The sequence below is a fragment of the Lepisosteus oculatus genome, chromosome 8 (assembly GCF_040954835.1).
Source record: "Lepisosteus oculatus isolate fLepOcu1 chromosome 8, fLepOcu1.hap2, whole genome shotgun sequence".
NCBI lineage: Eukaryota > Metazoa > Chordata > Actinopteri > Semionotiformes > Lepisosteidae > Lepisosteus > Lepisosteus oculatus.
The window spans coordinates 44201209-44345387 of record NC_090703.1 but is presented as its reverse complement, the minus strand read 5'-3'; the positions used below and the strand labels follow the sequence as shown (position 1 = coordinate 44345387).

At 35.4% G+C, this 144179-nt stretch overlaps 1 protein-coding gene across 1 annotated transcript; it reads left to right on the top strand.

Moving 5' to 3' along the window:
- The first annotated feature begins 39940 nt into the window (after nucleotides 1–39940).
- Nucleotides 39941–125745, top strand: efnb1 (ephrin-B1). Its single transcript, XM_006632825.3, has 5 exons — nucleotides 39941–41070; nucleotides 84364–84641; nucleotides 112594–112686; nucleotides 117188–117319; nucleotides 120840–125745. Exons 1-5 carry the CDS (start codon nucleotides 40952–40954, stop codon nucleotides 121220–121222), a joined length of 1005 nt encoding a protein of 334 aa, XP_006632888.1. The 5' UTR covers nucleotides 39941–40951; the 3' UTR covers nucleotides 121223–125745.
- The last annotated feature ends 18434 nt before the right edge of the window (nucleotides 125746–144179 follow it).

The following is a 144179-nucleotide window of genomic DNA, read 5'->3' as shown; positions in this document are numbered from 1 at the left end:
TTTAACACCCTACAAACCATATGTGTAAAAAATCCTTTTATGTAGATCCAGAGGTTTGAAGACAGGATTTTACCAATGAATCAAACTGGCTTTCTCTACAGGATTTCAAAAATATGTTCTTCCTGAAGAAGAGACATCAGAGGAGAATGACACCTGACGCTTCAAAAAGATCAAGAAAATAAGTAAATGGAGGCCGGTTGAGTGGGAAAATGAGATACAGACGACTAAACATTGGGGGTAAACTGCAAGCTGGAGTGGTGTGGAAAGGCACTGCCAAAAAAGTTCGAAAGCCAGATGGAGGGAATCGTGGGCAGCAGGAGGGTGATACAATTAGTTTACTTGAGTAATGTGGAGAGGCCCGTGTCAAGTGCCCATTCTTCATAGCTCACATTTGTTATTTGCAAGGAACGTGTACCCCACACCATATGATCATAAATCTATCAGGTCTATCTGGCTGGGTATGTTAAAAGAGAAAGGTTAAGATGACTTTGATAATCTACTAAAACCCAAAACTAAACTAAAGAAGTGCTCTACTACCTGTGATAAGTACCAGATGTTGACCCAAACTTCAGGAGGCAGCTTGTTTCCAGTCAGTTTTGGCTTAATAATATAGTTTGCCCTAACAAAGGCCATTTCAGAGAGAAAAGGAGGTGAGGATTGTGAACTGGAGCAATGGGTGTGGTTTGTAGAAATGACTTCTGGGGACTGTCAGCTAAACAGTATGCGGTTTGAATGTGGATCATAGCCAAAGGGTCACAAAATGACCTTCTGTCAAATAATTCAAGCTTTTGCTTTTTTTGTGTTCTTCTGGCAATAAAACTAGCTATAGCCACATAATTGACATTTTTTTAGATGCTTCACTCCCTCTTCTTTTCAAAACATCTCTGTAGCCTTTTCTGAAACTCTGGGACCGCAATGAACAGTCACATATGTATTATATTTGGAATGCACATCTTAAAACACTAATTGCTGGGAATAGTGTGTTCTTTCTTGCAGACTGGTTGTTTGCGTTTCCATTGTTTCTCACTTACGACTAATTTTTCCTAACCTTCTGAGTACTATTTTTTAACATCTACATTTTGCATCTTTTTTTTATTAAAAAAATCCTTTCTCTGCTTTTTCGCTGTTACTTAATGTTTCCCTGGTTTGCTGAAATCCTGCTAGCTGTGGTGACATTCAGGTAGATTAAGTCAGAAGCCTGTGCCAAAAGGTGTTCTGGCATTGGGCCATAGCTCTGGAATGCCCTAAAACCTATCATCACGTTCTTAGATTTATAAAGGTGGTGGCTGAAAAAGATTACAGTAAGGCATTTGTTCTACTGGATAACGAAGATTGTGAGGAGTAACTAGAGTTGTATTTATTGTGAAATGGCTAAGCAAGGAGACATAGGCATAAATATAAATCATTCTTTGGTATTAACATCCTTGGAGTATTATGCAAACATATAATTGAAAAAAATGTTAGCTGTACAGTAGTTAAAGTTACCATTTCATTTATTATTAACCTCCATGACATCATTTTTGATTATAGAAGCAAATGTGTGAGCAACCTCAGAGGAGTTTGTTAATAATTGGTCATTCTTTATGTTTTAAAGGAAAGGCCAATGAGACTCAATTTCAAGCATTGAATGGAAGGACTATTTAACTACAGCTGATGACAGTCACTGGCACTCACTACATACGAAAAACATTTTTTTGAACTGCAAGGATTGAATTCCTCATGACATAGTGGGAGAGAAATGAAAGGAAGACAAAAACTCATTAATTCTAATAAACAAGAAAAGACAAGGAAGTCCAACATTTCCCTCATGACAGTGATCGATGAGGAGAAGCTGCATGGGACAAGTTCATTCACTATCCTGCACCCCTCCCCTCTGTGGAGATCCGCTATTTTTTGGAAATATGAGCATGTGCAGTAGCAGGTGGTCTGGAACCATGACAGGTCATTGGAGGTCTTAAAACAAAGGCTATAAGGAACCTTTTTCACCAGTGTCAATAAAAGTATGGATGAAAAATGGACAAGCATAGAGAAAACAACCTCTGAGGACTCTGGGAAGAGTCCAGCCCTCAACAAGGGGGCAACAGGAAGTGAAAACAGAGGTATTGACCCCTGTGGTAACAGCTGCTTTGTCAATAAAGTGCCAGTCCAGTGAGGGAAGCCTTAATGAGCTCATTTCCCACCAACCTAGTCTAGACGCCTAAAAAGACAACCAAATCTGTGGATGGATGATTTTTTTATCATTCATTCTTCACCTTCTCTATTTTGCCTCCTGTCTTAAGTCAAAAAGGGCTTGTTTAGAATCAATGTAAGATAATTATGCGCTATTTTACAACACCAATATTTATTCTCTTGTCATTTTATGTCCTTTTTTCTCAGGAATGTCTCAGGGAGATATTAGACGTTTGGAAAGATTGCAAGCAAGTTAAAGAGTTCACTTTTCACATGCCTGGCTACAATTAACCTTCAGATTCTTCATCAGTCTTATTTTAAAACATACTTCAATGACATGACCAGGTTATATTTTTAACAATGTCCTTACTTACATGTCATATTTGCTGTTTTTGAAATGAACTAGAGGGAATTACCAATTGCTGTGCTTAATTTATGGACACATTTCATGCATATACTGCATAAATGTACTTCAATATCTTGAGGCTGAGTTCTATCAAATATCGAAGATGAAAGTGTGTGGTGGGATGTTCTGTTAGTCAACGTAACATTTTGTTAAAGATTTAATATGGGTTATTTCTACCCTGAAGCCAAAGCAAAATGTTACAAAACTACTGTAACATAGAGTATATATGGCTTACCTATGATTGAAATGATCACTATTCCACAATATGTGGAATACTATATATATTATTTAAAAATTATTTACACATAATATGAATAAGCAAGCTAACAACAATATATTTCAAAATGTTCAGACCTTACAAAAGCATTATATGCCCTATGTGCTTTTGTGTTCACTGAATATTGAATATTGTTCACAGGAAACAAAATTAAAATCCAGCATTACCAATATGCAATAAAATCAGATAGACAATGAAGACCCACAATGTCATTTATCAATATGTTTGAAAGCAGACAGAAGTATAGCACTAGTGCAAAGGGGTCATTTTTCTGCTCATTTTTTAGGCCCATTAGTGATCATTAATGTGCAGGTTGGCAGCAGAACAGATGAAAATGTAATAATACCCTGTGTTATGTATTCTGTAAAGTAACATTCACTGACTTATTGAATCTCTACCTCTGTCTAAAATCTTTCCTTTTTCAGCTGCACTGAAACAAGCCATCTGCTGCTTTGTGTACAGTGACACTGAAAGCAGTGAAGTAATTCTGAACGTCTCCCAGGCATGGAAACAGCACTTTATTGCTTTAAATCTGGTTGGAGAATTGTGAGAGAAACCCAGTGGCCCTTTCATGTTCCCTCTAACACACTTAAACCTTTATTTAAATCTCCACCTCTGGGACAGTGCAGTCTGCTGCTTTATTTTGCAGCTCTTTCTTAAAGAGAAGCAAATCCAATGGCTGGTTGAACATATTTTGATACTCTACTAAACATATAAAAAGACAATCGCATGTAGCTTCACCTTAAAATTCAAATAACAGACATACACTTTCATAAATAAAAGCATGCCCTTACTGCCTTGTTTAATGCGTTGCGATCTCAGCCTTTCAAAACAGCTACTTAATACTACAAATACAAATCTACTGTGTGTTTCAATTTTTCTGAGGATGCACAAAATTTAAGCAGCATTACAAACCCCACAACATCATGACAAAGAGTCCTCTCATTTGCTTTTTCTTCATATACTATATACTGTATATATCCAGTTTGTGTTCCTGTTCTGTTGTTATAAAATAGAACGTAACCAGAAACAGCGTCATATTATCTTATATGCCAACCTGCAAGTGGGTTGAAATTGAGTTCTTACATTTGCAAGAGTTAGGAACCTTTACATAAAGTGTTTCATAGTTTGACTCCGAAACTTAAATTTAGTGTAGTGAAATGTATTCAGGGCTTATAGGGCCAGACCAGATCCTACCTTCAAAGTAAACACCCTTGTAGTAGCAGCTGTTTTGTAAATGGAGTACCAGTCTGGTCATTTAGTAAAGCTTATGTCACAGTAGGAACACACATTCCTACCATACAGTGTGCCTTTCTTATTGTGACAAGACAAGGGCAGGTTGAACTGTCAGACACTTGTCTTGAGAGAACATCAAACAGCAGGTTCTGGGATTACAGTTGAGTTACTGAAAGGGCTGAACAAATAACTAGAATATTTTTCAATTGACTTTACTTAAGCATTATTTATCCTAGAGTATGTAATACTATATATAAAGAAACAATCACCAATGTTAATCTAATAGTCTATGATTATCTTCAGGAAATGACGTAAAAACTCAGAATTCTGAATCCTGATGTTAATATTCTTTTTTCTCAATGACGACCTTTTCTCTTGCATTCAGTCCGATAGCCACAAATGCACAAAGCATATTTCAAATAACAATTAGGAGGTGTGATTTATGTTATTAAACAGAGCCTGAAAGCACCTTGTGGTGGTGTGTTTGTTATTTCATTTTTAAACCACAGAACTTAATTTAATTTTTTTCAGAAAGTACACTCCCTTGTTAAAGATATGGGTGGTAAGAGGAGGAAAAAAAAGAAAAATGCCCTGGAGAGTTTAGATTTCAAAATATTAAGGGCATTTTTTTATTTTTTAAAAGCAGGAGTTGGAAATATTCATAATAAACCCTATAACACAAAGGCAAAATAATGTTATTGTTTTATTTTTTAACTTATAATATAAACAGATCTAATACAATGCAAACAAGTTAATTAATATACAGTACAAGCTCAGCTTGGCAGTGTGTCTTACTTTAAGCAAATTACTTTCCCTGCATAGCTATCAAGATTCACATTAACTGCCTAATTCATGAGGCAGCAGTATTGCATTAAATGTGACAAAACCAGACCTTGAGTGTGTTCAAATTCCAATGTATAATATCTATTTATAATCCATCTCCTTAATTTGAAAGAACAACATAAACCTCATGTAATCATTAGACTGAAGAACTATTGTCTAAGTGTTCAAGTAGAAACAATATTATGAAAAGCAAAGAAAATTCAAATGGGTGTTGGTTTGAAATGCATAACCCATTTTAATTACTACTTAGAAACACCATGATTCAGTAGTATGTAGTCTTGGAAAAAGAAATGACAGTGCATTGTAGCACTCATATATCCCTGACAGAATTTAGAAATATATCTTGAAATATTAAGACTACACCTATGTAATATAAGTAGCTGTTTATCATTAATCATCCATTTCCTTTTGAAGTATGTTTTCCCCCCTAAATTAAACTAAGATTAATTAGAGGGTTATGGCACTCTTTTGATGCATCAAAGAGCAGAAAAACGAAGAAAAGGTAGGGTAAAGACAGTCACACAGTTATGGAAAATGCTTGAGAATTAAGGTAATCATTGGTTTAAACCATGACAGCATGAATAATATAATGGCAAAGTGTTAATGTATTCATAATAACTTCAAAAAGAAAAGACAGGAGTTACGTTTAACTTGATACTTTACTATGAAAATCCGTGCCACTGCAGACACTAAAAAGCTACACATTTAGAGCTGTATCACATCTAAGTCCAAAATTAGATTCTTAAAAAAACATGAATGTGGAAAATTGTTCATATTTACACAAAATGTATATGTCAGGATGTAGTCAAACTGTGCTAAATTTACAGTAAGAGACGATGCCTTCTTTGTGCTCTATAGAAATAGGAGCGTGTACAAGATTATGTTTCATTCATTCTCACTTACACATTCATGTCCGTTGGACTATTTAATAATAATAACAAATTAGCAGTATCACCTTGCCAGGATAAATCTGAAACAAAAGAAATATCCAGAAGAGATATTGGCCAAAAGCTCATAAAGTTTTAATGCCCACAGCTGGTCTGCAGACTTTGTAGTCCTCTAAATCCAATACATTCCCAGTCTGTTCTTGTCCATTAAATACTGTAGCTGGATGTTGGAATTGACATTCTGTGCACATGGAATGCAAGTTCAGACTTTTTGGTGAGTCGAGCTAGTTGTTTTCCTTTTGAAAAATGGACAATGGGAATGCACTCTTCACTAAAAATAGAAAAAGGGAAGAACTGTGGTTTAATGGATTGATTTACTCCAAAAAGGTTACCACAGCTGTCTGAATCTTGGAATGCTTTACTTTACATAGTTGGGATGCTGCTTTGAACTAGTGAGGCTCTTTTGACAAAAGTTCAAAGATGAATACATACAGTTTTTGAAGTTGTATTTGAATCAACATCCTTACATTCATTATTCTGTCGCAGATTAGGTGGGAAAAAGTGCCCGATAACACCGAAAGGATTAAATGCTAAATCAAGAATTTTCTTGAGTACTTAAAATACCTGAAGGAATCCAAGCTTTCATAAACTATATGGGGGTATTGTGATGAGGAAACAAAGAGTCTTATACATTTCACCAAATGATAAGACACAGAATGGATCAGTCATGGCTCCAGTGATTCTGTTCTTTAATACCACACAAAAATTCAAGATTAAAATATTCAGAAGCTTAACACTAAGTGCAATAAACATATATATGTATGCCAAATCTGGTCAAAGAAAGATAAGAAAAATGTACGTCTTCAAAAGAGATGCTTTGTCAATGAAACAATGATGTGCAACTTGAAAGAAGCGTACCGTAAAAGCTAAATTAAAAATTAGCTCTTAATTATACATCACTGGGGAATGACTTTAATTACTTTCCCTCAAAATAATGACGCAGACATACCCTGAGCTGCAACCATGAATATAATTACATGTGAAACTTCTATATTTAATTTGCTGTTTTAAAATAGGTTTATTGGAGAGCTGTGGCAGGAGGCTAAATCTTATTAGCTCCTACTTGGTTTTCAGGTGGTGAGGTTGATGAGACACCTACAGCTCCTGCATTTGTGAGTTACATGTGTACAGTAGATCCCTATTTTAAAAGCCAGTTTGTTTTTAGTATCTTTTGTGCTAATAGCAAACTATTGATTATACTCAACAACCATAATGGATTTTCCTCTCCTTTTAAACCTCTTGATAACATACAAATCTGCTGTGATTCTGAACATGTTTGTGTGCAGGGTTATTGGAAAAGTCTTAGAGTCTTGTTTTGTTTCCTATCTGGAAGTTGATAACCATAAGTCACAGATGTGGGGAACTGCTGCTTGACTTTATTCAAAAGGTTCTATGGCACTACGAGGCCCCAGAGTGAGGAGGTTAAAATCAACGTGTTGTCAAAGATGTTTCTTTTTTATAATTCAGAAGTTAAAATTGGGTTTTGCTGTTCACCCAACACAAATTATTGCTAATTCACTGGAAACTGCCTGAACCTTCACAGCATGCCTGTCTCTTTTTCAAGGATCAGTAAAGGTCAATTCTACAATGAAAATGAAAAAGAAGAAACACACATTTTTTCATTTTATTTCAGTTGTGGAGCCTTTTTCTAAACATATAAATATGTATAGTAGGTAAATTCTACCAAAACATGTCATTATAATTGCTATACCAACTACTATAAAATTAATATACACTATGTTTAACACTATGTGCATTTTCAGATTCTGAATGCTTTGCAAATGAAGTGTTTTATTCAAAACAGCAGACAGAATATTTAATAGGTATTTACTTTCCATTTTCTTTTGGTGACTTTGCCTATCATATGAACTCAAAAATAAGCAATGAAATATTAAACTTGAGAGGATTATATTGAGAGGATACTCAATGAAAATGCAGTATGTGAAATTATATTTGCCCTCAGTGGCACTGGTTAAAATGGCCACTTGTTAAAATGAAAATAGGATTCAATTAATATGAATTGTAATATTCCTCTCTAACTAAAATAGGTATTAAATTATTTCTTATGGGAAGGAATGTCAAAACCTTGTGTTGTTTAACAGAATCCAGAATTTAACTTTAACTTTAAGTGCAAGAGGTTTCACAGGGTTACTTTATTTGGTTATCAGCTTCCAAAAACAGAAATAAAAAGAGAGATTGGTCACTGCAGATGGTAGACTTGATAACAACTCCAGCTCCTGACAGACAAAACAGAGATCTGGAAAAGTGATTATCATTAACCCAAGAGGCCTTTCTGGATAGACTACTTTTTTCTCAGCTGGAATTGTCAGTGCTTTCCATCTGTTTACAGGATATGCGTGATGGTAAAGGAGCAGTGATCAGTCTTGAATCACAACTTCCACCTTTTGATTAAAGGCATCCTAATTGAAATGTTGCCAGCAAAAAGAGCTAAGAATGAAACAAAATATAAAATGAAGCAATAGGATGACTATGTTCCTACTAGGCATTCCTGCTATGGAGTTTTCCCATAAAACCCCCATGTTTCCCAAAACAAATCAGATTCTTACTAAAAATGGAAAGTTTGTCCAATGTAATTCATTTCTCCATTGTATGAAAAATAAACAGTGGATTTAATTAAGACTAATTGGCTTTCATAGGAAATTCATATGACTCCATGAAAAATAAACACACTACTATGCAATCCCCAGTTGGTTACATTCCTTCCTATTTCGTACAAGGGAATTTTTGCCCTTTCCTGCAGATCTGCCTCCCCTTCCTACACCAAGGTCTTGAGCACCAGGATTCATTGCTACAGGTCAATGGGTCAAGTCATCTTGGGGAATGGTGTCAGAAGACAGCAAACCTTTGCTCTCCATAACAGAGTATTCAGCCTATGCCCAAAATTCATATTTTGAAGAATCCTTTATTCACTATAATATTTATAAAATAAAGGGAGATATTCTTACTTCTTAATGCAAATGTAACTACAATGCTTAGTACACTGTACAAGTATGCAACTGCGTATATATTCAAAGAAATGGATACTGTTTGTGAAATTGTAACAGAAGTTGTCAGTGGGATCTCAGTTGTACTTCTGAGACTTCATGTGCTTAGTCCATTATTTACCCTGTAATCTGTTGATCCAATAAACGCTATTGGAGAATCAAGTACAGGACTGAGTAGCTGTAAGGAAGCAGTAATGCTACCTATGCTATACTCCTTTACACCTATAGTCCTGTATGTCCCTATACTCCTGTGTTCTGAACCCATTTTAAACATCATCTGACTCCTCTCCCTGATAAAAAAAAAACAAAGCTGTGTATTATATTGATGTACTTTTTTATTTTTATATGAGTCATTCTGATTAATGTTAATCTAAAAAAAAAAAGATTTAAAATAAAGTTTTCATTTAGGTCCACTGCCCTGAGTGCCATACCGGAGAAATAAAATATCCTGCTGGGAAACTCTTAATTTAAATATATTTGGTCAGCTGCTCACTGTGTCTTCACTGTTGACGTTACTTCAGATCACATTAAATAAGCAGTGGGACTTACACAACAGGCCCACTTTCTCTGTCCCATTGAACTTATTTCCAAAACTGTTGTTCCTTTGTAAAAGAAAAGGTTAAAAAGCAATGCTTGTCAATTGGAAAGTGGCGATACACTTGTGCTCTCTGACGACAATTCAATAAATAGCCTTGGATGGAAAATGGTAAATGAAATAAAAAACCAGCAGCAAGCAATGACAGTCAATAAACAAGGACACGGAAATCATGTCACAGTTTACTTTTTCCCCCAGAAAGAACACTCTCTGCGACTACTTTGAAGTTGTGATTCATTACCTCGTTCTCCTCTCTGGTCTTGCAGACATCTCCAAAAGTGAAGATGTTCTATTCTTGCTATCTGACTGTCATTATGTTCCCTCGGGGCACCCCTTATCCTTGAGTGTGGGTTTCATTAACATTCACACAGAGAATCACAGACTCAATAAGAAAGGCGATGCTTGAGCAGGGACTGTCAATCAGATGGGAAATGAATGCTGCTTTAATTAAACTGGATTAAGCCCTGCTCTTTTGTTCGGTCCTAATCCCCCTTCTTGGGCATTCTTTTACTCTGGCTGAAGGAGATGGTTACTACATCCTAGACAATTACCCAGGTTTTTTTCCCAATCTGAATGAAATGTTTGACCGAATGTTTGACAGACAAGTTGTGTGGCCTGCAAGAATAGGCTCGGCTAAGAAAAAAGCTTGTAATTCTATTAAAATCTACAGAAATCCCTCTACCCTGCACCCGACAGGCACACACATTAATGCTGTCTTATTGACTGACCAGCTAAATGCTGTATTAGGAACAGCAAGATATGCCTTGTATTTACATGGGACTTGCACTATTACAGGATTTATAACTATTCTTTAAAAACAATCAAAATAAGAATTGGGCATTTGCTATTGGACAAGTTATTAATATTAATTTCTGGAGCATTACTTTCTAAATGAGTGCAAAGTGACACCAAATGTAGCATTTGTTTATCTGTGAGACACGTATTATGGCCTACAGTAATCTAGGGTTATATTGTGTGTAGTTTCCAAGAGTAAGTCAGATTCTAAATGAAGGACATTTTTGTCCAAAACTACATCAGATGTTTTTTTTTCTTGCTCATTATGAATAAACCGTGAATACTGGAGTTATAGTTAATTTTGGAGTAAGATTAGCTTTTATTTACTAATTATATTTATAATACATTTAGGAAAAGAGTCTGTTTTAAAGACTTATATCTAGAGACTTATACACAAGTACACAAGTGAACACGAGTATACACTAAAATCAGTTCAAAATCATGCAGTAGGCTTTCCTACAGAACTCTGTATTGATTTTCTCATCTTTCAATTTAGAGCCAGGCTCTTTTTAGCTCTTTTATTCCAGAGTTAATTACAACTTAATTTCAATTAATTATGATTCTTAAAGCTTCTTTACAACCAAACGCATGTTTAAAGTTCAGCATCATTAACCCTTTCTAAATGTTCATATAGTATGAAGTAAAAATGCATTGTTTTAAGTATTTTAACCACTTATACAGCCAGACCCAAGCCCTGTAATTAAGAGAACATAAGAACCCACTCAATTATAACACCTACACAATACCATTTTTGGAACATCAATATTGCTTGATATATTATGATTATATTAAAAAAAATTGTTACAGTTTCAGACATTAATTTTAATTTTTGTTAATAAATCAGAATATTCTTCAACTTAAGTCCTCCAATGTCATTTTTTCATTGTTTGTTAGGTTTCCCCATAAATGCTTGTTTTGTTAAATATCACCAGCTTACTATTGCGACAATGTATTTCTTCTTCTGTAGAACTTACTTGCTACTGTGCTTGTATCGGTATATTGAGTTTCCACTGGCACATCTTTGTTTTATAAACAGCTGCATTTTTTCTTTATGGTTCTATAGTTTTTTATCCCGCTGACATTGCATTAAAAACTTCTAAGAAATTTATAATCAATTAATTACTTGTCTGTAATAGCAACTTCGATCACTTTTCTGATGCTATTTCACCAATTGGATATGGGTAGGAAAGTGACATTTCCCTTTGAGTTCATATTCGTCATCCTTACTTCATCAAGACAACAAAACAAAAACACAAAAAAATGTTTTCTAGGCATGACCTATAGCTCTTATCACATCTTTTTTAATTATTTGCCTGAACATATGCTTGGCTGCATTCAAAACAAGTCAAGATTCATAAAATGAGAGGTGTTGCTTTATCACTACATTCATTGGCTGTCCTTCATGGTTGAGGGTGATTATCTTTCATGAACCCATGAATTCATGAAGGTGACATAAAGCAGGTAAATGATTATTACCCCAATTAGAATGCTCACATACATGTCTTTAAATTTCCGGCCTACTGTCTGAATTTAACACTCTGAACTTGTTTATGTCTACTGCCTGCAAATTGACAAATTTTATTCTAGGAGGTCCTTTATCAAAGGTCTTCTGAAAATCGAAAATACACCACGTGATAAACTCTTTTGGAATCCATTACAGTTCCTTTAAGGTACTGTAACAAGTAGGTTAAGAAAGAGCTGCTTCTTCTAAATGCATGCAGACAATCCCCTATAAACCTACTGCTATACAGATTATAAACTAGAATATTTCTAATTATCATTTCTACAACCTTATACTTAATACTAATATAAATTCAGATGGGTGTTAAAGGTACCCATTCTTCTGTGTTCATTTAAATCTCAAAAGTTGCTGACATTCCCTGTGGTCACAATGGTTTGATACAGTGGACAGGAAAAAAATAATTAAGTTTCTATTAAAATAGTGTTTAAAGGTAGGAGGATGGATTATGTAAGAAAAGCTAAACAGAATGTGCTCCAATAAAAGTGAAGTATTTGAAAATTAACTGAGTTATAATCTACACTTATAAAATACATATTAAAGCAAGAGAATGAGCGATACTCTGATATTTAAACTTGTATAACAACAGAAAATTAAGAGGCATCTATTTGTCATCTTGCCAGTTCTCAGTGTTTGTATTCCATGGGATGATTAGTAATAATGAATGCAAACCATTTGGCACTGCCAGTCATTCTGATTGCCTGTTTAATAAAATGAGGTCCACTGCAAAGTGGATGCCAGTTGGAAAGAATCCACAAAGATTTGATCATGATGCACTTTAATGCAATGATGAAGAAAATGTGCCAGATTTTCTCAGTGTTCAGGATTTAGAACACAAGAATTTCTAATCAACAGTAGCTAGTTTTTAGTTATTTTTTTCGTGACAGTGTTTTTGTTCTGTAACTTATTCATTGCAAGAAAAAAAAATCAATAAATGAAACAAAAGACAGACTGGGTAGACTGTCCGTCTTGCTCTTGCAGTGTCTCATTGTGGTAAAGTACCGTATATGCTGAAATGAACTGTAGGAATATTGTTTTAGTGGTAGCAACACACAAAAACATCCCAGATGAATAAAAGAAATCTTTATCTCATGCATCCTGTACTCATCTTCCCATTCTGTGCTCTCCAAGTTGCCAGTGGAGACCCTGATAGCTGTGAAACTCAGACGGATTGCTGTCTTGGTACCCCAGCTGCCAAGTAAATGCATACATCCCTTGTACAGAGCACTTTAATTCCAAAGGTTACTTCACTTTAATGCAGCGAGACAATATGGATCTCTACTATGACAGCATTTGATACAGTATAATAATTTAATGGCACATTTTCTTGCCATAGCTTGTTTTCCTAACATAAGATGAAATCATACAGAGCTCCTGAATATAAAAATAAATGCTAGCTGAATGTAAAGATTTACTATACATATTTTACAAATAAAACACTAGCAAGATTAGAATTAGAGGTTATTTAACAATATGACAGTTTACTAATTTAGAACATATGAATATTAAAGAGAAACACACTACTGTGCAAAAGTCTTACACATCGTGGACACAATTCGGAGTTATATTATGTTACCAGCAATTTACTCAAAGCTTCTGCTATTGTTTTCTACCATAATAATAACTTTGACTGTTATTAACGCAGCTTAGTTTGAATGAAAATTAAAATAACTTGACATTAAGGAAAACAATAATGACAAAAATTTTCATAAATATGATAATAACTCAATGTAAACTACAAATGAGCAGCCAGTATGATGTGTTGTAGTAGTTAATCCATCACATTAACCAATAAAATCTAATTGACTCATCATCAGGTGTTCCTTGTAATTAACATCATTTTTTCCTCTACCCCTCCATAAAGCTCAAACGTTACTCTTCTACTACAAAATATAGATGTATCAGGATTAACAATTAGTTTTAAACAGAAATAGATACAGTTTCAGTGGAAAGTGACCACACAACTGTATTTATGCATAAATAAAGACAAAAGCAAAACAATGCATAAAGTCTATGACTTTTGCTCAGGAGTTCATTCAGTGAATTAGTTATTTTTGTAATGATGTGCTTTGGTAACATATCTGTGTTTTGCATTACTAGTATACTGATTCATTCTTTAAACCCTGAACTTTATTACGTGATGCACAGTGCTGAGAGATTTAATGCACAAAATATCTTTAAGGAACTTTTGTTCAACCTTAAGTTTTGTAAACCTAAGGTTGCATCATTGTGTTTTTAGTTTGTTTTCTTTGGCTTATCAGCCTCCAAACTCAGAACATTTTTTCATGCCACTATTGTGGAAGCATGGCCATTACAATACATGACAAAAACAATCTTGCTGTTGGAGATTAGTTGCTGGCCTTGTGAATGTACACTTGATCTAGCAATTAGTTCAAGGCCACACTCCTACCTGAATTACACCATCTCTGCCTTATTGTGTGATGCAGATTCTGATACACCACACTTCTGTGAGACGCAGATTACATTTCTGGCTCACTGTCTGTTGTCAATGGTAACTTACTATTCTATTTACCTGTTCCCTGTAAGAGCTTTTAAAAGGCAACAAAATACATCTCTATACCAGTGTAACACACACCACTGTCCTGAGAGTACAGCATTTTTACCTTCAGAAGACATTTCCGTTCTAAATGTTCAGGATGTTTAATAGGGTCAGCTGATAAGGGATTGAAATTAGATCTAAATTTGAAACAAATCAATGCATCCAATCTAATAAAAGACACTGTCTTGCGAAGGAGGCAAATATGTTTGGAGAACTTGCACAAAAGTAGCAGAACAATAAAAAATGCTGGTGAACTCAAGTTTATTTATTCAAGCGCTCTGTCCTCCACTAATTCCTTTGTTAATATTTTTCCCATACAGACAAAAGACAGCCAAGTCCTGGGTATAATCTAAGATCTAAGACTACTGTATATCAAGAAAAAAAAAGACTCTCTGTTCTTTATGTTTCTACAGTGGATTATTATTGAAAACATATGTAGCATATGTATGTCAACAGAGGTCAAGTACAGAGGGGGAAAATGGCTGGACTCATGAATAATTCTAAGTAAATCTCTTCCTCACATTTTTGCTTCTTTTGTGTGTGTGTAGTATTCTTTGTGGGATTTCCTACATATGTTAAGGCCCATTTAGAAGGGAAGCATGAAGAATGGGATCTGAAACATTCTGAAATAGCTTTTTCCCAAAACAGGACAACATATCAATATGTTACAAAGGAGCATTTAGTTAAATGTTAGATGTCTATGTCTTAGGACACCATGAAATTCTTAAATATTAAGTTCATACAAATTAATATAACCTCTACCAAACTTTGGAAAGGGACTGTTAATTTTACTGAAATTAATAGTAAGCCTATGAGCCAGCCTATAATTAATAAAGATACTCATAAATAAGGAGAAACATGTGCCAGGATTTTTTTAACATTGCAAAAGACACCTAACAATTAAATTTTAATGATGAATTACAATGCACTCATGCTGCCCTTTAAAAGGCATTTTTCTAGAATGGGCAAGTCATCTGACCTGAATTCCATGTTACTGAATTTAATTAAGATATACTACATTACATGAGTGCATCAGACATCTTGTTATTTTGGCATTGACACATGATAGAATGTATATTTCAAATTCACAGGCACTCAGTCATCATATTTGTTTTCCAGATGGTGCTGTGTGCCTTACTATATATGTCTCCCAACAGAGTGAATATACAGACAGTGATGTGGGCCAGAATGAGAAAATAGTGTGCTTAACACAGCAACTCAGTCTTAAAACTATTGATTGCTTTGAAAGGCTGAAACTCAGATAAGTTCTAACTTATCAGTACTCTGCATGGTTTCAGTGTATACTGTTTCATCTTTTATATATTACAAGTGAAGCATGCAGGCACTGCTTGATTCCGAGCAGGAAAATATATGTGCAAAGCGGCCAGATAATCACTTAGCTTGGAGACCACTGGGGTTAAGTTTTGATCCTGGAGGGCTGCTGTGTCTGTAGGGTCTCTAGGTCTCTTTAATGCAGCAGGACTTGAAGGAAAAGTTGGAAAATTGGTACAATTATGCCAAGCTGATTTCGGTCATGAAGAACTGGGTAAGAATTTAAAACTGCAAACTGGTGCTTTAGAATGGGAACTGAAGACCAGAATTTAGAGAAACAAAATAGCAGATAAAAAAAGGTGAAGTCCAAGCCTTTTGTATCTCCAGTTAGGGAAGACAAAGCAGAACTTCAACAAATTTCTGAATATAAATACAAACCAGCATTTGCATATGTCTCCCACAGACATCTCTTCTATGTACACAACCAAACAGAGCATTAAAAGAGGTCGCAGCATGTAAGACTGAAAATGGATTGCACTGTCATTACCCATATGTTGCTGTGCTCGAGTGAGCAGGGAGCACCGGAAACTAAAAAAAACAATGGCTGCTGGAATGATAAGTGCCTGGCCAGTACACTGTCAGACTAACTAGAATATTTTGCTGATATTCTCTTTCTTGCTTCCCTGCATCAGAGATAGTTTAAGTCATGTCCATTTTCTAAAAGGTGCCACAGCATATCTGTTCAGTTTTACTTCAAAAACTGGTTACACTTTTTTGGGGGGTAAACTGTATTGTTACTTTGTGACTGAAATGTTTGTTGAGCTTGTTGAGTGCTAATGACAAATACATTTGTAATGCATGCCTTGCTACTGAGACATATGGGGTATGACTTATCTTAGTGACAATAGGTAATAAATACCTGCAGTAGCTAGGCTCCTACAAGGATTGTCCAATATTTGTTAAGAGTTAGTAGGTCACTCATAAAGAACTAACTCATAGTTTACAGGTTGCTTCCACAATAATTAAACAATGTAGGCAATGCACACCTTTTAAATCAATTTTTCTTATTATTCAGTAAATTATACAATCTTAGAAAAGTGGCTTTTAAAAAACCTGCTTAAATTGTTTGGTGTTGTGAATTAAATCAAAGTTTCCACAAATCATCAGTCCGTCACCTTTTTGACTCACATAGGCTTCTTCATGCAGTCAAAACCTACTATCAGATTTGTTTTGTGCAATTGAGTTGAACTTAGAACTAAACCCAGGTTTAATCAGAAAAAAAATGTGATAATGTGACATTCTGCCATCGCTGAAAGCATTTCAGAAATGGCAGAATTCATTGAGATTTGAGTTGGAAGAGATGAGCAGGATAAAGTTTTCTTCATATGGGATTGGCAGAACAAGATAAAAGCAGATGTCTTTATCAGAGGCATGGGACTGCCATGTTCTGCTAAAGATATAACAGGCAGAAACAACAGCTGGCCCTCCTACTTTTGTCAGTGCATTCCTCTCTGAATGATTGATCATTTCAGTGAAGCCCTGAACCCTTTAGAAAGTGAGGGGAGGGAACAGATAGGGGTGTGGACATTTCAAGGAAAGGCTTAATGACGTCAAGTGTACAAAAGATCTCCAAAAGCATAATGTTGAATTACTGTCCCCCTAGTCTGAGAATTGGTCAAACAACCTATGAATGATTAGCCAACCTCAGGCCACCTAGTAAGATCTTACATCTATGGTTTTGCAGACTGCTCTGTCTTCTGTCTACAGTGCATTTCTGGCTAATCTTTATTGTCTAACTCATAAACCTGAGTTCTAGACTATTCTGGCAAGGTATGCTAATTTGTTAGTCTCTTCTAACAAATATCAGTAATATACAGTATCTGAGACATCGAGGAAGAAATTATTTATATATTGCCACATTTTGGAACTTGTACAATAGGGCTTATGAGAAATCTAGTTGAATGCAGAAATGTTAACAAATTCCATTTTTTTCTTATGTCTTCATTTGCGGGTTAAAGTTGGTTCACGGAAAACAGCAATCTAAAATTGTCAATGGGCAGAAAATCAAACCACTGAAAAACTGGCACAAGTTTTCTGGACATGTGGTATATACAGTGCCAACTCTGAAAAGAGATGCTAGCATTCATTTAAGCTTTCCAAATCTGCAGTATGAAAATCTATCCCCAACTAATGCCAGCTAATCAACCAAATGATGTCACAGGACAACATGTCCAACACCACTATGTTATTTTCAATGTGGCTTAAAATGTATTATATCTATTTATTCAGAATGTTACTTTTAAAATATAGATTTTTAGCAATTTATGGCAGGGCACTTAACTTAGAGATGGATGACAAGAAGGAATGGTAGAAACATTAAAAATGTAATTGAATTATAGGTGTTCTTTGTTCCATTTATTAGATGTCCACAACAGATGGGAAATATTTAAATGTTTAAGTTGAATATGCAACCTTTTTAAAATAAAATAAAATTCAAAATTGTGTTTTTAGTAGTTTTAGTAAATACTCAGTCATCAATAATTTTAAACATAGCTCAGGATAGGACTGAATAGAACTTAATTCAATGGTTACACAGATGTCTAAAGTCACAGTTAGAAAATAATAACAAAAGGATCAAAACTGTTGTGCACATAAACATTTTCAGCCAAAAAACAATCTGTTTTATTGATGAATCTCGTTAAAATACCTAATGCATTTCAAGAATGAAATGCTTTGTCAAAAGCATTGCTGTTTTTGTCATTTAAATTCACTCAAATGCAACACATTAAGTGATGGAAATAAAACTAATGATGTTCCAGCCTTGTGCCAAACATCTTGGGCAGTATAGACGTACATAACATCATAGCATTTTAAAACTAGTTTTTGTTCCCAAAGAAGCTTTTTGTTCAAACAAACTTTGTGCTGTAGATACAAATCTGCTTAATTGTGGTTGATAATGTTTCTCTGGCTTTCAGTGCTTAGCAACTCATATCAGGATGGTACAGGTAGCGTTATAATCTTTAACCAGAAGGTTGACCGAAGTTTTTTGTGTGTAATTGACGTTAGGGAAGCCAAATAAAGCAAAATATTTATGTTCCACCTTCGACAGGAAGCCATCAAATCTTATCAACCATTAGCCAAGCTGACGATTGTTACATCCTTCCTGTCTATGTCCTCTATTTTTACATATTTGTCCACTGAGTTTGCTGAATTGAATGAGAGTCTTGACCCACAAGCAAACTGACAATACCCTGTCTGCTGAGTCTCTTACTTGGAAACATGGATAAAAGTATGTACAGCTAAAGTCATTGTCTACTAGGTCTGAAAGTGGTTAATAAACATGGCCTCTGTTAAGATTGTTAAAGCCTTTCTTTAGGGGTTTTGTAAATACTTCAGTGGATATACAATAGCTTAATGTGTAGCCCTCCAGGGTGTGTACAACTAAAGAGTTTCAGGAAATAAGATTTTAATTTATTTTTTCTGTATCATATCTCCAATGGCTGAATATTGTAAATGTAGTACAAACATTTCTTTTACAAAGAAATCTCAATTTTACTTTACAATATCTTGTTAAAGCCAAGTAACAAAAGCATTACTGAAAAAAAAGTTGGTTAGTGAGATAGAGACTTGTGTCACAGAAGAGCAGGGGCCTGAATTAAAATTGTTTCCTTATACAGATCCTTTAATTAAAACAACAAATACTTGAATAGTTCTAAGGTTTAAAAACCAGCAGATAAAATTAAAGAGGAAACTACATTGTTTGTTTGTCATTTAACAGCTATAGAAAACACGGCGTGAAACAAAATTAAAAACCGCACTTTGCATTGATAATGAGACTTCAAAACCATGAACAATAATATCCAATTAGTCCAGAATTATTTTGTATGGTTTAGAATTTTTTCTATGTATTTTATTTCTAGTGCCAAAGATTTTACATTCCTCAATTAGTTTCAGCACATACAGTATGCAGTCCATCTATACAGATGTAAAGTAACTGATATATACAAAATAAAAATGTGATCCAAAGAAAAATACACAAAGGTCTGGAGTAAACACTTCAAAATTGTTATGTTTAGTTGCATGCAAGTATGCTCCCTATGTATTTAACACTTAGTTGTAACCAAAATTAGTATATTTTTATCCATTAGGCAAATAAAACACAAATGATGGCACCAAATTAAAAACTGAGAATTTTAAATATTTAGTGGTGTTTAAGATATGTCAGGAGCCTAACAATGTTTTCTGAGTTACTGTGATTTATCTATTAGTATACTTGATTGCAAGATAAATAGTGGAATTATTTGATTTAAGCACCTTTCTACCGGCAAAATATCCAGTCAGGAAACAGGGAATTACAGTGACTTCATGAAGCTCAATACCTGCAGGCTACATTTTCAACAATGGCTCCTGAATTTATACTGCTGGCACACAGTGGGGAATTTCTGAACCAGTTAACTGTAGTCAAATCATACTTTCTACCAAAGTTTTTCTGGGTATTTTGTCACGACATCAGTATAAAATACCCATATTAGGTAAACAGAGTAGAAACATTGAACAGCTAATTTTAAGCAGGGCTTCCGATTTCTCTCAGCTTATTTTTTCAACCTGCTTTATGTTATTCAGTGTACAACTGACTAAATAGAGCATGTCTGCTCAGTGTTGAGTATAGAAACCTCAAATTGTTCAAAACAGTCATTCAAAACATTCTGTATGCTTACTTCAGCAATGGGTATCTGGAAAGAAAAACTAATCACACATAGTTGTTACGGTAAGATTAAAAAGAAGAGCATCAGGATACAAGTAAAAGTGTCAAACTATTCTAAATCAAAGCATTTTATTCTATAAAAATCAATACTGTTTTTAGTGCTCCTTAGACTGGTATTTGTAGACATTTCTTTAGAAATATTGTTGTACTTGAAAACAACATATTGATTTAGTTTTCTTTCCATCAATAGAGCACTTTGGCTCCTATCCTTAATCTACCAGTGAAGTTGTATTGTTTCATAGTTTCATAGTTCTATGGAATATGTCAGACATTACTGAAACTAATGAGAATGAGTAGATTTGGGAGTTATACTGCATTGACATGACCAGTTTATGAGATAATATGTAGTTTTTATTGTTCTAATGTTTCCATTATCCCATTTTAGGCATGCTGACAAAGGAATAGAACAGCAGACTCAAACTATTACAGAGTCACGGTGTGCTTTGCTCATAATATCATTAATCTTCTGCCCAACAGTCCATGGTGATGCTACAGTCTGCTGGGGGAAAGTATGTTTTTATTAATTTAAGTCTTGTGTGGACCAGGTATGACTTGGATTGCTTACTGTTCATGTTTCACACTAGTTAAAAAACTTTGTAATGCATTCATATCCTCTCTTGAAGCAAAGCATGGTAGAGTGTGCAGTTTTTTTAGGTCTGAAACGTTAAAAAAAAAGAAAAAAAGCTTTAAAAAAATCAAGGAGGAAGATGTAATAAAAAATTAATAATGTATGTTTTTTCAGGGTTGAAGATCCTTGCTGTTAAAGTTTTTGTTACACCTTAAGCTCTAAACTAAGTATTTACTTGACTGGCCACAAAGGCCTTCTTTGTTAGCAGGAAATACATTAAGAAGATATCCAAAACCTGAAGGACCTACTGGAGATTTGAAAATACGTGATCATTCCTTTCAGAAAACAGACCTTCATGTACAAGTTTCATGTTATTCAGATAAAGCTAAAATCTTTCATTTGGGGAAATGAGTTTCTCTTCATGTTGGAGCAAAAAAAATGTAGTGCATGAAAGGAAATACAAAAGTAGCATAAAAGAATGATCAATCGTCACTTTCCCTATTTACAGAGGTCCTGATTAGAGGCAAGCGCTCTTCCTCTTTCAATAGCTTTTTTACATTAAACAAGTAAACTGCATTCCAGAAAGATTTGTAATTGGATTAACTTTACACCACACTAACTTCTGACCTTACAACAGGAAAATGTCTGTGTACATTCTTCTGCTTTATTGAATGTTAAATCAATGAGTATTCATCTGTACTTTCAGAATAATTCTGTTCTCATAAACCAAATAAAACACAAAAAAATCAGTCATGTGTATAAAGACACTATAAAGCTTACATTTCTAGAACTATGTATTTGATTTAAGATTTAAAATGAGCAGATCTGCCAAAAAATTAGAGATTAATGGAGAATTTTATGTAGCTTTCTCCAGGGCCAGAATTCAGCTAGCACACTGCTTTAATTTTTAATTGTAGGTTCAATTTACCATATGAGTGTGTTATATTTGAGAAATATCTCGTTCCAACAGTCCCAAAATAATTATATTTCAGTTCATCATTACATTTTTTTTTATTACAAGTAAGATCTATTTTGTACACTAACGCATTAAGTCGTTTTATGAAAAGTTTTGCTTTACTTTTTTGGAATAACAGTACCAGCTGTGCCTGTAATGGAAAAAGTAGACCCTGTTTGTTGAATCCAGTATAAATTAGGACAAACAAACATGACAGATGGCATTTAAAGGACCTTTATGTGAACATGTTACTCTCTTTTTTATGCTTTAACTAAAATCAAGCCATATTTAACTCCAAAACAATTGTTTAGGTCTCTCTTAATTTCCTTTTAAACTCTATCCACATAAAATGTTTCCAAACACAGTCTTTCTGTGGGTGGCTGAGGCACCTGACTGTGACAATATAACTTTGTAACTTCTGCATGTTAAGCTCATACGAATAATAATAATCATTTAGAAGGCTACAGGTTGAGACGGCATCTTCACAATACATCTACTAGCTTATTCATGGTCACAGACTGACCACCAGGATTGAAAGGTCCAATACATTCATGTAGTTGGAGTACAGCAATAATTCCCTAGATGGTTAAATGTTCACTCTGAAATGCCTAGCCCAAGAGAACAAAAAAGAAAAGCCATATTTTCCTCAAGCCCAATTATAAAGTTTGCACTGCTTTATGAGAGAAAGAAAGCATATTTTAAAAGCATTTCGTAAAAATAAATGTAAAAAAATAATTAAAAACATTTCTTAAAAATACATTATTTTCACATCTTCAAGAGACTTGGGAAAGATCTGTCTGTGCAAGTGTCTTTGTTGGTGGAAACTGAATATAAAATTTTGCATAGGTCTTGTCATAACTCTTGATCACAATCCTTTTCCTATATAACTGCAGAAGACATATTTCTATATCAACATGACACAGCAGGACATTTTTGGATGATGCAAGTGTATGTTATTAGAGTTTTAGCTAATTATGATTAATCCCAAAGTTAATTCTATAATAGAGTAATCTTTAGTTCATAACCTTATTCTGAGGTCATCTTGTGTTTTGAAACAAAGATGTGACTTATTTAAGTCTATTACAAATTCCAGTGAGAGCTTCCCACAGGGCAAGAACAACAGACTTTGGTTTTTCTCATTGCAATCCCAGGGATTCCAATTATTATTCCCTGTGGAAATGATTGATCTGTCACAGTCCTTCACAGTTGCATGCTTCATTTACAGTTACGCAAAACTCCAAATTCTTTTCATCTCCTTAATGGGATGATTTGGTCATTTTGGTTCAGTCATATGCAGTCGGGCTGCATGTTACTATGCAAAATTTTAAAATGGGATAACCACGCCATGGAAATAAATAACAAAAAAAAACACAACAAAAAACACATACTGGGCAGCAGTAGTGGGGCACTGTGATTCCTTGCAATATTGATTGACGGTCTTGCAAAAATCCTTAGGAGTTCAGTGTGTGTCTTAAGAAGTGAAGTGTTTTTTAGGGAATTGGATCAAAATTTCTGCCTTTAATTTAAGAACTCTACTCTACGAATGCTAGCACAGCTAGTTGGCTGTAAGACTTGCATTCTGGTCAGCCCTAAGGTGCGCCAGCAGAGAAACCACTATTATGCGGAAAGGTGCTCTGTAACCCCTCTCTGAATAGCTAGAACTAAAACAATTGTATAAAGAACTGGTTTCTCCTGTGGAGATGAGCTGAAGGGATGTGTGTGTTGTTTTCAATGTGGTCATTCAGATCTATAGAATGAATGCTTGTGTTTTCTACACTGAGCTATTCACAACATACAGATCTCACCTTCGAGTTCCAAGAGACTTCGGAGGTGAAGGTGTGAAATTGCACCATTACCATGCAAAGAGTCATCGAACTTGCTTTGCAAGCCATCAAGCCTGTTATGCAGGGGAGTTGTCTTATGGAAGGAGGTGACTATGCATCAGGGAAGAACTACTTTGCTTTTATATTGAATTTACAAGTCAGTGCTTTGTCGATGTTTCCTTCTCATAAACATTCTCTTGTTGTGGAGGAAACAACTCCCCCCCCTCTCCAAAAAAAAAACGCTGCTCCATCACAGATATGGCCTTATCTTTAAAACCTGCTCTTCAAAAAGATCACATCCAGGGATAAAGTTTATATAGAGAGATTTTACAGAGACAGCTATGCCTTAACATAAGAATTTTACAGTGATCCATCACAAAAGCACAGTAAAGCTTTAGATTTAATAGGTGGAGTCTAAATATAGAGTTTTTATTATTTTTTCAGTGGATGCACTGGTTTCAAAAACATTTTATCTTAGATGTGTAGCATTTTCAATCTTCCTCTCCGCCAAATAAGGGAGCGAGAAAGGGGTTATATTTTGTGTTTTAACAATTTATGCCTACCAAATTACCTTGAATCTAAAATGATCCCAGAGGATTTGGGGAAAAAAGTGATAGGGATGGAATGCAACAGACAATAAGGAACACCACTAATCAAGCCATGTCTATGAATATAATGAATTAAGGTACAGTATATTCCAGATTCCCGTTATAGCTTTCCACATGTTGCTATTTCAGACCTGTATTGTTGAACAACATTCCCAACTTGGATTTTTCCCAAGCTCAATATTTTGAGACAACTAAACATAGAAGGGCAGTGCATTGTTAGGGGTATACTTTCAATCTTTGCAATTACAGAAGACAAAGGGTGTGGCAGTAGGGGGATTTGTAAGGCTAAGATAAACATTCAAGGACATTATTTTTAATCCTGTGTAAAGTTCTGACTTCATATTCACATAAGCCAAATTCCTTGAATTAGTTCAATTTATTTTTTAGGAATTATAAGATAGCTGAAGTGCTCAGTAATGCAGTACACTGTTTGTGGACAATTTTCTGTGCCACACATTTAATTTTAATTCAAGTATAAATGAGAAAAAGGAAAGTAAAGAAAATAAAATCGACACTGTTCCCTTGCTAGGAAACTCTCAGAATTTTTTCTTGATTATTTTTTTTAATACAATCAAATTGATCTAAAATCCTATTTTTAAAAAATATGTGAGATGTGGCCATAAAGTCTCTATGCACAATTAAAGATGGACTTTATGGACTTTACCTGGAATATTACATTTTGCTTTTTGAGGCATATTTTTAGACTTCAAATATGAAAACAAAACACGTAAAATAAAAAGACAATACCTCTAACATTCAAACATTATACAATCAGCATGAGTTTCACTAGGAAAAACAGCAACTGGATTTTATAAGCATTTTAAAAGATTAGGGAGTTCCCATAGATATCAAGCATATACATATTTAGTGTTAATCACACTAGGTGTTTGAATTAATGCAGAGAGATTCCCCTGTAAAATCTGCTACATTAAAAATCAGTAATCTCTTATTCAATTCAACACAGAATGTGGGAGACTACATTATGTTTTCCACATTGTTTAAAGTGAAATAGAGAATAATAAATATCCGAAAACTACTGACTGTAGAACTGAAAAGAACAAAAGGGGTATAAAATAATCAATGATGAATGAAGTATTATTAGAGAATGTGTACATTTCTTCTTTCCATTTGGCAAAGGTGTAGGTTTTTACTTTTGGTTTCCAGCTTTTTCATCAACAACACGATTAGAAAATAAATTGACAAGACCTGCCACTAGAGTATTGCCACAAAAGTCATATGGCAATGACTGATCCCTCTCTTGTTCTCAGAAATATATTTTTCCTATTTTTTACTGCTTCTCCAATTACTTTTTATGTGCCTACTTTTTGAAATAACCACCAAATCTTCTTATATCATTTGTGTTGCATCCTCAGGGAGATGAAAGAGACAAAGTACGCACTGAAACCTGTCATACAAATAAGATGCATAAAAGTTGATCTACATGTACTCCAAGTTTTTGTGGAGATCACTTAGATTATTGAAATTTTAAAGTCAGTTTTCAGATGGCTCTCACTGACTAACAAATGGAACAATTTGTGTTGTGGAATTTGTCATTGTTTTGTTCTTTTACAGATAAGTATCAACTCCTGAGACTTGAGGTAATGAAAACAATAAAGCAGAATAAATAATCCCTTTATTAGAAGAAATACTTTTCTGTTTTGGAATTGTAAGTCTAAGTGTTTTTAAGCCTTACTCTATGAACTGTCAAGATCCTTAAGTTTTACTTACTGATTTTAAGGTTCATGTTGTAAACATTTTCCATGTTTTTATTAATTTAATTTGTCTCTTTAGTTTTTTTAATAGAGGAAGCAGGCACAACAGAGGTGTGGGAAAAAAGATCCCAAAACTATGAGAGGCTATAACTGTAGCTGCAATTGTAGTCTAATGAAATTTAACAGAAAGAGATTACTGCTAGATGTTTCTAAATGAAAAGAATATGTTCCTTTCAGAAAATCACCATGCTGTGTTTTCTACCACGCACTCATCTTATTTCAAACCTTAGTTTTCTTTTTCAGCACATTAATTCTTAACATGACTATTAACTTTTTTTTCCACTACATATTGCTTTGGGATACAGGCAGTGCAGATATCAAAGAAGTCAACATTTTGTTTCTAATTGAAATTGAACTGTCACGCATACATTTCACATCAGCATAGTTTCTCCTTCCACTTAACTGAATATAATAAAAGAACCTCTTTCAAATACTGGGTATTCAGCAATAAGCTTCAAAACCCTTCTTCAGGAGAAAAGCACTTGGCTGTAGAGCTATCCTTGATAAACACAACAGCTACTGTAATTGTGCCCCTGGTCCCATAAAATCCCATTAAAATATCCTGTCATTGATTTTATAATACTGTTGTCATGGTGTTGTTTAATCTTTCCTGAAAGCCCAACATTAGAGGCACACAATAGCTCCCTTTGATGATACACTTTAAATATTGGACAACAAGCAAATTGCTCCTTCTTACTGTTTTAAATAATTTATAGTATATTTTCTACCCTTTAATTACACAGGCCTCAGGCTTGAGACACACTGTAATAAACTAGTTCATTTTACTGCCTGTGTCCAAGAACTGGAAAAAAAAGTTCCCATGAAAAATTCTGGAAATGTTTATTACAGGACATGTAGGATAAATAGTTTATATTTGAAAGAATGGATAAATAACATTCATACCTTTTGCAGACTAAGGTTTGGAATCCATGATGATTACCAGTCCATAAGCAATGTCTAGATGTCAACTTTTTTAAGTTTAGTAATCTTAGAAATACACTCTGATGAAGTAGATACATTTACATATTTTAAGGTAGTATGTGTCAGCTGTACCATGTTATAGTTCCATGCAGATCTTGTAAATTTGTCACCAAGAAAAATTTAAAATATTGATAAAGAATTTCTGGGCAGCACAGTGACATTGCTGCCTTGTAGCACTGAGGCTCTGGCTTCAATTCCAGAAGTGTGGTCAATCTGCATGGAGCTTGTATGTTCTCCTGTGTACATGTGGGTTTTTGCCAGGCATTCTGTTGTATTTTTTCCCACAGTCTTAACACATACTGGTGGGTTAATTGGCTTCCAGGAAAAATGGCATCTGTCTGTGCCCTGAGGTGGACAGGCATCCCATCCAGAGTACTGCCTTGTGCCCGTTGCTTGCTGGGATAGCCTCTGGTTACCCAGCGTCTGCAAGTCTGCGACCCTGAATTGGATGAATCAGCTACCATGGATGAAGTATTTCTGTGAAATTCTGTTTCCAAAAGAATAAATAATGAGAAGCATATATTCCTCTTAAAATGCAACTTTGAACAGCTACACAACAAAGATGAACATGTTAATTCTTAAGACAAATCAATTCTACCATTTAATTATTCAATCTCAATCAAATCCACAGTAGTAATCACATAAAACAATAACCATTTTTGCTATTTTCTCAATGTACCCACTTGCGTGGAACCTATAATGGATTTCAACAAGTTCAAGTAAAATGAAAGAATCTTCAGATCTGTATCTTTTGTCAGTGTATTCTTTAGAAATAAGGTTTTCTGGACTAAGCTGTGTTACCCTAAATTGTGTATTCAGCTAAAATGCTTACAAACTCCCTTTATCACCTGCAATGTGTCTTGAGAAGAATGTTGTATTTCTATCACACATTTTTTCTGGAAGCAAAAAGTTGGGAAACAAGAATTCTGCCTCAAGGCAAGTAAACACAATTTTCAAGGTCAGTTTCTCTCAAGCATATGACAATCAATCATGATCATATTTTATGTGGCTAAATTTATGCTTTATTAGGAGAATAATTCTGTCACCAAGTTCCTCCCTAACATGCTTTTCTAAGATATGTGAGATGTATTTGTCAAATAAAAAGCTTTATTCATGTACACTGCTTTTAAAACTGGAGTTTTGGCTTCACAACATAACCTACATTTCTAAAACTGCAAATGATCTGAATACACTTTGCTATACTCAGAACTGTTTGCAAGTACAGTGGACAGTAAAATATGAATAGCCCAAAATGTATCATCTAGAATAGTATAAACGAAGAGATGAATAACATAATGTAATAACAATTTGCAAAAAATAAAATAAAATACAATATTCTAAATTACAAACCAAAACAACATTTCAATATTAAAATAAAGTTTTTTCTTCTTCCTTTTTACCTTTGAGGCAGAAACTATACTTGTTCTGATAGTTTGCCTTTAATACTTCATTACTATTAGGTGCATATGGTAAGATGCGTCTGCAAGTGATGTTACTCTCATTCATAGTCTGTTTTGACATAAAAATACAAGTGTAAGAACAATCTCACATGAACCATGCCTCCAAGTGGAATCTTATCTGGGTCTGTTGTTAATAATGAATGTGTGATGAGCGCTGTTGATTGAAGTTCTGGTCTGATTGCTTTCCATTAAAAAAGTAATCATGCTGTTTTTATTTCTAGGCAGTAAAATTTTAACAATGCAAGCAGTCATGGTGAAATACTTTTGGAAAACTACCATTTGTATTTCTTTTGTTCTTGGTAATAATAGGGCTTTAAGAAGCTGTAATTGTGAAATGTTCACATATCATCACAGCCCTTTATTAAATATTGATTATGAAATCTGTAACGTTAGTGCACTGACCCCAAGATGGCAATCCTGTTGAACAATTACAGACCTTGCATATATAAGCCATTTCAAACATGGCAGGCTTAAATTACAAATCAATATTCAAGAATGTCCACACACAAAATTACAAAAATAGAATTTGAACACATGTTGCTACACTGCTATATGTTGATTCACACATAAATTCCACTTGCTGTATATTTATGTTTAATCATTTAAAGGACATCTTAGAAGCTCAAATTCATCTGCTTTTAAATCAACACTTCATAATCTGTTACAGGATGTTGGAGGAGGGATGTTTTGGGCTGGGCTGCAGTGGAACTGAAGCCAAGTTCTTAACTATTTTCTTAATTAAATGAGGTATGTGCTCACCACAAGCAATTACCTAAATGATTTTTTTAAATGACCATCAATTCTCTCATGTCCTGCTGAAATCACTGACCCAGTACTGACACTGCTAGATAGAACTGACCTCTAAGGAGGTTGTGACAGATTGTGCTTTCCAGAAGACTTTCAGCTGCTAGAACCCTCACTTTTCCAGTGGGGGAGTGGTGTAAGATAGACGTGTTGAAGGACACTCCATAGTTAGAACTGGGGATATCAATAGGCTAAAAATACCCATGATTTAAAGTATCTGGATCTAAGGACCCACTTCAGAAGGGTTCTTGCTAATCATGCTGGGTCACAAACATTTTAAGCTGCAGTGGTCTGATGCCTATTAAAAAGGTGATTTGGGGCTTTAGAGTTGTTTTTTCATTTGTTTGGCTTTAATTAACTCATATTAGAGAAACAAACAGGTACCTGCTGTAGAGTGGAGGCCTGCATTTGAAAGTTTAAAGTCACTTCTGTCACTGGGAAAAAAATTGTGGATGCAGACACTCTGGGGATAAGTCTCTTCTTTCCTTGTGGAGTCTTGGGCTGTCTTTCTTTGACAGCAGAACAAAATCAATCCACTGCAGTTTTGTTGGATTTATTTTTATCATGACTTCACCCTTGTCTCAACAAATAATCAGTTGGTATGTCCTCCACTCTTGCAAATTCTTCATAACCCCTAGTCCAGCAATGTGGAGCAGAGAATAAATAGAAATAAAGAAAGAGTTGTGCATAAAACCTCGGAAGACATATGACTTTAATATTATTACTTGCTTTCTCTTTCAATTTGATAACCTGCCAAATGTTGATCAGTTTATTACACTTGCCTCAGTTGTCATTCCAGTTTTAATGTCTTTTAAAGTTTATCCATCTTTGTTCATGCTGTAGCCAAAGTCTATGAACTTTTACCTCTCCCACGTCTCTGTCACATACTCATTTTGTGTTTCAATGTTGATCCTGTCTCTGCTATTCATTTACATTAATTTAGTTTGGACCTATTAATGTTTAAACTGCATTGTCTTGAATAATACGTTATCTAATGTCTCTTCCTTTTAGCTAGTGGATATAAGAAGGATAAAAAATGGTTGCAAATGCATTCTGTAAATCCTTGTTGATATTTAAAGATAGTGTACTATTCCAAAACATAGGATAGGATAACCATTTACCCCATCATTTTTTCCATACACTTGCAAAATGACTTCAGAGAACAATGGTTAAAATGGCTCACAGATGTATCATGCAAGTTGAAAAAGCTTTCACATTGTGAGAAGGTTCTTGTTTACATCCACAAGTATAGTTTGTATGTTGTTCCCTAATGATTTGATTGAATAGGGAGGGTTCTGTGTTTTCAAAATCTTATTGAACTTTTACTTCTTAAGTAGTCTGCTTTATTTGGAAATGGACTAGAAAATGAATAGCTAAGAGCATAATAATAAAGACAGAATATGTGCCTTTTGGTAAAATATGAACTTTATTGTTGTGCTGCTTTTAGTGACAAATTTCAGTATGCCTTTGCAATAACACTAATCATATAAGTGTTTAATATGGTCTGTTAATGTGTATCTGATATTGATTCCACTCAGAATGGGATGATTGCTGTTCTGCATTTTTCTCTTGCATGCTAATCCTTTTCTTCAGATAAAACTGTTTTAATATTGACAGAGAGTATCAGTGTGCTGGTTAGTGGGCAGCTGTATCTGGATATCTATTGACTTACACAAAGTTTGGAATGTGACCGGTTATGGGTAAAGAAATAAGGACAAACTGAAGACTGAGAAAAAGCCAAAAAGCTCTTTGTATAATACTTGTTTGTATATGAAACTATATAATCAAACTATTGTACAGTTTTGCTTACACATACGTAAGAGGTGCATATTTAAATTATTATACAGTTATCTTATCTTTAAGGTATTTTTACAAAAAAAGAAAATAACATTAAAAAACATTCTACTCCTAAAAGGAAAAAAGAAAACTAATTCACATCCTACATCGCATAAAGCAAGTGAAGGTTTTTGCCCACAACTGTACATTTACTAACAATATATAAACATTTGCTGGTGCTTTTTCAAACCGAGGAAAAAAATGATAACAAAACTTTTTTGCCATTGTTCAGCTCTTCTAAATAACAATGGTTATTTAATCAAATGTATGCTTCTAAAATCCAATTTTATTGTATTTCTCTCTTAAACACATTTTCACATTAACTTGATTAATGTAAATTTGAATACTTTACATAGCTGTTTATATTTTGGAGCATGTTAAGTCCAGAAAAGTCTTGTTTTTTAAGTCTTGTCAAACCAATAAACTCTATTTTATGTGAAAGTTAAAAGAGCATATACTGTATATGTGTGTAATGAAAACACACTTATAGAAAAAAAAAGTTTGAATATGTAAACACATAAGTACTTAACACATAAAAAAACACATAAAAATCGTGCAACAAAGTTTTCTTATAAGTTTTAGAGACATTTGTTCACATTCTCTATTCTTAATACAACTGGAAAAGGCAGACGTCTTGGTTTGATTACTAATAGTCTGAGATCTTTCCATAGGTAGTTTTTCACTGTCACACAAGAATAATGTATTCCTTACAATTAATGGCTTTGGCTTAATACTGACCCCTTAATTGATTAAATATGAAGACTGTGACAAAAAAAAAATCCACAGCAGTTATCTTTTAGGTTTGGGATAAAGTATGGTATGAAAGCAGCTTGTTGAGTACTGCTCTGAGCTTTCAATGTCACACCTGAGCTGTTGAAACAAGGGAGTAACACTGTTAATCTCATCCCATGTGTCATGTCTTCACAATGGTATCAAGAGAACCAACATCTTGAACACATCTGAGGGTCATTGTCACAGGGAGAGAGTGAAAGAGGACATTTATAGCCACAATATAAAGTATGTAAACAAATCCTGCATATGACCAGACTCTTGGACATCACCAGGAAACCAGCTGCAACACCAAATTGATTCCATCACGTCTTTAAAGACTGAAGATCTTCTGTTTTCAAAAATAACAAGAAAGTTGTGAGTCCATTTCGCAAATGCTGATTTATAATTTTCTTGGACAGTTAGCCCCTGCTCCCTAAACAATGTTTCCCCACAGAGTCTAGCAAGTTAAATATATATATAAAGTACTTGTGGAAAGAAATGTCTTAATTGTTTTAAAATGTGTTTCATTAACTTTCAAGGAAGATGTTTCTAAAACTAGAGGTTTTGCAGAAACATATATACTAATATTTTAATTTTTGTGGTAGAAAGCATCAAAGATATTATGCTAATGTAAAGCGATGTATAGTGTAATGTAGTATATAGAGTAAATGTATATATACAATGTACCATGTTTAGTGACAGCCTATGGCTAGGTGGTTTGGAGAAAGGAATGGTTAACAATATGGTAGGGGGAGGCTTTTTTCTAAGAAGTATAGACTACTAGACCCTGTTGGCAGGATCTGACTTGTTGACATCAGAAGTGAGCCCAACATCACTCTTTCACCATCCACTCATGAAGTTATAAATAGGGATGCCTCTGTGGGGGCTTGGGAAGTCAAAGAAAAATGTATTTCTTTTGTCAGTTCTGACTAGTAGTCATGCTTACATGGTTTAGATGTATTGTTACTGTGTAAACATTTGTTGTTAAACACACTTAACGTCCATTCTTTGGACTGAAAACGATACAGTAGTAGGTTTTGTGGTAAGTGAAAAGATACTGTATTTTAGCAGTGATAAGGCAAAGGAATAATTTCCTTGGTATACCATTTTTATGTCTTTATTTATATTTTTAGATTTGCTTTCCCAGAACAGCAAGTGCAGAAAAGGGCAATTAAGTGAATAAATCTACCTAATATCCAGGACTTTCTTGCAGTTCTCACATGATAGATAACATTTTCAGAATGTTGGCTTTAGGGCTCTTTCAGAGTCAATGCACGTCTAGCCAGTCCTGGGTTGTGGGAGTATGGCACAAAATTTCTAGCCACGTTGTTAAAGCTCATACCCTGGCTTCTTTCAAGAAACAGCTGGATGCGATTCTTGGACCAATTAGCTACTAACAAGTGAGCTAGATTTTTTGTTTTAAAATCCATCTTATGTTTGTACAGACGATTGCAATGTGAATCCATATACAGTACACAGCATCACTAAAAAATGTTTTTCACATGTAATAATTAAATTGAATTTTTTAAGAGGCCAATACTAATTGAAAGTTTATGTTAAGCATGATTCCTCTCTCTCATGCTAGAAGTCCCTAGCAGACTATATTTTCCCATCATGGAACATTTCATTTGACATGAACACTCACTGCTGCAGACTGCTGACGGGTTCATAAATGCAAATTAGCTAACCTTTTTTTTAGCTTGGTGCAGTATAACCTACATAATTTTTACGTCTAAGTAACTGCATCACTTGTCAGAAACCCGATCCCCCCCTGAGATCAGTCAACTTACAGCATGTTTGTCAACAATTTTCACCACAGCTGTGAAACTAATCTAAGAGTGTGAGTTCCTTACTCCCCCACAGCATCAAGTATCCATCTTGCTTGCCTGCTGAGAGCTGACCCCAGTGAAGTCCTACACAGTCACTACTGGAGCAGGCAGAAGAGTCAACCTCAAACAGAGAAGGACACAAAAGGAAATGTTTTCTGTTTCCCTGGTAACTAAACACACTCCTACTGTGATCAGACAGTCAATGTGGATGCAGGGCCTCAGCAGATTATGGTCATATGCTAGTGTTCCTACAGCAGCCAGCGTGCCTTAGCTTTTGTTTTTAAAACAAAATTCTATCCATGTTCATTGCATCACTTCACTGATGATAAATAACCAGCTAAATAATGTTTATTTGTTGATGTAAATTATTTTATGCGTTAACTATTGCAGCCAGTTTTGAAATACTCAAAACGGAACAGTTCCAGTCAGCTGTATCACTTGGTGGGTGGGAAGAATGACTTGCAGTTGTGTTTGCAAAGGATAAAAAACTTGTATACTTATTAAAATTGACTAAGGAATTCTAACAGTAGTTTCATGGACCCTGTTGTGCCCTAATTTTGGACTATCTGAGCTTTAAATTGCCCTTTCTTAAGTGTGAAACCCCTGAAAGAAAAAGTGGCCTGGTTTGACCTATAATTTGGTTGTACTTTCTTACTTTTGCTTTTCTACCCAAGCAAGGTTCAACAATTGCAGGAGAGTGAATGGGCTTAATGTGAATGGAAACTCACAACCTAGCCTGGGCTGCTTTCTCGTGTCTTGTTACTGCCACTGGCAATATGCAGGTAACAAGTCTCTCCCAAAGGCACCAGTGAGCACTAAGTGAAAAGCCACTGTTGTACTTTTGAAAGACAAATTAGCACGTTAGTGCATTAAAATGAGACATTTAACATCTATTTTTAAATACCGCAATGAAACAGCCATTTGACATGGTCTTCTGTTATTAGCTTTAAAAGATTGCGTATTTTTCATACATTAGATTATCGCAGTGACGTAGTCACTTAGTTCATAGTGGTAGTTGGAATCTATGAATTACCCACTATGAACTATTTCATATTGTGATGTGTTTCTTGGATATTTTCATGTGAAAATTCTTTAGCTGTATGTTGTTCCACCAACTACACTACACATAGTGGAAACCAAGTTGATCAAAGCCACCACCACAAAACTCACAAACATTACAGCAAGCAGTCTATCACATTTTAGACCTGCATTTCATTCATGAATGTTATACATGTTGTAATAACAGGATTCCAGGAAGAATAAAATTTGAGGCAACAGTAGGCCAGCCCAATTAGTAAATTTTCATAATCTAATACTAATTAACGTGAGATCAGGACTAGTCAGGCTTGTGAAAACATTTTTCAGTGATTTTTAAAAAGCTTCTCTGCATTTCTAAATGACAGAAAGATTACAAATCAGACTCAAATGAATAATTTATAAAACCCCAAAAAAAATCAATCTGCATAATTTTAAGAATGATTACAAAACATGTATTTTAGATTCACTTCCAAATGCACTTAATTCTAAGAAAAACAAATTCAGTGAAAAAAAGAAAGGCTACATTGCCAACTGTTGGCTCAGTACACTCAAACAAAGATATGCATGTAACACAGACGATGTCCAAAATAGCTTTAAACAATCTGAATTACATGTAAATGTTTTGTTATGAATTGGAGTGCTAAACATTCACCATTTATAATTATTATTATTAATTATTTAAACTTGGTGTGTGCAAAAATTAAAATGCATATGTGGCATGAATTAAATAACTGCCAATCATTCTGTTTTAATGAAGTAAATCATGGAAGACTAAGGTTCCATTTAGTTGCACTCAGTAAGATATGATTAATTATGCACAAATAATTAACCAGGCATACAAAATAAAGTAACAAACAGTACAATCTATCCATATTTTGGTCTTGAAATACAAACTAAACTTGTCAGAAAAATAACAGAGGAGGTAGATTTGTAAGTAAAAAAACTGACATTACTTCTTAATGCACATTAGAAAGCATTTCTTGTATTTTCTTTTTTCTTAGCTTGTTAATGATTTTTCTGAAATGTAATGAAACTCTGACTTGTGTTGCCACTAATATAAGCCTTTTTTCAATGCCTACAATTGTTACCATCCATCCATTTTCTGATGGCTTTATCCAATACAGGATTGTGGGGGAGCCAGAGACTATCCCAGCAATCAACGGGCACAAAGAAGGTTACACCCTGGATGGTTATTAATCTATCGCAAGGCACACACAGACACAGACTAGCACACACTCACACCAGGGATATTTTTCCCTACTAGTATGTCTTTGGACTATAGGAGCAAACTGGAGCATCCAGCAGAAAACCCATACAAACATGGGGAAAACATTACAAACTCTGCACAGATTCCAGCAATATGAGCCAGCAATGCTAACCACTCCACCACTGTGTCATCCTACAATTGTTACCAGCTAAGCTAATACATGTTATTGTATAATCACTTCTTGTATGTTGGATAAGTTCATGCAACACCCTTTACAATGTCACATTATCAATCACTTGTTCATTGATTTTGTTAATTGCTAAACACAAAAATCTAAATCCAAGATAGAAATGGGCACTTATCTCCAAAAACAATATCCATTGTGTAAACAATTGCAATACTATGTAATTGTATAATAAACAACTATTTCAGTCATTATCCACGTCATTATTTTCCAGTACTACGGAAATGGGAAAAAAGTTCCCACATCTCATGCATTTAAAGAAAAAGCAAACAGACAGCCATGTTTAGCCTCATTTTACTAAAAGCCCACAGCAATTTGGATATGACAGTTGCATCCTATTTTCATAAATTACTGTACAGTGCTAAGCGGCATTTGCATAGTGGAATACCAGGACAGCCCATTAAACACAGTTTTGTAAGCAGTGAGAAACAAAAATGCAAATTGCAGGGTATCCCTTCTATTGAATGTATTATTCAAGATTTTACACAACTTCCAGTGACCTTTTTCAAGACAACTGATCCTCTACCATAGTATAAGCATATGCAACTGTTCTATATATTTAATCTACAGTGCTTTACAAGCGCATTGAGGCCCTTCCTAGGGTGGGCAATTTCTGTTGAATAAAACACAAAGTAATCCATGCACATTTTTTAAATTAAGATCTTATTCAAACCCTGACTTCTAACAGTAAGATAAGTGGGACTAACTGTGAGCAAGAACTAAAAAGAAAATACTGAAACATGTTGATTCCATAAGTATTCAGAACCACGAACTCAACATTTTTTGGAAGCACCTTTGGCAGCAATTTCAGTCGCAAGACTTTTTAGGTAAGCCTTTGCAAACTTGCAATTTTGGCCCATGTCTCTTGGCAGATTTCCTCAAGCTTTCTCAGGTTGCTTAGGTATCACTTATGGACTGCAGTTTTCAAGTCTTTTCGCAGATTCTCTATAGGATTCAAGTCATTCACTTTCTTATTCCTAAACCATTCCAACGTAGCTTTGGCCTTGTGCTTCGAATCACTGTGCTGATAGGCGAATTTGTGGCTTAGGTTTAGGGCTGAAGCATTTTTCACTAGGACTTCCCTTGAAACATTCATACTTGACATGTTTCAAAGTCCCTCCTGAAGAAACATAACTGTAAAATGATATTGCCACCACCATGCTTGACTGTAATAACAGTGTTGACCCAGTGATACACTGGTCTGGGGTAAGGCTTTGCATTTATACCCCAAAAATTGCAATTTTGTCTTGTTGAACACAAACCTTTTTGCTACATGTTTCAGTATCACTTGGGTGTTCTGTTGCATACGCCATGATGGATTTGAGATGTATTTCTTCAGTTCTAGACAAACTCTCTTTGTGAATTGACTGAGGTACTGTTGACCTATGGGCATTTTCTCCCACTGAACTCTGTAACTCCTTCAAAAGTCCCATTGGCCTCATGGTGCTGTCCCTCTCTAGTTTCCTCCTTTATTATTTGTTCGGTTTGAAGGGGCAGCCTGACTTGGTCTTGGTGCTTTCCATTTTTAATTATTGACTTCTTAATTCTCAAAGTGTTACTGAAGGACTTTTTTATGCCCTGCTTTATCCCTGACTTGTTCTGAAAGTTCCTTCCCCTTCATGGTTGAGCCTGAAATTTACAACCTGTTTAAGGGACCTCATAGACTTGGGTGTATTTATTCTGAAATATGTGAACCACTATTATTGCACACAGAAAGAGCAACTCGACAAATTGTGTTGCTCATTAACATAATGTTGTGCACCTAAATTAAAGGGTTTAAATACTTATACAACTGTGACTTTTCTATTTTACTTTAATATTAATTATTAATTTATTTATTTTTATTATTATAATTATCCATTGATACTTTAATGTGTCACGATTAAAAGCTTTAAAAACAAAAAAATATATAAACTATGCATGGGTCTGAATACTTTTGCAAGGCACTGTATTAAAGCTTAAATGCTCCCTAGGTACACATAACAATGAAAAAGCAGAAACAAAGTGCTTTGCAGCCTACTCTTTAATTTAAGACTTTGAACATGTACTCTAGAGGGTTAGAAACAACAGGGAAACCTCACGAATGTTTTTGGATGATGCAATTATGAAGGCATATCTCATAATTCATAATGCTGTCACTATACAAAAAACCCTCTTAAATTCTAGGACATTTTTGGAGATATTTGCATCCTGCAATAAAAGCAAGAGATAAACAAATAACGATGTCATTTAATAATGTTACTCATTCTAATAGTACAAACGTCTTTGAGATTCAAACCTCTGCAACTGCCAAAGCTTTCGATTCTCACGAGAATTAAATTAAAACTGTTCTTCTTTATTCAGTTTGATGTCTTTGTACTTGCAGTATCATTCATAGTGACTCGCTGACTTTTAAGACTTGTTACATTATTATGTTTTGCTTTCGGATGACATAAATATGTAAGAAAACAGAAGCTACTTACACTTTATATAACAGTACATCGTAGAGCTGTTTTCCGATTACAGTGGTGGATCCATGGCAATACAAAGTTCTCTCGAAAATGAAATCGTTGAAAAAGTTCATCATAGATTATCAAAACTTGTTCTTTTTTTAATACAGAACAAACAACAACTGACAAAGTAGTACATTTTTGTTGCGTGTTTCCACAGATTACCGGTAGAGGGCGACATTGGTTCATATAAAACAGGCCGAGGCCTGAAGAAAAGTACTTGAATTTGTTTTTTTCCCTTGTTTTCTTGAGCAAACAACTGGATATTTCTCAGTAAATCCAAAATATAAATTAACCACATATTGTTAATTGATAGTAATACAAATCACTATATATATATATGATTTTCTGACCTTAAGCTAAACATATGCAGGTTACTGACATTTAAATAAATTTAGCCATCGTGATCGTAGGTTTTCCTTCAAGGGGACAATTCGTTTGTATTAATTATCTTACATACACTTTGTTTTATTTTTTTACAGAATATGGCGGGAGTTTACCATACAAGTGAGCTCAACAAATATCAATACTGTCTGTCTTAAAACGCGAACAAACACTAAAAGACAGAAATAATGTGAAAGGAAAGGACACCGGAGGACCTAAAGCAAGACTGCAACACCAAACATAATGTTGATCTATGGGTCTTTTTAGAAATATTCCTACCCGTCATAAAATGGCAGATGTACTTAAACTTACTGGTATATGATTTAAGTAGTACCATAAAACTCTGATTAATATTACCTCTAAAGCGATTTCACATGTAACCTAATTCACTAATTATTCAAGCATTCTGCAGAAGTTTTATTTTTCAGTTATCTTGGAAAGGTTTCAGATTAAGAATGTGCTCATAGCACCTGTGGGGAAAGTAAAAGAAAAAATGCTTGGAGGGAATGCAGAGCGATCAAATGTAAGTGCGTGACGCTATAACATTAATAATACTAGTTAAAAATGATAAGAATTTCGCAACAAATGCTACCGAAGCTACAATATTTGGCCAAAACAGTTTGAGAATTTAAGGTAGTAGAACTGTCATGCTAGATGAGGACCCTCAAAATTATTCCGTGATTGGTTGGGAAACCGGGGCTGTCCTCTGCTTGCCTGAGCATCAGATTACACTTGCAGTGAGTGCGAAGAGGCGGGGCGCAGTTTGAGGGATGCTGGCAAGAATTCAGTGACTGTAATCATATTCAGAGCAAGGGAGAGCGAGTACTAGCCAAATGAGTGTGTGATCCTCCTTTTTTTTCTTTTTGCACATTATACTGAAAGAGCGGCTCTCACGGACCACCTTAAAGTGAACGAACTGAACTATATAGCTACCTTTCGGAATCAGCAGTTTGGCGTGGACTTCGCACATGAGCTGTAATGCACAAGGCACGATGGAGAACAAGGTATTTTGAGAATAATCAGTCACTGGAATTGTACAGCACGGGAGTCTTGAAGGATAACATTCTGCTCAAGAACCGAGAGTATACGGGATAGCCACCGAGGCAAACGTTTAGGAGCGTAACGTTAATGAAGCACTTTGAACGTTTGTGAAACCCATCCAGTGGAGTTTTCTGGCTGTTCATCCTTGGTATAACGAAAGGATGGATATTTGTTTACCGATTTAAATGGACAGTGACTCTCAGCGCACACACGGAGCGTGTTAACCAAGAAACTAAAATTCCCAACAAAAAGAGGAGTAAAGAATTGCTGTTTTGTGAAACAATAACGTTCTTATAAAAATCAGCGAGATACGTCTGCACGTCTGGAGCGCGCAGGGTACCTGTCTCGCAGTCGCACTATATCCACTTTACAGAACACGTAAAAGAAGGAGAAACTTATGGAACTTTTTGAATTTGCGACAACACACCAATTTGTCTTTCAATGGCAGGCTGAAATGGGAGCAGCAGTGCTTTGAAGAACTGTTTTGCAATTCTGAACAATACATCTGTTTCTCCGTAACCCAACATACATAACCTGTGCTGCAATTTAACCAAGCACGATCAGTGTGCAACAAAGGCGAGACCTCGGATTTGCATTGATTGGTGCTTCATCTATGAGTTCAGCACAAATCCAGGTGGCAAACCGAATAAAGTACATGAGACGTTGTTAATTTGGATCAGAACATCGAGCGGGATTTACGCCGTATCCATCTCTATCAACTTCGCGAATTCACCATACAAACTAAATTTAGGATGGCTGGCGTGAGGTGCTGTTGGAAGTATTACCTCTGGATTTTGATTGCCATGTGCAGATCTGCGTTGCCTTTAGCAAAAATCTTGGATTCGGTGTTTTGGAGCTCACAAAATCCCAAGTAAGTGTAATCTACTAGCTTTTTACACGATATGTATCGTACCTTGTTCCCAGCTCAAAAGAAATTCCGACTTCGGTACTCTCGGTTATAGTATAGTCAGTCTCGTACTTCACTCAGGGAATAATGTACGCGGTTTCATACAACAATTGTTTTTCGAATGAAGCACACACTGCAAAAGTATTCCGTTCATTCAAAAATGGTTATTACACTATGGTCGAAGTAACTGAAAGAGTGTGTCCTTACAATAGTTACAGTATAGATTTTAAGCGGATACAATACAGAATAGATGTAGCTCCCAACCAAGATTTGTGAAAACCAGCTACACGCGTAATAATGGAATATATTTAAAGCGTAGGGAAAGGTATGTTCGAAAGACAAATCCAACATTTAGGGTTTTCCTAATCTACACAGCGTTTTCAAGGTTTGGTTGTTAATCGCATATATTTTTGTTTGAATTAAATAGTACGGTAACACCGGGACATTTAGGCACCGTGCTGTTTGATTCCTAGTGTAGCAGGTAAAATAGGCTAGAGGCCCTCTAGTTATCAAGAAAGGAACGAGTTTTACCCCCTCCGTACAGTGCGACAGCCGATCTAGCTTCAAATATCAGTACTTCATCAATACAATTCATAAAGTATTTTAAGCATATTAATTAAATGCATGCGATATCTAATTGGGAGAGGCTAAATACAATTTAATTTTCTGCAGATGGAAAATACACGATCAGAAACACATTTGAGTAATGCATCAGGTTTCGGATCAGCACTACCGACTGCCGACGATTAGTAGTTCTGATTGTTTTTTATTTTGTACAAGACAGAAAGGGGAAAAAACACAGTCCGAGATCTGTTAAGAAAAAAAAAAAGACGTTGGCAATTTATCCTTTCCATCACTTTTTTCAAAATAAAATCTCGTTCGTCGCCAGACGAACAGAGCAGATACATTCATTAATGTTTTAAGAGTGGCATCTACATTGAACCTTTTCTTGCTTTAGTATTACTTAAGTAATTAAAGTTTTCTGAAAGGTAACCGCGTGTTAGTATTTGTTTAAAGGTCTCCAGTTATCAGTTCCGAGAGATTGCGATTCAGATCGCTTTGGGAACCTAACAGGTCTGCCTTTTTGTGCGCTGCACTGAAATCTGTCTAGGTAGATCTAGGTCTTGGTTCGTTTTTCTTCTAGGGATATTAAGGATGCTGTATTTGGATTCATATTATTCAAGGTCTGCCAGGGGATCTAGTGTTAGCTTTATTGACGGTCTTTCCAGTTTATACTGATTTGAATTTGCCTTGAAATTATTTCTAAACATTCAGTCTGTATCGAACAATACCATATTGCTAGTTCACAATGTAGCACGAAATCCTAGCACATGTCATTCATACATGATTTCCATATTCGACAAACATAACTAAATGGACCTCTAGGGCAAAAGTTTAAAAAAAAGTTTTGCAAACTATCACGAAAGTACAGGGGAAAATATGTCATTCTTTAATTTATTATGGATCTTGACAGGTCAATGAAGGTAAACATAATGTTTAAAATTGAAGAAGAGGAAGTACTCTTAATTAATGATTAATTTATTATTAATTTCATGTTTTAGATGTGTAGATATTAGGTCCAAATTACAGTTTTCTTTTTTAGTATGCTCTAGAGAGAAAGGAGACTTGTTAATAGTTACAATTGCATTTATGAAAAAGAATAAGAATTTAATATAGGACCAGATTATGTTGGGTTTTTTTACATCTTGTGGCAAGAAACTCAGTAGCATGATACTTGTCTTATACATGGACATTTAAGTTTTTACATATTGTATGTATTTAATGGTTTAAATATTGTATTATCAACTTTAAATGTACATTGTGTCATATAATAAAAGTAAAAAAAAAAGTATAGGATAGTATTTTATAACGTTTACAAACATTATTTGATTAGAACATAAAGAGCATACTTGTTTTTAGGTTTTCATGTGGAGAGGGTGCATGACATAGAGCTGTTGAAATGTAGGAGGATCAGTGAGTACTGCTGTCCTTTAGGTTTATGGGGGGTGATTGTAAATTGTGAACTGCCCAGGTGTGAAAATACTGCTGGTGTTGTTTTGCAGCAGTTGGCAGTGGTTGTGTCAAAATAAACTCACATTTGTTTATTTATCTGCCCAACTGCTGTTGCTTTTTGCCCCTATTTCTGGCTCCCTAATGATTACCATAGATTTCAGGCCTGAAAAGTGTCCTTAGTCTGCCTGGAAGCAGATTTGAAATTTTGGAGAAAATGACTAGTAGATTGTCCTTTGTAGACAAACAACAAGGAACTCAGGAGAGGGTGCTATAAAATGAACGTGAGATCTTTGATCACCTCAGTGCTTTTTTTCCATATATGTGTTTTGGAAGTAAATAACTATGTAATGTGGGGAGTAAATTTGAGAAAATGTCAGCAGAAACATATTGACTCCTAACACCAGATGATGTTGGGATGTTCCCGCAATCAACATTTTTAAATAAGACACAAAAATATTATCTTTTAAGTTTAAAAGTTCCAGAGAATTAGTTTTGAATCCAGTTTCACCCTGTTTGGAGTTTCATTTGGGTTTGATTTCAAATAGTAAATGAAAACAGAATGGAGGTATTACAGATATAATGTATGAATATTAACAGTAGTATGTAGAGGGTTAAAATATTCTTTAACGAACAGAAAGAAACAGCAGTTGTATTGGTATATACTTTTATTCCACTTAAAAGTTCATGGAAGTTAACTTTTTAAGCCTTTTATGTGCCATGTACATATGTAAAACAGATAAAAAAATATATTTTTAAACTGGGAATTTAATTTCATTCAGCTCCAAATAACAGTTACTTATGTGTCCATTTAAGTGCAGCCATGTTTGTGAAGGAACGCAGCAGCCATTTTGTGCCAGCATGTCAAACAAAAGCTTTAACTTCTTATATTATGTTATTTTTTTAACAAGACAAGGGGATGAAGATAAAGTGTCTGATAGATTCAAAATCTATTCTACAAAGCAAAGACTACATTAACTTCTCTGTGAATTTCACCTGGAATCTCAAATGTGGATGTATCAAGACCGTTATTTTTATGTTCATATCTCGTTCTGCACTTTTCCTTAAAAACCAGCTGGCTGCCATAGCATAAAAGATAACATAACAGTTTTGGTTTTCAGATTAGCCTCACAAATTTTATTTTACTTAAATTACTTCTCGGTTGTTTTCATTTTAACAGCAATTTCACTGTTACGTTTTGTAACAGCCAATGAAAATGAAGTCTCGAAAGGAAGGATAAATTAATATACTTGTTACAGTACACAAAAGTGGTTAATGAAGGTACCAGCATTTAAAGATATTGATCCTAACAGTTACCCTTAGTGTGCAAACTGAATTGTGGAGGGTTGGGTTTTTTTATGCATCCTAACTGTGGAATAATAGGCCAAAAAAAGGTGTTTCATAATCATGGCCCATATTAACTAAAATGAAAATCAAAAAGCATATATTTTAAAACAGAAGTAAAATACAAATAGGAGAGTTTGTACAGTATTGTACACACAATTTCTTTACGAATAACTGATTTTCTGTAAAATGGATGACTGCACATAACCGTGACATCAAAAGAGAACAGCAGAAACCAGCTTTCAGATGGAGTTGGGTGGTTCGTTTCTCCCCTAGTTGTGGAGCCTATTTGAAGAGCCGTGTATCTTCTCAATTGAGTTGAAGGTGTTCTTATTGAAACTTTAGTAAACATGGAGTTCACTGTCTATAACGGCTTTATGGTTTGATGTTATGGTCTAGGAGGAGACTTGTCGATGTATACTTGAAACAGACTTGGAATAACAGTATCCCAGTTCTGTGGCTGGTAAATCACTCTCAAAAGAGGCTTATGTGGCTTTCCAGATTAATACCACGCAGGTCGGCTTTTGACTTTTTTTAAAGTCACATTTTGTCTTTAGGTCTGGTTTGGAAATTTATTGGCTTTTATTTGGCTGCATATGAAAGCACGTTTTCCCAGGTGGCCATAAAATTAACAATTTTTTGTGGCACATTTAGTCTGTAATTTTCTCATTAGACCAATACCCTGCTGTGGGGGTTCAAAGTTTAAAAGCCAAGAGGTTTTCCCTTTAGTGCTGCTCTTCACAGGCATGGGCTTTTTACTTTTACGTTTGTCAAATGTCAGCAGGCCAGTGCTAAACCTAAATTTGTACTCATCTGAATTATTCAGGCCCTTGCACAGCCACATTAGTAACAGTATTGAGCTGAATGTATAGGTATGTTATTCTGTTCATAATATACTACCTGTGGGATTCTACTCTATTGATCTTTATGTGCTACAGGTTAATGAAGTAAATTTTTAGAACAGTTCTGTGCACATTTACAGCCTTTCTCAGCACACGACTCTCTTTTAATGTCTAACTTGTATATTAATCCTAAAATTAGCCTGTGTTAGAGAAGAAAGTAAGGTCAGTGTCCACAGAGTGAGCCAGAGGCTGCGATATAGCAACTAAAATGGATTTTAATGGAATAAAACGGAGTTGGCAATAACTGGGAATGTTATGTTTGTTCAGACTGAAAAAATACTGTAAGATAAGAAGAAAAGCAAGTTGATTCCACATTTTAAGTTTTTTTAAGGATACAGGCTAAATGCGTTCAGACTTTTAAAATTTTGAATTAAGTGTTCCATCAGGGCTTTGATTGGATGTTTGATTGCAGATTACCTTAAAGAGCAAAGTGCTTTTCTGTTATTTATTAGTTTTTTTTTCTTAGAAACAAACGACCTGTTGCAAAATGACCTGTCTTTTTCAGATAATGGTAACATTTATTTAGTTTTCTGTGGATTTTATACTAAAATTTATTTTAGGCTTTTTTAATAAAATACCCTTTACACAACAAACAGGAGGTTAAACAATTATATTAAAGTCTTAAGTAATTCTGCCACTGTCGTCTAAGAAATTCCCTTTGTTTAAGAAATCCCTCTTAATTTGGATAACCAGTTTAAGTAGAAAAGGAGGAAATTAAGTTTGGAATTATAACGGGTAATTCTAGTGTTGATTTTAAAACTTAATAAATATGACCTGCAAGTCCAGAGATGCAAATGCATTATTACTGGGGCGGAACCACCACATAAACCTGATTTTGTGTAGTGTTAGACATGTGAAAAGTTGCTTTTTTGGGGGTGATCTCCAGGTACTTTCTGAGGACCCAAGGAGCCTCTAGACTTGTGGCTGGTTACCCTTGACGCAAGTTACTACATCTAGATCCTGCCCTTTATTTTAGAAGGCTGTAAACTGATTGCCCTTTGTGAAGAAAAACATAGCCAGACGTATAGGCAGGTTGGAAAATGGATAAATGGATTGTAATCTGATTTCAGTGTGATTGATGTTGCCAATTTAGTTCCCATTTCTCAAGAGAAACTAAATGACAAGGGAATAGCTTGTCTGTCTTTAATTAGCAAAGACAGATTTGTGAAGTTCCTAAAAGAACTGATCTGACCAACAGCTAAAAACGGACAGTCATTTACATTTAAAAAAGTGTTTTACGATACATTCTGCCATCTCCTGCATTTCATACGAATCACCCCATTATTTTATAAGACAATGTTACATTTTCTCACCAGTTTAATAACTTGTGCCTTGTGCCACTCATTGATAGCATATTGGGTGATACAGTAGTGTATTTACATTTGAGAGAATTTATGAGTAGTCATAAGAATGAAATGTACTGCTGAGATCCATTGTGATGATTCGATTCGTTGACTAGGTTGGTACCACTCCAGAGCACTGAAAAAGCGTCTAGTCTGTCATTGAGATTTACAATGCGTTGGATTCTTTTCCTGCTTGGAGACCAGTGCTACTAAAACCAATAAATTTATTCTGCCATCTTTCTCCCTCCCGGGAACAATAACAATACAATCCTACCAAGCGCTTCCTGATATGGATTGAATTATGTTTTAGAGGATGCTGAGCAGGTGTTGGTGAGTTACATTGTTCTGAGCTTGCAGTTTTCTTTTTCACCATACATTACAGGATATTTCCTGTCTCAACATAAGAACTATATTTTACTTGATTAATTTCATGCCATCACTTTGGAATAACTCTTGATATCACACAGGCTTAATAGCAAATATGGGGCCGGAGGACTCGGAATAATAAGTTTAATGAAAACAAATTAGGTCTAATTTCTGCTATCAAGGAAAACTGTAGTCATTATTTTATCTGGTCAAAGCATTATAAACTGATATGTGGAACAGTTATTGGGTATTGTGATCGTTCTTTGGATTGTGTGATATAGGTAGTTTAAAGATTTTTCTTTAAAATTTTGTTTTTTTTAATCTTCTGACAGAAATTTAACCAAATTGACATTTCTAGCAGGTGATTAGTAAGTACTGCAATTATGCTAAATAGGTCATATGAATGGTTCGGGCTGATCACACCAAATTGCTTGGTGGTCTCCAAACTTTATTCTGTAAATGACAGTGCTAATACTGGTAATTCTCAGTTTGAGATAATTGTGCTGGTTGAATCGGCTGCTAAATTGCACAGATTTGACTCCATTAGCTGTCATGGCAACCTTACATGCTGTTTATTTGGTTGCCTAAAAAAAGATGGGGTATCTCTTTCTGTGTTAAAATACATGTAGTTCAATGAGCACCCTTTAGCTTCTGCTACAGTATGAAGACCGTATATAATAATGGTCTGTTTTCAGATCCTTCCAATCTAAATTGCTTGGCTACATTTGTACCCAAAGCCCTAGTAATAAAGTAAAGCAACGGAGAGTAGTTTCAGGCACTTGCCATTGATTTGTTTTTTAATTTGTCTCTAAAAGTAGTATGGAATACATAGCTCCCAGGTGTTCCCATTAAATGGACTTTCTCTGCCCCAGTTCAGATCCTGCGTCATGTATAATAAATGGCTGGCTATTGAGTTGCCTGTGTTTAATGTATTAAAGTCAGTTGGAGAGAGCGAGAAGCTGGCCAGACTGTGCCTTTGCGATCAATGTTCTTGTGATTAAAACTGACAGTCCTGGGATTAACTTTGTCACAGTTTAAATAGGTAATGCCAACCTTCAGCTCTTTAATAAACCTTCTCAGCGCACCGGGTTCAGCCCAGTTAATACAAGAAAGAGACTCCCTCAAGAAATGTCATAAATGTGTTTTTGTCATGTGTTCTCCTCCTGCCTCTTTTCTTTTGTGCGCGTTCTGATCACATTTCACAGGAATTAAAATTTTATCACAAAGAGTGGAGCGTAAAGCCACCTCCCGATGGCTTTCCAAGAAATAAAGCGAAAAGTAAAAACGGGCATTGTGGGCTTAAGCACCCCAATATTCCACTTGTGGAAAGCAACTGGTCCATCTGTTTGACTTATTATCTAGTGTAGGGCCGTCTCAGGCAGCCTGGATCAGTTCAGATGATGCAGACAGCTGTCCATTAAAACTTAATAGTGAATCCTGTATTTTTTCCAGAGTATGTTCAATTCTTTTTAGAGTAATGCCAGCCTTTTGTTTTCACCCCAATATCATTTTTTTCTCAGAACATGACAACCATCTCTCAGTCTATCTACCAATTCATTTATATTATGCTTAAAAGCGGGTACTATTCTGCAATTATGTTTCATGGTGGTAGTAATAATTAGAATGTATTTCTCTTTACATTCTCTTTGATGTGACACCATATAAGTAAGGGGGTACTGTGGCAGAGGAAGCCATACGAACAAAAATTGAAATTATTCATTATTCTAGAGCTGTTTTTTTGTGGAATGTATGTAATGTCATCTATGAACTTAGGAACAAGGCCAAAATATAGTATAGCAATTAAAAGTTAAAAGAATGAAGTACTTAAGCCTAAACCATTAACATTCACATGAAAATTTAAAGAACGCATTTAAAGTTACAATAATAAAAGCAATAGAATTAATCTTAGTAAGTGATTAAAATCTTAGTAAATGATGAAACTGAATTGCTGAAAAGGAAGAGCTCGAATTTGGATACGTGGCATAGGAAAAGCTGGGATAGATTTATTTTTTTTTCAGAGGTGGATTTTTAGTCTCTCACAATGAAGCCTACTATTAGGTTTTCTTTCCCAGATGCCGAGCTTGTAACCTATTTTAAGCAAAATCGGGGACTATAAGGCTGCAACTGCAGATTACAAAAACACTGAAAGGTTTTAGTTTAGTTGTACTTAAAAAAAATGTCTGATGGTGTTTTTTTATTGATTGGAAAAAGGAATTACATTCCAAGAGCAGCAAATATGTCTTAGAGCAATTAAGCAAGGCTACTTGTGGATGTAAAGTCATTACTTGCTTTTATCTCTTCTCTCCTGCTAATAACATTGATTACCTCCTGCAGTTATACAAGGTGTGTATCATTTAACAGATTCCCAATCCTGGTCCTGGATGACTGGTGTGTTTATGGGATTTCAGTCCAGTTTGACTCTTAACAACCCGAGTCACTCAATACTGGACCAGTTTAACAGTTTCTCCCAGTTCTTCGGGTGTAGATGCTTAAAAGACACCTGGAAAACCTGCAGATACACCGGTCCTCCAGGGTGAGGCCCTGGTGTAGAAGAATGGCAGTCGTATCTTGGTGAACCAAATAACTCTTCTCTGTTCCCCGCACTTGTCATATTGAAACATTTTCTCATCCTCATTCCATGAGTCTTTAAGAAAAAGTACATGAAAATTAAAAATTCCTTCGCTGATCTACAGGGTGGTTGTTTTCTGAGAAAATCTTAAAAACAGTGATTTTAACTAAAATGAACAAAAAGGAAAACTTAAACCACTACCAGAAATGTTTTTACTTTTTCAGTCTGTTTTTTTTTCGCTCCACATTTTTCAGAAAGTTTAATAAAAGTCAACGACTGTAAAGTTCATCAGCTTGGGATCCGGCAAGAGTGCGTACTGTAAATAGAGCATTGTATTTCCTTTAACATCTCAAATGGCAAGCTGACCTTTTCTGCTATTCATTATCAAACAGCTACTTATTTCCCACTCTGACAGTTTTCTTATGTTTTTATAGCCATTCTGAACCATGTATCTCTTTTAAATCTGGTCACAAACAAGGTAGGATTAAGCCCTCTAACTGGACTCTAATTATTTCCCTTTCACTTCAGAGCTGTTGGAGTAATAGTAGTTAAATGCATGAAATTATTGGAAAGTAGAATCTCTTTAATTGTTATCTAGAGGAATTACCATTTTAGAAGTAGTTTGGTATTTGATGTAACCACATACAAAAAAACTCCAGAGAAAATCTGTATATACAACCAAAAAATTGTGATTTTATTTTTAAAGGAAACTATAGCAAACTTTGTATTTTCTTCCATACGAGTGGACTGGGTGTGTTGTAGAAAATCTTTGTTTAGGCGTGCATTGACATTTTTATTATATTATTAGGTTATATAGTTCACAGATTCCTTTGAGCACCCTAGCAGCTTTAGAAAAATCTAAACAAATTTCCTTATTTGCTAACTCTCATGGTAAAGAAAAGACATGCGAGTATTAATCATATAGTATGAAAAGGGCGTTTAATAGAACATGTGGATTTAGTTTTTTTTTTCAGAGAGAAAATTTGAAAATATTATAATAGTCTGGACAAATGCACATAGATTAGTCTAAGGCTGTAATTAAACTTGGTAGGTTTCCATAAAAAATCTTGACAAGAAAATGGTGATTTTTTTTTTCAGTAGTGGAATAAAAAATGAAAGGCTTCAAGAAAATGGAATGGAGCAAAAATAAATTCTCATTTCCTTGCAATGAATCTTGCGTGTTGGCAAAATATCAGTCCTCAAGTAACCTCCCTAAGACTTTGCCGAATCTTCATATTTTTTGTGTGTATCAACAAAACATAATCCTCTCTTTTAAAAACCCATACTGTGGTTCTGCAACACAAACCTTAAACATCTTAAACCTAATCAGGATTAGAAGTAGCATGCCCATTTCCTTTTCTTGCTTGTGATACAATCTTGGTAACATCAGATATTCTGTCTGCTAATTCTCTCAGATACACATTACTGTGTAATGAAAAAAATGCTTTCTTTAATTTAATGCACATGCTGAAGTGCTTGTCTGCAGTATTGTATGTGTATATACATATATAAAGCAAATCTATAATATCTGGTAAAGGCAGAGGTGGCCAACCCTGTTCTTGGAGAGCCAAAATGTATCAGGTTTTATGGGTCACCCTTAAATCATGAATTTCCAAAGAAACAATTTTCTTCTGAGCACTGAAGCAAGTGATTTGTTCAGTTAAGTAGTTTATAGGTAATTTGGGAATAAAATAATAATACCCTGTAGCTATCAATGACCACAGTTAGCCATTCTAAAGTTAATTAGATCGACAACTTACTGAATTGCTTAAAATACATGTGTGTTCCAAGCCTTGAATTAAATTGACAATTTAAGGGAGACTTTTAAGACCTACTGGGCAGTGACTCTCTGATGTAAAGGTTGACCACCCCTTTTCAAGCTTCTGGATTGCTGTAATTAAAAAAAAATCAGAATTATCTTCAGTTGTCTGGAAAAAATAAACCTGAAGCTTGATGAATGATTTAAGTTTGCATATTTTAAATGTGAACATTGCCCATAGTCCACAAGCACACTATTGTGGTGTAAAAATGATCCTTACTGATTATTAAGTAAATTACAATATTGATTTGCCCATTCAAAGACATGGAGAACACCAGGGCAACATACTTGCCATACATACTAACATGAACACTTATATTGCACTAATAATACTGAATATTCTAATTGTATAATCCACAACATAAACAGTATATCTGAAACAGAAAATGGAATATTTCAGTTCTTAAATATAACGAACACAGTGGTGTAGGGGTTAGCATCGCTGGCTTGCACAACTGGGGCCCTGGGTTCAATTCCAACAACTGGGGTGCTATCTGTACGGAGTTTGAATGTTCTCTGTGTTTGCGTGGGTTTCCTCCAGGTGCTCGGGTTTGCTGCCAAAGTCCAATTACATAGTGGTAGACTATTTGGCTTCTTGGGGAAAAAACTGGCCCTAGATGTGAGTGTGTGTGTCTGTGTGTCTGCCTTGCGATGGACTGGCATCCTGTACCCTGCCTTGTGTCTCACTTCAAGGGGTCGTCTCTGGCTCCCCAGTGACAATGAATTGGAAGAAGAGGTTAGAAAATGGCTGGATGTTTTGAAAAGTGGAGGTGGAAAATTACTGTAGTTTTTTTGAATACCGGTGGAATTCTGAGTCGTGTAATTAGTATAGTTTGAATAGGAGACTAAACCCACAAAACATATGTAAGACAGCAATGGTCAGAGACATGAAAACATAAATTATGGCTACTTATGATCTGATGACAAAACAATAGTTTTGTTCAAGATTTTGAAGCAGTTGGAAGCTGTAAATAATCTAGATAGAAAACACAGAGGTTTACCAAAGTTTTTAACATTGTAGTGGAAGACATTTGTATAAAGTGGGGTTTGAGAAGACGGTAGATCAAATTGGGTGAAGTAAAATGCTTTCAGTTTTAAAATTAAGTACAACAAAAACACCAAGTCAACACAACTTTTGGCTGCTCTCTGCAGAAAACAGAGCTGTGTATGCTTAATAGTTAAAAAAGAATATTCCATTTACCATGTAAACATGGAATATGTGAAATTCCAGTAAATGCAAACAGAGCATTTATTATATATCCCAACCTATAATATTCTGAATACTTTAAATTCTGTCATTGTGCTATATAAACATAGTAAGTGATAAACAACTGTATGTACTATAAACTGATATAATACACAGTGGATACTTCTCACAAAAACGGTCAGGCAGTGTAGTGTGTGGGTGTGTTACATTGCAAGTGACACATGCAAAAAAATAACAGATGCAAGATTTTATGAGAAAGGGTCAAACAAATGGCTATTTCCCCAAGATGCATTGCAGTGCGAAAGCACATACATAGTTTTGACCAACTGCAGACTGCCGTCACAACACATGTTTCTTCCAAATGTATTTTGCTTGTAGGACAAGCTTCATTATGTCAAGACTGAGATTTGCTTCAGCATATTTTTTTTATCTTCAAAAACATAAATTGACAGTTATGGGTTGTACGGTGGTTGGATGATAATAATTATCTTTGTTTTGCAGCCTACATGTCATTTTATTTTAAAAAGAAATGTCTTTAGTATTAGATACAGAAGGAAGAAGCAGATTATTGTAATGGGGTCTGACAGTTCTAGGGCTGAATAGCTTGAAATAGAACACACTGTAGTACCATGCACTGACTTTTTTGTGCTGTTTGTAAAATTGTGAATAAAGCTGCTTTAGTCATTGGATCATTTATATTGCAGTATGGCCAATGACTGTGAGTGAATCTAAGATGTAATCTGGTTTGAAAACCTGACAGAAAGCATGGAACAAGGGTGAAACAAGAACAGAATGAAGCCATGCCACTCACTTATTATGTGCAAGCATTTCACCCTAATGGTCTCAGAAGCCATACATTTTTTCCATGTGTTAGAAAAAAGGGAAAAGCAGCAGTTTGATCTTATAAATGAAGGAGACAACAGTTGGGAGATCGCTCTTTTGCAGTCCAGGTCGGTGGAGGGGATGTGGAACGGATGGAGCTGACAGCCATTCCAAAACCCATTAGAACCCACTTTTCAAAACACATTTAATTGAATGGATGATACCCTCTCCTGCTGGGAAGGCTCCACTGTAAGTGTGTCACAGCGCCAGATGGACTCTCACTCACAATTCTTATTATTAATTATAAAACAGTCTAATCCATCCGCAGCATAAATATTGAAGAAATGGAAACCATTGTGGGGGGGAGAAAAATAGCAACACATAGTAATCACATTTTTATTCCTATTAACAACCCAGCTGCTAGGAAAACCACTCATTTCTCCATTAATCTGTTCACAGTGTTTTGTGAATTTGTCTTCTGTAAAGTATATATCAAGCGGGATTTCTTACTTTGATTTATTATAGATTTTTTTTTGTTCACTGTACCCCTCATAGATTAATCTGGCCCAACATTAATAGCAGCAGATCTTAAATTACAAAATCTGGCTCGTCTCAGTTCTTCATTGTTTCTTTCTGCCGCCTTAACCAATTCTGATAGGTTTGAGGGCTGCCTTTAGTAGTTGTTGTGCTAATATGTACATGAAATGTCTCCAACCCAACCCATACGTCAGAGCAGAAAAGCTTGGATTAAAAATCACGCTGCTAACTCTCAGACTTGGTCCCATAGGATCTCTAAACTCAAATCGCCACAAGTAGTGGCAGCTGTGAAGCCAAACTCAATAGTTGCACACCAGAATGCCAAAAGTGACCTGCACATTTTCTTTAAGTGAAAAGATTTGTCGTTTTACTTCCATGTTTTTTTTTAAAAGCAAGTTACGCAAGGAAACTTTTTTTCACTGTAATCCTCAAGTCCCTCAAGTAGAAATCTCTCGTGTAAGAGTATTGTTCAGTAAAACATAAAACAAGAACTTGGTGACTTTCTCTGTGGCTTTTCTGTTTTAACTGTTAATGATTTTTTTCTTAGAAATACTAATTTATTTTGAAGTTTAGTAGTCCTTACAAGAGGGCATTATTTTGAGGTTTATTTATTTACTGTTGTACCCAGGCAAGTATCATAACTATGTGAAAGCGAAGAGCCCAGTATGTATGTGGATTTCTGTGTATTGTATAATGTCAGACGTTACCAAGTGTTTTCTTGTACAGATGAACTTTTTGGTTGATCCAGGATTTCTTTTAAATATAATCTACTTTAATAAATGTATGTTACCTAAACAAGTCTGTGAAGAAGAGCCAATGTTATTGTTATACTTTAGTTTGTCTTTCAATTGAATTTCTCTTTAGGCACATGTACTTGGGATTTAAGATAGGGGGATCTAATGTCCCATAATTGAATTATTTTGATTCTCTAGTTGATTGATGGAGTCAGATGTTCACAGATTTCCCTGCTTTTTTGTCTTGATGTTATTCTTTTCCCTGATCTAGACATTTCAGAGACAATTAAAGTCAAAGAGCTTTAGAAATCAGAGATTAGTCCTGGAAACAAAGCGTTTGTTTTTAAAAAGCTGCGAGACACTGGGTTAAAGTTTCAGGAAACAGTTTACAATCAGGCACTGCCAAAACCATCTTGAATTTCCTTTCACTGTATTCTTTTTTAGTTTAAGTGACATACTCTGAAGATGCATTATCCCCATAGGAGGACTCAGGGTTGTCTATACAGACTCTGAACCAGAGAACACAAGTAGACTATGGGGAAATACATTGAAAACTGTGATCAGGAGCAACTTTTATGCACAAAGGGTTGTGGTGGTGTGGAACAAGCTAATCAGCCATGTTGTGGAAGATGCCTTTCAAGAAACAACTAGATGACATCCTTGGATTTATTATTAGCACAATATTATTAGCAACCAAATGAACTATATGAGTCAAAAGCTATTGCATTCCTTGCACATTTGGGAATTCGAGAATCTTAAAAACTTAAAAAATATATTGGTCATGTACCGTTTTTGATAAAATACAGTATATTCCAGTTTATAGTGTATTCAGTGTTGTTAGTGATAGGACAGCAGTATTGAAATAGTGGAATAGTGTATCAGAATTATAAAACCAGTTTTTAATAGTAATTAAGAACAACATTTTTTGAAAATGCAATTGGAGTTAACTGGTGTTTTAGTTCACATTAGAAATTCTGCAACTTTAACTTGGAAGCGTATTTAAGCCATGGAAAGCAAAACAATAAGGTGACATTTTCTAAAAATAAATGTAAGGATGTATAATGTAACCCAAAACATGGAAGTAGAACTCTAATAGTATTGTTAGAAATAACAAAGACTTTCAGTCAGGAAAAGTTGAACTAAGATTCTTAATATGCCTTTGGAAAGCAATCTTTTTTTAGGATTCCAGATCTCTTTGGCACATGTTGTGCACCTTTATATTCAAGCCATGTGTATTGATATTGACATTTCTGTGTGATGCAGAACAGCTGCACTGCAAATCCTAGAGAACCATCAGTGATGTGTGAATGTAAACCTGAAACAGGTCGAGCTGAAAATGGAATTTGAGGTGACATGGAAATGACCGGCGTGCTGGAACTTGTGTTACATCTGCCTTTCTCACACTATAAAAGAAGAGGCTGAGGTTCTGTAACATCACAAGATAAAGAAATGCTATTTAGGTAGCAGTGTGGAGTGGTGGGTAGGGCTGTGACCTTTTAACAGGAAGGTTGCTGGTTCAAATCCCAGCTGGCTGACTACTCTTGTACACTTGAACAAGGTACTTCACTTAGATTGTTCCATTAAAATGCCCAACTATGTAAGTGGATTGCTTTGAGTAAATGCGGTAAGACAAATAAATTAGTAATGATGTAATATCAAGTACAGAAGGTAGAAATGGCTAATTTCAGGACAAATGTGATCAAGTTTTCATTAGAGGAAGCGGATTATGTTCCTATTTTATTAGACGACACTTTGAGAGCAGCCGGTTTTAAATAATTGGAATTCTAGAGCTGAAAGTTCTTAACAGTTGACAAATTCTCCTACTCCAAACTATTTCCCAATTAAATTCCAAGCCTTAATTGGGCCTCAAAAAAGGGTAGACCGGCACCCATTGGGATGCAAGCTTTTCTGCTTATCCTCATTATCCTACAGTTCATCTGTTATATATACATTGCCTGCTATGAAATGTGACCTTCTGTTTGGTTCCTTGGGGAGTACAGTTTTAAACAAGGCCTCAGAAATGGCTTTCTGACCTGGGGCACATATTGGGACTGAAACCATATCTTTGAATATTTCACTGAGCTTTTACAGGTGGTCCCAGACTTAACTATGCTGGATATAACAGAAAACTATTGTAACTCTTTTTAGGTTTTATTTTATTATCAAAGGTTTTCTATGACATACAGTACAAGAGCCACTTAGATTACAGTACGTATGTTTTTTTTTCTTTCAGAATTAAGTGAATGGATGACTTTGCACATTTATTAGAAGCCCCCTATTTTAAGGAAGCAAAATCAATGCTTATTAGCATGACATAAGAGTCTTTGGAGAATTTGTTGTCAAATGCTTAGGCCCTCTATAAATATAGGTAAAAGAAACGTTTCTGAGACTCACATCTTGTTTACAATAAAGCTCACAAATGTTAACCACAGGTTACAAAAATAAGCATTATATTTATTTCAAGGCATTTATAAGAATATATGAAATAACTAATTGTAATATGTTGATAGAACCCAGTGGAAAACATCATGTGCATTGAACTAAGTAATTGCAGCCCGAAGAAACATGAGAAGTCAAGTGGAAGCAGTGGCCTATATTGTGAATTCCAGCCTGGTTGCTTCTCCTTGTTTTTGGTTTACCTATACAAAATATTCAAATTTCTTATACACTTTGCTAAAACAAATTAGATGAAAATAAAGCAATTGAAGCATTTATACAGCATGTTCTTCTACAGGCAATAATAAATGTGCTCTGAATCCTTCACAATCATTAATAATGCTAAAAATTTTCAATATTTGTCAAGTGCCAATCTGCAACAGAGATATTTCTAATCTCATTTGATGATAGAATTGATTCCTATGTGCCTGTAAGGCTCAATCATGCATAGACGATACTCAAACTGCAGATGTGCCGAGATGTGAAAGGGCAGATAAAATTTATAGGATTTTACAGCTGAATATTTTCTCTGCAGACTGTGAAGTTAAATCCCCTTTTCTAACGATGCCTGCATTTCAAAATCAAGAGCACATACATTATTGGTTTACAAAGGAGGTAGCTTTGAAAACTGAAATCTTCAGATACAGAGTCTTGGCATTGAGGTTGCCAACTGCCTGAAAGTGCTATTGTTGTACGTCAGCATTTTTCCATTACAAAAGTCTGTTTGAAAAATAGTCTGCATACATTTTGTCTGACTTGGAGCTTACTGCATATCGTCTGTTCAGTAATGTGGTTCAAATAATTTTTCTCAGCTTTAAATATTCTAGAAAATGGATCACACACTTGTCACAATCAAAACATTAAAAAGTATGAAGCTCCAAGAGCTTATTTGAAAATATGGTATCATATTTTATTAATGCCTCTCGCTTTGCTGCTTTATTTCAGAAAATCCTCTGACATTACTTAGGAAGTCCTACTTTTCCCTACACATGATCTGCCCTCATTACTTTCATCCTTAGAAAACCTCTTGAAAAAGCACATCTCTTTTAAATATCGTACAGGGGCACTGTATGTTAACAACAAGCACTCCTCTTAAATATTAAAATGTTCTACCATTTCTGCTGATCTTTCATTGGTAATTAATGGTGTAATGATATAATCAGTGATTGGCCTTTTGTGATGCAAAACCAAGTTACCAGACGTAGACATGCATTGAATGTTATGTTGCCGTTGTACTATATGTATGGCAGGCTTGATCTGCTTTATTATGGTGATGCTGTATAGCTCATATTTTTAATGAGCTTTTTAAGACGTAGTTGTGTTCCCAGAAGAAATGCTCACTTTTTTGTCCTTTGGGTGCAATAGAATGTTTCTCCACTCAACACATACCTTCATGATAAACTAATTAATGAGGAAGTTAAGGTGAAACATCTTAAGCTTTCACTTAAGGGGAAAAAAAACCAACATGCATACAAATCAAAAACAATAGGGGACTGTTTTAGTTTTGATCTGGGTTCATAGGTGGAAGGAACTTCAATGACGGCTTTGGGATCCTTTGGGAACAAATACTTTACCCCACAGCAGAATACTAGGTCAGGAAAGAAAGCACATTATGTGAGCCGAGTTTCCACCAGAGTATCTCTTGAGTGTTTCCTGGTATCTGTCGAAATCCTGGCAGAACATTAGCTTCTCTTGTCACTTTGGGAGATGCCATGTGTGTGCACAGGTCTGCTTGAAGACTCTTTGTGTGAGTGCCATGAAACAATTCAAAACTGAAAGTACTTGTGGGCCAGCTTTACAATCCTTACAAAACTAGTTAAATATTAAAATAATTTATAAAAATCAATAATCACAGCCTATGAACACTTGCAAACGTTGTCAAAATTCTTAAATTGTGTTTTCCAAGGTTTGTAAGTTTATTATTGATTTATGCTTAGTAGTAGTGTATTGATTGATTATTATCATTATTCATTTATGATTTTCTTTTTGGCGGGAAATGGTACCAAGCATTTTTAATTTGCAATTAGTAATTTTTTACTTTCTCCTAGAATGTTTTTTTTTAGGATTATTGCCTTATGTACTGTGAACCCTTGAGGGTCTTAATACCTACAGTACTGCCTTTATCAAGATTTTTTTCCACAGGATATTTTTGTCTCACATTTTAGGTGTTATTCTGCAAAACAACACAGGATTATGCTGATTTTCTGAATGAAGCTCCTTAATTTTGTAGTTTTATACTTTTTGGCTGAAAACTTGACACATTTGCAGTCACCTTTAGCTCTCAGAAGATTATAGAGTTTATAATCTGTGTCTTGAAGCCAACCCCCCTTGGAAAAATAAAGAAGATGACCAAATTACAAAAGTATTGCAATGTAAATGTGACTTTTTGTTGGGATTTGAAAGGCAACAGTAAAAGGCAGTGTTCCTCTTAAAATAAGAGAACCCCTGCTGTTCCGGGCTGTGCTCTTCCCTTTTCTTTGATTTTCCTTCAGAAAGAGATTCCTAGTAGTGTGAAATGGCTTGTTCTTCAAAGTGGGTGCAGGCCATAAGATTATGAACACATAAAAGATTTCTGATACATTCTGAGTTTCAGAAAAAAGAAAGGAATATAATTAGATTAGACTACCTTTTAGGGCCTAATAAAACAGAGCTTTTTCAAATGCAGCGTGCCAACTGTGGTAGAAGCTAAGATGGGTTACACTACATATCCAGTTACAAGTATTTGCTTTGTTGGCAAAATATTATTGAATTCTCTGTACTTGGCATTAGGGTTCTCAGGCACAGTGACCACTCTGTGTTATGGTCAAGTGATTAGGAATTGTGCGTGTCCATAGTCACATTTCAAGGCAGGAGTGCAGCTGTTTGTGCAAAAGGGAGCTCTGAGGTTATGAAGCGGCTCAGGTGTCAGAGTGGTAAAGTCCTGTAGAGATTAAGGACAAGTTTCTGTTGCAGATGGTGTTAATAGTAATAGCATGGCTTTGCTAGTAGCATGTCTTTTTGGTCTCCAAAGTTTTTCACCAGCTGTTGTAGAAAATAAAAAAGAAGGGCATTTTCTGTGATTAAAGGGGGTGACACCAGCTACCAGTGAAAAGACAAAAACATCCAGGTAGTGGAGGAAACATTATCATTTGTCATTCAGCACAATGTAGGTCAACTTTCAGATCTGGTCTCCTATCATTTGTAGTAGTCATGTAATTACTTAGGAGTGAATTTAAGAATGTTGAATGTTGCTTACTATTTAGATTTACTCTTAAATCCAGGATTATACAGATGGGATTGATTTTTATGTCACAGTAGCAGAAAAAACAAGTTTCATTGCCCCAGCTAGGTACTGTGTAGAGGATTGCCAATAAACAAAAACAAGCCTTTTTAATGACAGAACACCGAGGAAAGGAAAGCAGATTAAACTAGCAGAAAAATGCCAGACTGGCAGTAAAATATAACAGGTTCTTCAGCAAATAATCAAATCTTTTCCTATAGTAATTGGTAGTTTCTCCACCCTCAAGAAATACAGTATGTTATGAATTTATCTGGCTCTTTAAGTCTTTCCTAAGATTGTTGGTGTGTATTAATTTGGAAAAATTACATATGTTAATGCACTTTAAATCTGAAGAAAATTAGATTTTTCAGAATCCGAACAGGGCACGAAAATATTCTTATTATCAACATAAAATATTTTCAGTAGATCAAAAACTGCATCAACGGCATTTCTTCACATTTTCGTGTTGCCCATTTTTTCAGTTATGTTTGTGTTTAAATTTAAGTCATTACCTCTGATAAATATTTAAAATAAAAAGCTTTCTAGCTGTTAAAGTAAAATGTAAATACAGAGACTAAAGAACAAATATTGATATTGCAAGGAACTGTTTGTATACTTTAAAGCTATTTCATTGTAATACTTTCTGGGTTTGGACTTTATTTGGGGAGAGTAACTCACAACGGTATTTTAACTGTCAGATTTCCTTTTAAAAATTTTTGATCATACACTATTTATGGACAGTCTAAAGATTGTTATTCATGTGTGAACATTCAATTCCTGTTTTATTAACATGTTAACCCTTGTTATGCTATGTTGATTCAAATTGTTCAGGCTACATTAAACTGTATGCTATAGATTAAATGGATGCACATTTACAAATGCCAGCTCCCTTTATTTCCCTCTCTTGAAGCTTTAGTTCAACTTTAAGTTCCTTTTCTACAAGTAGAGCTCAAGAAAAGACAAACTGTTAAGAAGGTCAAAGTCTTCTAGTATTTTTTCCCTTGTACTTCCTTCCCAAATGGTCTATTTCTTTGGAGGGTGGAGACAATATTAGCATTTAGATAGCAGGGGCTGGGTCCATCTTTCTTGTTAACCACAAAAAAAGGGCTGGTTTAATTTCGGCATAGGAACATAGCAACACAAAACAGGGAAGTTCATTTGGAAAGGCTGTAAATCATTCATTTTCCATCCCCCTTCCTCCACAGAAAGATACTGTTGCCCTTTCCTAACCAAAAAGTGCCCCTAAAATGTAATCTCCAGCTGCACTGCCTTGTCTATGGCATTATCTTGTGAAACCTATTGCAGATAGAGTTGTCTTTCATTGTGACAGGCTGTCATTAAGTACTTATTATTCTATTGCCTTTTTGGCACCTTTTCATGCTTTAGTACATTCTAAATTGGAAATATGTGATGTTTATTAGAAGTGTGTGATCACAGATGTCCTCAGCAGGGCAGAGCTCAACAGCATAATCTCGAAATTTCTGTGATTATTTTTTTTCAGCTCTTTTTATGAAATGAGCTTTAAAGGCCAGATGTTTTTAAATTCATTTGATAATGTCACTTATGTCAAGTTTATGTACTTGTCATGTCAAATCATATAACTCAGATCATTGGTAGCCTATTGGGTTTTATTGTTTTTAGTTATTATTCTGTAATAATTGGGCACATTTAACAAAATGTTAAATTAATTTTAAAATATAATTAAATGTCATCTTCCAATGACATGCTACATTTTTTGTAGCATGTGAGCACACCTGTAAAAAATAAATGGGCTCAATATACCTATAAAATGTGACATTAGAAGTGAACCTCAGAGTAATGTATCATGTAAACAAAACATATTATTTTCTGGAGAGTAAGTAAAGTTTTAGTAAGATGAGGCTTTTTTTTTAAACTCGCATAATTTGTCCCTGGGGTTCTTATTCTCTATATAAAGGTTTTTGTTCTTTAGATATGTTTGTCTACATGTGAAAAGCCTTAAGGCCTCAAGGACATTCAGTCTTAAATTTAAAGTGCGAAGATCTATTGAATTCTATGTGCTAAGTGTTTCAGTGATTTTAAGCCAGCAAGATTTGACATTTCTTAGGAAAAGATAAAACATAAAAAATTGACCCAGACAACATGCTGAACTGCAGACAAAAGATCTGATTCAAACTGGTAGAAATATGAGCCTTATCATAATGTCTTGGGGCCAATTAATCCTATTTTTCATGATTATTAAATAATAGCCTCTCGATTCTTCCTTTTGGGGAAATGACGGTATCCATGACAATCCTTTTGAGCTATTCTTATTTGTTCAGTGAAACTACATCCCAGAGGAGAGCACTGTGTCCCAGCGGGGTGCCAGCTTTTCAAACATGTTGGGACAGGTAACAATCTTCTTCAAAGGAAGAATAATAATGCAGAGTCCTTCAAGAATTAGCTGTCTCCAGTCTTCTAGGATTGTTTTTGCCACACTTGTAAAATGTGGTAGACTTAGGGTCAAACCCGTGCAAGACTGTGAGATACCACATCCCCTTTCAGGATGTTCAAGTTATGCTTGCCACCAGTTAGTCAAGTAAAACCTGTTTATGTGTCCTTTGTTGGGTACAAATAATTCAAATATGCCTTGTAGTGCAAACAAGTGGGTTATATATTTACAAATGTTAAATTTCCATTCAAAAGGAAATTTTAAGTCTTGGGTCTCATTTTTCTTTAAATCACAATCCCACTGCTAAATTCAGGATATTCTTAATCATAATTATCATTGCTGTGGAATGATACTCAAAAATCTTGAATTTTCTTGATCACTGAGAACGGTATATATACCCCTAAAGCAACTTAATATCCCAGCACTGATCATTCTCTTTAATACAGTTCAAGCATAGTGCTCGAATTTCTTTTCAACAGAATGCATCAGTAGTGCAGGAAATGTCTCTTAATACTGAAATGACCAGCATGTTTCTTTTAATATTTGGAAGTGCCTGTACACCATGGATTTTCAGTTTTCAAAATCTAATAAGTTCTTCTTTGGGCCTTTTAATCAGGTTAGAAAAGCATAAAGATGTGGCCAGGTTGCTTAAATTTAGTAAATTCGGTAGTCAGTAGAGAATTGAACTTCCTCCTAGAGGAGGAAGAATTCAAATCCAGATGTAATCAGATTTTATGAAGATCATTAGCAGAGCCTCTGGCCAGGGAAAGAGGTTATTTCCATCCTTTCACGTATTCATTGTCTGTAGCTGACCTATGTACTCACAAAGTGAAATAATTAAATCTTTTCCTTTTTCTTCATTTGTGCTTTTGTTTTATCCCTTGCATGACTTACTGAGTTGAATATAAGGAGCAGAACAATGGGACCATGCCCTTCACTCTACATATACTTTCTGGACCTACATATAAACCACCTGCTTTCTGTTCTGTGTGGAATAGATACACAGCTTCATGGTAGATGAAGACATTTGTTTGAAATACATATGATTTTAAAATAAAATCCATCAAAGGCCCTGAGAATCAGTTGATTCACTTGGAACGTTCTCCACAAACCCTATATCCACAGAGTAATTTCCTGATGGGTCCCACTGACATCACAGTGTTTTTCATGCACACAAGAAACAGGGCCGTTTTTCACATGATGAGAGGGTTTTCAGATAAGTGTGATTTGGGTGTGGGTCGCTTCAACTCTTATCTGCATTTTGGGGAAAAATTCCCTTTGTTCTCCATGGTTTATTTTATTTGCTTTAGGTTTGCAGCAGAGATTTGATTAGCTGGCATTATTGCTTCTAAGCTGGTGGTTGCACAGTGCTGGCAGCCTCTCTATGTCACTGTGCCCTTTCCTCTCTCAATGTTGTACATATGGAGCTCTCCAGTCTGGTGGTAAACACAATCAAAGACTTGTTTACCTGCCGCTAAAAATAGTTGGTGGGGATTTTTGGGGACCACTGTGGTTAAAGGAGGAGGTTGCTAACTGAGTGGGGGTGATGAGCTGGGGAAGGAGGGGTTACCATAGGGGGAGGGAGGAAGGGAACATTGTCACCCCTAAAAAATAGTCACATCAAATCACATTGATATATAAATATACTGTATAGATATCTAATCTAATAGTATACTCAGCTGGAAAAGACTTGTCTTCAATTAAAATAAAAATAAGATACAATTTTTTAATTTTGAACAAAAAAAACTGTTTTTTTTCAACCTGATGTTCTTTGTTTGGCATCAATGTAACATCTTCCATCTTCATTGCATATTCATGATGACATTAATGAAGTTTTGAGTAAATGTTGCCAGGCAACCTGGGTAATCCTTGCATGGAAACAAGGCACCATTCCTAATCAATTCTAGTAATCAACAGCAGCAAACTCAATAAACTTTACTTTTTAAAAATTGTTCCATTTAGCCCACTTTGAACCACTGCTCTCTATTTAACAACTCATTAAAGCAATATTTATTTTATTAATGCTGGCTTAGATGTGCTTCTTGGGTTATTCTCTAAAGAGGATTAGTTTTATCCAAGATGCAGTTATAGCAGCTAATTGGAATAACATTTAGTGTTACTCCAATTCATCTAATTTGACTTGAGTCCAAACAGAAAGCACAAATTAACTGGTTGGTTAAAATAACAAGTGCCACTTGGATAAATTACCTGCAATGGTATTTAAATTCCATTCTCTGCAAATGATAAGACTATGTGCCACATTTTAGTGATACTTTTTTAATTTTATTACATTCTGTTTGAATTATTTATGGGTATTCGGTTTTAATTATTTGAATCAATCATTTTATTTGTAGTAAAAATATTTGCAGACTTAATTACGTACAGTTGATGACTTGATGATAGCAGAATCATAGCTGTCTCTCCAGCATTCCTCTGCTTATCAAATACAAATGTTTTACTAAGCTTCTTAAACCATGCTCAAAAACAATTGAAAATCTAATAGAATGATCTGAGAAGATACTAAAGGTTGATATAAGGTTAAGCTTCAAAATATGTTTAGTATATGGAATTATGCTTTATTTTTAAAAAATGCTTTTTGTTAGCCGGTCACTTTGTGGATGGATTAATAAAGTGTTCTCTATGAATCTTGCAGCCCTGCATGCACAGAGCAGTCTGGCTGTTGCAAGTTTCTATTATGGCTTGACTAGACTTTGGCAAGTCTCTTTGTCTTTCTTTGACTTTTGGCCTTTTCTCCTACACATAGGCAGCGAGGCTGGCGCGTGAACAACTGGGAAGGTGGTGTAACTGGGGAACATGGATAAGGAATGCTAGTCTTGTCTGAAGGAGGATGGAAAAATGTGATCTGTGACAGCTCATCTAATAACAAAGCAAGATAAATATTGAACACCAGCAAAAAATAAACTATACTTGTTATTTTTCTCCCCTATAGTTTGTTCAGCAAGGCTAAAGAAATGGCAAGATTTATGATCTATCCTGTTTCGTCCTTAGCTACCATTGCCTTGTCTTTCCTCATGGGAATTGTCCTAAGGTCATGTGTGTTCTTGAGAGTTATTACTAGCAATGGCTTGCTTGTGGTCTGCCAGGCATGAGAAAGACAAATTGTATTGCCTTTCAGGTTTCGAACCAGCTAATTGCTTTCCCGAACCAGACTGCAAACTTGGAAACAGGAGTTACTGGGTCCTAATGTTGCCATTAAATGCTCTTTTTTTCTATTTTGATGTAGAGGAGAGTAATTCATAATACATTTGTTTATTTCAGCTTCCTTATAACCAATGGGCATCTTATCTTCAGCTCATATTCTTTAGAGCTGTGGTACCTCTCGATACAAAAGTGACCAATTACTCTCTTAATATAAATAACTGCTTAAAATGCTAGCAAGTGGAAAATCAAACTATTTTTTTCCTGTATGTACCCATACCATCCTTCCTAGTTAGCAGATATTTTTACCTCAAAAGATAGTCGCAGAGTGAGAGCCGATGAGACCCTAAAACCGGATTATGCTGTCCATGACCTGTTGTATCCTGAGAGGACACCTGCTCAAACTGCCAGAGTATGTGGATGCCATATTGTCTGTCACCTTTGGCCTCATGGATGACAATTATCCTTAACTGTGAGTGACACTTAAACAGTCTTTATGTAATGCTTTTTAATAATAGTAGTAGTAATGATGGTAATCTTTAAATTGAGGGCCTTGTGTTTGCAGCTTCTTGCACATAACAGAAAACAACATGTATGCAAAACAGAAAAAAAATATTTTAATGAAAAGATTATTAAAATAGCTTAGGGGTCAAGACACAGAAGACCATCTCATAAATAGTCCAAAGCAGGACAGACAAGAGACTTGCATTCATAGATTGAAGGTTATGGCTAGGGACATAACTGAACACTGGATCTGCAGTGTAAAATGGGGGCTAGCCATTCAACGCCTTGCAAATCATGAATACGATTTTAAAGTCAAATTCTATATTCAGCTGGAGGCTAGTGCTGAAATTCTACAACAGGAGTGATATGACCATTAGATCAGATCTTAGTTAAAATTCTAGCTGTTGGATTTTAAACATGCAGCAATTTGTTCAGTGTATTCTTAAAATACCCCTGCAAGCAGGGATTTATAGTAATCAATTCTGGAGGACACAATGGTCTATGCATCAAACACTGACAGAGAAGGATACATTCTAGCACTAATCTGGTTGGAAAAAGAACATTCAAGTGAAGCTCCAAACATGAAGGTCAAAAGTGAGACTAGGGTCAAACACACCACATGATAATATTTGCTTGTTCCATGGTACTCCTTTTGTTACAGAAATTGAACAGGACAGTGACCAGAAGTGATCAGATTAAGATCCTTCAGTTGACTGTATTAAGTAGTATGTGTTTGTAATTATTTCTCAAAATGTGAATCAAAGTGCAACCAGGCATTTTGAGCAAATGTTACATCTTAGTTGCTGATAAAGGCAAGACTGTTTTTATAAAGCTACATTTTAATGTGCCATGGTGAGCTCTCCTTTAGTGAGCACTCATTGTTGTTTAAATGACCTTGGAAATATCCCTGAAAAAAGTCATGCAAAAAAAACTTCACAGTGAACTGCTGTAACACCAAGCAAAGATATATTTTTTGTCTTCAGTATGCTTCAGCGTGCAGGGTCTAGGCAGCTTCATTACACTGAATACTCTATGGAAAGGGGTTTGTCCATTTGAATGAATAGGAAATGGAAAATGACAGCCTTAAACAATCCTTGCTTGTCTCATTTAGTCTGGAACCACATGCATGCATCATTTCTGTTTTCAGGACTGAATGCGTACCGTCCAGAAAACATGGGTTCGTTAGCTTTAATTAAAATTCACAATGGCATTGATGTGAACACACAAAAAATGATAAGGAGATGTGTTCCTTGGCAGACAGTTTTAGTTTGAAATAGTTGAAGAGCGATTAGAGTTTACATTTAAGCCAAAACCTCATCACACCCATTCACTGAAAATACATTTTTTATTCTAAATGAAATCTAAAGTTTTTAGTTTGAACTTTATTTGAAAGGCACACAATCTGCAAATAAGTAGACATTAGTACAATGGTATTTTTGCGGTTACAGAAAATCAGGTCTGCACAGGTTATTTGCCATTAACGTTTGAAAACTGTGAAACAATAATTACCAAAGCCCTTTTCTCCTATTCACTCTTTTAAGTGATCAGATGTTTAAGTCTCCATACAAGGGAGTCACAAGAAGGTTGTGGTTTGCTGGACAATGACATAAGGAGTTGTGGTTGTTGGTTAACAAACTAAGTGCTACAACTCGCCAGTAGCTGCAGGTTTGGGCTTTTTATTGCTTGTTTCTATCTCTGCACCTTTTCCTAAAATTAGGCTATGATAATAATAATTCAGTCTTTGTAGACAAATAAATTAGTCTCAAAGAGATCTTTCTGAACCACTTTATCCTGAACTGACTGGCCTAGTTGAATCATAGAAAAGAAAAAGAGAAAATGCTTTAACACGTAAGATAAGATAACTCTTATTTTAACAAGAAACATAAAAAGACTCATTAAAAAGTCAGAACTGGAAAATCCTAATATGATTTAAGAGATAAAATGAGAAGATTCAGAGGTGAAGAAGGTGTACCATGTAGTTTAATTTCCTACTTTTTTCTATTTGTGTTCTATCTCTGACTATCAAAAAGGTGACAACAGAGCAGAATGATCAGTTTCAAACTGCTTCTCATTTCTGAAGCAAGCAATTTGCTTGCTAGCAGTTCAAATTCACTGTTTGGCAATCGAACCGCATATAGTATGTCTAATATGGATGAGGTAGTCATACCAAGCTATTGCTCCAGAGGCATCACCCCAGTTCCTGGCTATGATATGAAACATGCTATAAGTAATACATTACATTCTGCAGTGAAACGGCACACAGCAGTGTAGAACTGAAGTAGGAAAAGGCTGACAAAAGTAATCTTGCTCCCCCTTGTCTCTACAGAGATAACATACGGTGACAAAATAGAGCTCCAGACATCTAGTTTTTTTTATTTTTAGAAGTGAGAATAACACAGAAAGGAATCTGAGGTAGACTCCCCTACTTTCCTTCAAGGCAGGCAGCCCTGGGCACCTAGCTCCATCAATCACACAGAGCTTTTGACAATGGTAAGAATAAGTGTAGCTGGGAACCAGCATGGCAGCTGGCAGACTGATACAAGATAAATATTGGACTTTTACATTCCTCCCAGGTCTTCCATGCTTTCACTTCTCACTTTGTGACACATTAATAATGGAACTGTTTAAAACTTGGGGGCCCACAATCCTTTGTTTGCCACATAAAAAAGTTACACTTTTCTAGTGTTACGTAATGTTACAAGACTGGCTTCAAGCTACTAACTACCAGACAGGCTAGATGGGCCGAATAGCCTCTTCTCATTTGTAGCCTTCCTTTGTATAGATTTCTAGCTATTACTTTTCACTCTGTTATCGTTTCAGAAACGTAATAGGAATATAGGGTTTCTGTCATACACCTGCCTAACACAACTCTGCTAACAAAGTAAAGGGTTTCTTTTTGTTGAAATATTTATACATACTTTTATTCCACTACTGTGGATTTGACTACTGTAATCTCACTGTTGTGTGTTCTAAAATACTACATCAGGTTCAGTGTTCAGAATTCTACAGTTCTTGTGTACTAAAAGTACATTACATCTGCAATTTACATAACTCAGCACTTACTCCTTACAATTGTAAGTTGCTCAGGCCTTTAATGAAATTTAAACTAGACTTCAAGGTAACACACCTAAAGGTTTAGCTCTGGTTTATGTGAAAGACTGCATGAATATAGTTTAGCTCTTCAATAGAATTCATTGTAAAAATCCAATAGAGACTATTGGACTGAACATTTTTTAAACCTCCTTACAGACCAATTGTTTCACTTAAGATTTTAATTTACTTGTATAATTTAGTTATACTCTTAGTGTCACAAAATGAAATATATGTGCTTTGACTGTGTGGAGAATTATATTACGGTACATCTCTTTACTTACAGTATGCCATGCAAACTAACATTATTTCAGTATATGTTTTTCAATAAATTAAGTATATTCTGATTTACATTTAATTTGAAATAGTCATATTTAAACTCATGCCATTTCACTTAATGCTCTGCACAGATTTTTACTTCATGCTTTGCTCAGCCTAAAGGTAACACTCCTGTTTTGCTGTATTGTGCAGGAAACGTAAATACAGTCACAGTCATAACAAAATACCTTTTTTGACCAATAATACAGAATGAATTAATCTGCTCCTTATTCCATCATTACTCCCCACCCATATTGATGAAAATAAATGCTAGCGAGGACTATAAATTGAACTGGGCTTAATACAGAAATATATTTTCCTTATGATTTAATGTTTTTTGTCTGGGTAACAGGAAATTAAAATGCAAGGGTCTTGGTTTTCTGAACAAGTCCACAAGATTAAGTAGTTTTCTTAATGCGTCTGCAAAGATAAAGCACAACCAGCCATTTCTGAAGAGAAAGCAATCACAGAGCTTGGAAATCCCAGCCCTGTAGGCACACAGGTTGCTGATCAACAACAGAGCACCCGAAACCTTCATGTTTAGTTAAGTCTAGGTCTTCATTTACTGCATCAACACATTTCCTTCATTTCGTGTAATAAGCTCCTTTCCTTCTACAGTTAAAAAGCAGCATTTTTCATCACATCATTATTTCTTGGCGGTCTGACTACAATGTCCTCATTAGGAGCATATATTATAGTCAGCAGTGATGGCCGGGAGGAAGCCAAGTCAAGGACGATCATCCCCAGGGCTCGCTGGCATCCTGCAGCTTTTCAACACTGACTGCATGTCTTGGCTACGGTATTTTAGCCCGACCGCCTTCAGGATTTGAATTTGAGTTAGGATTATCAACAGACCAAGAAAATCCCATCTGGATTTCTGTTTTTCCTGAGCATCTGATATGAAACAGGTTGCTTTGCGGTGGTCAGTACTTGAGAGCTAACAAGATAGCTGCTTTGTTAATGAACTCCTCTGTCTTTTTAGTTTAAGGGGCAAGATGGGCAAATGTCTACATTTCAGCTGGCCCAGGTTTGCCTTTCAGCTAAGATTTTTTTTCTCTGTAGATGATCAAATTAAGTAGTATGCTCTTGGGCTTCCCATTGCCTTAAAGCTTCAATTCACTGAAACTGTTAATGCTGTTTCTTAATGTGCATTATCATACTCTTTCTGTATTCTTACATATATATTTTTTGTTATTTCTTTGAATCATGCCCAGATTTCTTGGCTGAATATGGGATCTAGCAATGTGGTGTGTCTAGCTTAACTGAATCTGTCATTTGTCTTTTGTGGTGTAAGCAGCTACAAATTTACTCATGTGTTAGAGAAGATGTATTAAGGGCTGTCAGTTAGGGACTGTTTAGATTAGTCATGCAAGATGATGTGTGTCTCCGTGCATTTCTGTGTGCGTGACTGATGTCATATAACCTAGGTTTGAGTATGTGTAGGCCATAAAAACTGTAGACACAGCTTAGCTTAAATTAGTGAACAATTATGGTGAGATACCCTATGAATATAAAAAGTTGGAAAATACAGAAATATTGTTCCCACAGACTTTAATCGTTTCTTATTATTTTTTTTGTATTTGTGATAGTAGATCGGTAATACAAACTCTTAAGTTATAGCTGTGCATTTATACTGATGTAATGAGTACTTCAGTCATATCTGAATTCACTACAGTAGTCTGAAACAAGTTAACTGTCATTTGAATTAAAAAAAACAAAATAATCTTTAGATCAAGAAATTTAATTATTGCTAGAGTAAACACCAGTAATTGCTATTATAAATCAGTTCAGTGATGTCTGGCAGCATTTGCTTTCATCATTTTCAAGGATGAGCAAAATGAGGAAATGCTGTCTTGAAATGCATTGAAATTGCCACAAGGACTTTGTGATATCCTTTCAGTTGTATTCAAAAATTAATATCAGCTCAGAATGCTTTTAAAGTTTTCGTCCACAACACAGATTAACAAGACCTGCTGATCGTTTTGGCGTCGCTGTTATTTCGACAGTCACTAAAAAAAAGTGCAGATTTGAATAAAAATCTGCTTTAGAGACACTTTCCGTAGCTGGCAAGCCAAGCCGTTGGTCACTGTAACGGTAGAAACCTGCTAGTTCCCCCAACCCCCACATTTGTCACAATCCTGAGCTTTTTCAAGATTCTTCAGAATTCACACAGATAATTGGGATCATTAGATAATTCACACAGCAAGCCCTTGGCTTCGGTCTAGTCCACTAGAGCTGGTACTTAAAGCAAGGTCCTTGATCTGAAGGAGTCAGAGCCATGTTACAATTACTGTATCCTAATAATCTCTCTGCTTGCACTACCGACAAGAATAGAAGTCAAGAAAGTGCAGATGTAAAGGTTTTTAATCTGTAGATGCCTGGCATCCATACTGATCCAATATGTCTGTTGTTCAATTGATTCATATTTTGCACACATCTACCATGGCATCAGGATAGTTTTCTTAAAGGAATCATCCCTATGTTTTTCACCTTTCTAAGCACCTATGTGAAGATGCTTTTGGGTTTTTCCCCTTGCAGTATCAAATGCTGAATCTAAGCATTTGATTCAATTATACAATTATACATAAAACATTAGCAGTGTGCACAAAATGCACAGGCTATTTTATTTTGCAGGATCCGTCCTCTTTGAGACAAAAGCCTTCATTCAATGTCTTTACTCTTCATCCATTACAATGCTTACTGTGTAAACATACACATAAATGAGAGTAACAGAGGGTAATGGGTACCATGCTGTACAAGTTTCTTTTCACAGTTATTTTTGTTCATGACTGAACTTTTAAGTTCCTGCTTTAAGCTTTTTTTAGAAACCGGAAACTATTCAATACATTTTTTTTAACATTCCAAGGTTAAAAATTAGCTGGGACCCAGTGTGCTCAGGAAAAGGATAAGAAACCTCTACATAATTACTGGAAAAAAATACTTAAGCACTTATCATAGTTAAGTGGTCACTCCACATTAATAGCCACTGACATGAGACTTTTGTTACATAGCACGATAATAAGCATTTAGGAAACAACATAGTGAGGTCAACCAATCAGAATTATGCACTTTACAGGAGAGGATTAAATGTTATGACTGTAAAATTGTGTCATGTTAGTTTAAGAGATAAAATACTGGTTTGAAATACATTTGAAGTGTAGTGAAACACATGTAGTCTAATCTTTTTTGTTGGAAACATCTTAGATTGAAATTTCTCTTCCCAGCGCCTTTCAGATTGTTTTATGCATTTTCATTTTAAAATCCCTAGATAAATGACCCTTTAAATTCTGGTTAAATATACATATATCCTTAAACCCCACATATTATGCCCGTTACGCTTGAGGTTTTGCAGTTAGATAAATTAACTTTTGCATTCTTTGCCTGCCTTCTTTTTTTTTGTCCTGTCTTGAATAACGTCTCATCAAAGTTCTGGTTCACACAACTTGAACTCCCTCTCTGGGCGACGCAGCATTTTTCAAAGCGAGCTAATTATTGCAGAGAAAGAAAGGAAAATAAAGTACCTATATTCACCATCCTGCCAGTTTCAGTATTAATCCACTGGGGATAAATTAGCTTGTCTGTGGGAAAAACTTTATTAATTTTAATTGAAATACGGTCTGTTCCTGCTGCTTTTCGGTTGCAGAAATCAATTTATTACAATTTGCCCCATATGGACTTTTTTATTCAGCAGTAGCCTTGCACTTGTCAGGGGATGTCCTCAGCTCACAAAACAGGCTTTGAATATTTCCTTACCTCATAGCCAGCATGAGGCCCATTGAGAGAGATATGAATGGTGACAGTTGAAGGGCCCAGGCTAGTTGAGACTGGCACTGCAGACTGCCAGTACACCCTGCAGTTCTATTGTATCATTTTTCTAACATAGTGTATTCTGAGCCAAGGGGGAATGCCAAATCATGTGCTTATATTCTTTCTTGGAATGTGTTAAAGGGGGCGGGGGGGGAGGGAACTTGGGTGGGGAGAGTACCCCTCACAAGAATTTTTCTCAAGAGAAATTGCTATTTGAGGGGGAAAAAAATGTGAATGAACTTCATTTGCATGGGCTAAATAAATGAATAAATGCACACTTTAATTGGTCGTATTCAAGTTGATCTAAATCCTGTGTTCTGACATAGAAAGAAAGGAGAAGGGGAGGTATGGATTTGAACCCCTCCCCCCTCTTTTTTAAGACTTGCCTTCGTGTTGAGTTGAGAAATGCATAAAGCCGTAGTAATGATTTGCTCCAGAGTTCATTAGAACTAGCTCAGAAGGGGGCTGCCATTTAATTGAAATAATGATGGTACAAAAGGAGCTGTTTTTCAGGTCACCTTTGTCATTTAAATAATTATGGTTTAGGTTGGATTTAGTCGTAGCTGGGATGGATTGGAGATTATGTTGTTGAAAGCTGTAGGAACAATTGGTATGTATATAAAATCATATGCAAAATTAACATGTTAAGTTCAGATTGAAAATGCTTGATTACTTAGTCTTCTGAGCACAAAAAGAAGATAGAAAGTGAGTTTTGTATAGTTGAAATCATCACTTGTTTGATGTTTGTGATTTTCAGACGTTTTGATCACTTTCTATATGAGAATGAAGTGGAAAGACTGAGATTTTTATGAAATTAAGTAGGCATGAAGGTTACGTAAGGTTTAGTATTGTTTTCTAATATACATCAATAAATCTTCCAATTGTGGCCTAAAACACAGGTTTGAGTGCCATACTATTTGATGTGCCTTTTGCCTTTTTTTGTGATTTCTCCCATTAGTTTTCCCTCAACTAAAACATTTTTCATCGTAATAGCTGTAAGAAGTGTTTACTTGAGTTTTTTGCTCAAGGTATGATTTTTCCAAAGTGTTTTAAATAGTTCAAGTTTAAAGTGTGAGATAAACAGTGGGGTGGCATTGTAAACAATTAAGCCCTGAATCGCTAGCAGTGTGCATATTGCAATATTGTAACTACGAAGGAACTACTGAGGAGGAAAACTGCTTGTAGTACTTTAACATGGGGAACAACCATTATACAATTAACTACAGCTGTTAGCTCTTACAGCATAAGGCACAGAGACAATTGGGAATACAGAGGCATGATCCCAATAGATAAGTTCAACTTGGGTATCTTTGCTTGGAATATATCAGAGATACAGTTGCCTAGTGGAGGTTTTTTAAGAAAAGGGGGTGAACACTAATTGCTTCCCTGTTGCTTTGTGTTGGTAAGCTCACATCTGCGACAGCACTTTGAGCCAAAAACTCATTAACGCATAGCACTTTACAAAGGCCTGGGAAACAGGACCCATAAATTCACTAAGGCAAGATATTTGTGCAGAAAAGAAAAAAAGAAGTTCCAAAATGGGGAAAAAGGCCATACATGAATGCAGTTTAATTGGGAACAAAATTGAAATTATAGTCTTTTATTCCCATTTTTCATATTCGTATAGTCACTTACATCCGACATTTGTAATATGAATTCCTACTGGGGTTTCTAGAATGTTGATTTTTTTAAAGAAGCATTCACTTGTTAGGAATAACTATTCATGATTTTAGTTTTGTAACATCTGTCATTTTATTTTGTAATGATTGTATTCAAAATGGCTAAGAGCTGCAACCACTAAATGGCTTTTTACAATGAGTGCTTTTTCACAGATACAGAAAAGAACTTGGTCTACTTTGCAGATATGTTTCCATTGGTCAGTTTAATTGGAAAATACAATTGGTATACAATTGGTTACAAAAAGACAGATGTTCCAGGTGCATGCGCCTAGGGTTAAACTGAGGTAAATTTAAACTCGGTACATTCAAACCTGTTTTGTTGTGTCAGAGGGGAAAAAAAAACAGCCAAAAAGCCTGATGTTTCCATGGCAACGTGTTTATGCCTCACTGGTGCATCTTGTAAATCCAATTGGAAGGAGAATAAGGCCTTGTCTTCTCTGAGACCTGAATGGGCCTGCAAGTGAAAAACCAGGCTTAAAGTGTGTTGGAGGCCCAAATAAGTGAAGAGGTGGGAACAAAAGACGCCTAGTTTCTTCTTATCTCTCAGAGTTTATTAATGGGGCCCCTTAACCCCAGACAATTGAGGTGGACTTGCTCCTAAGGGCGAAGAGTTTACCCATATTGCTTTGGTTGGTCCCAGCACCTGGTATGTTTTACATAATTTAATTAAACAGTTTTCTTCACAGTGGGAAAGTTTTTAGGATTTGCATTTTATTTGATTATATCTTCACACTAATGTTCGAACAAAGTTTTGAACCAGTGGGTGTTAACAAAAGTTAAAAACTTCATTGAAGTAAATAAGAAAGAGAAAATAACAGCCCTCATTTTGTAATGCCAGTCAGTAGCTAATAGATTTCAAGGTCTTGATCCCCTAAAACAGAATTTTTATGCAAATCCAGTTGAAATTATAAAAGCTGGTTTACTTTAATTGTAATGCTGTCAAATAAAACATTCATTTTATAAATTTACTGCCTTAAGATGCCAAAATGTGGGGTAAATCTTCTATCGTACTAACACTAATTGCCTCAGTGATGGTGAATGTTGTGTATCGTCTATAAAATTGTAGTAATTAATGTTTTAAAGTTCATGTCATCAGTTTGAAGAATAAGCAGGGTTTATCTAGGGTTGGTATAATATAAAAATCATTAACTCAGAGTGCTGTAATTCTTTGTGCTTGTAATGACTCTAGATTATTGAATTTAAAGAGATGAAGCTGAGATTGAAAGCAGCAATCACCATATGTCTCTAGGATTGAAGTCTCTGCTCAGACCTCAGTGATTATGTAGTTGTATGCTTTGGTAAGATAAGGTGCAGTACTTTATTATGCAAAATACAATCCCTTGGGTTGTGATAGCTCTGAGCTAATGCTACAAGCAGCTTGAGATTTTAAAATGACATGAAAAGTTAAATGGAATTATGCAACTAATAAGATGCAATATTACCTTTTTTGTTAATTTAGATGCCAAAAATTACACCATACAAGTATAAGTAAAACTGAATTCTCACTGCAACCATATTTTTAGCAAACACTACCAACTTTTTTTTCCTTTTACTCATAGAATCTTAGCAAATACTGATTTATGCAAATAGTTTCTAACCTTTTTTCAGTTTTACAACTGACCCCTAACAAAGTAGACTTTGGTGTTTAAATGTAGAGTCCCAAATGACCTTTTTCTGTTGTGAGGGACTGTTTTCCATTCCCCTGACCATAAAGTTTTAAAAATATAGGGCTCTCTGTAGACCCTAGACAGCACTGAGGCCTGTCACCAGCACATCTTGAGTTTGTGTTGGAGGAGAGTTTGCTAACAGTTCAAATCTACCTCCGGTACATGGAGAGCTTGTTTGTTTTCTCAGAGAAAGTATCTTGGAACTTTGTAGGCCTTGCCACTGGAGTTACTGCCCAACCCATACCTTCTCATTGTCTTTAAAAATTAGCAAAAGCCCCCCCCCCCCCCCCCAAAAGCCTCAGTCATGTGTTTCCCAGTACTACGTTACTAAATTTAATGCTGGATAAAATTTTTGTGTTTTATATGCATTGATCACTGCTCTGTGATCTCTTTAAACTCTATGCATTCTCTATACAGATATTTAAATTAAGTCACTCCCTGCCAGACATCCTAAAGGAAACAAGTAACTGAGAGACATGAACAAGACAACTAAACTGAACAATGTATTTGGAACAGGAATACTCAGTAGCGAAAAACTGAAATCCATTTGTTAAAATTTCTTCACCCACTTTAGGTGTTCTGTTAAATTGTAATGTGAACTTCTGTGCTCAAATTGGCTTTTATTAAAGTGCTGTAAAATCATCTACCCTTGGTAAACAAGAGATTTATTTGAAAAAAAAATCAAGTACTGGGGCTCAGTGCACTCAGATGAGTATAACACCAATTTAAATCTCCATTGAAATCAGATAAAGCAGTAATAATCACATTCATCCACCGAGCAAAAATTGCCATTGAAAAGACATGAAAGGATGTGCTAGATGGCAGTGTGAATGAGAAGGCTACCATGGAGCACATCCGATGAATATGTTAATTAACCTTATTAATATTCATTACTTTCTAAAACATATAATACCTTACTGTTTCTGATGATTTCTTTCATATAATAAAATCAACCTGCCATGTCAAAATGTTGCACCTGAAATATTTTTTAATTCTGTTTAGAAACAAATACCCCAAACCAAACCTTATTTATAAGCCACTGTACTTTGTGTATTTTAAAACAATGAACAGTCATCTCTTTTCAAGAAATCAGCTTAACCATTGGCTGTGCTTTTTATTACATTTAAAATTTAAACATGTTTTTCAAACCACAGGTTTGCCTCCTGTTCTGGGTAAGGATGCAGTAGATTAAATTTTGTAAATAGCTTAGTGGTTGTGACACATACGCCTGGAAAAAAGAGCATAACAAATTTAATTTCTTTTATTTTGTTTTCAGTGATATTTCTAAAAGTTCCTTATTGACTAAAACATATCTAGTATGATTGCAGTAGAGGGAGCTAGTGAGCATAAACATGATTCACTAACTTTACTGTTGTGCGCCGCAAAGAAAGAGATGTGTGGTCAGTCTTTAGCTGAGACTAGATTTCATATCACTGTTTGTGTTTAAAATCTCAGATAACTCAAACCGGATGTACAGTCTTTGTTGAGAATGTCTTTTTAAAGTCTGTATCAATATATTTTAGATTGCTTCAGTGCAAGCTAAAATGCCCTTTTTGGGTATTGATTTGAGCAAACTAATTTTAACCTTTGAAGATAACTATGCACTTTTTTAAAACATTTTTTGACATTTGAAGATGCATGCACTTTAAAAAAAAAGAGAGGAAAAAAACACCCTTTACATATATTAGACAAACCTGTTGTTTAAGCAAGTTTGACAACAAAACCACAGTATTTGCCCAACTTTGAAGAATTAGTTTTCAGGGCTAGCTCTGGCCTCCTCACCTTTCCCATCAAAAACACCTAACGAAACAATAAGGAAACTAAACGCTGTCACCTGATAGCATGCTTGAAAAACCTCAAGATCAGGGCTTTGCAAAGAAAACAGGTCTGGGGAGCTAAACAGAGGAGTCTGTGTTATCCAGACAAGCTGAAACCTTGTCGGGCTTGGAGCAGCCAAGAATGAGATTAATCCAGGGCATAGGGTTTCTGTTTCACCGACACTGAGTGTCTTTTAGCCAATTGTCCCAGAGAGAGTATACCTGCATCTCTGAGATCTAGGCTCCTTGGAAGGTCCTTCACGATAACAAGTCAAAGGGAGACACCAAAGCCCCTACTAACCATTGTCTACCACCGTTTACTATTGTTAATGAGGGGGAGTTGTTGTATATTTTAATATTAACATTTATACTTGTTTCTTAAAGAATAGTACACAAATAGAGTTTTAGAGTTGTGGAACAGCTACGTTATTACAATTTTCAAAAGAAAAGGCAGAACCAGCTAAAACAGAGAGTTTGGTAACATTTTTCAGTAGTTTGATCATACCGACTGACAAGTCTAAAAACTGCAGACATAGGTTTCTCTAGGGCTTTTAAGTTTAGAATTTTGTTAGAGGTACTTATAGGTTACCTCTGTTATATAACCATTCTTATGCTTTTATAATTTTCTTATTGTTGGTTATATCCAATTATAATAGAAAACCAAATCTGCTGATGTGTGAAAGCCTGTCGCATTGTTATTGAAGAAAATAGATTGATTCCTTACTCTTAATGACAAGAGGTTTATGAAAAATGAAAATTAAAAATGTTACAATTTTACAATTTCTCCTTACAATTAATGTTTTCCAGCAATGTAATTATATTACAAAAAAGAAATAAACTTTTCATTTTGCACAAACCCTTCACCTTCAGCCAGGAATAAGTTCCGAAACGTTAAATAGTATCTCTGTGCACTGATTAGGTAAGGATCCAAAATCTTATTACAGTTATTGTAGGATGGAGAACATATATGTAATTTAATAATTTTACTTAATTAAAATTTCAGAACAATCTGTGCCAGAACAATGTAATAAATGACAATGTTGTTCAGACAGACATACACAAGATAATTATGTTCTCATTGTTTCAGCACATTTTTGCATTGCCTTTTCTGCCGTATGATTTTAAGATGTACTTCCAGTCTGTACTTACCAAAGTTGCAAGAATTCAAAAACCTGAAAACCCCTTCGTTTTTGAGGACTTATTTTTACAAATTGCTGTATCAGAAACCCTCTGCTTATAACTTGCTAGGTAGGTGTTTGCAACTTTCATTAAGGACCAATCTGTTTGATGTATGACATATACCTATTTCCAAAGAATGCTTGGTTGTGTTTAGTGCAATTCTTTTTCTGTATAAATTTGTCCCTTAAACTAGTGCCCCAAAACATGAAGCAATGCCTTATAATTAAAACAAAAAAACTGTCGTGAATCTGTCTAGTCTGCTGAATGGTGATATGAGACATACTAATTGCCAGTTTTCTATTTCATAGTCGAGATACGTCATTGTAATTTGCTCCCTGAGGCATTTGATAGAGCTGAATAAATAAGCATGCAGATATTGTTTCTAACGACAAAAAAGCACCAAGGTATACTGTATATTGCAGATTATTTTCAAAATGATCTTTGTTTGGAATTGTCAGTCGTGATATAGCACACATTCCAGAAAAGTGAAATGTGGAAATTTGGTCAACAACATACTGATTTTCATTTTGGTTAATGTCATTGTGAGACGTTGTCTGCACTGAAATGTTTTATACAGATTATAGCCCTTGCTGAGTTAAATACACATCCTTTACTGTAATCCATTTCCAGTTTTCATTATTTCATGTATTATAATTTTTATTTTCTAAGTAACTAATCAAAACACGGACAGTTGGATTTGTGAACTATGCCAGCGTTCCAGAAAAAAAACAGTATTGTTGCTATTATTGAGGAAAGGTTCTGCGATATTGCTAAATATCTTAATTCTAAATTCTTATTGTAAGAGCTTTTTTAGGAGAAGTTATTGCGTCTTTCTAAAATTCTTTACATATACGTAGAGATTACACAAAAACAGATTGTCTCGGTAATCAACACAAATTTGTGTTTTTACTTGGCAGACAGGACTTGTTTCTTCTGTGTAAGTTTATAATAGCATAGCATTGAAAACCCCCCCAAAAATCCCTTTTGTATTCTTTTTTTACATTTTGAAAATATGAAACAATATCAATAATGTGATGTTGGAGAGTCATTACCATAGTGCACTGTATTAGAATTTTTTTTGAGATAACATTTAAATTGTATAAAAGATAAACAACGTTATGTATGCTGAAACTTGCTGTGTAATGAGTTGTTTTTTCTTGGCTGTGTACATGTTCTTTTTTGAGGTAGATAACAATACCATCTCAATATTAACTCAGGATTTGATGCACATTTCAACAGTGTCTTCTCCTTTTATTCTCACAGTATTGACTCATTTATTTTAAGCATTTTTATTTATGTACCTTTACAGTCATTGGTCTGCTGGATGAAATATAAAAGGCAGATTAGCAGCAGGATTTCATTATAGACCTTTTAAATCAAAAGATTTTTATTAAACATCAAGGTTTCCAGTGAAGTTTGAGAGCTTAGCAGGAGATAAAATGAAAAACTTTGGTCTTAAGCCCAAAACCTTATAATCATGGATAAGGGCAAATGCTGGATCAATTGGTTTAGCTTGAAGTGTAGTTCCATAGAATCTGGAACCAGACTGCAACACAGGGGGTGTCCGTAGGCTTCACTCATGTGGTTTACTCTGATGCCAATATGCCTCAAACGCCAGTGTGAGCCAGACTGTAAAGAATCAATTTTGCAATACTCGAAACATTAAAATGTATTTATAGACACTCAGCAGCAATCACACATTGCGAAAAATGTGAACGGCTGCTGCTTTAATAGGTGCACAAATAAGGGCTATGGAAAAGGTGGGTGGTAAATTAAATTGTAAACTAAAAGTGCAGACCTGATTACCAACTGCTTGAAAAAAGGCCTCCCTACTCTTCATAATGAAGAAACCAAAGCCTTATTTTTGATTATTGATACATGTGCTAGCGATTGTGACAGAAATGAGGCATGCTATTGACTTTGGTGCTTGTGGCATAACAATATTATTTTTGTTAACGTCTCTTGGAGGGTGGTGGACGAGACTCCATTCCATTCCACTGGAATGTCACTCATTGTGTGAGCTTGTCTTTCTTGGCTTCGCTGTTGTAATTAAACTTAAAGAACACAATCATCAGTTTCCTTGGTACTGTAACAGATACCATCAGCTGGATGGGTACGTGAAAGAAAGAAGACTAGACTTTTAAAAATACATACAGTTAATTGGTTTTCAGTCCACTCACAGGCAATAAAACACAATAAGTGAATATTGGAACCAAAGCATTTGTTGCATTTCTAATGTTTCTCAGTGTACAAACGGTTTCTATTGAATTAACTAGATGACATTAATATCAGAAAGCCAAACTATTTTTCAACTTAGATGTTCTGAATGGTTTCTTTAAAAATTAAGTAATTTATCTGAGGCAATACAAATAATGATTGGGTCATGTACACTATAATTTTTTTTCCAAGTTAAAAAAAAATATGCATTTATATAATGTTTTGAACCCAGTATTTATTTTTAAATCTGTTCCATATGTACATGCACAGTGCACGTGGTAAATAATGCTCAGAACCCACTACTGCCCGTCTTTTATAGCCAAACATTTTAAACATATACATTTTGTTTCTAGATTCCTATTTATATAGCTAAGGCAGACATTGTTTCACTTGATTTCAGATTCTGAAAAAAACAGGAGACTGTAAAAAGAGTTCACTGTAAACTGCTGTTCCCAAACTAGACAGTTTGTATCAGCACTTTTATTTTGTGCTGAATGTGGATTTGTCAACATTACCGAAGGGTTAAATTAAGAAAAAACAAGACCTCATGAATTATAAAGCACAAAAGGTAAACAGCTATTTTAAATCCTTAATTAAAATGCACTAGAGCATGTTGCTCTGAATTAGAGAGAGAAACATCAAAATGAATTTTAAAGAAGCAGCGTCGGGGTGCCATCTGCCCATCAGGGCAATCGTTTCATCATCTATTTCTCCTGAACCAGCGAAGATTAAATGCAATCAGGAGCAAAGCGGAGTTTGCATGAAACAGATCTGATTTCCCATTAACATCTGGTTGGGTATTATTTGCCTGATATAATAAAGATGTAGCTGTGCTTTGTGTGTGTGTGTGCATGTGTGCATATGAGTTGGAACTAAAATGTTGGTACTATTGACAGGCGATGTGTGATTTTTCCTTTAAAAGGGATGACAAAATATTGAGTATAGCATTTTTTTTTATCACCAGCTACTGTTACAACAGTGTTGTACAAAGGTTAATTCCTTTTTTGGAACCTGGACATTTATAAAACATTTGTTTTTCTTATAAAGCAATATACAAAAGTTGGCTTTAAGCATGAAATGGGAATATAAAATGGCTTAATGTTTTGTATGAATCTAGCCTAGATTGCCCTGTTTGGTAGCAAGTGGCATAGGAAAGAATTGACTTTCAGGTATCCCAAAAGAGAAAGGTGATACTGAAAGTCATGCGTGTCTAGTACAGTTCAGAAGCAGACTTTAAGTAATAATGGAAAAAAATGTGCATGTAGGACAGTCTGATTCACTCTTTAAAAATGCAGCTTGGTTTTAGTGTTAATGTGTAGGTGTGAATAAGTGTGACAGGATTATACTCACTTGTTTCTTTTATGTTCTCAGCTTTGTTGTATACGTTTGCTGGAATAAGTGTTAAACCTGGTCCTGACAGATAATATCTTCTTAGGTTAAGATAGATCAGCAGCATAATTTACTAGAAACATGCCAATTTTCCCAAGTTATTAACAGCCTTGTATCTAGAGGGAGGTTTGATTTTTGAAAGGAAAATTGTAAATTGAGGGCCCTCTATTTTAGAAGCCATAAATGTATCCTTGAGTTTAAATGGGGTAAATTGTGTCTCTTAATTTCATTCATCCATCATAACTTGACTACTTAAAAACCAGTATCCTGTAGTGGTTTGCACTGGCAGATTTCTGCAGTGTTGTGTCTTGGAATCGGATACTTAGCAAGAGTAGGACATGCATTTAAGTTAAATTTAAAGCACTTTGGTGTAGCAGTTTTTGCACACTCAACAAATTGTGTGAAGCGAATCATAATAACGCCTGGCTGGTTCTACGAATTTTACCAAAAATATCCACTTTTAAGACATTTTCCTTAAAGTCTAACCAAAATATATAAGAAGAATGTATGTGCTTCAGATAGAATTACATACAAATATGTTGTACTGGTTAAGCATAAATAATTAAAATATATAACGAGAAATACTGGTCTGTTTCACATAATGTTTATGTGTAACATTGTAAAAGTTTAATGATTATTTATCTGAACCCTTTCTGTTCTTTCTCTTTTGTAGGTTTTTGCCTGGAAAGGGCTTGGTGATTTACCCTGAGATAGGAGACAAGCTGGACATTATTTGCCCAAAGGCTGAAGTTGGACGACCATATGAGTACTATAAGCTGTACTTGGTGAAGAAGATCCAGGCAGATTCCTGTAGTACAGTTATGGACCCCAATGTGCTGGTTAATTGTAACAAGCCTGAAAAAGACATCAAGTTCACCATCAAGTTCCAGGAGTTCAGTCCAAACTATATGGGCCTGGAGTTCAAACGGAATATAAGCTACTACATCACATGTAAGTAACTATACTATATATATATTTTCACTTTGTTGAAAAGTAAAAGAAACCAGTGCTTTGCTTTTATGCCTGAAGTCGCATATACTCAGCAGATGTGCTGTGAAATTTCACTTGAGGCCTTGTTATTTATTCATCTTGGGAATTTACACATTTGGGTTTAGCTGCCATGACTCATTCTGTCGTGGCAGACAAACTGAAATTGCAGTACAGCAGCTTATATATTTAGTTCTGAATTTAGATGGCAAAAACATGGTGATAATATCTCCCACTACCAACTTAAAAGATTTGTTGTACAAAAGCAAGGTGCTTAATTTATCTTAACACGGTTCATGCTGTTTTGAAAAGCGTACACCAACTGTCTGTGTCTAAACTCTTGTTTTACCAAAACACAACCTTCCCAGCTTTGCAGCAGTAATTGCCTTATAAAATCCATTTAATACAATAATTTCTACCATCTCATTACGTTTAGGGTTAAATTTCTAAAAGCTTTGCTTGAACTTGTGGATAAAATCCTATAAACCCTTAGCCAACATCTGAAATTGAAAGTGAAATGATGTGCACAAATTGCATTGTTTTGCAAGAGAGACAAAGTTTTCTGCAGTCCTGAATATTGCATTCTGACTATCTCTGAACAACCTAAACATTGAGTGCTTTAAACGCTTAGTGTGATTTGTAATATGGCTGCTTCTTTCTAAAGAGAAATAGTTTCTGTCAGGCTCGGTCAGCTGCAATAATACCATAACTTACCAGCAGAGAGGTCAGTGCAAGTCAAGCAGGCCTCATTTGTTATGTTACACATCACTGAGCCCAGCCCATTGGCTTTGACACTGCCACATAGCTGGTTGTTTACCTAGAGTATACAGTTTGAAGAGAGGACTAATTTTTAACCTTTTAATCCAGTTGGTCAGTTTTCAGATATGACATCTGATGACATCATTTACACAACATTATGGAAATGTCGTTTTTCATAAAGCTCACTTTTATGTGACAGCATTTGACTCCCTCTGATTTCTGGGATGAGCTGTTACAAGACACTAAAATATTTATATGTCTTTGGTGGAGTTTCTCTGCACTGTGCTAAGCATGGATAAGCACACCAACCTCCTCAATATTCACTCCCGCTGATGTGTAAGATGATGCACACTGGGAGAATGATCAATGTGATCGCTGTTGTCTGTATCAAAAACTTACCGTGATTCTTCTTTGTGTGACAGTGTTCCTGTAATGGCAGCTTGGAGAAGTTAGTCCCAGAATGTATGATATGCCTATTGATTTTTTTCTCTTTCCAAAAAAAGAACATCTATAGCTGTGCTCATACTTAATGAGAATGTGTCGCCAGTGATCTCTCAAGACTGATTAGTGATGTCCTTAAATTTGAGTTGCAAATTGCTTCGCTGATTCCGGTATTTTAAAAATCAAAGAAGAGCTCTTTCATTTAGAACATTAGGCCTGCCACACATGTTTGCCTTTACAGACCTGAAGACCCATCAGGTTTTTAAAGGGCTTTTCACAGCATTACATTCTATGAGGATTTGAGCAGGAGGGCTTGACTGTATTAGTATAAATTTGAAGAATAGTACAATTTAAAGAAACGGCTTTTGTGTATTTTATTCCTGATCTGATCTTGCTATCAAAAACCTGTGCTGTATTATCTTATATACCCCAGTCTTTATGTAATAAGGCTGTTACAATGTGGATGAAAAATTAGTGACCTGTTGTCACTAATTGTTTTTTGTAACAGGTATTTTCGTGTGTCTGATAAGTTAAAAAGCTCATTTTTGGTCTGCATGTGTGTTGACAGATCAGTTTCATACACAGTACTTAGGACTAATTTACAGCAAACAGAAAGCTAGGGCTAGAGACATTTAATTGTGAACATTGTTTGGATTTTATTTAAGGGTTGGATAATTATGTTAAACTCACACCAACTGCCCTTTAAAATACATAAACACGTCAAAACAGGTGAAAGATGTGATTTTGACATAAATTTACTTATTTACTTATTTTACTTATGCTTAACATTTCTTTTGTTGTGTGTGAACTATGATACTTTAAATTTAAATTTATTTAAAATTATAATATTCCTGCCTTTACGGCAAAGGTCATTCAGTGCAACAGTGCAACAGTAAATGTATCAAACAGTAAAATGCCCAGAAAATAGATATGTTTAAATGAACATTCCAGGATTGGCCATATTGTTATGGTCTAAAAGTATACATGCCTAATTATTGTTAGTGTTATCTAACAATAACTATTTATAAAAAATATATTTTGAATATAATTTTTTGGTGGCTGTTTAGGTTTTATTTGTTTTGAATTTTTTCCCCCAAATACTGAGCCCTTCCTGCTACTTTTGACAGGATGGGTTATTCCTAAGGAACAAGTCATTCTATAATATGTGTACTGTAGTGCAATAAATTTCCTCTTGAGTGTAGATCTGGAAAATCAGGGAGCCAAACATAAGGTGATCCATGCAGCTGTTTCACCTAAGTCAAGTAGTTTGAAACAAAAGCAACATAAATATTATTTCCTAATATGTTAGTAAGTTAGATGTCTGAATAAAAGAAAGATAATAATTTATTCTTTTAAATTTGCTGCAAGAAGTTCTTACTTTAGATGTGATTTTGGATCTATTGTTTTCAGCGAGATCTATGGTTAAGAGTGTCACAGTGCTCTGGATCCTCTCCCTGTATTGTTTTTCCTTCGTATACCTGTTCCTATGAGGTCTTTCAGTGGGATGTTCTTTGTCCACTAAGTCTGAGGGTCAGTGGATCTCAGCTGGGGGCCGAACTGATCACGCTCTGATCTGAATTCCAGCCTCTCTACCATTTGTTGAAACCACCAGGTCAACAGCAACAACAAGAAAAAAACTACAAAGGCAGCTGGAGTTAGTATTCCGAAGTGCTTATTTTCTTAAAAAGCGTTTTCTCTCTTTATTCCCCACCTTAATCTGTGTCTGTTTCAACTCCTACCACCTCATTCAGTTTTCAATTGGAATTAAGGGGTTTGTTGTTATTTGTTTATGGTTAAAACCAACTTGCAGACAAGGGCCTTTCTAATCCAGGCGGCCTCAGACAGCTCAGTGAGAATTGTATCCACTTTCGTAGGCTGCACATTGATTTCCTGTAGGGCTGCCAAGGATAATGATGATACACTGTGACAGCTGCCACTCATGCTGCATGTGGAGAAAAGAATGCACTTCATTGCTTCAAGAATGAGGCAAAATCTTATTGCACAGGGAGTTTCCAGCTAAAGTTTATGAGAACGATGGAAAGGAGAAGGGGGGTGGTCAGAGGGGAGAAGGGCCCAGCATAAAGGTCAAGTTTAAAACCCCTCAAGAATAAAAAGTCAAAACTTCTAATTCAACACAATATCAGAGCAGGCAGCTTACAGAATATTGTTATTACAGAAAGCTTTTGTAGGGCCGTGTTTTAGTGTCTTAAAATTGTACATAATATACATTGATATTCAGTATGGCTGAAGGCATTTATGTCAGTGATAGAATTTTGTAATTAAAATGTATAAGCACCATTTTTTATGTTTCCGAGTATCTGGGAAAAGAACAACATAATTGAATTGATGTCTTCCAATATTATAATACATTTAGAAAGTATATACTAAATCTGTCTGTGACACACGATATTTGTATTATGCTCACTGACTTTACTCCTTTGTCTGATTATTTTTCCTAATCAAGGTTTATTTCTTTGTCTCCTCATATGTTTTCATCTTAATTTTTCTATTAAGCTTGTAATATAATGTATTAAACAATACAAGTCATGTACCGCATAATTGCCCTGAAACACAACTGGTACAGCAAAATGGTGGTTTTTGAAGAAGCTGCAATCTTTTACCGACCAGTACCATTATCCACATTACTAGGGATTGATGTAGTGAAATATTTGGTTTGCCTTGGCTGAAATGCAAATCTTTCAAACACTCGCCTTTGGTAATGAGTGGAAAATATCTTTCACACTTGCAAGCAGACCCCTAACTCTGTACTTTAAAAACAAACTCCCCCATGACATCCAGGCTTTATGTTGCAAATACTATTACAAAAACATATCAAGGAGGAATCTGAATCTGCAGTGCAGTTTAAAGTCTTCCATCTAAAAGTGGCAGAGATGATTATGAGCCCTGGGTCTAGCTGACACAGATGTAGAGCCTAAATTGCACATATGTATCATTTTTTGTCTATTTTGGCCTAATGTTTGTGGACTTCCTGTGTGATTAGTAACTAATGCACAATTAATAATAACATTATCTCATCGATAAATGGGTTAGCCTCTTCTTCTTGCCAAAGAAATATTCCCTGAGCTCTTGCTAAAAAAAGGGAAAAAATCAGAGTAGCCAAGGAACAGTGTAATAGCTCTAAAGGACCACACACAAGATTTTTTTTCCTCCTCTCTGTTTGAATTACAATGGATTCTAATGTTTCAGTGCTTGAGCGCCTGCCATCCAGGATATAACATTGGAAGCTCCACAGTGAACCAGAGAAGACGGCCAAGATCCCTGAACAATATCAGTTAGCCAGATGCTAAAGCTTGGGCCACTAGACCGTGGTGACACCCAGCACTCCTCCTGCTTTTGTTGGCTCTTTGGCCCTTTCCACAACCTTTCAGATATGCCAGGAGACATTTTTAACACCTTTAATCACCGGCCAAACTCATAACATACGGGTCGGATCCCAAAGTCGTTTCTATTTGCTTTTGCAGGGAGGTACATTAGCAAACAGGAGACCCTCTGTCAAAACTGTTTTGCTATTTAAACACTAGAAAATGTCGACGTGTATCAAGAGGCCCTGTCAGAATTGTTAGGTTTGCCATTCTATGTCAGGGGACTTTCCACTTAAAATGAAAAACAAGTGTTTCCTCCCTTAATCCTTTTGAACCTAAAAAAATGTTTTACATCTCTTCGCTTCTTGGATTGCGGTCAACAATTTAACAATTTAATGATTAAAAATTGGTAGCAGACAAAAACATGAAAAATATGTGGGTAGCCCTGAGTTGTAGCATTCTGAATTTACACCACTTAAGTAGCAGGAATAGTTAAATCACCTTCAGAAACCTTTTAATTCTTATTGTTAAGAATTAAAAGCACTTATAATGTATAACATTACGACAATCCTTGCACTTCCTACTGTTGGTCTTGGAAATCGTATTTCATTTCTGCAATTTATGGTGTACAATTTTAAATGTTTCTTTTCTGTAAGAAAATAAAAAATAAATTTAATGAGCTGTATAAAAAGGTAGATATACTCATCTTCCTTAATGAATAAATTCTGTAAACTTTGTTGGAAGCTGTTCCAAAAGTTACGAGGGCCCTGTTTCTGTAATAAGGGTATTACAATTAAAAGCCATGAAACATTATCTATTGAAATGATGGTTAATAGATTGTTGTCCCACCATCCACTGTAGGATTTTTTTCCCACTTTCTGTAATCTCTGAAAGTATTTAGCTCATAAAACAGGATTGTCCATTAGATTTTATGCTGCTTTGATGATCTGGAATCCTCTAGGCTTAAGTATTAGTGCAATTAAACTCTTTCTTAACAGTCCATTGACTTTGGTTTTCCTAAGAAATGAAGGGATTTGAGACCCCTGTTTTCTGTTGGCTAACAAAATGTATCACAGATATCACTTCAAGATAGTCATCATGAAAAGTTTTTTGCAAAACTTAATTTAGAACCTTGAAACATTTAATTTTTTTAGTAGTGAGAACTGTGAACAGACACAGTGTGTGTGAATGGTAACCAGGTGCATGCCGGATGTGTTACATAAACTGATTAAGTGTATAGTACTTGAACATTTTTGTAACTTAAAATTTAAAAAAGAAAATGTGAGCACAGTTGTGCAGTTGCTGCTTTTGTGTCATGATGATACGAATCAAGAGGAACATCAATATTTTCACCACGATCTTAACACTTCAACATCTCTGATTTACAGGCCTATATCCTTTCTATAAAGTGTGTACAGTGTTATAGCCCTCTATGAAACTCATGAGGCTGTCACATCTGTTGTTGTGATGCCACTGTAATTGGCCTGAGTAGAACACCTTACCTAGAATGCAAATTGAAACTAGGAAGCACTGTGGGAAACTTCAAATAGCTGACTCTAATCTTCACCACAGTGAAGCGGTAGAATGATGTCATGTGTCACATTCAAATTCATATCAAGCATGCAGAGATACCTTCACTGTCTCCAAATTTACCAGAGACACTCCAGTACCAGTTTATACATATATATTGCATTAAAAGGCACATGGATGTCAAATGAGCCAGTGCTTCTTATGTGATTGGCCTGGCGATGTGACAAAAGATTTCTTCTTCAAAGCATCCTAGTGTCTGCAGCAATGTTAAATGTTCTCCTTAAAGTCTACCAATTTAGAGTAACAAGCCATTACTAAGCAAAACACATTTAATCATTTTTATCCAAGGATGTGAACAATATTTACAACATCTCAGTTATGCAAAGATATTGTTTTTCTACACTAAATAAGTTTTTGTTTTAACTTTGTTTTTACACTACAGAAACACAAAAAAAATGTATTTGTAAAAAACACAAAAAAAAACATATTCCCCTAAATATCACCGACCTATTCTCTAGACGCGAGGGAAGAAAATAAAGCTGAAAAAAACAGAAGAAAAATTTTGTCTTTTGGGAGTAGCTTTTTATGAGAGACCCGTATTGACCTTTCATTTTGATATATGGTCTGTTTCATCAGGGATATATCCAAATCTTCATTAAAAATAAAAATGAAATATCTGGTGTCTGATGATGATGTGCTGTGCTGTTTATATCAACGAACAAAGGGCCTAGGATTTCACAGTAATTTATACTAATGCTGACTTGGCAATGAGCACAGTTTAATTTAAGGTAATCAGGTAATCTCTTGTGATAGACTTCTTGGGTGTGTCAAGATGCAGCAAGATAGTTTCACTGTCTAGAGAGAAGGCAGGTTTGCTTTCAGACCCTTCAGCAGCAGCTTAAGATGCGCGTGGGAGTTGAAAAACAGGTCAAATTATAACAAAAACATCTGATTTTAATCTGGAGGATGTAACACTGGCTTTGAAGCACTGCAGCACAAGCCGCAACATTTGGACCTGGTTCTTGTAGAAATTTTTCATACGCCACGGATGAAGAATGAAAATTGCTGGGTTCATTTTTCTTGAGCAGCCCTTCTGTTGGAAGGTTTCAGTTCCTTGAGGGGGGAGCAATGGGCAGCCTTTGAGACCCTTTTTAAAAAGCCGAATGAAAAAAAGCAGCCGTGACATGTTTACTGAAAACCTTTCATGTATTAAGGAAACTTTATGACATTTTTAATAGTGAACCAACTGCTTCCATCTCCTATATGTGAGTAAAATCCCCAGATCTATAATAAAAACTAAATAAATTAATAAAGGAAACATTATGAACCATAAGTCATAGATGAAAATAATTGTGGTTGTCCCACACATACATAAGAGTGCAAATATTCTTCTGTTGGCCAGGGCAGAAAACCTTTCTGTGAGATCAGTTAGAATTCTAAATGGTCCATGTACCATTGCAACCAGACCATAAATAGTCCTTTCCAATTCATAAGAACTTTGCTCTTTTCTTATCTTGTTCCGTAAATTTGAGAGTTTATATACTTTAATGTGCTTTTTCTGAACAAGAAAAAATGGTAGTAAAAGGTTGTTGGAAACCAGAGTTTCCAAGTATTTAAATGCTAAACCTGCAGTTATTTTTACAATCTTTCCATCAAAACTGAGAGCATCGTTAAGTTATGTTTATATACACATTTCTACATACATTGTCATATAGTATATACTTTTACATATCAAGGAATACATATAAATATAAATGCAGACGCATAATATCGAACACATTTTCTTTCTCTTTTAGATCAGTTTTAAAAATGTTTTGGAGTCGAGGACATATACATTTTAAAATATAAGCAAAATGCAACATTTTGAATTAAATTTAAACTGTTACATTTTAACCATTATATTTTAATTTTAAAGCTGGCAATATTTAGCCACCTGCACATCTTATTATATTATTGAATGTGACCATATTGTATAGTTGGATTTCTATTCCTTCCTACTCCAACCTTCTAAAATGTGCGTCTCCAATCTGTCATGTAATTAAACTAAATATGTCATAAGCTTTAGTAACTATTAATTGGGAATTGTTACTGAAGTGTTTTATTCATATTTCAGTTAACTGGACACTGACCGATTACTTAAAAAAGCAGCCAACTGCCACAAGGTCAAGGAAATCAAGGTCACTTTGTAGTTCTCCAGTATATATGAAAATTGATTCCTAATAAAAAATGAACAGCATTTGATACTTCTGTTTGTAATGAACCGAGTAAACTACAGTGTCTTGTCAAGCGCTTCTTGTCAAATGTAAATGGTAACCTCAGGCTGACAACTGCATGAATGGATTCACTGTTAAAAAGTTTCCTCTTGCCAGATCTTCTCTGAAGAGGATGTTGTGGCTTAAAAATGCTGTGTTGCATTGTTGAGAATGGGCATATTTACAGTAAATGAAAAACAGCAGCACAGTTAAAGAGACAGTGCTGGTTTTATGTCTAAAATTCTGCCTAGAAAGTGGAACAAAAGCATTTTTCTCTTAATTGAGGAATAGATCTCAGTGGGATCATGCAATGAGAACATTTTGTAATGCTTTTATCCCTTTTTTTATCATACTATTTTGAAAATTCTACTGTAACTGCAAGTCTCAAAATGTAGAATACATTAATGAACTTTTTTTAAATCCCGTGGTCCTCCTTTAACCAGTTTAAAACAGAAAACATTGTCATATTTATTGATGAGTATTATGGTAATATTTCCGTTATTAGGCAAAAAGAGACTTCTTAGTGTAGCTCTAATAATGAGTAGCAGTTATAAAGTCTTTAGACACAATGTCATAAAATCCTGAATGACAGTGGAATATATCACTGTTGGCAGAATTAAATATGGTGTTAATTTAGGAGAGCATTGCAGTAGCTAGATACTAGTGAATCTTCTGATTCTGCAAAACAAGTTCATAATGTGTGCAGTCTGAATGCTAAGGCGTCCAGGCTATTCACATCTGTCTTTGTGCATGGATGAGTGGCACCATGTTGCACAGGAAGCAGAGAGAAACAGATCTGTGAATCTAGCTTGAACGTAAAACTAAACCCTAGCAATTCCCTGAACACACTGCTACATGGGTTCTGCGATTTTCTGAATCAGGTGATTAAACACACACACAAGAGTAAATGAATTTAAGATTCCTACAGTGTGCACTTACAAAGATTTATCAGGTGGATATAAAAGAATTGCCTAATTGTGGAAATGTAGAAGAAATGTATTCAATTGTAAAACACTATTTTATTCAGTAAAATCCTGCAGGATCTGATGAGCACGTGCTCAGAAGCAGTATATGAAACTGTAAAGTTAACAAATTGTGGTGCATTTCTCAGCCTTTTAAGTATTGTTAGCATTTATTTTGAAAGGTGCTACATGGTGGCACAGAGACTATGGGCCAAGACTGTTTTTTCTGTTATACGTTCTTTACTTGATACTGGTGCCAGACATCAATTTCATTACATCTCACACACATCTTGTTGCTTTCCCTCATCAATTTTATTAGTTTTCAAACCAGACAGCAGACTGTGATCTAACCATATGTTGCAGATTCAATTGTGCAATTGTAGCCTTGATGATCACGATGATTACATTTTAGTTGATGTAACTGGTGTACAAGTGGAATACTGAGCAACTAGTATGTGCTCCGTGCTGCCTGCAGAGATATAGTTGGAACTATTTCCAGCTTGATATAAATGCCAACAGGACTGCTTTCAATTCAGTATTCTCAACCACCACCAGTGTTGCACAATGCAGTGTGAGAGTAGTAAGCATTTAAGAGGAAAAGTGACACAATTGGGAAATCTATGTGCTTAAACCTGCAAGAATACTTGTTGCCACAAGTTTGAAGAATGCTGAAAGCATTTCCTATGTCATTCTTATGATCTTATTGAGAAGTTGTTGGTTTCCCAGACATTCCCATAATGAGTGTTTTGGTTAGAAGAAGCATACTTATTGTACATTTTCCAGAAAAATATTTTTTTTCTTTGGGTTTTATTTGTGCTGACAATAAGGATATAGCATATGCTTTTGATTTTTAATCTAATTGCAAACATGAATGCATTTACGGGTTTATGCCAGAAGATTTTTTTTTTTGTCAAAGAAAAAAACCCTCTGAGGGACTCACTCTTTCATTGTCCACTCAGTCTCCAGATCCTTTTATCTGCATCTAACTGACCTCTTTGAAAGCTCAGGGGTCTTAGCAAGGGTCCAGTCAGCGAAAATCATTTAGCAGCATTTCACGCTTGTAATGGAACTCTTAGGGAGATAAAAGACAGGATAAGGAAAAGTTCAGACATCGCCTCCCTCTTCTGTTCCCTTATATCCAGAAGAGAGGAAAAAACCCTAAAATTTTAACCATTCAAGCTTAGGAAAGCTCAGCAGGAGAGTAGTGAAATTGAATAGAGCACCATAATACAGCAAAACCTGCTGTCACCGTCTATTAAAGCATAGAAATTTTCCCTAAGAAAAGATAAGATCATCTTATGAAGCATACAAGCATTGTGTATATGCTGTATAGAATGAATAGACACCAGTTGAGAAGCCAGAACTGTTGATCCAAAAAATCATCCACGCAAAGGTTTTTCTGTCTGTCTCTGTTTCATTTGAATGATTTTTAGAGATAAAAGAATTTTATGATGTTTTTAGGCTTGTCACACTTTTTCTTAGCAATGATAAAGGAAGAAAGGCATTTCGGGTTTTTATTCATGGTTTAACTTTTAAAACGGTCTGATTTTGAGTGCTGTTTGTCATCCATTCATTAGCCTGTAAATTTCATTGCATTGCAATGATCTTTGCTGTTGTGTTTATTGGTTATGCTTTCTCACAGCAGAGATCCCCAAACAGCAATAGTTAACTACTTCAGTAAAAAAGAGGTTAAAGGTGTATCTCAAAGGAAGCTTATCATGTTATTATCTGCTAGCTAGACATGCAGTGAGCAGAGAGCAGTTTAATACACTGTGGCATTATATCTTGATCTGCCAATCTTCTCACTCTAACCACTGAGGAGGTGGGGGGAGCATTGAGGTCTGGAAAGTGGTGTTCAATTCTAATAATCAATATTAGTCATTTCTTGCATTTCATTCACCTCTGAAATGCAGTACCCACCTGGGTGATTTTTGGCAGGCATTATGTGGCATTAACCCCACTACTCAGCAGATGAGGTGGAGAAGTGAGACAGTGCTTCACCTATTAAATGAAAGGACTTGACTTGAAAGCAATGATGTTCTTTTCTATGGTGGTTTACAAACCACATTTATTGATATGCTGGGCTGAATAAAAGCTGTGTGTATGTGCTTTTAACATCGTGCTGTTCGGAGAAGGCCTGTTTTAGCACAGCTTTTTTAGAATATGCTTTCAATGTTGACCAGAGTGTGGGATGCATCTATGTATTCACAGACATTACTGTGTTAATGTTATTTGGCAGCACAAGTCTGAGTGGGCAGCAGCAGTTAGTTGGCTCTTGCTCCTTTTTAACTTGCATTAGTTATAGCAGACAGTCACAATTAAGCTCTCCAAAAGGACAGTCAGTGCCTCTGAAATCCACAGAGGATGTCCCTCTTCTCCGGGGGAATAAATGTGGCATGCCCTGCAAATCACGGTTGGATCGAGTGATAATTTTTTTGATTCAGCGTAATGAGCATGGTCTTTGATCCTGTCTTCTTCATGCTGATACAAATGCATCTTATTGAGCACCAATTATAGCAGGCTGCCTCCAGTCCTTTAAGCCCTCCCTATCCCCAATAGACCTTCTGTACCAAAAAGCAATTCAGCTTGATTTTGTACTAACTAACAAGCAAGGGTAATGTGCAGTGACTGCCAAGTTCAAGAGTGCCAGGAAGCTTTCCTATTAACGTGAATCAGTATAAAATCACTTATGTCTCTAAATACTTATAAATAAAAGATATAGGGTGTTATTCATTAAACCCTTCATCTCTTTTACGATGGTGGTAATGGTTATTACCATCTCATTGTGCTTTTCTATGATTGATAAAAAAGGGTTTCAAAGGAATCATCCTATAGGAAAGGACCCATTTAATCCAGGACTGAAGTGCAGCACCCCCTTTGGTAACACATAGCAGATATTATGTGCCAATAGCTCTACTACATTAGAAGATCGCCATTTGAATTAAGGGACATCTTTCAGGGGTTATATTGTGCAATCCCAGAATGGAATTTCGCTAAGAAACTAGTCTTAAAACCCCTTATTGCATAGAGATTTATAGGATCTATAATGACAATGTAGTCAGGATCTCAGTTTCACTTCCCACTGAAGCATGTTAACTCCTACAGGATAGTGTTCCCTATCGCTATACTGGAGCATTGGTTTAAACATTCTGGTCCTAAGGAAATAGTGCCACATACTTGTTCAAAAGTATCACGTACAGCAGCAACATGATTTTCCTTATAAGTTTCCCATGCCAGTACTAACCAGGCCCAATTGTGCTTAGCTTCTGAGATCTAACAAGACAAGACTACATCATTGATAATCTGCTGTGAGTGCTGCTACACAAAGAAGCATTGTTTTTTAAAATCCTTAAGCTTTTCATAACTGTTATTGTTATCAATGTTGTGGAAGCCAGGAGGTTACTATGAAAAGGTAATTGCAGTTATAGATTTGCAATGTTAGGTGATGTGCATGAGGAAACCATTATGTGATTCATTTTTTCTTTTCAAATTCCATCATCCATTATTCATTTCCCAAACAATTGTGGTCCATGTGGGGAGCAAGAAGAATATTTTGACAGACTCCACATATAATGTTGCCACTGCCAGTAAAGCAGAAAGAAGTTCACACATGGAGCATGAGTAGCACTTTAGGACTTGGTTGTTGGCTTCTTTCTTACTAGCCCACTGTTTGGCTGTACCTTGTTTTTATGGCTTATGGGAATTTGCTGTGCTAATGGCTGCAACAGAGCTATCAAGCAATGAGGTGGTAATGGAAAAAAAATCAATGGTTTTGTAACACAGATGGGCTAGTGGTGGCCTGCAGTAAGCCATAAAAAGAGCTGTGATGTTTCAGTATCGAGAGTGATACTCTGCCTAGTGACAGGATAACCTAGTTTCATGGAGCAACTAGTGTTGGGCTTTGAACATTGAAAGACGTAATTGGTCCATCTGCTTTGATGATCACCATTGACATAAGGACTTCCTGTTTGGTAGCCCCAACCATGATGTCATTTCCCTACAGAGCTCACCATATTTGTGGAGAAAGACAGCTGAATATGTTTATTCAAACAACTTTGAATCGCTATGATGGGAATAAAAGTGAGATAATTATTTGAGTAGGCTTCATTATGCAATTTCTTCTGCTGTGCGTTCATGACAAAGCCTATCTCTTATGCTGAGCACTAGGGACTTGTTTAAATGACTACTGAGCTGTTATGCACTATATGTGGAGTGGCACTTCATGAGCCTTTGGAGGCCAAGCAGGGTGTGTTATGGGGGATCACATTCACTTTTTCAGCTTCTGAATAGCAGTATGCAGTATGTGCTGTTAATTCTCTCACACATGAAAGGCATCTTTGTTAAGTTTTGTAGTAGATTAAAGAATACATGTCGCAAAAGATGGAGTTTTTCTTAAACATCACATATGAAGAAACATGTTTTTGCATTCAAATCTATCAACAAGCCAATTGGGTCTTACACGTAACAGCAAAAAATAAATATTAGTAATGTACACTAAACACACATTCACTGCAGTAAAAAGAAGAATGTGTATAAATGATTGGGTCTCAAGAATCAAGAAAGTATTATAGTACAACCACTAAGGTCAGATCAACTAATCTTTACACAAGGACCAAGGTATATGTACTTATAAAATCATATAGACTAAATTTAAAGAGGTAAACTGTTTTTTCTTTGGTACTACTGTGATTATACCCCTTTTGTATTTACATGTTTTAAGCTGTGTCAACCTTGGAATGTTTTATAGAAGTAGTTCATTTTTTGCCAATAAAATAGAACTTGCCTTGAGGTACCATCTACTTGTGCTGCTCATCTAAAATCTCATTGTGCTGCTTGAGCCCATCCATAAATTTCCTGGTATTTATTGTGTTTTTTCCTCTGTTTGTTTACTTCCATTGCTGTCAGTCTCATTTAAAATTGATGGTGTCACATTACCATAGGGAAGTTAAAAATACATTTTAACATTTAAACATCAATCACTTTTAAATATATAAAATAAGGTGGAATATTTTATTATTTGAGGGCTGATTCTGCCTGTGATTTGCCTTTAGAAATTAGTGAAATCCATTAGTTCAGTAGGATTCCTGCTAGGATCAAGCCTTGATGTGACATTTCCCTCCATTCGTCATAAAAGTCACTTTATCCCCAATTTAAATGTCATACTCCAAATCATAGGTACAGTATGTGAAATCTCATATTTTTGCCATTCATAAGTAACAATTAAAATGTTTACATCATTCAAGTATTTTTAGAACAAAAAAAGCTCAAAGTATTCTGTGGACTTTGCGCCATTCTTTCAGTGTGTTTACATTTTGTATTAAATACAGTTGACAATACACATTTGCCCTTTTGTATTTGAAACTTGACGGCATACACAAGAATGAATACATTAAATATCAGGTGGGTAGCTGTGTCAGCACTATTATTTGTTCCATTAAATATTATATTATATTAATGATGATGTTGGTTATAATAATTGTTCCTTGTATTTACATAGTACATTTTGATCCCAAAGGATGCCCAGGTGCTTTACATATAGGAAGTTGGCCACTTCATCCACCACTGAAGTGCAGTTCTTAGTTTCATGTTATCTTTCATGACCATGTGTGGTCGGACCTTGGTTTTACATCTCACCTGAAACATGGCATCTCCTCCAGCACAGTGTCCCCTGACACCACACTGGGGCATTGATATAGAAGTTCTGTTCCAGATTGAAGAGTGTCACATACTGGTCCACAAACCTCATGCACAGCAGCAAACTAGTTTCCCTTAATGATCTTCCATTCCTCTACTGACCAGATACAACCTCACTTAGTTTATGAGATTGCAACATGGTTATACTGCTGTCAGATGTGACAAAATGCCTTTTGCCTTGTAGTTCAAGTAGAGAGCTGCGTCAGCAGGCGTAGGCTGCAAAGGAACAAGTAAAGGTTTATTCCATACTGAATAGAGAAGAAAAGAAACACAACATTTTGGCTGTGGAGCCCTGGGATGACGCCCGAAGAAGGCTCCACAGCCAAAACTTTTCTTTTCTCTTTTCAGCATAGAATAAACCTTTAGTTGGTCTTTTGCTTAGTCCTGGTTTATAATCTTTTGTCTGCTAGCTTTTTAGTTGCAGTCATTTTCTTTTAAGAAATCACGTCATGTGTTCAGTTTATTCCTAGATGGGATTTGATCTGCCATCTTTTAGGGACCCCCCCTTCTCCCCAAAGCTGGACAGCATATAGACAGATGAACAAATCTGGTAATCCAAAAGACACCACCTTCGTGACCCAGAGGGTTTGAAATGCCTTTCAATTCTAGAGGGTTGTGTCATCTTAAGAAACTACCAAATGTGCCCTGTTACACTGAATGCACTTTTCCCATGTTCTGTAGCAACATTGTGCTGCTGCTCTGTCAACATTTCACACATTTTACTGATGGAAGGCAAGAACACATTTTTTTCCCCAAAATACTATTGTTACGCACCACTAGAAGCAAAACGCAGACACATTTTTCCTGTGGAAAAACAAATCTGAAATGAAAGGTTGTAGTAGTCTCCTTCTACTGCAGAACATGTTCTCAAGATCCAATTTGTGCATTTATACTGAATTTAGGAAAGTCTCTTGTCTATGTCTCTTAGTAATCTCTTAGAATTGTTCTGTTTTTTAGGATTATTTAGAATTAACTGAATTCATATTTCCACAGAAAACACTCAAAATACTTCAAAGTCAATCTTAATGTCTGTTTTATACAGGATATACCACTTTAGATTTTTCAACATTTATTGATGAAATTAACCTGCTATTAAATAAATTTTCAGTAGTTCTTTTAAGTTTTCTTATTGACAGAATGTATTTAACGGAGAAAGGAATCTGCAAATGTCAAACTAAACAGGAATTCAAACCAAATCAGTAAAGCAACACATTAATATGGTTAAACTGCTGATCCTCCTGAAAGACAGAAATGTTGTGCAGTCAAGTCCAGTTGCAAATTTTTAATTATGTTCATTGGGTCCTCGAGACCATTCATAAAATGTTTCACTTAAAGCATAAGAAAAAAATCAGTCCATACAACTTATATATATATATGTATGTATATACATGAATATAAGTATGTATATTTATATGTTCTAAGAACCAAAACATCCACAAACTAAATATAAACTGATCACTTCAAAATTATAACAAATGTTTTACAGTTGCTGCTTATATTTTAATTGCAGTTAGTCCTTAGAAGCAGGACTCAAAAACAGCATAAAGGTAATCTACAAGGAGGTATGAACACCTTTAATTAAAGGTTTTATTTTCTGTATGTGCAACTATGCGAACGATTGGCCTAATGCTACAGGCTGTTTTGTAAAACAGCACTTACCATGGTAGCAATTACATTTTCAAGTTAAGGTTATAGTCTCTCTCAAATACTTTTTCAACCTCTGTGGAGGGAGACAGAAAAACATTAATTTAACAATTATTTAAAGGCTTCATGTGTGAAGGCATATCTAAATAGCCTGAGGAATGAAAAAAAAAATTCTAAGATTCATATTTTGACTAAAAGTGATGCCACACACAGGCTCCTGAGGAAAAATTACTTTAATTTCTTAAATGCTTAACATTCTTTTACACAAAAAGTTAATAAACAAAAGCTAGAAAAGGCACTTTAATGTAGACTTAATCACAATGTCTAAACTGCAAGATAGAAACAGCAGTTTCTACGGTCATTATGGCTGTGGTATTTAAAAAAAACAGTCATGGTATTTCTCAAAGTAATCAAATTAAAATGAATTGCTTAAAAAATATAAATTATATACAGGGTGGCTGTTAAGTCTTCCGATTACATACAAGTAGAATATCTCTGTAATTGCTCATCTAGTTTACTTTAAATTACAAAGTACACAACTAGGCTCATGGGCTCGTGAACATCAGTGGAAAAATATGCCACTTACAGAGATATAGAGAACACTTACTAAGATACTCTTTTTAAAGCTGATTGAATCACTTTACAATCGCACTGTATAAGAAAGCCAAACACCAAGGATAAAAGTATTTGGTCACTTGGTTTTTTATATGCCGCAGGGGGGTCATGCAGATTATTTTTCTTCTAAATGAACCCATATGTACTGCGGCAAAATAAGACAACTACCAGCAATTTTGGTCTTACTCTCTTAACACTGTGTAAGGTTTGAAAACTCACTGGCAGTTCCATTATGTCTGAGTACCACAGGGCGTTTATTTATTACTGTTTTTGCTTAGCTTGTAATCAAAGATGGAACTTCTTTAAAAGACTTAAATCAAAACATTAAACATTTAAGGAATGTGGGTCACCTTTGCTAATTTATGTCATCTAGAACATTAAGTGAATTACAAAATGTTCAATAACAAGAATGAAATAGTTCTTTAGATTTGCAGTTTCCAAAATCATGAATAATGTATGATGAAAAAATATATCTTAATGCCAGATTGTTATTTTATCTGTCGCTCTTTCTGTCTGTTAACCTTGAGGATGTTTCAGGTGCATTTCTCTTTATCTTTGATGCCACTCCCTTGGAAACATTATATTATAACAACAGAATAGGGCAATTGCCTATCTAACAAATTAGACTTGTTTGTGTGGGAGGAGCTGTTAAAAATAATATTTAATATATTATTAATATATATTGTTGTTTTTTTTAGTTTTTGGAACTCCCTATGTGCTTCTGACTGTTCACCTATGAGCTACAACTAGTGCCCTTCAAGAAGAAATCATTAGAAACAGGAGGAGCTTATAACAAATATTTGTTCCCAGAATTTAGCTTGCCAATAAATTCCCTGCAGTCCCTGTTGCTTTGCTTATGTATTCTCCACAGTGTTTCCTCAGGAAGAAATAAAATACTCCCAGTATGTTGGAAAATCCCAAAGGAGGATCATTTGGAAAGGGCAGTCAGTGTCTCTTCTGTCATTCCAGAGTATAATGCCTTTAGTTTCAGTTTAACAGTAGTCAAGAGTGAGCCAATCAGGTTCCAGCCTTCTTTTACTGTATTGACTAAAGTTGTACAATAGAAAAGGCACAGGGTCTCAGTTTGATGCCTCACCTCACATACCAAACAAAAAGAAAAAGTTCATACACTTTGCATTGTGGTTACATTAATTTGATTTGTCACTAAGTATACTGGATGTCAGATTTTGCTATACTTTTTCAATGCTTTGGCTCTGGAGATCAGCAGGCTTTGTGTTAAAAAATTCAAAATGTAAAGGTGACAGGGGGAAAAATGATCCATATTTTCCTATTTTTTACTCATAACTTATTTATGAAACTTGTCTTCCAGCATTCAGAATGATGAAATAGGGGTGGACAGGAATGAAGGCCAGACAATCTACAAAATATATATCTTTCATTGCATGTCAGAAACACTTAGGGCTTCTGTTTAATTCTGAGACAGATAAATAACTATCCCAAACTCCCCGGACATTCTTCATCATTCATTCTTAGGGAATGGTAGAGGATTCAGTGGTGCTTATTTACCTTATCTGAGTCTCTGGAGTAGGTTAAAAAGCGGATTTCTGACTCATGGTGACTAAAATCATATAGGATGCTTTCTTTTTTGATCAGAGTAAAATCAACAGAAAAAAATAGAAATATCTGTGACAAAAATAAGAGGTATGCTTCGTAGAGCATACTTATAACCAGCTAACAACCTTCCTTGAAAGAGCAAGCCTCTCATAAGATATATCTATAAGAACTGAGGTAAACTCCCTTCAGTCAGAGGTTTCACACACTTTCCTGTTTCTGGGCTCTCAAATGTATTCTTCATCACTTGGGACAGAATTGGGCCTTAACACGCCCTCCCACAGTTTTGCGGCTCCTAGCTCCCATGGTGCAGCTGGCTCTCAGGATTTAAAGGTCGCCCTTAATATCATTGCTGGAGCTGAAGTCAGCTTTAATCTCCCGGCAGCAATGAAATCCCAGCACCAACCCTTCAGCTTAATTTGGCAGCAGGCTGGACAACTGTTTCTGATCTGATGGGGCAGCCATGGAGTGGAAAATCCTTCCCTCTCTACTAAAGCCAGGAGCCTTCCCCTAAAACACATACACACACAAGGCTTATGCCTACTAACCAACATCAAACAACAGGTAACTTGTTTTCACCTTTGAATGTATTTTAAATATTTGTGAAACATATTTGCATGTATACTCCCCTTAACACATCTTTAATTCATGTAATCTAAATGAGTTCCAATTCTAACAGTTAAGGTTAGGCAGATTTTGTATTTCTTAATAGGTCATAGAATCTCTTGACTTAAGCTTCTTTGGATGAATATAGCATTCTGTATTTCATCCCAAGTATTCACCCTTTTATATTAATATTATATTATTATTCACCTTAGGTTAAATCCAGTCCAGTTTTCTCGCATACCTGATAAAGGCATATGGCCATGTGGTGTAGTATAACTTGGGTGGGAAAGAATGTTCTAGGAAAACATTTTTTATTGTTTGAAAATGTTTTTTTTTTGCCTGCCTTAAAATAAAGGTTTTCTCTAATTTTTGGTTTAACACTCTAAAATGTGAAGGGACACAAGCTGGAATGAGTTCTGTCTAGACAAATGTCTTAAAACAATGGAATTTAATGACTTGCTTTTTTGTCTAACTTTCACAGGGCTTTAAAATACTTGAATACCCAGGGCGCCATTCTGTGGGTACAGCAGAATCCACCATGCACTGAAAGTCTTAGATGCTTTGTATTCTGCTATGTTTTGTCTTTTGTTTATTATAGGTTGTAAAGAAATGACCAAAAGTACAAAAGGAGAATTGAGAGAGAAAAAAATCGCCGGAAGCTAACAGATATAAAATTTGCTTTTTTGAATGGACTAAGGAGACTGCCTTTTTATTTTCATTAGCAATTAAAATTTGTACACCAGTAAAAGCCAGGTTCCAGATGGAAAACTAGTAATTGGCATTCTTCTGTCTGGTGAGAGGGGACATGTATAAGTGACTTACAAGTCAGTCATCTGAAGGACACTTGTGTTCTTCAGATGAGATGTTAAACTGAGGTCCTGACTGCTTAGTCACTAGAGATCCCATGGCACTGTTTGTAAAACCAAGGTGTTAACCCTGATATCTTGGCTAAATTCTAGTCTGGGCCACCAATTCATTCAATTAGTGAATGGGTTTTGGAATATTCAGTTAATTTTCTTGACTAGTAAGTAAATATTAAAACCAGAATTGAAGGGCCCCAGTGGTTTCTGGTAGCAGCTGCTTTTGTCTCAGTTTATTTGCATGTTCGTCTAGGTGTTGAGAAACACTATCGAGATGGTACAAAATTGTTGTCCGGGCATGTCTGAGGTTTAGCATAGAGATGAAAACCTGTCTGCTCAAGCTTTGTTTCTTATCAGGATTTTTTTCTCAAGTCCTTTGCTCATAGCTTGTTTTTTAGTTTTTTTTTTGCATTATAGCAGGCCTTACTGTTTGTCTGAAGGTTAAGGTGAACAGGTCACTGTAGGTCACTGAAATAGAATGCAAATGCCTATATAGGCACTCTGACAACAAATTGACTCTAATTGAAATGCGTAAGATGTTGTGTAGCTGCAAGGATTTCATACTTTTCCAAATGTATCTAAGTACTTAAGAAAATGAATTATTTTGAATTATATTTTTGATATAATTGACACCAGTGGTTGCTAGTACCAATGGTTATCGCAGCGCTACATAACCAACACTTGCAACATAAGTTTTAAAATTGTGTATTTAAATTCAGAATATGATTGGACGTCTTTGTGCTGCATAACGTTTTTGCGTAAAACATGCTTAAACTTCATTGCTAATTTGCATTTTATATTACTGAGTCTCAAGGTGCTTTAAAATAACTCATTTACTCATTTAAATTTTTGTTGATTTTTAAAAGTAACACGATGCTTTCAAATCAAAGTTTGGCAGCTGTTCCTTGATTGCCCTTTCCCAATATTAAACATGTTAAAACTGAGAAATGACATTACTGTTACTTTGCAGTCTTTACCCTTACCTAGAGGTTGTTTTCAGTTTTCTGGCCAATAACTCACATTTGTTTTATTGGGTTGTTAGGAAGATAATAAACTTTAAAACTGTGCTATTGACTTTTTCAGGACAGATCAATGGAAAAAGGACTTGCACTGAGAAAGAGAAAAAAATAAACATAATCAGCAAAGCTGTGAAAACCAATATGATCTTGTCTGTTGATTCCTGTTGTAAGAGTGGATTTTTTTGGCTATTAATATAGAATGTCTACAGAGTTCAATGCGGAGTATATTTATTCAACAGCTCACCAGAGTATAAGATACAGGGGCTGCATGTTTTCTTTTTGATTTTTCAACTGATTATTCTTCTGCTTCTCACATTCTATACTAAAGAACATTAAAATATAGAAGAAAATACTACAGATTAGTTCAAGTGTAAGTGCTATTTAGGGAGCCGAGCATAAATAATTAATCTGTTTTTTTTTTTCATTTTAAGATAGGTCCTTAAATATACTTTTGAATGTGGGCACATGAGTTTGCTAATGTAAAATTTTTGCTGTGGAATAGTATGCACAAAGATGTGTATTTTTCTTTCTATACTCACAGTAAACAGATTCTGAGATCTATAATTCATAACATATTCAAGGAAGATTCCTTTCAGAATGCATTATCCGAACTGACAGAAAAGAAAGACAACTGGAGTGTCATCAATAAATGGAGCTGGATACAGGAGAGATTTCAATTTCCATTTAGGAGTTTAAATTAGGAGAAACCACAGGAAATTATGTCAGCAGAGAGCATTACATTTTTTTTCAGAAGCCAAAAATAAATTATCCCAGCTTCAGACTTATATTCTGTCTCTGAAACTTAATGAGTATTTTGATTTTATGTTTCCCAGATTTTGGAATACTTTTGCCTAAAGAGCCCACATATTTTTACTGAAGCATAGAGGTTCTTGGTTGCAAGAAGATGTTTCTCTGTTTGGGCATGTCTGCTTGGAACACAGACCCTGATCAGGAGAGAACATGTTTGACTTAATTAAAGGTGCTAAGATGTAAGTGGAAAACTGCTGTTTTTTTATTTTTAAATCATCACACAAAAAGCCCTCAGAGCCTCACAATTAAGTCTGCTGTGCTTTTATTCAGGGGCAATTAATTACTTGCAGAGACCTTGTACTTTTTCCAGTGCAAGCTTCATTTGTGCACATTATTAATGAAACAGAGATACTTCTTTTCCTTTTCTTTTTTCTTCCCTGTTACGGCCACTCTTTTCCTGACACGGTAGTCGCTTGCCACATATCATAGTACTCTTCATGAGAATGTCTGAAAAGAAAATCAAGATCCAGCTGGCATTGGTTGGACTGCTACTTTCCTATTGAGCTTGGCAAAGGTATTTGCTGCCTAGTTTTCAGTAGTGTGAGGCTTAACAAGCTGTTAAGTGAGTGCCTGAACTTTAACAAGTGCAGCAAGCTTCCTTATTGAAACTTAGTAGTGCACGGGGGAAAAACACAGAAGTATTTGAAGTTCCTTTGGCTCTGGAGGCCCATATTCAGTCCATACCAGTCGATTGTTTATGTTTGTGTTGTACTGGAGTAAAGTGCTAATAAGCCTTCATCCTTCGTCATAAATAACGCCCAATGAATTGTATCTTTGTAAACCAACTGTAACAGTTTTAAAGGACTAGTTTTACAAATGAGTTAAAACTAGACATTAAAATGCTGACAGCCAAAATGAACAACACATAGATAACCTGGTTGTTTTTTATGCTTGACACCTAATAACACTGCCTGTGTCTTAGAAACACACTTCCCTCAACATGTTGCACCCTGGGGCCACATTGCATTGGACTGGGTTAAAGGGTAGAATTAAAATTCCAACCCAAAGCAGATGGTGAAGAAATTTTAAACCTTAAAACAATCTTCGTGGAAGGATGTATTTTTATACCAAAGCAACAATGAAAACAAAAGACAGTTTGCCTTTCCCCCAAGGTACTGTATCTGCATTAACATACGAGAGGAAAATAACACATCAGTCAAAATGTAGATTCCGTATTAAAATGTCATTTATTTTGTAATAATTAGGATACTTGGTTTATAAAAAAGCCATAAAAATATTTTTGAACGTAATTTTGAATATGATTATCCTAATCCTAAACCTTGTTTTTGTCTCCCATAAAAACGTAGTAAAGCGCATATAGGATTAGAATTGCTTTTTGCAACATTAATACACTATAAAGTGTGCTGCAGCCTTACTGGATTATCCATAAATTGCATGGTTTAACTCAATCCTTGTAAAGGATACTACACACTACATTAACCTGTAATACTCTTCTCTTTCTATTACAAAAATACAGTACACAGATCTCCCCAAAAATCAAATTGAAAAGAAGTATTCAGACATCTATCTGTTAAAGCCCTGTTTATAGCATCTGCTGCTTCTCACAAGAACTGCATTTGAGTCTGAGTTTTCTTTTGAAACAATAGCTAATGGGAAGTTGAGGCCCTGGACTTCAGCTGTGCATGTGGTTGTTAGGTATGTCAAAGTTGCTGTTTATCTAGGTGAACAAAAGAGCTCAGTGTTACCCAGGCAGAGGCTAGCAGCAAGCGCCTATCTTAGAGCCTCGGCCCTTGTTGTTTTTGAAACGGGATCCTCTTTATATTTGCTGCACAGCCAGTTACGGCAGGCGTGGAGAGATGGGACACTACTGAATTTCTCCTTAGACTTGTTTCATATCCTGTGTCAAAGATGGTTGCTGGTTCAAAGCTGCCCTTTGTGGTGGTAGGGAGGAATGTCTGAGCTTAGCGAAGACTGGTATGCTTCCTTTCCTCTATTACCGTATCATTAGGTTGACAGAATACACATTTTACAAGAGTTTTTAAATTCAAAATTAAAGATTTAGTATTTCCTTTTAGCATTGTTTTATAAATTGAAGAACAGTCTCTGGGATACAAGTTGGTTATAGACTTGTGCTAAAATGCAAGTGCATACACAAAAGACATGATAAAGTAAAGCAGAATGCGAATTGAGAAATGAGATTAAATTGTTGATTAGTAACATAGGCTTGTTCGCCCTTGCTTGTCTTCTTTTAAAATAGACAGGAAATTCCTTTTATGTCTTTGGATTGAAGATGTCTAATTAATGAGAGCAGAAAAAAACCACGAGGCTTCTAGGTCCCTGTGTATACAGAGGCCTGATTGAATAGAGTCATCTTGAATTGTCCTGCTGCTTTCTAGTACCGTGCCGCTCTCACTTTTGTGCATGGCAGCTCGGCCAGAGCCTGGCACTTTTCCCAGAACGATGCATCTTAATAGTGGTGACATCATTCAGGCAGCAGACCCACTCCCACTCAACACCCGCCTGTCTGCTAATAGACCGTTAAGGATCCATTGGGCAAACTGAAACATGATTTGTTCTGTGGGTAATTGCTCTCAGCTATTGATTTTTGTTTTTTGGTGGATGCCATAAAATAATAAAAGATCTCATTCTATTCATCACTTTCTGCACGTGTGTTCCCCGTTTAACAATGATGAAATGGAAAACAATCGCACAAAGAGAGAGTGAATTATGCCTTATTATTTTATATCCATTTACAGAGGGGAAATAGCAGAGATTATTTCAATGGATCCATCTTAAAGTATGCAAGAGTTTGATGGCGAATAGAATATGCTAATGAATGTAGTCTTTAATTTTGCTTTTACGGCTTCTTCAGACAAGTGAAGGTCACTTTTACTTTAATCTAACATTGATTTAGTCCTCCCTTTTCGACTTGTCTTTTGCATTGCGAATTGCAGTCACATTGCAATCCACAAGAGTGAAGAACTTGCTGGAGACATACAGCTGTCTGAGTCCTGTTCTATATTTACTTTTCTGTCTTTGAAAACTAGGTCATTCAGGTGATCCTGAATGAAGTGAGCTCATTGCTTCAATGTGGATCATTTGACATTTTATGTGCCTTTCCAGTTAGTCAGGATGTTTGCATCTATAAACCTTGAAACAAAATGAGAACGGTCAAAATACGTTTTTCCAAGGCTCCTGGTATCCAGGGATATATGGTTAAGACTCATTCAGCCAACTGAGGTTCTTCTGGGTTCTGCTTTTCACACACTCACAGGACCAGATATTCATGTTTTGAGAAACTTCCATAAAAGGTACTGAATATAGACTAGGTGAGGTATCTTGTGACATCCTTGGAGGCTACCAACATTGGCGAAGTTTGGTCTTTTGTTTATTACCCCCCATTGTGAAGTGAGGAAGTGCCTGTTCCAGGAGCTTCCTGTTTCCAAAACATTACAGACACCTCCCACAATAAATAGTTAGCTACTATTCACACTTTGATCACCATCCAAAATAACACGTTTGAATTAAAACCACACCAGAAGAATATTTATGTTCACAGTTCAAGCAGCAGACAGGGAGTCTGCTTTCTGGCAATTTTCAATCCTGGAACAAATTCACTTTTTTAACCAATTTGGGGACAAGTAGGGGCAAACAAGCCTTATGTTCATTATGATTAGGTTGTGGATAAGGTCCTCAAAGTAAAAATCTATTTTGGTTGGAGATTTACGTAAACCAGACTGCAATGTAGATTCTCAAATCAGATACTTCTAGTGTTTTTAAACAGGATGAAAAGTGTTGCTGGCAGATAGAAAAAGTCCTCTTTATATAATCATAATTTGTTAGGTTCATCCGAGAAAATTTGTGATTTAGAATATACACACACAAATTAATTGACTATGTACAAAATTAAAAGTCGTTGTAGATGGCGATATTTCTAACATACAAAGTCACAACATAGCAACATAATATGTATATTTCAGATAATGTATTTGGATTTTTGTTTATATACTGAATACTATTGGTTCCAATAATGATTTGTTACATTTAATGCCTGTTTGTAGACATACAAAATCCAGTGAGAGATAGCAGAAAACAACAACAGACTTTTCTGAAGTTTTTACATTTCACAGCAGTACAATCCTGTCAGCCACAAATCCCCATATGTGCAGTATTTTTATTCTTGAATTGCATTTGTGTTTTAAATTTCAAAGTCATAAATTGTGTATTTTTCATGAAAACAAAATATAATAGAATTAAAGTTGTCCAGAAAAAATATATAGAATAAGAATATTAGATGAACTATATTTAAAAGCCTAAACAGCAGCACATTCATGGTGTTCTTCTTCAGAATGCACAGTCTTCAGAGGTGCAAAATCTATCTTTTAATATCTTTATTTTCAGTGGTATAAAAGCAGGCATAAAATGCACTTGTTCTTCAAAGGCATTGTTTTGTAATATATGTTTCTGAAAGCTTCATTAAATAAGAGCCCAGAATGAGGAATTCTGGGAGTTGGGGGTGCATACAGGGAAAAATAAATAAAAAGAAACACAAGGTTAACAAGTGGTCTATTCTGCTAGCCTCAGAAGTGGAGATTCCAGCCACTTATCTTCTCTGATACCTCTCCCTCTGCACAAAGTTTTGTTCTCATAGTTCCCTGCCATTGTGCTACAGCTGCAAAGAGAGAGCTTTGATTCTCATGGAGTAGGATCTAATTAGTTGACCACTTTCCTAAATGAGTACTCAGTCACGACATCTTAATGGGGGTGGAATCTGGACAAGTTAATAAGGCACACGGTCTTCGAGTGCAGGAAGAAAAAAAAAGGATGGGAAAACGAAGGGGTTGGAGGTGAAAATACCCATGGAGCTTGCCTGAAAAGAAGAGAGCGAATGAGCTGCGGCTCTTGCTGGCGTGGAGACGCCCCTCATGTCTGGAGTTGAGCGTATTATTTAAACCCCAATACTTATTCAATCTAGGTCATTTTTTTGCAGCTCAGAATAGCCTGCTGGTTGTGCCACATTGTCTGTGACTTGAGCTTTCATGAGGCAGAGCTGACAGGAGAGTAGCAGGCCCTTCTCCCTCTTCAATAGAGCCTGATTTGAAGACAAGCCCCCCAAGATAAGGGTTTTAGCCTACTGTGCCACCCAGTCGCTAATTACAGGGCATTCAGAAAGAGAAAGTTAAGCTCCAGGCATTTGCAGCTCGCTATAATTGTTGCTGGCATAATTTGCCTTGCCAAATGCTTTGTAAATTCCTTGAGCAAAGGAGAAGAACAAAACCCCAGTTTAAGCTTTGAGTGGAGAAAAAAGTGATTACCAAACAGAAAATGAGGAGCTGCGCCACATATACACCTCATTCCCCAAAAGCCTAATTTCAACAACAGTTCTAAAGTTGCCACATTCCCATGGGATAAGATTACAATCAGAAGCAATTTCTTTGTAAGCTGAGAGGCCTTTGTATACTTTTTATCGTTCATGTTTGCTATTTCTCTGCCTTTAAACGTGTATAAAAACTTGTCTTTTATTCCAGTTTCACTCTAAAATTCTTGACAGTGAAACCTCAGTGCCAGCGTGGGTTGATGAAAGCCACCTGCAGAAAAAGCAGGCAGATTTAACTTATTAAATAAATGTTTCCTGAGAGGCTTTAGCAGAGAGTTGGTTAAATTGTGTTTAGTGAAAAATGGATTCAAAGCGACTTCTATAAATGTTGGTTTACAAGAACTGCTGTTATAGCCTTTTATAACAATCAATCTAATGTTTCTCTTTTCCTTCTTCATTGGTAATGTATTCTATAACTCACAGTATTGATCTATGGTTGTAATAACTTCTATAAGCAGTCACTGATATGAGGATAATATATTTTGTTACAGCCACATCCAATGGAACCCTTGAAGGGCTTGAAAACAGGGAAGGTGGCGTCTGTAACACTCGTTCAATGAAGATTATCATGAAAGTTGGACAGGGTAAGTCAATTTCATGTACTTATTATTCTTGTTAATATCAAAATAGTTGTCTGGGTTGATAGAAGTGGTGTAATGAATGAGAAAGTCACAGGACCCTGTAATTTTCAACAATAAGAGACCATAGCCACTACGTAAATCAATGCTTGGGTTGTCATTTTTTGGCTATGATGATGATCTACAGCTATAAACTGTAGACTACAACATGATTTACTTTTTCGAGTAGACACATTATCATTTGTACAATCTATGCCAGAAAGTTCCTTTTTAATAACTATGTAAGTTATAGGTAGTAAGTTATTGTACATCTTAAGCTGTCTGAAAGAGGCATTGATGAACTTATGTCATCAATATTGAATGTAGTTCAAATTAAAATCTTGATCACAAATTAAGAGGGTACGTCTTTTCAGATCGACTTGATCATTTTTAACAAATAACCTTAAGAGAGATTTTTTTTTACTGAAATAAAAAAGTGAAATATGCTTGAACTATGAGTGATATATTAGATCCAGGCAGAATAAAAATGGTGAAAGATAATGAAAGCTTTGTGGAGTGACAGTCATGAGTCAAGTGTAAGCAGAGCATTTCATAAGCTATTGTTCATCCACTGAAATGCCCCTGGCCATGGAATTTATGGAACAAACTCAGAGCAGCCACTCTTAGCATATGGAAACTAGCCCAGTGACTGACATCATATCTCATAAACTGTGGGCTTCAGACATTACCCTTTACTCTATTTTTAACCTAGAAGGGAGAAAATACTTATTTATCTTCCAGTAATTTATTATATGGATATTTGTTTCAAGAAAACATGGGCCGCTGGGGATAAACATCTTCATAAAGGTCATTCTTCCAACAAACCTTTAAGGTGAAAGTTATTTAGTGTTAAAAAAAAGATCCACAGTGCTATATACAGTATTTCACTTGCTAAGCTCTTGTTCCTTGGCGCCTTCATGATTTATAAGGTACTAAAGGGTATGTTTTAATTGTTCTGAATGTTAAAGTATTAAAACACAGCTAAGAGGATAGGGTCACTGAAACACCACTCTGCTATGTAGAAAGTCTTGCTCTTCCCACAGAAATGTGAAAACCATTATTCATTTTGGTGTTTGAGCATCAGCATCATACTTTTCAGCAGCAGAAGATGATGGTGAAAAGTGTGTGGATCAGGAGATGTTACACAGAGTGGCTTAGCCTGAACCAGTTTTTGTGATCTAATTCCTCTCTGTTATGTAATTTCTGGGCAGATGATACTGTCAGTAACACTACATGTCCAACACAGATTAATAAATATTTTCTTTTAATCTTATTATTCCATCTCCTGAAAGCAAACAGTATTTACCAGATTAGGTTATAAAATATGTGACAACAGTTTGTGAGCAAAAATAGAAGAAAAAAACAGCCTAGGATTTCTCCTTTAGTTCTTCACCAGATGTCATATATATAAACACCTCCCAGAAGATGTCTTCACTCAGCAAGTCTTTGCCCTGTCCTTAATCCCTGCCAGCATCTCAGGTTGACCTTCAGTTTCAAGAGATTGAGCCTGGCCAAATGCTGTGAGAGGAATTGGAATCTCAGGGCTATTCTGACATTCCACTGACTTGAGTCAGACCCATTTTCATTTAAGGGGCGACCCGAACAAACAAATAAGAAAGAGTGACTAAAACGACCCACACATCTTACCTGACCTTAGAAAAGAATAGCAGATAACATTCTGAGTTTTTAGATTAGGACTGATAACCTGGGCACTTTAGATTTACTTTTATATCATAGCAAGGTAATTATTATCTCAGTGTGTCTGCCCATTTCACACATTGGATAAATACTAATGCATGGCAAGTGCTTGCTTCCAAACTTTTTTAACACATTTTATGGGTTACCTTATGCTGGGAATTGAAGGGAAATAATAAACTGGTGAAGATCAGCTGTGCTTCATTTTTAGTTTGATAGGAAGAAGATATCCTTTTAGTTTAAATTATGTCGTTTTATAAAAATAAAGTGTTAGAAATTTGAAGCTTTAAATGGCTCTCTCAATAGAATAATCCATAATTAATTCTATTGGAATTGTCAAAATTAATCTATTTGTAAACATTCATCATAGTAAGTTTTTGTTATCACACCCACAGAGATATGAGAGCAAAACAAAAAAAAATGAAAAATTTGTATTGGTTTCATAATTCAATAATAGTAACTGTTCCTCTTCAAAAAAGAAACTGTAAAGAAAGTGTTTAAATAACACCTATTGAAAGCCACTGTGAACTAAACATAGTATTAGTTTAAAACTATCTGAAGAAGACTTAAAAAGTGTAATTTTACACTAACGTTAATAACTCTGAAGTGGACCATTACCTGGCTAATAAGGTTCAAGAAATGAACTATCTGCCTAGTTTGATAGCACAGATAACAATCACAGGGATAATGTAATGAGATCTCAAACCAGTAAAAAATGACATAATAGGAAAATACTGTTGGAATTAAACATTGGTGTGGATATCTAAAAAAAACCCTCCTAAATTTGGAGAGTAAAATATGTTTAATAAAATAGATGTATAAAGAACAAAAAATAGGTTTATTTCATGCTGAAAAGAGAAGAAAGAAAACACAATGTTTCGGCTGTGGAGTATACTAGCAAGGACCTTTGAGTTCTCTGCAGGATTTTTTCATATACTTTGGAAACTTATCCGAGCTTGTTTTTTGCCAGATTACAGAGGTGTGGGTTAATATTCTTTTAGGTGCATGAATTTGTCTATACATTCTAATATACTGTATAATATTAGAATCTTTAATTTCCCGCTAACACTCAGGGCCATGTCAAACAGCCCCACTATAAGTAAAATTTACCCTTAAACAAGCAGTATGTCTTTAACAATTACACAAAATGTGGCTGAAACAAGACATCGTTACATAGTTCCTGTGAGAAATAATTTTATATTACATTGGAATGCTCTCCAATAATAGAGTTATAAATTATATTCTTTGTAATTACACATAATCATCACAACATACCTTAGACTTATCTTTAATCATGAAATAAGAAAGAGAAAGCATTAACAGTTTGTATATTTTTACATTCCAAAACCTGGATTCTTTTAGTTGATTTCTGTTTAAGTAATGGCCTTTCTTGCCGTTTTGCACAGTACACTCTGTACCTTCACAAAATAAAAGCTTTGCTCTGTGGATGTGCACTAATTGACACATTGGAACAGAAAAGTCTTTGCGGGTTCTCTCAGTCTTCTAAATGGAATCCGGAATGCTTCAAAACTTAATTTATAAAATTACAGCTCATAAGATGTGTACTGGTTCTTTATTATTTTGGTTGATTATGTGCTATTAGTGGCCACCGATTCTCTTTCATTATCAGAGAACAACAGTTAAAAAATCAAAACATATTTGTAATTTTTTTGGTTTGAGAACGACGGCATTTGAACTTTCCACAAACAAACATGTTGTTTCCACATGAATTGCTTCTGGACCCAGGATTTAAAAGAAATATAACAGAATATAGACAAACAAAAAAGAAAACATATAAATGGGAGCACATGGGCTCAATATTGTGTATTGCCCCTAGCAGACAGTCCTTTATGTGTTTGGAAAAATTGCTACTGTGGTTTCTTGAATTGAAAATCCCAAGGTACAACTAAATTCTTCATCGAATTGACATTACATTGGCAACAAGAGCTTCAATTAAAGAACATTTTGTGTGATCTTAAATGTCATGCATGGAATTAAGTGGATGGGGAAGTACATACTCAGCACATTATTTAATATATCCTTCTATTTTTATGGCAAAAATTAAATAAAACCATTTTCTCTGGGTTTCAATGTTCTCCTGAGGTACAAATTATAAAAAACATAATTTAATGATCAGTATGCATGATATGATTACATTATTTTGCTAATGTCTTTAATCATTTTTATCAAAATGGCATACTATATCCCAAAGGTTTCTTGATACCTAGTAACATTAATAAGCAAATATGATGATGATATTTTATGCACAGGTTGCTAAAAAACAAATCTAGGAGAATCGCATTCAATCTTGATCACCACTTTATTATCATAATCTAGTGTTTGATTAAGTTTGATGACTATTGCCAATATAAAAAAGGCATCCAGTACCAACTGTATACTTAAAATGAGGATAAAAGTCAATGTAATGGATTAGTAGAGAAGGCATACAAGAGTCCAAACAGTAAAGTAAAAGCTATCATGCCTGTCAACTAAAAAAAGAAGGATTTAACTCATGAAGTAAAAAATATGCTATAATCAAAGCACTGTCAAAGTTGTATTACTACTATTCGAAAAGCAAAGCTACAGATACATTGGTTCACAATGAAGATGTGTTCTACCACAAATTTGTTACAGCTGTGCTTTCGGACAGCTGTAATGTGTTTGATATGTTACCATATCTTAGTATTTTTTTACGTTTTTTTCATTGAGAAAGTATAAATATATAAACAAAGTAACGTATAGTGATGTTTTGTTGGTTAACTTTTTGTTTCAGATCCAAACATGGTCATACCAGATGTAGGGCCTATAGATAAACCAGGCAAGAAGGAGGAGACCATAGGAAAAGACTCAACAACCAGTCCCACAAGAATGAAAGATAAGGTACCTGGGGAACAAGGCAATAAGGGTAAGTGTTTTGGGAGACTGCTAATGCTTCTGTTCTTTTAACTAGTATTTTAGTTTTTTTAGCAATCTTTTTTTTTTTGCAGCCCATATTAAGGCAATCTACATTTGGGACTCTGATGGCACATAATAGTAACGAGTGTGTCCTGGAATTGCTGAGCTCAGAGTTTACACAAAAGTGTGAAACTTGATACTCAGTCATTCTTGCTTTCAGCTTTTATCGTTTCGGCATGGATATGAGTTTAAGTAGACTTCCAGGTTGTGTGCACAGTAGGTTCTCAGATGTGACAAAGAAACCTAAAATGGCTAAAAAAATCTAAAAAAACAGTTGTCCCTCTTAAAAACCAGTGCATTATTAAAATAGTGCATTATCGTTATTGATTTTTTCTGTGGACATTTACTGATTTGTTTCTTAAATGTTGTATTTTTATCATGTCAAATGTATTTATTCATCCTTAAAACCTTTTCTGTGGACATTTACTGATTTGTTTCTTAAATGTTTTATTTTTATCATGTCAAATGTATTTATTCATCCTTAAAACCTTTTAGCAAGGTTTACCAACAAGTTGTTCATTTTTTTGTTTCTTTGTGATGCAATTAATAATGGCCTGTGCTTAAAGAAGGAAACAGACATGTTAAGACTTTGACAAGTTGAGATAAAAGGTGTTTTTTCAGAGAACCTGGGCAATGTTTTATGCACTTATTTGAGCGTGCTCTTTTGAATTTAAAATAGATAAGATCGGGTTTGACTGTGAACATTTATGAGCACGTAAAGACAGAAACTGTTGGCATTTTTTTCAGTAATAGAACTTCACTAATAGAACATTTTATCTGAATAAGAGAGAATGATTTTTTTATTATCTGATTTTGATACCTCTTTTGAAGAGTTATTCAGTGCTTAAAGTTTAACCTTTCATCTTCATACTGCAGGCTCTTTCTTTAGACAGCTGAGTTCATCTGTTACAGCAATGCAATTTAAAAAAAGCCTTGATTTGATTGTAATATACACTTGAAGCACATCAGATGATTTTTTTCGTCTTTCTTCAGCATTTAACCAAGTAACCAAGCTTCCTTTTATGACACATTTGTATTGAGTTTTTAATTATGCCAAATGGTAATGCAGATAGACGTGCTATTCAAGTGTGGTAATGAAAAATTAAAACCATAACTGTGATACTGTGATAATGCCCTGGATAACATTATCAAACTGTTAACATCAGTCAAGTCAAGGACTGACAAGTAAAGGGGAATTTCAGTCATCTCCATGTTGGACATATTAATTTGTATTTATTTTGCTAGAGTTTTAGTCACTAGAGGACTACTTTTTGTCAGGCTAAGCAGAAAACTGTCAGTGTTTATAAAGGTTTGGAAAGTCAGTTTTTCTTCAGAACTCGATGCCTGCTGAGGAACAAAATAAAATCAGATGTGCAAAATGCACATTCCCTTCCCAGTTGAGATGGTGCCAAGGCTCCCACGGTGTATTTTCCTTTCAACAGTAATTCTTTGACAGTTATTTTACTTGTGTGTGTTTTATGCTTTGTTCTGTCTTTTAAGTTCTCTTGCTTTAGTTAAAAAAATAGCACCATGCCATAACCACCTGTAAAGTACGAACTGGCTAAGCTCCTCACACTTCTCTAGCCTGTGGAATGTAATAAAAGTGGACAGTTTATCATGCCTGTCTGCCCAGTGCAGAACTGAATTGCAGCCAAATGTGCACAACACTTTCACATTCACCTAGGATATCAAGCCCAAATTTGTGAGCAATACTGTTCATTACTGCAAGAATTCACAGAATGGTAAATATTTATTAAAAATGTCAGTGTCAGAGTAATGAAAAGGCACTGAATACAGGATTAATAACATAGGCTCATCAAAACCAAGGCTATGGAAAGTTAGCCATTTGAAGGGGAGATACAGGTGCTTACCCCTACCAGAAAGACAAAACAGGCTGCCTCAGACAGTGCAATCAAAACCAGATTGAAATATAATAAATAAGAATTAGGTATAGTGCAATAAAGCAGTCTGATTCCTCCATATATCGTCTATGTACAATATGTAATAGTACTACGGTTGGATCATATGGAATAAAATAGGTATATTCCTTATATAGCCAGTCAAACACTGTTTATAACGTCATTGTGTTTAAGATTTTTCTGTCTTGAATGAGGTTTACCAATCTCATTTGAAAAGGTTTATTTGAAGCATGTATTGAGCTGCAAAGCCTGCCGCAATGCATTTAAAGTTCAACTTATCTTGATTTCAATTTTAACTCATTAAAACCATGCTGTTCAAGCTGCTTCTGCAGTATGATAGCAGTGCTGGTCTAGCAAAAGTTAAATTCTGTATCAACAACTAAATGCAGCAGTTCCTAAACCATACTTTAATTTGGCTCACTTGTTTTGACAAGTTAAAAATAAAGGCTGGAACAGCAAGCTGATAAGCTTCATTGCCTTCAACAAGAATTCCAATTTATAGTTTCATATACCGGTAAGATCAATAGTGTGTTGCTTTCCATCTGTCTACTGCAAGAAAGTTTGTATTGTTTTTTTTTTTCTGCAATAGAGCACACTGTTTAATTCTAGATTTGATTTACTTTCTTCAGAGATAGCTTTGTAGTCCATCCTTCTGTCATTTATGTGGGAATTTATCCCTAAATGTGATAGGATTGTACCGGGCTGGACGTAGTGTCATTACATTCACAGTGCAAGGACTCATTGAAGTATAAATGGTGGAGAAAACGGGGATGTAAAGAAGACCACCAAGGAAATGGGCCTGTCAGTTTAATTAGAATCAGTCTTCAGTCTCTGCATCTAATGAAAGCTATTTTGTCTACCTTCAATAGCCTGCAGTATGCATTAAAGATGTTCCTTACCCCATATATACCTTTTTGTGTCTTAACATACTCAGTGCAAACCCTCTATATTGTTTATTTATTAGAATTCGCAGAAATATGTAGGAAATATGTTAAAACACATCTCCTCCTAACCACCTACACACTAGCTCCGCGCATGGTCTAGCCTAGGGCTTCCCAGTCCCTATCCTGGGAACCCACACCTGCTGGTTTTTGTTCCAGCTGGGATCTTTAGTGAACTGAAGTAACAAGTTTCTTGACTAAAACTTTTACAATGGTTGTCCAAAGGTTCCAATGTTTACTGACTAAAAACTAAGATTTTAAATGAATCCTATTATTAGATCGATTATGTATCTGAGTGCTCAGCTGGAATGTAAACCTGCAGGTATGTAGGCCCTTGGGAACGGGATTGGGAACTCCAGTTTTTGTCAGATTAAGGAAGACTCTCTAATGACTGTAAACTGAATTCAAGAAAAATGATAAAGGTGCTCTTAACAACAGCTGTGAGTGTAAATAAAATACTTTTCTGATTATTATTTGGAATACATTATAGCTGTCTTTTACTTTTCTGGAACAACATAGAAGTACAGATCCATTTGAAGGTAATTTCTTAATTCACAAAACAGTTCTAACCTCATTTGTATGGTACTAATTGCTTCTCTTTTCCATGCAGACACTATTAACCAAGAAAACAACTCAAAGAAAGATGAAGGAATCTTCGGCTCAAAGCCAGCACTCTTTGCAGCTATTGGGGCAGGCTGTGTCATTTTCCTCCTGATCATCATCTTTCTCATCATCCTCCTGATAAAGATTAGAAAGCGGCACAGGAAGCACACTCAGCAGAGAACGGCGGCCCTGTCTCTCAGCACACTTGCCAGCCCCAAATGCTCTGGTAATGCTGGTTCAGAGCCCAGTGACATTATCATCCCTTTACGGACTACAGAAAATAACTACTGCCCTCACTATGAGAAGGTCAGCGGAGATTACGGACATCCGGTCTACATTGTGCAGGAAATGCCACCACAGAGCCCAGCAAACATCTATTACAAAGTGTGAAGACCGTGAGGGAAATATTAAAGAAAATTTAGGATGTTTGTTTTTAGAGAATCCTGGCCTACTTTTTACTACCTAGACCTTCTGATGTTGATAGACACCTTTTGATATTTCAACAGTGACACAAGGAAGAGAAGGAAAAGGAATGAGTGAGTGATAACAGGGAAGGTCTACATGGATACAGTAGTCAAGACTTTTTGATTTTCTTAGTAGGCCAAAGGCAGGTTATGTGGGTCTGTCTCATCTTCTCTTCCTCCTGTTTCTTGGTAATCCTTTGGATGTACAGTACTGTTCAGAATCACATATCCTCCATATTTTGCTGTTTGAGTCCTTGGAAGAAGAAGGGTGGGCTCTTAAGATGATTAGGCCTTTGAAACAAAGTAGCCTTTGTTCTTGCTCTTAAGGAGTCAAGAAGGAACAGGGTATTTTAAAAATAAATAAACCCTGAAATAATGGGCTATCTGTCATGCAAGGACTTCATAGCTGACGAAGCCTTCACAGATTGCTCAGGTAACAGGGCACAGTGCGGTGACAAATAATACAAATGCATTCACTTTCTCTTCAGAACACATTGTTTACCTTACTTTTAGTGCAGTTATCTCTCCCTTTCACAATTTTTTGTTTGTAAGACTTTTTCTTGTAGTTTATAAACTATATAATGTAAAATTGTTAATTTTACAATGACACACAGAATGCCCATCCACATAGAGGAGCATCCAGAAACAATGTTTTGAACATTGAACATTGAGAGGGCTTTGTCTAAATACATTGACAAGTGATAGTTAAAACTGTGGCAGTAAGCAAAGTTTGCGTGGTTTGGGCAGTTCCTGATCCTGCTAAACGTACCAGCTACTACTTTTTGATGTTTCAAAGTGTTTGTCCTGCTCACACAGGAAAGCAAGCAGAGTACAGTTTAAAAAGTCAAGAATGTGCTTACCTTTTCTTTTTTGCAATTAATGAAAGATAAACAAAACCAGCAGTCTATGCTGAAAAGTCACTAGGTGCTATTAATTAAGGCATGTCAAGAAAAAGAGGTTATGGTTAAATTGTGAAGTGACTTGAAAATAAAAAGGTTATGTTGCTAAGTCCACAAGTCATTCTTTATCTGAAAGCTATCTGAAATCTGAGGCAACCCTGTTGAACTCTCTGATCCAAAGTTAGCCTCCAGTATTCCTCTTGGTGAGAAAGAACAACAAGATCAAATTTGTTTGACAGCAAACAGTGTGGAAGCAATTAAGATGCTATCAGACAGAAGACAGATTCGGAGACAAGGTTTCATTCATGACTTCGTTTTGTTCAGTGTTAGTTTCTAGCCTTAGTTTAGATATTCATGTGACAAGGAGTGTATGAACTTCACATTGCACAATTCTCCTCTTTTGTAACTCTGTGGCAGTCTGCACTTCATACTCTGTAATAGCTGATAAGGGTGTGTATCTGTATTCAGATATCCTCACATCCCACACCAAGTCAGCTAACGCAGCCAACTTCAATACAGAACACTTTGACTGGGGAATTGGCCTTCTTTGCAAAGACCTGGCTCAATCAAGTATGTGTACAGCTGTGAGACATACAGCTGCAAAATGCAGAACATGTGTGAGGTGCATCTCAGAAAATAAAAGTGTTTTCAAGTTCAATGATGATAATAAAAATAGTTTGGCAGATACACCCCAGCTGAAATTTTCCCTAGCTCTTTAGTTGATGGGGAAACAAAGACATACCTTAAGCAGTGGCTTTTTAGAATAAACACTCATGTTAACAAGGATATGAATATAGTATGAGATGTGAATTACAGAAGCTATAATTCAATTCCCAAAATGATGTTTTTCCCTGATCAGTTTTGTATATACAAAGCCCGTTTCTTGATATTGTCTTTTTTAAGTTTGTCTTTTACCTTTTTAAGTCAGCAGTTGAAGCTGAAAGCTCATACTGTATGTACACAAAATGGTGGATTTCCTGACCATAAAGAAAATATTAAAAACAAGAAAGAACATACAGAACTGGAGTTTAAAGTGTAAGTTTAAGTTGGGTTTTTTTCACTGAATATTTCAAATTTCCTCCAATACAAAGTTATTTAACTTAATCAGTAATCATGCATACTTTACACTGTTGTAAAGCTTCATCTGTTAAAATCTTTTTTTTATTCTTTCTGTGACCATCTGCTTACTTCCAAAAGAAATGGCCCCTGTTTTGTTACTATCTAATCACCATATAGTATCCAAGAAACCTCAAGATGATGCTGTACCACGTGTTTGTTCAGCAATTCCTTAAAATGCCTTTTTAGTTGTCTGGGTTCCTCTTCTTGACTGAAAATTGTTTTATAAGTCACAGTGAAATATATTACTTTTATCACCTTTATGTTTTTGGTTAAAAGGCAAAACAATCAAACATTGTAATATAATCAGTTTTTAGGGAAAAAATAGAAGGGTGTTTTTTAAATGTTCAGCATAAAGTAATCAAGCAGTCAGGTGGAAACACATTTGCTTGGGAGAAAAACAAAGAAAACCTCTATGGAAGTATCACTTGTTCAAGCTGTTTGACTTGACTAGCTTAGAGTGGTACTGCGAGTGAGAGCTTGGGGTGTGAAATAACTGTCTTAAAAATATACAAGAACTGACGTCTTTTATACTGTTAGAAATCACAAAAAATGTATAGGATAAGTAGTCCAGCCACGCCCTGTGCTTGTTCTGTGAAACTTGGAGTACACATTAAATGTTTTTGACAAAAATGCCTTTCATTAATACAGTGTATTCAGGGAGTGCCATAGAACTAAAGTGAGGCTTTACATCTGGGAAACAGCACTCAAATTATTGAGGCCTAAAACATGTAAACTCCAAATGTTTCAGATATTAAATGACAAAAAAACACCACTCACTTGTGCTGTTATTGTGACAAAACAGATTTTGTCTTCTGAAAACAAAATCTTTTAACGATAATTTAAAAATACCCTATGAGATTTAATAGTTACTTTTGTGGTTTTATTTTTTTCCATTATTATTTTTGTTTTTTTATTTTCGTTAATTGGCTTGCATTGCAAATGGCTCAGTTTGCAATCTGGCAGAAACAGTAAAATTAAAACAATGTACATATGTGAAAAAAAAGTTAAATTTATTAGAACCCCGTTTATGAAAATATCAAATTAGATTTTTTTTAATGCAGAATTTTTGTAAATAGTTTTTTGTATAAACTTTTGAATTATTTTCTTGTTCGCTTTTTGTTAGTAAAAGGAAAGATAATACAAAAAAATAAAATCTCTTAGAACGGGTGTAAAACATCAACTGTACACATCTAAAGTGCCAGGTATAGTAATTTAAAACATTGTGTTTTGCAAGGTTCACTACAACAAAGAGAAGGTTCATTTTTTATTTCAATGACGTGTTCAGCTTTTAATAATTTTATTTGGGACAAGTGGGAAGCAAAGTTAAGAAACATTTAGTACATTTTTACAAGCATTTTATGAAACTGAAATGCTCTCACACAATTTTACCCTCTTTTATAACACCTGAAAATGTAGTGAACCTTTCTAGGGTAAGTGAACAACCAGTGGAGAATAACTGCTGCCTTGGGCCATAGGAAAAGTCTAATTATTAGCAAGTAACCTTACCACTTCAAAATTTAGCTTCAGCAAATGTATGACCTGTTGCACATCTTTAATATCTGTACATCGCCATAAAACAGGTCCTTCGTTTCCTTAATGCATTTTAGATAAAATGGTTCTTATTCAGAATCTCACACCATCTTTTTAATATTCTTTGGTTAAAATTTCAGGTCTGAACACCTCTGAGACTCTTGAGAGCTTTATTACAGTTTTCATTTTCAAATGGAACCGGGATGATTTAGTTAGGCAAGGGTTAATTCAGGCTGAAGCTAAAAGCTTTGCAAAGCCTAGGGCTTTATTAATAAAATAACAGAGTTGTACACAGGTCTGCAGTCTTACTCCCCCACACCAGCAACAGGGTGATCTTGTTGACCCTCTGGATTACCACAATATTATTACAAGCTCTTTCCAATGAATGGCCCTGACCTCGGAGAGATTCCTTTGCTGTCATCTGGAACATTTAGCTCTGCTCAACTTGTGTGACCCATGGTGGTCCATTTAATTGAAAAGACGTTGGAAAATGTTTTTGGGAATCAAAAGTGTAGGGCCTTGTGTTTATTACTTTATAACTATTCAGAATGTCTTTTTTGTGCTGGAAAAGTGTTATTCATTGATAAAACCGCACCCAGTAGAATAAACGTTGCTGTAATGTACTGGTTGATCACTTCCCCTAATCTCAGAAACACTCCATATGTTATTTGATTTCTATTCATGTTAAATACACAGTATTATGTTCAATGTACATGTATGCAAGCCCAGTGAATTTGTGTTTCTTTGTATTTGCTCCATAAATGTCTGTTCATTATTTTTGCCTTTCACAATACAGCTTTTACCCAATTCAACATAACCAGTTATAATGGAATCTAAATTCCATGAGCCAAGTTTGAAAACCTGATATTGCATATTGATAAATAAATTTTTCCTATGGAAATTTGTGATGTGTTTTATTTCCATTTTTCTATGTATTCCTATTTTTTTACAACTTAGATTAAAACATAGTTGTGCTTTCTGGTATAAAAGAATGTAGGCAAAAGGATGTGAATGTAAGGAAAAAAAACCTTTGCTTTCATCAGTTTTGAGGTTCTTAAAACAGAGGTCTTCATTAAACAAATATTTTAGTTATACAAAGTTAAGTTTAATCATTTAAGGCAAATTCCCAAAAAACAACAGGAATTATAAATTAAGCATTGTACTATTGCATGTTCTTTAGACTCTATAAAGTATTGGATTTCTACTTAGAAATTAATTGCCTTTTAAATTTGTTATTTATAGAATAATTCAGACTTAATAAAAGAAAACAATTCAATGTGTTGTGATAGCAAGCAGGTCAATAAACAGATATGTCTGACGCAAATGAATGTGCTAAGATTTATAGAGGTAAATTCCTAATTCATAAGACTTGCATATTTTGAAAGAAACCACTGCTAACAAACTCCATGCAAGTTAAACATTTAACATACTTTGTGACTTGCATTAAGGATCTGTATTTATTGTGTTTAGAATATTGGAGGTATAGCTTCCAAAAGCTCCTCTTTTCTTTTAGGTTACTAGTATGAAATGAACAATGCAGCTGTATCAATCATTTTTCTGGATAAGCAAGAGTCTAGTTTGAATGTACTAATCTGAAGCACATTTTTAAGTAGAAACGGCAAAAAATGATAGCATTAAAGCTCTTTGCAACAAAGCCCATTACAACATTTTGGCGTTCTCTTGCCAAAACGTACCGTGCTGTCTTGATGCTGAGAACCTTTGTTCATCATAGGCTGCATTATTTAAAACACACCCATATATTTGTGTGTAGAATCAAGAAGTTGTTTTGATTGAGCCAGTCACCATCATTTCTGAATATACAGTATGTCATAAATAAGACAAGAGGTGTATTTCGCTCCTTTAAAGTGTGATTGAAAAAGCTATTAAATCCAGAAGAAAAACACACAATATTACAAGTTCTCTAAGGTTACATAACTACGTAAATTAGAAATGGTTTAATATACTGAGCGTCAAAAGAAACATTGCTCTATGCATGACTTTACAAAAATAAAGCTCTGGATTCTGGATATTATGTGTTTTTGGTTAATTAATCATTCATTAATGACCATTATACTATTGAATGTGTTGCACAAACACTGAATCAACTTAGTAAGACACAGGTGAAGAGGTTATTTAACTTGGTGAAAATCAATAAGGAAAATTATAGAAATTACCCAATATGCTGTACTTATTAAGAGAAAAGCAACTTCAGGTCATTTGGTGTTTTGGAGCAACACCTCATGTAACCAAAGAGCCAGATCCTCTTTAGAGATAAATGAAAGTTTTGAGTGGACCACCTTGATAGATGTTAGCAAATGGTGGTGAAGATGTGCAAAAATCGTGCTAACAGTTATGACAATGGACCAAGTATGACAATAGACCTTGATGGGTCCACGTATGATGATCTAGGAATGACTGTCTAGTCAGCAGCTTTTTGTGTTTGATGACAATCTAACTTCACAGTGCCACATCAATGAAGTCCTGGGACCTAACTTCCTGCCTTTCCTTGGGGATCATCCTGCTGTGACAACACATTCCAGCAGGATAATACACATCCTCGACTGTAACACTTATGTCATGGATCCCTAGTCACCACACTTAAGCCCCATTGAACCTTTCTGGGATAAGCTCAGATGTCTCATGTCATCTAGGGCTCAGAGACCAGTGAACAGGCACATACCTGTATAGGCAGTAAAAGAAGAATGCAACAGAATTCCACAACACAGCAAAGGGGGTGTGTTGCAGATGTAAAGCTTGTATTGCTTCCAACATTGGCGACATGCTGCATGGTTTAATTGCAGACCCCTTTGTTGATCAGTCCAGTTGATGACAAATGTTTATCATCAAATGTACTTTTATCATGTTTGTGCAATGAATTGTCAGTAAACCAGCTACCAAAAAATATTTTTCCCAGTAAGAACTTTGTGAAGTTGCAATTATCGGTCATAAGCTTCTTATGAAGCTTAGTAAACAGTATGTTCTGATTCTGGTCTTCCCTTTTAAACATGCCACTTTTATATTACTAATTTACGTAAATCTTCTTTCGTAAAACGTCAGACCCACACACTTCTAAACCAAATTTGTTGTTCCCTGTCACGTGTCCCTGCTACCTCCATTACCTCCTCTACATATATATAGTCCAGTTAATATAGCATTAAAAACCAAACAGAAAGGAAGACACAACTCCTGATAATATACTCTGACCAGAATACATCTGACAAATCTCAGGAAACTAAAAATTATTTGGCCTTGCCCTACTCAATCTATGAAGCTGACAGACTATTGTTTTCCTTCCTCTTGGTGATGCCAGTCAAACTTGGCAAATGGCATATTTTGAGTTTCTTATCCTACATCTCCTAAAGCCTGAGACATTTAACACATAGTCACATGGGAACATCCACTGTTTAGAATCCCAGATGTAATCTAATATATTTAATAGACATAGTCCTGTGACAAAGTTTTGAGTGAGGAGTGCATGCTGACAAAAAATGTTCTAAATGAAGAAAATCAGAAAAAAAACCTGACTATGTTTATTAGCAAAACATATTTCAGTTGCTAAATGTTCTTGGGAGTATACTGGTTTAAAATAAATAAATTAATTTAAATCAATTCAGTGATTAAATGTGGCCTCTTATATTTATTTAATTTTCTTTGTTCATACCCCATTCCTCTGAAAACCCACAGGAAAAAGATGTACATTATGTTTCAGAGAAGAAAGTAAACAAAGTGCAGGAAAGTGATATACTGTATGAAACATCTGAAGTCCATTTCCTAATTCATTATAAAGAGAACTTTAGGCCCAATGCATTGAAAGGGATAAAAAAGCAATCTGCATGCCAACCCAAATAATACAGAGTTTAGTGAACGCCCCTTCTAGTGGACACATAATTTCTTAGGTAAACTTATACAGACTCTTGTGTGCCTCACCCTCTTCAATGGACTTAAAACTGGTTGGATTGATACATGAATTAACACGACTATTTGTCAGTACTTTATCTGTGCCTACTTCATTAAGTCTGCTTCTGTATCATCCCAGCTTGTTCGATTACCTGAAGGGCAAATTCCTTGTATCCTCTTTGAAATTCAACAGGGTGGCTAATTTGAAATGAAATTAACTTGATTGAACACCAGGGTCTGATGAGCAGGCTAGAATATAGATGTTATCAGCAATTGCTGAAATTCAATCTAATTGATAAAGCAGTCCACAAATAATCGAGGACACCCAAAGACTGTCTTAGTTCAGGTAAGAATAATTTTTAGAATTTGATTGCTCACTGATATCTGAAAACAATGAAATAGGAGTAAGAGCTGCAGTGTCAATAAATGTCTCTAACTCTCATAGTAATTCAATCTCAAATCTGGCTACAGTAGGCTTCACTGCAATCTAATTTCACCAATAACACAATGATTCATTTATTATAAAAATGAGAAAATGTCTTCTTTGCAAACACCAATGATACACCAAATAGAGATCTCTGGATATCTGTACTAAATATCTTCATATGCATTCAATAACATATCTTACATATCTTTGCAAAACAGTCCCACAATTGTTGTATGGATCTTGGTATTATTCCAGATTTTCTACAAATGAATAGACTGGAAACAGAGAAATCATTGTGCAATTTGTTCCCTCTGGCCATTGGAATGACCTCCTCAAAAATGGTGCAAATGTGTTGGTTATGAGAAAAGCTTCTTGTTATAAATGTGCAGGATGTCTTCAATTTTCTGTCTTTTGATACCATGTACACTGGCTGGTAGGATATTATTGCTCATAGAAAATGTTCTCAGCATGTAGAAATGTAGAAACTACTCTACACACAAGCTGATTGTTCTTTTGAACAAGACCCTTCTCCAAGGTTTGTTTCTTGTTGCTGTATATCTGCTGAAAGATAATGTTTTATCAAACAGATAAGAAGCCCTGATAATACTGCCTGAAGCAAATACTACTATATTTGGAATCCAGAAATGAGATAATGTCAATGAAAGCTTAGAACAATGTAATTGACCCTAGTTGTAATATAAATTAACCTTTATCTCTGCCTGTCCATCTTCCAGACCACAGATGACATAAATAATTAAAGTCAGTGTTTGGAAGGGTATATATGTACAGAGTCAGAAGTGTGATGGTACAGTGTGTGACAGGCCATGAAAGCTTTTTTGTAAATGCTTAATTGTACTAATTTGATCACCTGAGACAAAATTCTATTCCAGTAATTCCATCAATTTAGTTATCAGTTTCTCTTCAAGCAGTGATTGAGGACACAATCCTTTTTGGGTATGCTTGTCTTGTCTGAGTCTTTTCTCAACTTTACTTAATACAGTTAGAATGCAGCCACAGGTTTGCTGAAGAACTTTTGACAACCCCTCTCTTCAGTAAATGATGTCTTTGTCTAAGCATTCCTACTTATGACCCCCAGGTTATAGGAAACGCATGGAAATTATGTGCTTATTTGACTCACACTTTCTGGAATAGCAGTTGGCGCCTGTAAACCTACCATTCAACAGGTTCTTACAGCCCAGGAAACCACAACAATGTTTTCATGTACTGAATCTATAGATAGGACTTATGGGAAAAAGGTTTGTAATACATATTCCTTTCATGATTTCAAGAAGAACAAAGCATATTTTTAAAATGAGCAAAGAATGCATTAATGTTTCATATTTATTTAATTCTCAGCACTTCATACACAGAATATGTACGCAGTATATTATCTATAAATGTTCTTGGGTAAATTAGCATAATTTTGTCTATAGTAATGGCTTTAATTCCAGTGATGTATTGGCCGTATCAGTGGAGGTCTAGAGTGAATATTATATAAGAATAAACACCTATGAAAAAATATATTTTTCTTTACATATTAATATTGTAATTCATAACATACTCATCACTGTTTGAAGTACATGCACAATAATTATCATAAAAAGTCTACTTCAATAAGCATCTTGTGCAATTTTGACAATGTGTACGCTATGTAAGATACTCTACAAGTATAGCCTTTGAATACATTTTATTTAAGGAGATTCTATTTAAACCTTTATGGAAAAGTGTATTCCTAGCAAAGTCAAATACAAATTGTAATTAGATCAATACAATAGTGTTGATATAAAAATCAATCAATACATTAATACTGATGCTTGTGTATTAATTTTTTTTTTTACTGTTGAAGAGGTGGTGCCATCTGGAGTGCTGGTCTGATTAAGAGCACTAGATTTTATTTTTTAGATATTTATACAGGTTCCGTTTTCTAAACTTGTAGGAATTTTGAAATAACACTAGTGTTAAAATGACCCAAAATAAGCCTCCTTGTTTAATAGGAAAATAGAAAATCTTCTGCTTTACATTGCTTGATCTTTTTAGCTTTGAATGCAAACATTGAAAGTGACAAAGTTAATAGAGGGGAGAACAGCAGAACAGCACATCCCACATTCTCTCATCTTTTGACATTTTGCAGGTTTCTGAATAAATCAGCACCACGTCCCTGAATTTAGAATCACTTTTTTCTAGAAAAGAAAAGGTCCGATTCCATTACCCAGCTCTAAAAGAGGTCTTAAAAGGACACCACCTGTGAATAGCTGGATATAAATATTAAAATGGAAACCTTTCATAGTGTGCTATGTGGCAGACTTCCACTTGTTCTAACAAGGCTCTTTGGAAAACACAAGGAGAAGTACTTTTCATGTACTCCCAAGGAAACAGTTGAATGGCATTATAGCTAACTTAGTTAACTTTCGGTTCAGTACCTTAACTTTAATTTGCTCCACAAGGAAAATCTTGGCGTAGTTTGGTCATCTCAGAATTCATGTGGGACAGAGGAGTTCCATTAGTTTAGTTTTTTTTTTCTTTTAAACTCGAACAATACTTTCAAACACACATAATACAGACTTTAACAAGAAAATAAATTCTCAAGAGGACCTGCTGCTTCCTTGTGTTAGTGAATCTACTTGTCTGCAGTGACAGAGAATGTTAAATGACTTATGGAAAGGGATTTTTCACTTTCAAGGAGGTCCCATGCCCTACATAAAGACACTGAATATTAATATCGCTGCAATTATTTCAGATGTGTTTGTTTCTGGTCTTGCATAAAAGATGTGAATTCCTACAGACACATCTGTGTGGCAACAATAAACTTTTTCTTACTAGAGATCTAAGGAGCCAGTAATTAGACATGATTCTGAGGTGATGAGAGCACAGGAATTTGTATAACCCCATCAAAACAGATTAAAAAAATTAGTCACAAAGATGGCACACTTGTCATGAAGTAACTCCTGAAGCTTTCATTAAGTATCTTTCATACCAGCAGTAACAGTAAGATATACTTGAATAAAGAACCATGCTGGTTCTATATAGTACCTACTACTATATAATCAAAAGCATTATATTTGTCTACGATGGTTATACTAATCATTAATGGGTAATTTAGTCATGGTGAACCAATGATAGTTCAGTGTGACCTACAGTACCAGAATTCTACCCTTTAAATTTATTTAAACATTGAACACACTGGAGTGGCTCATGTCAATGAGAAACTTAAGGCTAAATGTGTTATAAAACAACATTGTGCAAAAGTTTGATTGACTTGTAGCTTACTTTTATTTCATTTGCAGTATCACAACCACACTTATTCTTATAACCACACTAGTTTGAATTAAACAGCAAAAATCTGTCTTCACACACAATGTTCAGATCCATACACCTCACTAATATGAGAAATATGTGTGTTTTTATTCACTTTGGCAAATAACAATTGTTTAATGTTAATTGAATCACTTTTGAATTAAGTTTCCAAGTACCTTTCTTCTCTGAGCTATTAGATTGGAACTGAATCATGTCCTGTGTTTGATTTTGCAGGCTTGATGCACAATTTTTTGATTCATTGATTCATTTGAGTTATTGTCACTGTTACTTCCTAAATTCTTGCACTTGTTTTGTGAACCGGACCTTCAAATTTGCTGCATGGCTTAGAGGCAACACTGGCAACCATCTTTTAAAACAACATGCATACTTCTAGGACAAAACAGTGAGGCCACTTTGTCCTATTTTTCCAGCTATCAAGCTGCACTAGAGAGCAACTATATTAATAACTACTGCCACCAAAGCAAAACCGGACTAACACTGCTATTACTCTCAGCAACACTGGCCTAAAGTGCCTTCAATGAGCAAATGATTCCACAATTCACTGAACGGACTGAAAGTTAACTCACAGATAAGATTTTTTAGCGATTAAACTCTTTTAAACTATATCATACCATAATTATTTTCCACTTTGTGCCAAGTTTCTGAAAAGAAAGTGACAAAATCTGTCATCCATGTGTATTGGAGCTTACAATAAATGTTTAGTGATTAGCAATTCTGCCTCACAGCACTGGGGCCCTGGGTTTCAGACCTGAGGTACTATCTGCGTGGAGTTTGTATGTTCTCTTTGTGTTTGTGTGGGGTTTTTCCCACACTCCAAAGACATACTGGCAGATTAATTTGACTGTGTGTGAGTTGGACCGACATCCCATCCAGAGTGTATCCCTACTTGCGCCTGGGATAAGTTCTGGCTCCCCCCATGATCCTGTACTGGATAAAGAAGTTAGAAAATGGATGGATATACAGAAACCGAGGTCTTGCTGATCTTTCACATTCCAATGTCATTCCTATGCATATCACAAATATTTGTGTTGTACTTTGAATTAAAAATAAGCCAGAACACGTATTGCACACAAGATGAAAAGGACCAATACATGACCTGCACACCCAGAAGACATTCTGAATTCTGAGGCTTGCTATTTTTTGCAACTCCTTCTGTAGGTGGACAGGTAAAATTTCCAAACTATATTGCCAAACTATACATAATTTAGATCAAGAAACAATAATATAACCTAGTTTTGTTGAAGTTTCATATTTTTTACTACTATTGCTGGTTTAATAAACTTTTAATTAACATTCTACCATATCACCCTGCAACTCACAACAGGCAACCCACTGAAGCTAAGCAGGTGTGAGCCTGGTCAGTACCTGGATGGGAGACCTCCTGGGAAAAACTAAGGTTGCTGCTGGAAGAGGTGTTAGTGGGGCCAGCAGGGGGCACTTACCCTGCGGTCCATGTGGGTCCTAATACCCCAGTATAGTGACGGGGACACTATAGTGTAAAACAGGCGCCGTCCTTCGGCTGAGACGTAAAACTGAGGTCCTGACTCTCTGTGGTCATTAAAAATCCCAGGGCGTTTCTCGAGTAGAGTAGGAGTGTAACTCCGGCGTCCTGGACAAATTTCCCATTGGCCCTTACCAATCATGGCCTCCTTATAATCCCCCTCTATGAACTGGCTACATTACTTTGCTCTCCTCCCCACTGATAGCTGATGTGTGATGAGCGTTCTGGCGCACTATGGCTGCCGTCGCATCATCCAGGTGGATGTTGCACATTGGTGGTGGTGGAGAGGAGTCCCCGTTACCTGTAAAGCGCTTTGAGTGGAGTGTCCAGAAAAGCGCTATATAAGTGCAATTATTATTATTATTAATTTATTATCATATTTGATTCTACAGCTGTTAAAGCATCAGTAAATACAAACTAGTGGGATAGTAATTGTAACATTTACCATAAGCCATTACTAATGAATAGCTTCTATTTATTTTATTAACATTGTCACGATTATAGTCCCCCCTCCTTAAGGGTGCTCCAGCCCTTTCACTTGAGACTTTATTCTGCGCACCCGATTCCTATTCCCAGCCCACCTTAAAAGCCAGGCGCTGACGCTCATCCGGGCTCTGCATTCTGTAATGAACAGTGCTTTCCGGACCCTATGCGGACGACACAATCCGAATAAGTGGGGAAACACTGGGAAAACGTCATGCAGGAATACGGGGCTGAAAACAGGGGGGGCGTGTCCAAAGTGCGCTGGTGCACGGGGGAGGTGTGGCCGAGGCAAACAATCCAAAAGAATAATCCTTAGAGAGTATCCAAAACACAAGGGTAAGTCCAAAACCAGGAGATCCATCAAAACAGGGAATTAAAACCAGAGGCCGGGTCGGAACCAGCGGACAGGGAACAGGAACGGGAACAGAGATTAAAACCTTAATGGGACCAGGCACTTCCAGGACCCGGAATCGCACGATACGGAAATCAGATGCAGAGCCCGGATGAGCGTCAGCGCCTGGCTTTTAAGGTGGGCTGGGAATAGGAATCAGGTGCGCAGAATAAAGTCTCAAGTGAAAGGGCTGGAGCACCCTTTATGAGGGGGGACTATAATCGTGACAAACATCTTATAGACCTCAAGTGGCAGTAAATTTATAAGCAATAAAATGTCAACTAAACATCCGTTTATACAACAACCTAAATTACAATGTTTATCATAGTTTTGTGATTGAGTGATGTTCAATAATAAAAATAAATCAACAACTTTATAAATAGGACTGGTGGGTCATCAGTCTGTAAATGTATTACTTCATTGTATACAAAAAAATGCAAAAAATATTATATAAGGTTTCTACAAATGCCTTATAAAACTATTATTATAACAAAGGCTTACTGTTTTAAAGACATAATGGAGCACAGATATTTTTAATGTATTTCATGTTTACTATTTGTCTCCAGACTAAGCCTTTGTTTCAAATGTTTCTAAACCTGGAGAGAAAGTCAATAAAAATACAGCAAAAACAAATAGTATTAGAAGTCCTCTGTAAAGTTCAACATGATTCTAATACTCCCTTAGCATTAATGCTTAATTAAATTAATTGGTTACCTGGGAAAATCAATTTCATTTGAACTCTTTCAGGGAGCTATACAAATCTATTGTTTTGTGTTGGTTAGTAGTGATGCCTGGTGAATTTTATATCAGGACAAAAGAGATGTTGTAAGAAAAAGGCAGTTGATTCACTGTCTAAAGTGTTTTAATAATATAAACAGACCTCTGCCTCCTTCAGAGCCTTACCTAAGGCAATAAGTATGGGTCATTTCAGATTTTAAAGCAGGCTAAGAAACACAATTCCAGGAAATAATAACAGTTATTTTTTTCCCTTAGAACAGTTCTTCCTTGCTTAAAAATTCTACGAAAGATTTTCTCCACAGCTTCCAGCAAAAGACCTGCACAGAGACGGAATTACTATTTAACCTTGTTGCTGCAATACTGTTAACTTCCCTTAGCGACTCTGCTCACTGTCTCCCTAGCAACAACATCTGTAAATGACAAAGGTGAAAGGGGATGCACAGAAGCCAAGCTGCTACAACCTTGAAGACTATCTCCCCTGTTCTAATCCAGTGGCAACGATACCCAAAATACTTCATAGCATTTACAGAGCAGTCAACATTGGCTATTAAACTATACTTATTTGGTAATGTATGTCTTTTTTAAGATTTGATGATATGAATATGATTTTAAATCCATTAATCCTAGCTTGTTCCAGGTCTGATTTCTAGAGAATTAATTAATTTCAGAAAGAATGAGGATAGTTATTTTTATAAACCTGCAGATGTCCAGGGGTTGTGAAAAAAATTAATGTTGAACATCGACTCTCCTGCTGTGAGCAAATACTGTTTATCTCATCACACCAAGAAAGGGTTACAACATTTTCATCCATGGGCAGGAAGGGCTAAGGACTTTATCATCTTATTACAAACCGGATAGGAGTTACATACTCTCACTTTCACAGATATACTAGGCCTGGGGCAAACACACTTCCAGACTCAAACGGTGATATTTCACTAGGTTGCAAGCTAGTCAATTTGTGCATTTTGTAGTATCAGTAACAGCATTTACCACCTGAGACCAAAGCAGTGTATTGGCATTATGCTCTCTAACTATTCCCACAACAAATAACTTCAATGATGCCAGGGAATAATTAGCAGCAATAAGGAGAATCATGTCCAAAATGTTTTTCCCATAGCATTCCCAGCTGTAAAAGTTAAATATCTAAAAAACTGAACAAACATTAGAAGCCAACAATTAAGTAGCTTGTGAGCCAACAAATTAAAATGGTCATGATACTTTGCAGGAGTCTAGTAGTATTAACTCATAGCTTAAATAATAATGACAGTTTGTTCATTTGTAGTTTTTAATAATAGTAGATAATAGTTTTTTTCATTTTGTAAAGGTTTTGCAATTATAAAGAGTAAAAGAACAAATAAAAACATATTTATGCTTAATTTGTAACCAAATTTGATCTTTATGTTTTTTTTGTAAGATGTCTTAACTCACTGTCTGGATTATAATTATTCTCAATATGTGCACTAATGTTTTAGAATGCAGATGAAGTTCTGCAACTCGGTAGTAGTGCCCCATTACAAGGCAGAGATTTGTCTCAGGAATCCATTTAGTTGTGATCTCAGTGAGAGGAATCACACATTTCTTGCTAAAAGTTTTAGAAATATTGCTACGATGCCCTGCAAATGTATTCATCCATCTGCAAAGTTTCCATATATTTTACTATCCGGGCAAGTCATGACACTTTTAAATTTATATTTAGAATCTTTACAATCACAATTGCACAGATATTCAACCTCTTTGCTATGGCAACAATAAATCAAATAAATTTGAATTGGTCATGACATTAGGGTAATTGTCTCCATTTTAGTGAAATTGGTTTAGATTGAGCTCAGCGTAAAAGCATCTACCTAAGATAGATATCCAAACGAGGCATCCATGGACGCTATTGTATGCCGACGATGTTATGATAGCAAGTGAAACGTGATACAGCCTCGAACAGCAAGTACAGGAGTGGAAGACACGCCTTAAACGATTCAGGAAGAAATTGAACATCAAGAAGACGGAGTACCTGGAATGCGGTGATCAAACCGATGGCACAATCGCAGCTGGTGGGGTCCAACTGAACAAAGTGACTTGAATACAGTTCAAGTACCTCGGCTCATGTGTCAACTCCGACTGCACTACCCTCCAAGGCGCCAAGACGCGTGTCAGTGCCGCTTGGATGAAATGGCAGCAGGTCACTGGAGTAATGTGCGACAAGAAGATCCCTTTGTGCCTAAAATCCAAAGTCTACCGCTCAGTGGTCAGACCAGTGGCCCTATACGGAACTGAATGCTGGCCAAGGACAAAGAAACATGAACAGGCACTCCGTACGATGGAAATGAAGATGCTGCAATGGACCCTCGACTTGACAAGACTAGACCATGTCATGAATGAAGAGGTGCGAAAAACACTCAAAGTCGCCCCAATCACTGAGAAAATGAGGGAATCGCGCTTGCGATGGTATGGACACATGCTCCGCAGCAATGACACATCAATGGCAAAGACCTCCCTCGAATTGAATGTGGAAGGCCCCGTGGACAACCATTTACGTGCTGGTTGGAATGGCTGAAAGACGACATGCGCCTCTCAAAAGTCACCTGCCGGGACACCGCAGACCGTACGAAGTGGAAAAATCAGTGCAAACAAGCAGACCCCACATAAGTGGGAAAATGCAAAAAAGAAGAAGAAGAAGAGATACTGAATTTCAAGCAACTACCCAAATAGCATCATAAACAATTAAACTTGAAGACCAAGGAGATTTTGGAAGAAGTCACTGATGAAGTTGTAGAGACACACAGTGAAGTGAGCCATTATGAAGTGGAATGGGCCTCATACTGTACCACTATGACACTACCTAAATCAAGTCACACTTCCAAACACAGCAGCTGAGCAAGCAGATAATTTTTCAGGGATGCTATTGTGAAGCCAGCTGTGATTGAAAGATTTGCAGAGTTCATTATTTGAAATCAGAGTTGCTGTTCAAACATTGACAATATCCTGGTTCCTATGCACACCTGGATTCTATGGGGTAGAGCAAGAAAGAAACCTTTGGTGAAAAAGAATATTTCAAAATTTTGTACATGATACACTGTACTGCAGACATAGCAGAAGGTTTTATGGTCAGACAAGACGAAAAACTGAACTTATTCATGTAAATGCAAAGCATCTGTACTAGTCTAACACATAATTCAAGCAGCACCATCCCAACTGTCAAGCATGATGGTGGCAAAATCATGTTTTAGGAGTGCCTCTCTACAGGACGGACTTAGTGATGAGAAGCATTTAGGACTAAGTGATGATTGAGCAAAATATAGGCAAATCCTACAGGAAAAGATGTCATTCAAGAGTCTAAAACTGAGTCAGATATTTATAGCAAGGCAATAATCCAAAGCATAAGGGGAAAACCATACTGGACTGGTTTGACAATAAGAGAGTTAATGTGCTTGAGTGGCCCAGTAAAAATGCTGACTTAAATTATATAGAAAATTGATGGTGCGAATATTGCAGTCCATCAATGATCTTCAGCTTACTCATAAAAACATTAAACTCAAAACATTTTTCCAGGAAGAATGAGCAACACTTATACACTATCATTCCACTGCCCAAGTTGGTAAAGACCAATACAAAAACACAAAGAGCAATATTAAGGGATCAAAATATTTACTCAATTAATATGTTGCGTTTTATACAGTATATTTTTGTAGGTTTGTTAACATTCAGTATTCTTGACATCTAATAATGTTTAATCCGATCATAAAATGTAATGTTCGTGTTAGAGGACAAATACTTTTGTAAGGCTCTTTATTTGTGTATTTTAAAAATGTCAGAAGATGTTGATCACTCTGTTAACAGAAATTGTGTTGGTGCACATTTTTATAAATGGAAGACTTATATACTGTACAACACAGGATTTAAGATTGTGGGAGTCTAGAACACTATTATATTTGGATATTATTTTCAGGATTCTGGATGGTTACACAAAATAGTGTGTAAAGGCATGGCTAGGGCCACTGGTATTGTTCCTTTCAGCAAGACATGCCACATCTGCATATCTGATCAAATCTGACAAAGCAGTAGCCAAATAAATTAACAACAATTAAAAATAAAGATATTACTAAATACATGAACTAATAAAATTAATTAAAATACAATAATAAAGCAAGTTGAGATACTATTAACTGATGCAATTTTCTGTTTAAAGAAAATTTCTATAGATATCTGTTTTTTATCGTAAACTAAAAGGATTTGATATAAAACAGGAGCCTTGTTGAGTTTCAATGCTACTCCTTAAATACCTCTTACATTTTTTATATTGAGAAAGAAATTGTTCAATCATTCATATACATGCAGATGTGAGCAGTGGGATTTTTTGTTTTTTTGTATACACTATAAGTATCCGATGAATACAAGTGATACATCATTTGCATTAAGGATAAAAGAAAAATATAGAGCTGTCAGAATTATTCAGTGATATTTTATAATTCAACATTATCTTTGATAAGATTACATTTTAATCACCACCATGTCAGAAATTGTGTTTTAAACATGGTGATATGTCAATTTTTTAATTATTCAAATTGAAACATTCCTGTTCTTATACTTTCTCCTATGGGCACACATAATGGTTTCAAAGTTGCCTTTATAAATTACACTAAGGGGCCAAAGAGACACATCAGTGCACTTAGCTATTAGTTTAATATGGATCTATGCAATTTTTATGTTCTGTAATTAAAAGCCAAACTCTTCAATTTAAAAAATGTCATTACAATATTATTTAGTATGGTGATAATCAAAGACTAAAAGTTGCATAACACTCTGTAATTTCCAAATGATGTTCTTTTAAAAAAAAGAAATGTATTTTTTTTTAAATACATTTTCTTAAAAATGTTCAAATTAATTTGACAATCCTGGATTTTGGGGGTAAACAAAGCCCACGGAGTAACCATTTTCATGTAATATAAAACTTTGCCTCTAATTCAAATCAGACTGGCCAAGCGACAGGGCAGTTAATTTTTCTTTGTTTTTAAAACTGCCCTGTAGTTGACTCTTTTGGTGGTTTCCCATAGACTGTTATCCTGAGGGAAATGTCTGATGTGCACTCGTTCCCTATACCCAAAACGAACAAGGTCATTTATCCACATGTTTTTAACTACAAGTAAAACACCAACAGCAACTAACTAAACACATCTGAAGTAGGGGAAGGATGGGATGTGAATCATGTGGTTGCAAATATGATGAGGATGGGTGTTTTACAAAACATCTCCAGCAAGAAGATGTTAATAGGTTGACAAAAATGCCCCAGGGCACACTGGCAAAAGCAAGATAAAGCGGTTTTCAGTCACTGTCTGGAGGGTTTGTCCTTGGAGGCCTGTCTCTTCAAGCAGACAGCCCCACTCAGAGAGGTGAGACACTGCAGAGCCTACAAGACAGGGTGACAAAGGAATACGAGTAGAGGAGCTGATGAAAAGCTGGTAAAAGAAACCAAAAGAATGCAGAATAGTAGAGCGTGTGTTTAGACTACACTGAATTTATTCAATCAATAATGACAAGAAGGAACCGTTGATTCTCTTCCAAAATTACCCCATGGCAAGAATAAATGTTGGAGATTCTGAACAGCCATATTATCTTTGGTTTGGTTACTGTGGTCAGCATGCTGTCCATTTCCACATAAACACATACAGATGAATGAAGAATATTTCAGTTTGCCCATTGCATATCAAATAGATATAACAGTACGACAGGAAAACAGGACTTTGCTAAGAGTGAGAGACAAAACATTTTAATTAAGTTTAACGTTAAAATAAGGGAGAACCTGCTCATCAGAATGTAGTTTATTAATTTGTAGGCTTAAACCAGGGACTATGTGGAAAAGTAGGAAACAATATGAAATATTTTTCTTTAAAAAGTACAAAAAACACCATGATCATTAGATCATATCAATAAAGCAGATACACACAAATAGATTAGATGAGTATGTACAGTATAGCCTGGCATCTTCCATGATATTAGTATAAAACAGATTATTTTTTAAGACAGGTACTTTTAGCCTCTTAAACTGATACAACAAGAAGCAGAACTACAGTTAAAAGACTTAGAGCATTCCTATCTCAGGCTTTTTGCAGTTCTCCTGGACATGCACACATAGATATACATGTATGGGTCCATACACTGCCTCATGGTCCTATCATACAGTACTACCTGTCCTTAATGCAATGCTGTTGCTCATCACAGCACCTATTTTACACAGATTTCTGCTTGCTGTATTTACTGAAGCACTCAAATTAAGGAAACCAGTACAGATAAACTATTTTTATTAAAATACAGCTCCACATCAAATTACCTTGTTCTCTAATAAACAAGGCACAATACTTACACCTGAAAAAACAAAACAAGTGTGCAATGAGTATTACTATTATTTCTGTAATAAAATCCTTATATAAGGCACTGAATAAGGAAAATTGCATTGGCCAATTTACATCTAAATCATTTGTATCATTTCAGAATCTTGACTACAATGAAATGTAATCTTAAAGGAGATGAATGTATGGTGATTTTGTTTCCAAAACTACTAGTTTTTTAATTAGGTATTCATTTTTTAGTTAATTAAATAAAAAAGGATTTATGACATGAAAAAGGAGCTGCTTTCATCTGTAGAAGTACAGTGCATGACTAACATCTTAAAAACAAAAACACAGATGCAAAAACACATTAATTTTAATCTTTTAAAATTAATTAATCTTATGAGCTGAATCAAAATATGAAGATTGCAGCTTATTTTTTCACCCTCCTACTATAATCAACTGTAGTTTCAAAAACCAATTTAAATAATGATCAACTCAAGTATGCTAGAATATATTTTGGGATGTAAGTGGGTGGTGAGCCTACTGCACTAGAAAACAGGCTGTAATTTGTACACAGACTGTTCTAGGTCATCTGATGAGCAAGGCTATTTGAACAAGAAAATGTAAAATTCCACAATTTAAATTTTAAATAAGCAGTTAGTAATTGTCTTTAAAATTCAATGTTTATATTACTTTGACAAATTAAATTCATCCTCAAAGTACCTACCACACAATCAAGTTAAAAAGGTATTTTTAATAGGAAGAAGTGATTAGTTTTACAAACAATATTGCACTTTTATTGAGATCACACTCAATGCATGTAAAAAGTTTTTTTTCTTTCCAGTGACAAAATTGATTTTTTTTCTCTATGATTACTATAATCTCTGGATTTCCTAAATTCTTCAAAGTGGTTTCCACTTTTATCGTCTTGCTATGGGACCTACAGTATGCATCTATCGTGACAGTTTTGGAATGCCAAAGAGGTCAGCATTGTTTATCCTTGTTGTTTTCTACATACATAATGTCCTACAACTATTAACCACATGCAAAATTCAGACTTTCGTGTCATTTCTTGGAAACCGAGGCTTCTGAAGCTGCTGCCCTTCCATCTGTGAAGTGACCTAAATCCAAAGAAACATCTGTAAAAAAAGCAATTGCTAAAGACTGTCTGAATGGGTAACCACCAGAACATGTGTAAAATCTGAGGTAACAGAACTAAATTCCACATTTTGTTGGTCAGTAGTTCAAATGAGGGAAAAATGTAGGGTTAAATATTCTCACATACATTTGTAAATTATTTATTTCTAACCAATCTTTTTGCTCAGCATGATTTTAAATGTAAATACAAATTTGGGGATATTTGTGTACCTTTACGCTTTTGAACCTATGATTGAATTGCTTGATGATAATGATCAGCTGATATAAATGCAAATGTATCAGAACTGAGAGATGATTAAAGAGTATGGAGCAGAGCATTCAATTTCTGTTTTCAGAGTAGATGGCTTACAATTTGAGATTAAAAATAAAACAATAAAGTAATCCCTGAACACTTTTTACTGCAAACAGCTCTCTATGGGTTTAAAAGATTCTTATCTAGTCATTAATCTGCATCGAGGTATGCCCAGACTGGTTTTGCTGGGAAAGTCTTTTTTGATTGGCATGGTTAAGCTGCTTTATCCCTCAAACCCCATGGAGCCGAATAAAATGGTCATAACAATAAATGCTCTTTTTTTAATAGCAGGCATGGTGACATGACTTGGGATAGTGGCTCCCTGTACATTCCACCTTGCTTGATCTCACCAGTGCTCTTTGGGAGCTAGTGTTATATCTTAAGCAAAGCTGTCATAATTTTAGGCTAAAGAGGTCACCATAGCAACTGGTGTTGGTCTGCAAGGAGACAGAATGTGTCTTTATTCCAATTGCAGTATGACACAGTGGTACAGCAAAATAAATATAAAATAAAATAAATATTCATAGAGAGATGCTTTCTGACTGAAACAGTGGATGCTTTTCCCTAGCTTATTTACATGTCTTTGTCTTCAGTGTGCCTTTATTGGTAGATACTTGAGTGCATGTTTGGGTGTGTGTGGGTGTTTTTCAGCTGTTTTGATCCAATCTGTTTTTTATAAAGTTAAGTACAAGAGAAAACCATGAAAAAATATAAATTGAAAATAAAAAAACATGTTAAACAACTCCTTCTTTCAGAAGAAGATAGATATTTTATTGCATTTTGCTATAACTACAAAACAAATGACAGCAACAA

What these genes read in the sequence shown, in the direction of transcription:
- efnb1 (XM_006632825.3), top strand. Translation starts at nt 40,952, where the DNA reads ATGGCTGGCGTGAGGTGCTGTTGGAAGTATTACCTCTGGATTTTGATT. An exon ending in TGGAGCTCACAAAATCCCAA is followed by an intron (nt 41,071 to 84,363) that starts GTAAGTGTAATC and finishes TCTCTTTTGTAG; the next exon opens with GTTTTTGCCTGGAAAGGGCT. An exon ending in TATCATGAAAGTTGGACAGG is followed by an intron (nt 112,687 to 117,187) that starts GTAAGTCAATTT and finishes TTTTTGTTTCAG; the next exon opens with ATCCAAACATGGTCATACCA.